At 43.2% G+C, this 127,839-nt stretch overlaps 4 protein-coding genes across 9 annotated transcripts; 1 reads left to right on the top strand and 3 right to left on the bottom strand.

Annotated features, from left to right (window-relative positions):
* Positions 1-11,080: 11,080 nt before the first annotated feature.
* On the bottom strand, positions 11,081-26,077 carry LOC311101791 (tubulin-specific chaperone cofactor E-like protein). The gene is made up of 10 exons (XM_084142979.1): positions 25,846-26,077; positions 22,125-22,243; positions 21,210-21,274; positions 18,211-18,444; positions 17,883-18,022; positions 17,497-17,678; positions 16,965-17,221; positions 16,681-16,807; positions 15,208-15,324; positions 11,081-14,942 (listed from the first exon to the last, which is right to left on the bottom strand). Exons 2-10 carry the CDS (start codon positions 22,127-22,129, stop codon positions 14,558-14,560), a joined length of 1,512 nt encoding a protein of 503 aa, XP_083999105.1. The 5' UTR covers positions 22,130-22,243; positions 25,846-26,077; the 3' UTR covers positions 11,081-14,557.
* A 70-nt stretch (positions 26,078-26,147) lies between these two features.
* On the bottom strand, positions 26,148-59,121 carry LOC311101790 (exocyst complex component 3-like protein 2). The gene is made up of 13 exons (XM_084142978.1): positions 58,966-59,121; positions 54,431-54,914; positions 54,090-54,316; positions 38,340-39,015; positions 37,908-38,022; positions 37,110-37,220; positions 36,570-36,670; positions 36,167-36,280; positions 35,551-35,686; positions 34,425-34,547; positions 34,042-34,197; positions 32,880-33,001; positions 26,148-27,754 (listed from the first exon to the last, which is right to left on the bottom strand). Exons 2-13 carry the CDS (start codon positions 54,892-54,894, stop codon positions 27,472-27,474), a joined length of 2,628 nt encoding a protein of 875 aa, XP_083999104.1. The 5' UTR covers positions 54,895-54,914; positions 58,966-59,121; the 3' UTR covers positions 26,148-27,471.
* Positions 59,122-68,054: 8,933 nt separating this feature from the next.
* Positions 68,055-80,640, bottom strand: LOC311102248 (protein phosphatase 1 regulatory subunit 14A-like). Its single transcript, XM_084143517.1, has 4 exons — positions 80,440-80,640; positions 70,373-70,453; positions 70,143-70,172; positions 68,055-69,309 (listed from the first exon to the last, which is right to left on the bottom strand). Exons 1-4 carry the CDS (start codon positions 80,635-80,637, stop codon positions 69,175-69,177), a joined length of 444 nt encoding a protein of 147 aa, XP_083999643.1. The 5' UTR covers positions 80,638-80,640; the 3' UTR covers positions 68,055-69,174.
* Positions 80,641-85,980: 5,340 nt separating this feature from the next.
* LOC311102247 (uncharacterized protein) lies at positions 85,981-113,512 on the top strand. 6 transcript variants are annotated; one of them, XM_084143513.1, is made up of 10 exons: positions 85,981-86,560; positions 99,583-99,648; positions 106,532-106,600; positions 106,810-106,971; positions 107,091-107,171; positions 107,387-107,557; positions 109,795-109,836; positions 110,791-111,362; positions 111,433-111,812; positions 113,430-113,512. In XM_084143513.1, the coding sequence occupies exons 1-8, from the start codon at positions 85,993-85,995 to the stop codon at positions 110,985-110,987; spliced, it is 1,356 nt and encodes a 451-aa protein (XP_083999639.1). In that variant the 5' UTR covers positions 85,981-85,992; the 3' UTR covers positions 110,988-111,362; positions 111,433-111,812; positions 113,430-113,512. The 6 variants fall into 6 exon arrangements, with proteins under 6 accessions (XP_083999639.1, XP_083999638.1, XP_083999637.1 ...); XM_084143516.1 differs by having other exon boundaries at positions 86,001-86,560; positions 111,433-111,800; XM_084143512.1 differs by having other exon boundaries at positions 110,791-111,800.
* Positions 113,513-127,839: the final 14,327 nt, after the last annotated feature.

Raw genomic sequence — 127,839 nt, 5'->3', positions numbered from 1 at the left:
GTCTGTTCCTGAGGAGAGACGGGCAGTGCAGCATCTGAATAAATAAAAGTATCTGGTGTTGTTGATCCGTGTTGGGTTCAGTGGGAGAGGCTCCTGTTTCTCTCTCTCTCTCTCTCTCTCTCTGTGCAGCTAGCGAGACTCAGTCGGAGCAGTACTTCTAGGTTAGCTTAGCTAGGCCATGCCCAACCTAGCCTTGCTTAGGCTCTCACCAAAACCCCACAGTGGGTATGTGGGTATAAGTGGCCATTTCGCCTGTACCCTGCACAAAGATGGTTGGACTGTAAAGGTACACAGCTGATAAACACGGGCCAGTATCTCGAGGCAATATACTGTGGTCTGCATCACTATTGTTTTGTTAATCTGTTTCTCCCCCTCCCCCACCCCTCTAAATAAAACAGCAGTACTATAACAGGCCTAGGTCCTAGAGTAGGCGGACATAATGTAGCTTGTTAGTGATTCCCTGTTTTCCCTGGGATGAATGTTTTAAAGTCAACCTCTCAGTGTGTTGTTTAAATAGGCAGAGAACAGGTGGTAACAAACATAGAACACTACCTCCACCACACTACCAAATAACAGTGACAGTGCCAATTGGCACTACAAGACAAACCTGGCTATGTCTATTTGAATGTACAAACAGAGAGAGTGCTTGTACTTGTAATCCCTGATTACTACTTCCACCTATTCCTAATTGCCCTCACTATAAACATACACAACATAATTTAGGCTTCTGCAGACGTCTCGTCCAATAAATGAGGGCCCTGACTGAGACAAGTTCAGGCTAGCCTTGCGGCGTCCCTTAAAAAAGAAAATGCAAACAACATCCATGGGGAATACAGCCTAAATGGACATGGAATTTGTAAGATGACGGTAGCACAGCAATATTACGTTATTCACTTCTGAAACCAAAATACACAAATCTGCTAGTTGCCCTGCATTTCAGCCTCCCCAAAGGCTCTATTAAACGGTGGTTTCCATGACTACACGGCAACAAGCACCATTTGACTGCCACGCAATCTCAGTGTCAAATTAGGAAAGCAGGTGTTGCACTGATCCCATTGACTTGCTGATTCCCTTGCCCTGCATAAATATAAGGTCCATCTAGCTATAGCATAGGGCTTAGTAGATGGGAATCTACTTAAGCATACAGAAATGGTAGATTAAACTTTTCAATCTATAGGCCTAATCCAAGTTTATTGCCGAAGAGGATATATTCCTGTTACCATCTTTACCTGCAAAATCCAGTGATTCCCAAGCAGGTGTAGGCAATATAATTGAATAGGGCCTAAACCCTGAAACCTCACACTGAGCCACTCTTTCCCACAGTCTGTCCATTCCTACTTCTCCCGCTTATCACAGTGTAACTGTGTTCTTCTGATCTCTCAGCCTAACAGGGATGATAGAATGTGTGATGACGCTGGAACGCTCTATGCTACACCCAGGGTGGCATTGCATGTTAGAATGTTGGATCAGCATGGACTCTCTGTGGAGTGCTGGGAGGGGAGGCAGGTGAGAAGTGTTGTGCTAACGTAAACTGTGGGTAGTGTGGGCTGAGTCAGGGCGTTACCTAGCACTGCCTACTGTAGGCCTTCAGAGGATTTCAAAATGCTCATGCTCTCATAGCTATGTAGATCGCCTAACACTTTCTAAACAGTCACAAGGCTTGCACCTCAACTGAAACAACTGAAAAAGTCCAGTCGCTGAGTCTGACAGAGAAGGATCAAGACAGGCCACCATAACAGGACAGCGTGGCACAGTAACTCAAACAAGCTAGCTAGCTAACTTTACTGCAATATAATGTTCCTCACCTACTAGCCTATATTATTATCTACCTTAGCTATGGCACTTCACCGATTTAGATACTGTCTAAAATGTTTTTTTTTACCTCCTAAAATTCACAATCCCTGTGTGTCTGTGCCATAACAACAAATCGTCATATATACACACTACCGTTGAAAAGTTTGGGGTCACTTAGAAATGTCCTTGTTTTAGAAAGAAAAGCAATTTTTCTGTCCATTTAAAATAACATCCCGGAGTCGCCACTTCACTGTTGACGTTGAGACTGGTGTTTTGCGGGTACTATTTAATGAAGCTGCCAGTTGAGGACCTGTGAGGCGCCTTTTTCTCAAACTAGATACTCTAATGTATTTGTCCTCTTGCTCAGTTGTGCACCGGGGCCTCCCACTCCTCTTTCTATTCTGGTTAGAGCCAGTTTGCGCTGTTCTGTGAAGGGAGTATTACACAGTGTTGTAAGAGATCTTCAATTTCTTGGCAATTCCTCACATGGAATAGCCTTAATTTCTCCGAACAAGAAGGCCAGTTTTATTGCTTCTTTAATCAGCACAACAGTTTTTAGCTGTGCTAACATAATTGCAAAAGGGTTTTCTAATGATCAATTAGCCTTTTAAAATGATAAACTTGGATTAGCAAACACAATGTGCCATTGGAACACAGGACTGATGGTTGCTGATAATGGGCCTCTGTACGCCTACGTAGATATTCCATTAAAAATAAGCAGTTTCCAGCTACAATAGCCATTTACAACATTAACAATGTCTACACTGTATTTCTGATCAATTTGATGTTATTTTAATGGACAAAAAATTTGCTTTTCTTTCAAAACAAGGACATTTCTAAGTGACCCCAGACTTTTGAACAGTAGTGTATATATACAGTTGAAGTCGGAAGTTTACATACACCTTTGCCAAATACATTTAAACTCAGTTTTTCACAATTCCTGACATTTAATCCTAGTAAAAATTCCCTGTCTTAGGTCAGTTAGGATCACCACTTTATTTTAAGAATGTGAAATGTCAGAATAATAGTAGAGAGAATGATTTATTTCAACTTTAATTTCTTTCATCACATTCCCAGTGGGTCAGAAGTTTACATACACTCAATTAGTATTTGGTAGCATTGCCTTTCAATTGTTTAACTTGGGTCAAATGTTTCGGGTAGCCTTCCACAAGCTTCCCACAATAAGTTGGGTGGATTTTGGCCCATTCCTCATGACAGAGCTGGTGTAACTGAGTCAGGTTTGTAGGCCTCCTTGCTCGCACACGCTTTTTCAGTTCTGCCCACAAATGTTCTATAGGATTGAGGTCAGGGCTTTGTGATGGCCACTCCAATACCTTGACTTTGTTGTCCTTAAGCCATTTTGCCACAACTTTGGAAGTATGCTTGGTGTCCATTTGGAAGACCCATTTGCGACCAAGCTTTAACTTCCTGACTGATGTAATAATATAATAATATGCCATTTAGCAGACGCTTTTATCCAAAGCGACTTACAGTCATGCGTGCATACATTTTTGTGTATGGGTGGTCCCGGGGATCGAACCCACTACCTTGGCGTTACAAGCGCCGTGCTCTACCAGCTGAGCTACAGAGGACCACGATGTCTTGAGATGTTGCTTCAATATATCCACATAATTTTCCTTCCTCATGATTCCATCTATTTTGTGAAGTGCACCAGTCCCTCCTGCAGCAAAGCACCCCCACAGCATGATGCTGCCACCCCCGTGCTTCACGGTTGGGATGGTGTTCTTCGGCTTGCAAGCTACCCCCTTTTTCCTCCAAACATAACGATGGTAATTATGGCCAAACAGTTCTATTTTTGTTTCATCAGACCAGAGGACATTTCTCCAAAAAGTACAATGTTTGTCCCCATGTGCAGTTGCAAACCATAGTCTGGCTTTTTTATGGCGGTTTTGGAGCAGTGACTTCTTCCTTGCTGAGCGGCCTTTCAGGTTATGTCGATATCGGACTCGTTTTACTGTGGATATAGACTTTTATACCTGTTTCCTCCAGCATATTCACAAGGTCCTTTGCTGTTGTTCTGGGATTGATTTGCACTTTTCACACCAAAGTACGTTAATCTCTAGGAGACAGAACGCATCTCCTTCCTGAGGGGTATGACGGCTGCGTGGTCCCATGGTGTTTATACATGCGTACTATTGTTTGTACAGATGAACGTGGTACCTTCAGGCGTTTGGAAATTGCTCCCAAGGATGAACCAGACTTGTGGAGGTCTACCATGTTTTTTCTGAGGTCTTGGCTGATTTCTTTTGATTTTCCCATGATGTCAAGCAAAGAGGCACTGAGTTTGAAGGTAGGCCTTGAAATACATCCACAGGTACACCTCCAATTGACTCAAAGTATGTCAATTAGCCTATCAGAAGCTTCTAAAGCCATGACATCATTTTCTGGAATTTTTCAAGCTGTTTAAAGGCACAGTCAACTTAGTGTATGTAAACATCTGACCCACTGGAATTGTGATACAGTGAATTATAAGTGAAATAATCTGTCTGTAAACAATTGTTGGTAAAATTACTTGTGTCATGCACAAAGTAGATGTCCTAACCGACTTGCCAAAACTATAGTTTGTTAACAAGACATTTGTGGAGTGGTTGAAAAACGAGTTTTAATGGCTCCAACCTAAGTGTATGTAAACTTCCAACTTCAACTGTATATATATATATATATATATATATATATATATATATATATATACACACACTACCAGTCAAAAGTTTGGACACACTGTCACGACTTCCGCCGAGGCTGCCTCCCCTCCTTGTTCGGGCAGGCTTCGGCGTTCGTCGTCACCGGCTTACTAGCCACTGCCGCTCCATATATCATAATTCCATGTGTCTTGTCTTGTCAATTACACACACCTGGTTCTTATCCCCTCATTAGTCTGTGTATAAGTCTTCCCTCTGCCCCCTTGTCCTTGTGGGTGATTGTTTATTCGTGAGAGTAGTGTAGCTCGGTGGAGCTACTCGTACCTTGTTATTGCCGGGGTAGATATTCCCCCTGTGCCTGTTATTGTTGGAGCTAACGTTACCTTGTATTGCCAGGGTAGATTTTCCCCTGTGCCTGTTGTATTTGTGTACGACGGAATAAACTCTGCATTTGGTGATTACCCTCCTGCTCCTGACTCCTTCTATCACACTCATCACACACACCTACTCATTCAAGGGTTTTTCTTTATTTTTACTATTTTTTACATTGTAGTATAATAATGAAGACATCAAAACTATGAAATAATACATATATGGAATCATGTAGTAAACAAAAAAAGTGTTAAACAAATCAAAGTATATTATATATTTGAGAATCTTCAAATAGCCACCCTTTGCCTTGATGACAGCTTTGCACACTCTTGGCATTCTCTCAACCAGCTTCACCTGGAATGCTTTTCCAACAGTCTTGAAGGAGTTCCCACATATGCTCAGCACTTGTTGGCTGATATTCCTTCACTCTGCGGTCCAACTCATCCCAAACCATCTCAATTGGGTTGAGGTCGGGGGATTGTGGAGGCCAGGTCATCTGATGCAGCACTCCATCACTCTCCTTCTTGGTAAAATAGCCCTTACACAGCCTGGAGGTGTGTTGGGTCATTGTCCTGTTGAAAAACAAATGATAGTCCCACTAAGCCCAAACCAGATGGGATGGTGTATCGCTGTAGAAAGTTGTGGTAGCCATGCTGGTTAAGTGTGCCTTGAATTCTAAATAAATCACAGACATTGTCACCAGCAAAGCACCCTACACCATAATACCTCCTCCTCCATGCTTTACAGTGGCAAATACACATGCAGAGATCATCCGTTCACCCACACAGCGTTTCACAAAAACACGACGGTTGGAACCAAAAATCTCCAATTTGGACTCCAGACCAAAGGACAAATTTCCACCGGTCTAATGTCCATTGCTCGTCTTTCTTGGCCCAAGCAGGTCTCTTCTTCTTATTGGTGTCCTTTTAATAGTGGTTTCTTTGCAGCAATTCGACCATGAAGGCCTGATTCACACAGTCCCCTATGAACAGTTGATGTTGAGATGTGTCTGTGACTTGAACTCTGTGAAGCATTTATTTGGGCTGCAATTTCTGAGTCTGGTAACTCCAATGAAATGATCCTCTGCAGCAGTTAACTCTGGGTCTTCCATTCCTGTCGTGGTCCTCATGAGGGCCAGTTTCATCGCGGTCCTCATGAGAGCTAGTTTCATCATAGCGCTTGATGGTTTTTGCGACTGTACTTGAAAAAACTTTCAAAGTTCTTGAAATGTTCCGTTATGACTGACCTTCATGTCTTAAAGTAATGATGGACTGTCGTTTCTCTTTGCTATTTGAGCTGTTCTTGCCATAATATGGACTTGGTCTTTTACCAAATAGGGCTATCTTCTGTATACCCCAGCTACATTGTCACAACACAACTGATTGGCTCAAATAATAATATTATTATTATTATTATTATTATTATTATTAAATGCATTAAGAAGGAAAGAAATTCCACAAATTAACTTTTAAGAAGGCACACCTGTTAATTGAAACGCATTCCAAGTGACTACCTCATGAAGCTGGTTGAGAGAATGCCAAGAGTGTGCAAAGCTGTAATCAAGGCAAAGGGTGGCTATTTGAAGAATCTCAAATATAAAATACATTTAGATTTGTTTAACACTTTTTTGGTTACTACATGATTCCATATGTGTTATTTCATAGTTTTGATGTCTTCACTATTATTCTACAATGTAAAAAATAGTGAAAATAAAGAAAAATCCTTGAATGAGTAGGTGTGTCCAAACTTTTGACTGGTAGTGTACATTTGTAATTTTACTCAACAAGTTTGTTCAAATTCAGCTCACTTCAAGCTGAGTTTGTTGATTCAACGTACAATTGTAAGGCAACCAGCTGCAATAGGGTTGTGAGTTTGCTAAACATTTGGGCATATAGCCTAGCTGAACCAACATACCTTCCAAAGGCAAACATGAATTTGTAATTCGACTCAACAAATGTCTATACATTCAGCTCACTGTGAGCAAAGTTTGTTGAGTGAATCCAGACTCTGTCGTAGCCGGCCGCGACCGGGAGACCCATGGGGCGGCGCACAATTGGCCCAGCGTCGTCCAGGGTAGGGGAGGGAATGGCCGGCAGGGATGTAGCTCAGTTGGTAGAGCATGGCGTTTGCAACGCCAGGGTTGTGGGTTCGATTCCCACGGGGTGCCAGTATGAAAAAAAAAAAAAATAATAATGTATGCACTCACTAACTGTAAGTCGCTCTGGATAAGATCTTCTGCTAAATGACTAAAATGTAAATGTAAAATGTAACAAACTTGCACACATTAGCTCAATTTCTTGTCCTTCTGAAATCCACTTGTAAAGATTATACTCTGATATCATCCGATCAGCTGAGAGATAGGCTTACTTAGGTATAGCACAATTAAAAACAACCCCTTTCTTCTGTTCGTAACTCAGATGAGAGCATCAGCTAAAAGTGACCTAAAAAAGGCAGTATGTGTGCATGATTGAAGCTCCAATCTCTGCTGTAAGTAATTTAATTCCTTATTCATTGGCCTAAAGTTTAGCTCAATTAGACATTATTACTATTTTAAACACCATCAATCCATGCTCTGTGCCACTGTGTGAAATGTTGTTCTGTACTGAATACTTATAAGAAAAGGGTCAACTCAAACGTTGTGTCTCCTTTAAAGCGGCAATCAGCAGTAGAAACAATAACAAAGCGTCTTCCCCGCCCGTGGGGTTGGAGAAATGTAAATGTAACTTTCAAATTCATAGACAGAGCTATGGATGCAAGGACTGACCATCAAAAATATCAAAATTATAGTTTTAACCATGTTTTGAGGCTATATACTGTTTGTTTACAAACAAGTCCTTGAGAAAGTATCAGTTATGATTACCTGCTGTGTATAGAGCGGTGTCTCTCAGTCCCCGCAGGCAGCGATAGAGTGGGGCCTGCTCATCCTAATGTACCTCACAGACCCATTCACAGTCACAGGGACTTCTCACTGATCAGACCTGTAGGGAGACAGAGACACATCATATGAGAGACACACATAACACAGCCATGAGGACATTACCTGGGCAAATATGACTAAGTTAATGGACTTGCAGTCTAGCTAATGTAGACTTTGTTGGATACCACTGCAATGAGGCTAGCAGATCGATATTGAGCCATTAGAACATTCATTTTATAACATTATTGATTTGATAATGTCCAATTATCATCTTAAATTTACACAGAATTAAATGAATTGCATTAAAACAACACTGCTCTATGACTGCTTTATGGGAGAAGCAAAACATCCCATAACAAAACAATCTACCGGTAGCCTAAAGTAGCCTAGGCTACACCTCATGCCTCCTCATCAACTGCATCACTTGACAGGCACAGAAATAGGTCCAAGTGATCATTCACTACAGGCCTCCAGTCAACAAGTTCTCAGTATTTTAGGTTCAGCTATAAAAAATGCATAATGACTGTAGACTATTCTTCAGTGCTTGTTGTCAAATCCACAAAAAAATGTCTTCCTTGAAAATATGGTTTCAGGAAAAAAGATTTAGCTGCCTATTTAAAGTCCTGTTTCAGAAATTCTGTACTTGTTGAGTAGTTTAATAATCCAGCACTTGCATCCCAATATGGTCCAAACACACCACACCAACAGACCTGCGTCCCCACAACCCTGGCACAGCCAGAGTTCAATGAATAGGCCTAGCACAGCCAACAGACAATTGCCAATTAATAAATAGCATTTTCTGAGAAATGTTATCACTGTCTCTTTAACAAAACAAAAGATGGATAAGCAAAATGAACAAACAGTAGGCCTACAAACAGCCAACATCACACACACAATGATTGACAGGTAAAATAACAGAAAGGTACCCTTGTAAAAGGGAAACAAAATGTAAATTGGTGGAGAGGCTCACCGGTGGCGTATCAAGCGGACAGGCAGGGTAGGGTGCTGCATAGGAGACTGTGGCCCCAGAGTGAGAGGATCCAGGGAGGGATTGTATGAGCACAGCGATCCAGAATGCCAGAGATCAAGTTACAGAGACGGTAAATATAGCAGTTGCCTATGACCTCCACAGGTCACTCAACACTCAGTGGCATTCCAATTTGCTCTTAAAGGACTAGCATTAAGGTTTTTCATAGGCCACGAATAGGCCATGCAGTGTAGGCCAGCAGCAACCACTGGGATGTGCTCTCTCTGTTATCTAAAGGTGTTTTCATTGTAACCCTACAAGGAATGGAAGTCAGTGAAATGTCCCCATAAGTTTCATCCAAAAGTGGAAAAATACTAATTGAAATATTGTTTATCAACAAGTAACCATGGCTAGTTTTATATTAAAAATATACATTATATTTATATTATAATAGGTGTATGACACCATTTGGATACAAACAGGCAGCTATAGTCATAACTTGTGTTAGGCCTATTTTAAGAATGGGGGTAGTTCACCTGCAATATTACATAGTCTGGTTTGAAATGCATATCATATAATGGATAGTTGAAAATGATGAAAACTGAAAGCCTGAGCTGATAGCTACTTTGAATGCAGGGAAGGGCGTGGGTGTACGGGGGCAAGGAAGCAGTAACGATACAGCTAGCCACTGTCAGCGCCAAATTCAATTTTTTATTTTTTTTTAATCCACCTTTATTTAACCAGATAAACCAGTTGAGAACAAGTTCTCATTTACAACTGCGACCTGGCCAAGATAAAGCAAAGCAGTGCGATAAAAACAACATCACAGAGTTACATATGGAATAAACAAAACGTACAGTCAAAAACACAATAAAAAAAATATATACAGTGTATGCAAATGTATTAAGTTATGGAGGTAAGGCAATAAATAGCCCATAGTGCAAAATAATTACAATTTAGTATTAACACTGGAGTGATAGATGTGCAGAAGATGATGTGCAAATAGAGATACTGGGGTGCAAATGAGCAAATTAATAACAATGTAAATAACAATATGGGGATGAGGTAGTTGGGTGGGCTAATTACAGATTGGCTGTGTACAGGTGCAGTGATCGGTAAACTGCTCTGACAACTGATGCTTAAAGTTAGGATGATAGCTAGCCTCTATGACACCGACCTAAAAAGTCAGCCAGAAGATGTTTAGGCCTCTATCGCAATTCATGAATTATCTCGATTCACGGGTGATGAATTTGCAGTGTATTAAGGACTAACGGTCAATACACTAGGAGCTAGCAGCTTCCCAAAATTATATACTGCAGCAGTTGGCTAGAAACACGTATCACTCCCAGTCCCAGGGCAGGCAAGTTGGCTAGCTAACGTGTTAGCAGAGCGTGCGCGCGAACGAGTCAGAGCGCGGGCGTGTATATTTTTTATAAGGGGGCAGAGGTGGTTTTAGCTAAGCATCTGAATGTGACTCAAGACCACCAGTTTTAGCTTAGCTGCATTCATATTAAGAGATGAAGCATACACACATGAAGCATACACATTTTAGATAAACTATCAGAGTGGCATCAAAGCAACTGTTCAAGATGTGCCTGCAGCCACTGGCCACTGCATTCTTCACTCACCCCAGTCCGAGATCATCCCGTCTGTTGTCAGTCCCGCTGGCAGAGCGTCCCCAAAGTGGCTTCTAGCTGGCCTATCGGCGTCGTTAGACCACAGTTTTGAATATCGGTATGCTGAACCGATAGCATTTGATCTAGCTAGCTACTTTTCGCAATCACTGCCTTTGCATTTCAATAGTTTTTAGCTGACTAAGTAATGGACGTTTCTCTTTAACTGTGACGTTAGTTCAGCAAATAGCTGTCGTGGATTCGTTTATTCCTGTCCACGAACGTAAAACCAGAGGACCGCCTCCCACACGATCACCTTGGTGACGGACGTAAACAGCACACAAAGAAAAAGACCCCCACACTTATTCAGGTCTGCACACTCACGTTCACATCTGATCTGACATTGCTCACACAACTGCTTGCAAACTATTTTCAATTTATCACAACTCCCGTTGCGTCCCGTGGGGTTGTAGGCTCTGACTCCCTTTGCTTGCCTTTCCTTTATTGCTGTTTCTCGCCAAGACCATCCACGGTTGGGAAAAATCATCAAGTTAAAACTCGACAATCCAGAAGAGGGCAGTGTTGTGTCATAATGAGTGCATTTTAACGTCACAACAAAGATTTTCTAGTATCCCTCTGGTCACATAACCACATAAATATAGATGTCATGGCGAAGGATAAGGATAGTGGTTATGACATTTCAAAATGTTAGATTTGGAATTCAGTAATACCACATAATACACACACAACACCATTAAACACAACACCATTAAATATTTAATACATGTTTAATGCAAGGTTCAATGAGATAAATGAAAAGGTGCATGTGTGTCCCTTGGTTACAAATCCTTTAGTTTGTTTCACAGCTACCAAAGCTGTTAAGAATAATTTAGTTATTTGCAGTCTAGTTACTCACACTGCAGCGACCGATTGTCTTTTTTTTTTGTAATTCATTAGGGTGACACAAATAATTCACATAATACAAATCATAAATCTACAATTCAGTGTCATTGAATGTTTTATCACCTGCCCTGCCTCTTATGAAAAGAAAGGTTTAGAAGCCAACATAATATTTAACATTATCATAGCAGCACCTCTAGAACTCCCATGCCCTCAAAAAATATGGCACATTTATTTGGATTTACATTGTTGTAATGTAGTTGAGCTGATACAGGGGCCATTTGTTGTAACTTCCACCAACGCAATGGAAGGTAAAACAACTGGAACTGGCAACAATAACACAGACAACTTCATAATAAGCCAGCCTTACATAAAAGAGGCTAATAGCAATGACTGCATAGACAGCTCCAATGTCTTCAACGTCTCACAATCAAAGTAATAGTAGAATAATTGAATGCTACACTGTAGAAAGAAGACTACTATTTATTATTACATTGTATGCATCTTTCTCTACACAGGTGAGTAATATGGAGTTCAGAGGAAATACATCAGTCTGCTTATCTGCAATTTAAATTGCATTCGATCATATAAACTCATACAGCCATCATTATATTTATGCCACACAGATATATACATTTTCTAAACATTTGCATATACTGTAGTAAGCACATTTAGACAGCATTGTTACATCCAGGAGGCAGCCAATCAGAAAACAGTCTCTATACTGGTTGAACCCATGGAACACACATATATCAGGTGTTTAGAATCATGCTAATTTCGATGTAGCTAGCTGCCCGGTTTACCTAGCCTGCAATGGCTGAAATGCTCAGATTATTTTGCCACATGTAAACCCATTCCCTTCAATAAAACAGTAAGTGGTACATTACTTTAGTATCCCTTTCTTCTTCCCACATTTTACACAATGATGAGAATACACTAGGTTAGGTTGAATAAGCAGAAGGATTCATACCTACAACAGAACAGCAGGAGATATATACAGTATATACTGTACCTGATTATTGTGGAGCTGCATAATGGCTTTATAAATCATTTGAGGTTCAGGATAGGCACTAACCCACAACAACTATACATATTTGTACTACTCCAGAACAAATAACACATTAATGAATTATAAAGCATTGGCTATTAAACCCAGACTAGAGTGAGGTGTTGACCTGGAATAGATGCCAAACAGATCCTTCACACTAAAATATACTGATCTTGAACATAACTAGTGCATCAATTCAGTGTGTGCTGACAACTAGGGAAAGCATATCACACAAAAATAAATAAATAGATATTATAAATAAACATTATAAATACAAATTAATTACACATTTCTGCACTTCAAACATGTGCTGACAACTAGGGAAAGCATATCACACAAAAATAAATAAATAGATATTATAAATACAAATTATAAATACAAATTAATTATACATTTATGCACTTCAAACATGTCAAACTCTAGCAGATATAGGTTGATAACTTGATTCAGAATCCTTAAATGTGCTATGTTTATGCTGATGAAACTGAAATAAAAGGAAACATTGCAGTAAGAACTGGTAGTTCAGGGAGCAATGGTTACAGGCTCAGATGACTGTCGCATAGCTGATTCAATTTTCCTTTAATTACTGTACTGTGCCACTCTCAATTTTCACACTTTGTTAGCAGTGGTGCCTACACTAAAACATTATTTCAGAAACCAAGGGAAGCCATTACATCTAGGCCTATGCTATTATCTGAATGTACATGGAGCCACGGCTACAGATTCAGATGAATGTTTTATTCCTTTATATTTGATTAAATCTTTACCCCTTTATACAGTGCCACTCTCAATATTAACATTAATGCATTAGTGTGCCTGCCAGTGCATACTGACTACATTAAAACATGGGTTCACTAACCAAGGGACGCTGTCTAGAGTAGACCAAGTAGCCATCTAAGCCACAGAGAAAGATAAGGCCTACCGAAAATAATGGACCCTTAATGCTTATTACTATGTTGTGAAGTAATGACAAAATAAATACAACAAGTGGTATGAAATATGTTGCTATGGTCTAATTTCCAATATTTTGAGAGATCTAGCTCTGCTAAGTGCATCTTCCAATACTTTACTGTCTTCCAAATCTGACAATGACATAATACAACAGATTATGTAAATTAAGATACAATAGGGAAATGAGCAGCCTGTAAATTGGGATTTAAAGTGGCGGTGCACCTCAGCTGTGAAGTACCAAGCAATGCCTTAGTTCTTCTGTCCCAGACAACAGCTATTGACCTAGCGACCTTTGCCCTCACGATGACAAAAATAACACCAAGCATGAGCCTCTTTACACACAAGGAAAATGCATCAACAATGCAATGAATAGTACACAGTTCATACAAATCTTTGGTGAACACACAAAGTCTCTGTCTGCAATATCCCTAAGATACTGTGGCTCTGGCACAGAAGCAAACGTGTCAGTAGGTGTTAAAACGTAATCTAGGCCTAACATGTACGGACAGTCCCAGACAGTGGAAGGATCCACCCAAATGCAAAAACCTGAACACAAACTACATAAAAACATACTTAGCAAAGGACATTCTCATGCAGCACTATATGGTACATCAGTTATTTCAGTCAGAGGCCTCAATATCCTAAAAACACTAGGGTACAACTGGCCAAAGAAAACCAATTTGAAAACTCCAAAAATACTAATCTTACTGAACTAAACTTAGAATAACTAAAACTATGGCTTGGTCTTATAAGGAAGTGGAATAACACAGAGCAATGAAGACTTCAGTTAGCTACAGTACAATCAACCTAGTACACTCAAAACAGTCTGTGGCACAGCAATATACACATCCTTTCATCAACATCCTCTGTATACCACAGGGTATGCAATGGGAGATTGATTGTCTTAAAGATACACTGGTTGTACTCTGCAATATCTCCTGTTCTCCTCCCCCGAATATAGACTTTTTAGGAGTCAAGGGCAGAGGTGTTACACCAATACGAAGAGGGGACTCAGCCACACATAATATGCACAGCTTTAGAGGGCAGCATACAAGACACGTTTGTTGTGATTAGTTGGTGTGTGTGCATGTGTGGTGCAGTGAGGTGAAACACAACAAAGCCAGTCAGAATCAGAGTCAGAGTCGCTGTTATTCCTGATAGTGTGTCCCACACTGAATGTAGAACATAGGATGGGCATAAGGAGGGGTGCAGGGAATTCTTCAGACAAGATTAGGATGGGGAAGGGTATGAGCATAGAAATGTAATTACTAGAACTGCATCCCCATTCAAGTCAATGTGCCATGATAGGTGGACGATCTAGTAATTTTATTTCTATGGTGGGGGAGTTAAGGTTTTGGAGTTAAGGTTTGATAGTGGTTTGACAGTGGTAGTAGTCCCTCGGCCAGCCTTAGGCACCACCAGGAGTTCGTCCCCGTCCTGGATACTGTAGGAGTGGAGGGCTCTGGTGTGGTACTTCATCTCCTCCGGCCCAAATACACTCTCCTTGTCGATGTAGTAAAGACGCATCTGATTGGCCGACAGCTGCACCACTGTCCTCAGCTGTTTCTTCAGCTCGGCCACAGTCTGGTCCAGGCGGATACTCACCTCCTCCACCTTGTCCTCGCAGTGCACCTCCACCTTGGCGTGGCAGCGGGGTCGAAGGTCGATCTCAGCCAAGGGTTCCAGCTTCCCGTATTTGGTCACCAGGCAGTGGTACCTAGGACGGCAGGTATAGATGGGTTTAGCAACACACAAACACACTAAATATACCACAGTCATCTAGGCTAAGCTATTTTACATTATGGTTAGGTGAGGTTATAGTAATTATTTTTAATGAATGTGAAGATTTTATTTTTAGTGTGCACATTTTAATAGGCACCTGATACTACAATTAAGCCAGTAAAGTATGTGCCAAATCCTTTTGAATGGATATATGCAGTCTAACTGGATGAGTGAAAGGAGAAGCATGGAGTGTTGTATACCTGTAAGGAAGCTCCTCCTCTGGGTAGTCTACATGGTAACGGATGAAGAACCTCTCGGAGTCCTCTCTCTCCCCGTCCGTCACCACACTGCCATTGAGTGATGATACAGAGGGCAGGCTGCGAGGATGAAGGGTGAGCTTTTCAGTATCTAGAGATATATGGCACTGTTGCAGTATTGTGTGTGTGTGTTAACACAATGTCACAGTGAGTACGTTTACATCGACAGTAATAATCAGTGGTGTAAAGTACTTAAGTAGAAATACCCGTTTTTTGGGGTATCTGTACTTTACTTTACTATTTATATTTTTGACAACTTTTACTTTTACTTCAATACATTCCTAAAGAAAATAATGTACTTTTTACTCCATACATTTTCCCTGACAACCAAAAGTACTCGTTACATTTTGAATGCTTAGCAGGACAGGAAAATTGTCTAATTCACACACTTATCAAGAGAACATCCCTGGTCACCCCTACTGCCTCTGATCTGGCGGACTCACTAAACACATGCTTCGTTTGTAAATTATGTCTGAGTGTTGGAGCATGCCCCTGGCTATCTGTAAATTAAAAAAAACAAGAAAATGATGCTGTCTGGTTTGCTTTATAGAAGGAATTAAAACGTATTTATATTTTTACTTCTACTTTTGATACTTAAGTATATTTTAACAATTACATTTACTTTTGATACTTAACTATATTTAAAACCAAATACTTTTAGACTTTTACTCAAGTAGTATTTTACTGGGTGACTTTCATTTTTACTTGAGTCATTTTCTATTAAGGCATCTTTACTTTTACTCAACTATGACAATTGGGTACTTTTTCCACCACTGGTAATAATTGGATATTAAACTGATTATGGCAGTAGGCAGATTATGCAATAGTCATGTAAACGCCTTACTCTGTTTATCATAATCGGCGTAAGGTCAAAATCGAAGTAAGCATACGCCGATTAAAACACCTGGTTTTCTGAATAATCTTTCAAATTATTAGGTCATATTAACACCTTAATCGGCGTTCCAGCGCTGTATTTGATCTGAGCATGTGCTAGCACCAGCCAAGCGAGCCTCCCTCTTTAGCGCCAGTGAAGTGAGTTCGGAACAACTGAATGCATCCGTCTTAGAAGTAGTTTTCACATACAAACTTTATATGTCCGAAATCAGAATAAAAAAAGAACATGGTCGCTGTGGTAGAACGTTTATTTTGATTGGCAATGTTTTGCATTTATCAGTGTGCATTAGGTAACCTGATTTCAGATGTGTCCATGTAAACAGGTTTATTAGGGAAATTGTTCTTCTTGCAAAGCATGTAAGCGTTTTTAATCAAACTATTATATTAATCTGACAATCCACAATAATCGCATTATTGTGTGCATGTAACTGTACTCAGTGAAAAATGAGCTCTCTCAACTAATTTGTGTGTTGAGGTCTGTGTGGTTGCCTCAGACACCCAGTAGCTCCCAGAGAAACTTACTGTGAGACCATGAGGCTCCGGCGCTCTGTGTTGGTATAGGTCTGCAGTAAAGGAATCCCCTGCAGCCTCACATCTTCCAGTTTAGGAAACTGGTTCAGCTTCTCTATGTCCTCCCATTGGTTAAGACCTGACACACACACACACACACACACACACACACACACACACACACACACACACACACACACACACACACACACACACACAAATATCAATCTGAACTGAAAGGAGTCCAAGGTCAGTTTCCAGTCAAGGACACAACCCCAATAGACTCTGGTTGATACCTGAGTTGGACAGATTGATGCTGCGTAGGTTGGGGAAGAGGTGCCGCAGCATGTCTTCCGAGTCCTGAATGGAGCTCAGGTTGCAGTTGGACATGACCAGAGTTTCCAGGCCGGGGAACATGGGGCCAATCTTGCGCACCTCGGCCCAGTCCTGCAGGTTGTTGTCGGTGATGTGCAGCAGGCGCAGTGTGGGGCAGGGCACAGTAGAGGCTGACACGGTGGTGTACTCATTAAGGCACAGGAACAGCTCCTCCAGCCTGGCGGGCAGGGCAGTGCAGGGAGCAACACAGGGCTCAGTATATAGACCATTCACTTTTCTTAATGCTTCTACTGTAATGTACTGTTAGCTGCCTGCAACCTGGACCTCATGACAGACCTCACTACTCTCTCCAGTCCACAATACCCGAGAAAGACACAAAATCCCTCTCACTGACTTAGGAAAACACATTTTTCTGTCCTGAGAAGTGAACAATCAGAGTTGCCTTTGATAAAAAGGTGTTTAAAAGCAGTGTAGCATTAAGGTTTATCTTACTCAGGCATCTCCCGTGTTAGTACGAGCACCGTGTTCCAGGACACTTGAGTGTTGTTGAGGACCAGGCGTCGGACTCGGGCAAAGGCCTTAGCACCGCTAGGCTCCAAGACAACCTCACTTAGCGGGTTGGAGCTCAGGTTGAGGAAGTCCAGGTTGGGGATGTTTGATACAATCTTACTGATCTGAAAGGAGTGGCTTCAAACTTAGTGTGACATCCTCAATATAATTATTCATACATACATGTAAATAGCTACAAGGATATGGGTGAGATTGCATACAGGTAGAGGAATTCTTGTACAAAGTTACTATAAAATGTACCCAATTCTTGTACTCAATGTACTCAATGTTTCCCATCTTGGCAGAGTACCCTAGTTGAACCTACCCACCTCATGCCAGTCCTGGAGCTTGTTGTGGGACAGGTCGAGCTCCATCACGTGGGCACAGAAGGCTGCGATCTCTCTCTGCTCTCCCGCATGGCTGATTCCACAGCCAGCCAGGACGAGCACACTGGGAAGGTTCAAACGATCTGGAGAGACAGAGCAGAATAACTTGAGTAAACCAGGCCTATCTCTACCACCGCTCAATCATCATAATCGTCATCATCATCTTAATTGAGCTGCTGAAGAGGAAGGAAACTACTCAGGGATGCCAATGGTGTTTTTAAAACAGAGTTTAATGGGTAAAACTGTGGATGGATCATATTGAAGTCCTCACCTTTCATGGGCGAGCCCTGTGGGAGAGTTGGCACTACCACCACACCCATGCCAGGCCCTCGGCGGTACGGGAAGTTCTCCGGGCTGTACTTCTCGCTGAGAACCTGCATGAAGGTGCGGCCCTCCTCCTCAGGTGGATCCATGGCCCCACTGTCCCACATCCCCTCTGGGTCGGCTGGGTCGCCGAAGTGGTAAAAGAGCCAAACACTCATTGAGGTTAGCCTGGCAAGGTCAGCTGGCTGAGACAATAGTGGGAGTCATTCACCTTCACGCCCACATCCAATCCCTCGGAGGGGCTCGGTCATCACTGACACTAGCCTGACCTGTTTCACCTTCTAAACAGTTATGGTCATAAAGTGCATTCGGAAAGTATTCAGAATCCTTGACTTTTTCCACATTTTGTTACGTTACAGCCTTATTCTAAAATTGATTAAATTGTTGTTGTTTTTAGTCAATCTACACACAATACCCCATAACGACAAAGCATAAACAGGTCTTTAGAAATTTTTGCTAATGTATTTAAAATACAAAACTGAAATCTCACATTTACAGTAAACAGTAGAATTGGCTTATATATAAGTATTCAGACCCTTTACTCAGTACTTTGTTGAAGCACCTTTGGCAGCGATTACAGCCTTGAGTCTTCTTGGGTAGGACGCTACAAGCTTGGCACACCTGTATTTGGGGAGTTTCTCCCATTCTTCTCTGCAGATCCTCTCAAGCTCTGTCAGGTTGGATGGGGAGCATCGCTGCACAGCTATTTTCAGGTCTCTCCAGAGATGTTCGATCGGGTTCAAGTCCGGGCTCTAGCTGGGCCACTCAAGGACATTCAGAGACTTGTCCCGAAGCCACTCCTGCGTTGTCTTGGCTTTGTGCTTAGGGTCGTTGTCCTGTTGGAAAGTGAACTTTCGCCCCAGTCTGAGGTCCTGAGCGCTCTGGAGCAGGTTTTCATCAAGGACCTCTATGTACTTTCCCTCGATCCTGACTAGTCTCCCAGTCCCTGCTGCTGAAAAATATTCCCACAGCATGATGCTGCTACCACCATGCTTCACCATAGGGATGGTGCCAGGTTTCCTCCAGAGGTGACGCTTGGCATTCAGGCCAAAGAGTTCAATCTTGGTTTCATCAGACCAGAGAATCTTGTTTCTCATGGTCTGAGAGTCTTTAGGTGCCTTTTGGCAAACTCCAAGCGGGCTGTCATGTGCCTTTTACTGAGGAGTGGCTTCGTCTGGCCACTCTACCATAAAGACCTGATTGGTGGAGTGCTGCAGAGATGGTTGTCCTTCTGGAAGGTTTTCCCATCTCCACAGAGGAACTCTGGAGCTCTGTCAGAGTGACCATCGGGTTCTTGGTCACCTCCCTGACCAAGGCCCTTCTCCCCCGATTGCTCGGTTTGGCCGGGCGGCCAGCTATAGGAAGAGTCTTGTTGGTTCCAAACTTCGTTCATTTAAGAATGATGGAGGCCACTGTGTTCTTGGGGACCTTCAATGTTGAAGAAATGTATTGGTACCCTTCCCCAGATCTGTGCCTCGACACAATCCTGTCTCGGAGCTCTACGGACAATTCCTTCGACCTCGTGGCTTGGTTTTTGCTCTGACATGCACTATCAACTGTGGGACCTAATATAGACCGGTGTGTGCCTTTCCAAATCATGTTCAATCAATTTAATTTACCACAGGTGGACTCCAATCAAGTTGTAGAAACATCTGAAGGATGATCAATGGAAACAGGATGCACCTTTACTTATGTAAATAAGGTATTTCTGTTTTTTATTTGTAATAACATTTAGCAAAAAATTCTAACAATCTGTTTTCGCTTTGTCATTATGGGTTATTGGGTGTAGATTGATGAGGGGAAAAAATAATTTAATCAATTTTAGAATAAGGCTGTAAAGTAACAAAATGTGGAAAAGGTCAATTTTCCCTGAATACTTTCCGAATGCACTGTACAATACATACCAGTCTTCACTGAAAAGTATGCTATTCACATACGACACATTCTATTTTCATCTACAGTATTTCAATCAGGCATGTTAACAGTTACTCTTTTACATGGTCATTCAGTTGATGCTGCTTGATATAAATGCCTTGGACACAAAACAGTCAGAGCATAATAATATGCATTTCCCTTTAAGAGGGAAGAGGAGGCTCAGTGATAATGCTATGGAAGGGAGTGACGGAGGGAGTCGTCTGTCCTAAAGTCCTTATCAGTAAAACGCAGTGAGACTTTCCCATTTAAACTTTAAAGCCCTCTGAACGCCTGAGGAAAGGGTAGGCCTATCCCGGTGATTCTCTTTTTTTATTATGTACTCGAGACCAAAAACTAATTAATTGAAAAAGTGGATAGACTTCTGCTCTTTGGCCATAATATTTAATGTTTAACCAACTGAGCAGGCAAAATTTGACATATTCCGGAAACACTGATGACATCATCTGGTGTGCATCATGTGATTTTAAACAACTATGAGCAGGCAAACGTTAGTAGTGTTTGACTACAAAAAATGGAAACCGTCATTTTCAAATATTTTGATATTGGGGTGGTGCTGGAGATGATTAATGAAGTTGTCAAGTGGTGATATTTCAACAACAAAAAAAGACAAAAATAACGATATTCAACTGGAAAAAACAAAACACATTTTTGAACGCCTCGCAGGTTGCCCTAGATACACCACCATCTGCTGCTAATGTAGAGGTTTTACTGAAATTAAAGTAATAGTATCATATTACAGTACTTCACCAGCACGTGTAGGTCACAGTAAACCAGGAAGGAATTGGCTTATATTTGTTATATTACAACAACCATAAAAGGAAATGATAGATTACAGTATCCATAATATACTTATACTTATCATTGTACAAAACTGACAAGTTACTATTAGGCTATTGACCAATATGAGCAAAATTATTTCATTAACATACATGAGTGTGAGGAAAAAAATAGGTAGTATAAAGTACATTGATACTACAGTAACAAGTGTGCTCTGTAGGCTAAGTGTCTTACCTCCAGCAACGTTCCTCTCCACCAGTCCACTATCACAGCTCATTGTGGGTTTCTGCAGAGAAGGCCTGTCAGAGGAACACCGTTTTTGGAATTGAGGGCCATTCATGTGCTGGTGGGATGGACTTGCAAGTAACACTAGTATAAAAGGAAGTACACATCTCTCTTCCTCCCATAGAGTTTGATAGAGAACTCTAGATGGATAAACCTGTTTTGGCATGGACATTGCCGTTGAGTGCTTACACCATTTTAAAGTAGTCAACTGGGTGGGACCTCATATGTGTTAAGGAAGGATCACATGATTCTATCCAGGTCATCAGGATTATACTCGTGAGCAAACATTCCATAACTCTAGGTGGCAGTAAATCGCCAAACCTTGGCTTTATACCTGTTCACACAACATACTCTAGGTGGCAATATGCACCCTTTCAGTTTGTTTGCCAAAATTGACTACTTCAAAATGGAGACACCTCAATGACGCCAAAGATATTCATAACTATTGACACATTAAATCACGTATTTGTATATTTCCATTAGGGAACACCTTCTTTGAACAAAACTCAATTTGCCCTTGCACTCCTTGTAAACAATGCCTTTTTTTTTTTTTACTTTGGCAAAGGGTCACTTCTACAAAACTTAGTGCACTCTATTCGCAACAGATTCTAGTTTTGGGAACAGAAAAATGTATTGAGATCGGGCTTTTCTTCTATGAGAAAATCAGCAGAATGTCGGCCCAGTTCCATCTCGCTCCATACTCTCCCATTGCCAGCCACTGGGCTTCCTCTCCACACCATATTTGATTTATACATCTGATGAAACATCTGTCTCCTTGTTCTATCTGTGATGGCGCTGCCTGTGCGCTCACAGATGTCATAATGGGCCATTTATAAAGATATCTCAATCATTCTCAATGCTTACTCCATAGTGGCTGGCTGGGCAGGGGCAGAGAGGCTGAGCCCTCCTCCTTCAGACTTCTCTCCAGTGAGGGGCAGCAAGGTGAACAGGAGGGACAGGCAGATGCCACGTGAGAGTAGACACTGGAATCAAAACAAACCATACGCAGTTATGCATGACATTCAAATGACATTTAAAAAATCTACATAAATATGTATTGTTGACTTGTTAAAGTATAACTTTGAGGGGCAGGTATAAAAAATATCAGCATGGAAAGGAATTCATATTGTAAATAGGCCTAGGCCTAGTCATGTTATTAGTTTGACTAGGCTATAGCCTAGGCCAGGGATCATCAACTAGATTCTGCAGCAGGCCAATTTGTTCTTGAGCGGATGGTCAGGGGACCAGAACATCATTACAAATAATATTTGACTAAAACTGAATCTTTTCAAACCTTGCTTACATTTGTATTCGATCACATATATCTCTCTATTATGCGTGGGAATACTTTGGAACAGATTTCCCAAATTAAAATCACTGATTTGCTGGTGTTTTTAATCTTTTATGTCCAACATTGAAAAAATTGTTGGAAACTTGAAAACTTGGGGGGCCAAATAAAATCAGCCGCGCTCCGCCAGTTGGGGACCCTGGCCTTGGCTTTGTCACTGACATTGTATCATGTTATGTGAATAACTTGGCTCTGATGAATATCAAGTGGCACATAAACTGTCCATAATATGGTGCTGTTAGCTTCAGAATAGAAGGAATACAAGGACCAAATTACATAGCTTTTAACAGAGGTTCAGATATGTTCATGAGGTAGGTTGTGAGAATAGTTAACCTGGTCTCAGATCTGTTTGTGCTATTGCCAATTACATTTCTGTAATTGTCAAGCCAAACATGATGTTTGTGCAATCCATGCCAAATACTTGTCACTCATTCTGTGAGAATAGCTATCTAGCTAAATTACAGCTCAGATATTGCTCAAATTAAGTATTTGATATACTAGCTAGTACTACAGTACAGCAAATGTACATAATGAGTGCTGCAGAGAGCTAGCTAATAATATGCCAATCATATCAGGGACAATTACGTGCAGATCGACTCTAGCACGAAAAAGAACACAAAACAAGAACCATTAACGGACAACGCTACGTTAGAAAATAAATATGTCATGCGTGAAACGTATTTTATAGCTAGGATAAACGTCGAGACTGATTACAACGAGATTTCATAAACGTTACACAAAAACATTCCGTACAATTTGACTGTAGCTTTCACCTGCTAGTTATCTGCAGTATCAGTGGTTTGCTAGTTTACAATTTATTAGGATTAACGTTACACTAGTACGATTTGCTAACTAGATTAGCTAACTAAAACGTTACATTGCATCTTCTCTTCTACGAATGGTCAGAGACTGGTCCAGACTCCACAGTCAGCATCATTGAATGACCCATGTAATGACAATGCATCAACATGACACAACTGCTATTGTCATAATACGATTGCATTAGCTAGATATAATCCAAAGTAATATATATATACATTTAATATTTTCGCATTTCCAAACTCACCTTTATTGACCTGCTCTGTGTAAATGTCTTGTTATTGATTCAACTGTCATTGCCCCCCTCTCATCCCGGAAATGACGTAGATTTATGAACCGTCTGGATATTTTCCCTAGATCTTGCATGCGCAGCATTGGACAGTATACTAAATGTCTTTGAATACATCATTCGTTATAATAACCCATTTACAGTCATAGGTAATGCTACTATAGCTGGCTAGACTTACACTGGTAATGATGCGAAAGGTTTGACAATCAGTTTGCTGACTAAATATGTTGCATGTCGGTATCTCTGCTAAAACGTTTTCAGGGATATACTTCCTTCCCCTCTTGCTGTTGCATAAAATACAAATTATGAATTAAGTTTGATGACTTTGACTGAAGGAGTGGTGGGCAAAACCTAGCACATCCACTTGTACATGACTAGTGTCACTGAAATTCCCATGAATGTACATCTTTCTTACCCTGTCCTGCAGCGCCCTCTCCTGGTAGAGAAACTTGTTGTTTTGGTTCAATCCAAAGAGGTGCTGTCACTGTACTGGCGACATCTCTACTGAACACCCCAGCCTGGTCTCATACTAGACGTAACATAGTATATGTAAATCCGAGACTCTAAATTAGTAAGTTACTTTTGATACAGTATGTTATTTTTGGTATGGTTACATAAGGCAGAATGTTACTTAAGGCAAAAATGAAAGGAGAATGGTTGGTCGGGGTGGATGTATAACGTGAACGTCTAGCAACTCAAAGGTTGCATGTTCAAATCTCATCATGGACAACTTTAGCATTTTAGCTAATTACCAACTTTTCAATTACTTAATACTTTTTAGCTACTTTGCAACTACTTAGCATGTTAGCTAACCTTTCCCCTAACCCTAACCACAGATAGAACAATGAGACAGATATTTCACCGGATGTATAAATGTCAAGGATCCGGTTGGCGTTTCCACTCACTACCAGATATGATGGTGAGAGGAAGCCCAGTGGCTGGCAGTGGGAGAAGATGGAGCGAGGTGGATTTTGGCTGACATTCTGCAAATTTTCTCATCAATGAAACATTTGATCTCAATACGGTTTTCTGTTTCCAAAACTAGAATCTGTTATGAACAGAGTGGACTAAGTTTTGTAGACTTTACCCTTTGCCAAGGTTTTAAAGAATTTAGTTGTTTAGAAGGAGTAGAAGGATGACTTGAGTTATTGCACACGCGCACTTCACAGAGTAGGCGTTCCCTAACGGAAATATGCAAATGCAGGCCAGAACGCGTCAATAGACTCTCGCTAGCTCGTGCTTGGCTCTGCCCACCTCCTTGCTTGTTCTGCCCATTATGATTAATTTGTTCCCATTGGAAACGACAGGCTTTGGTCTATCTTGGGTTAGTTATACAAATATTTGCCCTAACCTTAACCCTTTTAGCTAACCCTTCCCCTAACCCTAACCCTAACTATTCTGAACATATTGTAGGTTTTGCAAATTCGTAACATATTTTACTTTTGCAAATTCGTAACATATCATACGAATTGTAATTTGTAACATATCATACGAAATGATTGATGGAAATCCACAAATTAATACATCCATACGAAACTTAACATACCATACTAAATGGAGTGTCTCGGATATATGTAAAGAATAATACAAAATCATCTGAGACCAGGTTGAACACCCTGGTGGAGTAGAAGAGAGCCAGGGCCTGGAGGGCAACCAATGTGTACTAAACACACTGCAGGCTCAAATGGTTGTTGTTGTTTTTGTTGTTAAGGTAAATTACTGTTGTTACCTTATATGAAAGAGTAACAGAAAAGCTTCTTGGGAAAAAACGACTACAGGAAGTTTCCTCCCACTGAGTGGTGTAAATTTGGCTCAACTAAACATATTAGTTTGCCACCTAGTTGGACAACAGGAAAACTATGTTTACTGAAAAGTAAGCTTCTCTGTAAGCATTATTAGAAGTCCTATACACCTGAACTGACCAAACACTTTTTCCACATTGCCCAAATACACCACCTACGCCATGCACCCACCCTGCTGTTTTCCTTCGGAAACCAAGCTTGAGTCTCGTCTTTCTAACACCCCTGAGTAATGAGAGAGGGACTCTTTGCCAAGACGCATTGGGTGGATGAGTGGAAAACAAAACAGAAAGAAATAGCATCGTAAAACAGAAATAGATGTAGACCTACCCACAACAGTTGCGCTGTAGCTTTGTGACCCTGTAGTTAGGGGCCAGAAAACAGCCATGGCAGATGACTCCATCCAGACAGCACAGGGTAAGATCTGTTTGTGGACCTTGTTTTCCATTCAGGCTGGTTACCCAGGAGTTGTCAGCTCAGCTCTGTCAAAGAAAACTTGACATGATTGGTTTAACCCTCTCTCATCAATGAAATAAAGGAAAGTAAACAACAGGCCCTTCAAATCACTGAGATTGTTTGGGAGCGAGGTCCCATCAATATCCCATCCTTAACGGTCATTTAAAACAAAGCCGTCAATATTTGATCTCTGTTGTCGTTTATTCTCATTTAATTAGATGATTTATGTACATTTTCAAGGCAGATAGATTATTACATCCAGCTGTACAATTATGGAACATCAGAGGCAGGGTGAACAGATGAAACATTTTAAATCAGTGTGTGACCAAAGAACAGGTGGAGTAGTCTCAGTCCACAATGTCCGTTTGTTAATTGAAAAAAATAAAATAAGGCTGATTAAAAAAATTAAAAAAGGTGCAGTATCAATCTAATTATCTGAGGATTAGAATATTTAAATGATCAACAATCATGAATAACAGCAATTATTAACTGTTGAATACAGGTAGGTAAAAGTACACAGCTGAAAATAATCTTTATCTTAATCTTCGATGATGGCTGTCAGATTATTTTAGTCAGGGTCTCAGCATTTGACAAAACCTGGAGAAAACACAAGCTTGAAATGACTATACACTAATTTGACTGGGATTTAGAGTTTGACATTGATTACAAGACAATCAAACCACACTACAATAAATAAGTTCATTGGGTGGTACATAAATAGGGAGTTATGATTTCATCCACTCACTCAGAATTCTCTTGAGTTGCTCAACATACATTAGCCCATATACTGTATATCACAAAATGAAAATAAACTATGAATCATTATTTTAAATACAATGAAAATCAGCACAGAGATGATAGATAATAAAAATTGTGTAGTACCTTAGATCGAGCGTTTATCATGTGCAACTACAAAACAGACTCCAATCTTACCGATATCAATGTCAGCATGTTATGTGATTGTATATTACATTTGTATTTATTTATTCCAAACAGTGCTCTTGATCAGTGGTACTGATTTAAACCATAGTTCCTATGTAACCCTCATAGTCACCAACAGTATGTGCAGTATTACGAATCTTCCCCAATAGGTTGCTTTTGTCTCTTTCCACTGCCCTTTGTCAAAAGAAGTCAATGCCAACAACCCACAGGGACTCAAGTCCACAAAGTCCTCTTAAATGGGTATTTTTATATTTTCTACGTATGGTTGCACTCATGAAAGCTCTTTACCAGTCTTTCTCTAGATGAGCAAGGACTAGGCATATCGCTCACAATGGAAACAGTCATCACACTTTCTTTATCAAGGTGGCTGTGAAAGGTGAAAGGTCACAACATTGCTATTCTTTCCATGTGTTGTTCCACTTCCTCAATGTGTTGTGCTGTCCGCCCCTGGTATCGCCACCATGTGCAGAACTTGACAACGAGCTCCATTGTGACTTGCTGTTGAACTGCTGTCTGTCTGCTTGAGTCATCAGAATGTTTCCAGAGCGGTTAGTGCCATTAGAGCATGTCGTCGTACGCCTCGCTGACCGGGGCTCTCTTGGTACGGCGCGGTCTCAGGCTGGAGAAGCAGGAGGAGGCAGTGAGGGCGATGCGGCTCAGGCCCAAGTTCAGGCAGTGCACCTCGGATGTGACGGGCACCTCGGAGAAGAGTGCGTGGTCACGGGACAGCCGTGTCAGGGTGTCACTGTTCTCAATGTCCTTCACGATGTTCAGGATCTCCTGGCGCTCCGTCTGCCGAGTCATCCCGCGGATGTTCAAGATGGCCGACACATGTTTCTTCCTGCAAACAGAGGAGGAGAAAGAGGGCTCAGTCTAGTCCATGTTTTGTCATATAGGCCACATCTAGCCAATAAAGCATTGATTGAGTTGATTTGAAAAGAGTGTATCTTGCATCACTGCAATGGCAGAGTTAACCATCACAAGGACATGATATGGGTAGGAATAAAGAGAATCATGAAAATATAGAGAGGGCAGTCAGCCCTGAGGCAAGTCACTAAGGAACAGGGAAAGTTGGACAAAACAGTTACCTATGTAAGAATGCTGTTCATCGACTACAGCTCAGCCTTCAACACCATAGTGCCCTCCAAGCTCATCACTAAGCTTGGGGCCCTGGGTCTGATCCCCGCCCTGTGCAACTGGGTCCTGGACTTCCTAACGGGCCGAATCCCAGGTGTTGAAGGTAGGCAACAACACCTCCGCTACGCAGGGCCCCCCCCCCCCAAGGGTGCGTGCTCAGCCCCTCCTGTACTCCCTGTTCACCCATGACTGCGTGGCCACTCCCGTCTCCAACTCAACCATCATGTTTGCAGACGACACAAAAGTGGTGAGCCTGATTACCAACAACGACAAGACAGCCTACAGGGAGGAGGCAAGGGCCCTGGCAGAGTGGTACCAGGAAAATAACCTTTCCCTCAACGTCAACAAAACTAAGGAGCTGATCGTGCCAACTCTCCTGCTATCTCTCTCAGAATGACCTTCTTGATCCAAAGCAGTCAGGTTTCAAGACTGGTCATTCAACTGAGACTGCTCTTCTCTGTGTCACGGAGGCTCTCTGCACTGCTAAAGCTAACTCTCTCTCCTCTGCTCTTATCCTTCTAGACCTATCCGCTGCCTTTGATACTGTGAACCATCAAATCCTCCTCTCCACCCTCTCCGAGTTGGGCATCTCCGGCGCTGCTCACTCTTGGATTGCGTCCTACCTGACAGGTCGCTCCTACCAGGTGGCGCGGTGAGAATCTGTCTCCACACCACGTGCTCTCACCACTGGTGTCCCCCAGGGCTCAGTTCTAGGCCCTCCCCTATTCTCTCTATACACCAAGTCACTTGGCTCTGTCATATCCTCACATGGTCTCTCCTATCATTGCTACGCAGACGACACAATTCATTTTCTCCTTTCCCCCTTCTTATAACCAGGTGGCGAATCGCATCTCTGCATGTCTGGCAGACATATCAGTGTGGATGTCGGATCACCACCTCAAGCTGAACCTCGGCAAGACGGAGCTGCTCTTCCTCCCAGGGAAGGACTGCCCGCTCCATGATCTTGCCATCACGGTTGACAACTCCATTGTGTCCTCCTCCCAGAGTGCAAAGAACCTTGGCGTGACCCTGGACAACACCCTGTCGTTCTCCGCTAACATCAAAGCGGTGACCCGATCCTGCAGGTTCATGCTCTACAACATTTGCAGAGTACGACCCTACCTTACATAGAAAGCGGCACAGGTCCTAATCCAGGCACTTGTCATCTCCCGTCTGGATTACTGCAACTCGCAGTTGGCTGGGCTCCCTGCCTGTGCCATTAAACCCCTACAACTTATCCAGAACGCTGCAGCCCGTCTGGTGTTCAACCTTCCCAAGTTCTCTCATGTCACCCCGCTCCTCCGCACACTCCACTGGCTTCCAGTTGAAGCTCGCATCTACTACAAGACCATGGTGCTTGCCTACGGAGCTTTGAGGGGAACGGCACCTCCTTACCTTCAAGCTCTGATCTGACCCTACACCCAAACGAGGGCACTACGTTCATCCACCTCTGGCCTGCTAGCTCCCCTACCTCTACAGAAGCACAGTTCCCGCTCAGCCCAGTCAAAGCTATTCGCTGCTCTGGCACCCCAATGGTGGAACAAGCTACCCCACGATGCCAGGACAGCGGAGTCACTGACCACCTTCCGGAGACACTTGAAACCCTACCTCTTTAAGGAATACCTGGAATAGTATAAAAGGAATCCTTCGAAATTCTACAGATGCACCATTGAGAGCATCCTGTCGGGCTGTATCACCGCCTGGTACGGCAACTGCACCTTCCGCAACCACAGGGCTCTCCAGAGGGTGGTGCGGTCAGCCCAACGCATCACCGGGCGCACACTGCCTGCCCTTAAGGACATTTACAGCAGGATGTCAAGAAGATCATCAAGGATCTCAGCCACCCGAGCCATTGCCTGTTCACCCTGCTATCATCCAAAAGGTGAGGTCAGTACAGGTGCATTAACACTGGGACCGAGAGACTGAAAAACAGATTCTATCTCAAGGCCATCAGACTGTTAAATAGCCATCACTAGCCGGCCTCCACCCAGTAACCTGCCCTGAACTTTAGTCACTGTTACTAGCCGGCTACCATCCGGTACTCAACCCTGCACCTTAGAGACTGCTGCCCTATGTCCATAGTCATTGAACACTGGTCACCTTAATAATATTTACATACTGTTTTACCCACTTCATATGCACAGTGCATTGGGAAAGTATTCAGACCCCTTGACTTTTTCCACATTTTGTTACGTTACAGCCTTATTCTAAAATTGATTAAATAAATACAAATTATCATCAATCTACACACAATACCCCAGTAAAAAAATAGAAATACCTTCTTTACATAAGTATTCAGACCCTTTGCTATGAGACTCGAAATTGAGCTCAGGTGCATCCTGTTTCCATTGATCATCCTTGAGATGTTTCTACAACTTAATTGGGGTCCACCTGTGGTAAATTCAATTGATTGGAGATGATTTGGAAAGGCACACACCTGTCTATATAAGGTCCCACAGTTGACAGTGCATAAACCAAGCCATGAGGTCGAAGGAATTGTCCGTAAAGCTCCGAGACAGGATTGTGTCGAGGCACAGATCTGGGGAAGGGTATCAAAACAAATCTGCAGTATTGAAGGTCCCCAAGAACACAGTGGCCTCCATCATTCTTAAATGGAAGATGTTTGGAACCACCAAGACTCTTCCTAGAGCTGGCCGCCCGGCCAAACTGAGCAATCGGGGGAGAAGGGCCTTGGTCAGGGAGGTGACCAAGAACCCGATGGTCACGATGACAGAGCTCCAGAGTTCCTCTGTGGAGATGGGAGAACCTTCTAGAAGGACAACCATCTCTGCAGCACTCCACCAATCAGGCCTTTATGGTAGAGTGGCCAGACAGAAGACACTCCTCAGTAAAAGGCACATGACAGCCTGCTTGGAGTTTGCCAAATAAATCTCAGGCCATGAGAAACAAGATTCTCTGGTCTGATGAAACCAAGATTGAACTCTTTGGCCTGAATGCCAAGCGTCACGTCTGGAGGAAACCTGGCACCATCCCTACGGTGAAGCATGGTGGTAGCAGCATCATGCTGTGGGAATGTTTTTCAGTGGCAGGGACTGGGAGACTAATCAGGATCGAGGGAAAGATGAACGGAGCAAAGTATAAAAAGATCCTTGATGAAAACCTGCTCCAGAGCGCTCAGGACCTCAGACTGGGGCGAGGTTCACTTTCCAACAGGACAACGACCCTAAGCACACAGCCAAGACAACGCAGGAGTGGCTTCGGGACAAGTCTCTGAATGTCCTTGAGTGGCCCAGCCAGAGCCCGGACTTGAACCCGATCGAACATCTCTGGAGTGACCTGAAAATAGCTGTGCAGCGCTCCCCATCCAACCTGACAGAGCTTGAGAGGATCTGCAGAGAAGAATGGTAGAAACTCCCCAAATACAGGTGTGCTAAGCTTGTAGCGTCATACCCAAGAAGACTCGAGGCTGTAATTGCTGCCAAAGGTGCTTCAACAAAGTACTGAGTAAAGGGTCTGAATACTTATGTACATGTGATATTTAAAATTTCTAAAAGCCTGTTTTTGCTTTGTCATTATGGGGTATTGTGTGCAGATTGATGAGGGGGGGGAAACTATTTAATCCATTTTAGAATAAGGCTGTAACGTAACAAAATGTGGAAAAAGTCAAGGGGTCTGAATACTTTCCGAATGCACTGTATATACTGTATTCTAGTCAAGGCTCATCCTATATAACTACTGCTGTACACACCTTTTCTATTCATATACTGTCCATAATGTCTATAAACACTATCATATACATATATATTTATATTCCAGACTCTGACATTGCTCGTTCTAATATTTCTCAATTCCTTTCTTTTAATTTTTTCGGATTTGCGTGTGTTGTTTTGTATTGTTAGGTATTACTGCACTGTTAAAGCTAGGAACATAAGCATTTCGCTACACCCCCATGCAAAATATGTGTATGCGACCAATAACATTTGATTAGATTTTGATGATGGAGCCCAAACTCACTTACCACCATGACCATCGATTATCACCCAAAATAATCCATAGATAAAGTGGTGGGTAGCTTGGCTTCCAGGAAACCTGACTTTGTTTTGAATTTAAACCTTATTTTCCTGTTAGCCACTACAGAGGCTTAACTAACAGTTACATGCAACCAGTTGATTGCAATTGGTCGTTGGAGGGAATTATGTTGTAAAACCAATTAGGGTACTATTCTACATAGTGTATAGGATAGTATGAGGCTCTGAAGGGTCAATGCCTGGCACAGCGTACTTTACAGAGGGATTTGACATACTTGATGCAATATGTTAAGGATTGTACGGTACAGTTCCTGTTTTCAAAAGGAACTGGGAGAACCCAGAGGTCAACGGTTAGCATTCTCCAGATCCAAGTCAAGATTCCAAACAATACATGTGGGTCTGTTATGAGTTAAGGATGGAGACTAATCTTAATTTAGAAAAGATTCCATTGAGGACTGCCTCCTCCCGTCTGTGTGCTCCTACGGGACTCTTTAGTAGCCGGCTGCCCATGCCAGGTTATGCTACACAGCTACCATGTCACGCCTGGGCAGGAAGTCCGTGTTTTTGCTTCGTCTTTACCCAGGACCCCCCCTTTCATGTGTGCCAGCGACGGCCAAACAGCTCCCCATTAAAATAAGGAAACGACTCAGCTCTTGTTTGCTTTTAACAAGTTCCCCATTTGACATCCACAATCAAGACAGCATTTTTGACATTTTTGTTTTAGGGGTGTTTCAGTCAACCTAAGCTTTTGAAAATGTTGGTGCTCATGTGGCTCAACGGAAGTCCTGAAAATATGACTATCATTCCGCATAGATCATCGCTGCCTCCCATGCTCCTTACCGAATGTCTGGGAACTCCCTCACCAGGACCCCCACCTCCATTTGGATGGAGGGGATGTCTTCCAGGAGGATGATCTCAGAGAGGTGTGGGATAGCACTGTCCAGCCAGGAGGAGGCAGATTCCTGAGAGAGAGAGAGAGAGAGAGAGAGAGAGAGAGAGAGAGAGAGAGAGAGAGAGAGAGAGAGAGAGAGAGAGAGAGAGAGAGAGAGAGAGAGAGAGAGAGAGAGAGAGAGAGAGAGAGAGAGAGAGAGAGAGAGAGAGAGAGAGAGAGAGAGAGAGAGAGAGAGAGAGAGAGAGAGAGAGGTGATCAGAACATATCCTCTACACAGCACAAATGAGGATACAACAGTCTAAACAGGGCTATTCATGTTGAACTAGTTCTGCAGCTCATGACAGGTCAACTGGCTATTGTCCGACGCAATGCCTTTGAATCTACGACCTTGGCAACGGATTAAACCCAGAACTAGATTAAGTGATTTCAAGCCTTAATGGTTACAACTAGATTGGTGATGTTCACGCATTCGTTTGACTGGAGGGAACCATCAGATAACATAGACCCAAAACACCAAGGTTAGAAGTACAGCGACAGTATTGAGCATGCAAACTCAATTACCTGAGCATCAAAGTGACCCTGTTATTCTGAGAGGACTAAACCGTGTGGTCAACCAGAGGTTCATCCTGGTCCTCCACTCGACCCCAAAGGCCGGTCAGGGCTTCTAAGGCCCAGGGCAGGATACCAGTCCACTCGTCTGTAAACAACGCTATCCTGTTGTCCAGAGAGGTGACAAACGGATGTTTTATCTAGAGCAAGGGGCGGACGCCACAGGGGGAAGGATAGGGAGTGGGCTGGGGTGAGGGGTGAGGTGACTGCCCCCTTGTGCATACGGCCTGCCTGGTCATCCATCTCTATCTCGGCTACAGTACCCATTCTTCACTTGTCTCCTTTGTTTGAACTCATCCGGAGTTGTTTCAGTAGCTCTCACAGACAGGCCACATACCAGTCAAACATGATTAATGAGCACAGACTCATGACTGCAAACACACACACACACACACATACACACACACACACTCTCACACACACTGTTCATTGCGTCATGTCACAGGTAGCACTGTTGCTCTGACTACGGTTCTCTAATATAGTTGTTCTAGAATGGCTCACCAGATCTTTGAAGAGCACTTTGATCTGCTTGCCCTCGTCGCGCAGTCGTCCCACCATCCTCTTCCTCATTCTGAGTGACGTGCAGATGATCCTCCCTCTCATGATGGAACGCAGGTATTCCATCAGAACCAGTCTATGCACCTCTCCCACCAGGACCTGGGAAAACAAGGGAAGGATAGAATCAATCAATCAATCAATCAATCAATCATCCATTCAGTCAATGGATTAAAAAAAAGTTTTCTCCTGAACATTCACTGCTTGTTTTGTTGCTTAGAATTAAAAACAGTAACAGAACTTTGAATTATTTGTGGATATTGTGCCAGAGGACCTTAGCACCTCCCCATGTTTACATGGCTCATACTTCCTGTGTCTCTGCCATGTACCTGATAGGGTGGGCTGTCCATCCTGCGGAACTTCTTGAAGTGTTCCTTAATATGGGACTCGATTTGCTCATAGGTCTCTGTGTTGTTCAGCCACTTCCTCTTCACCAGCTTGTCAAAGAAGGGCTAAATATGGCCAGGAAAGGGAAAATGTGAGTGAGCGACAGAGACAGGAAAATGGTGAGAGAATGAAGAAGTCAAGGAGGGGAGGGAGGGAGGCAGAGAGATGTGGGTATGGTGCCGTCCACGTTACCTGAGTCAGATCCTCGTTTTAACGCTAACTAAACTACCCGACTGGGGTTGTGTCTTCCTATCAGGATGTGTGGGCCGTTTGGACCAATAATTCCACATATTGTGACTTCATAAACCAATGATAACTGGAGAAAAAGCCCCAGCTCGGTCAAGAGGATGCGACATGCGGCTCTGTGTCCCTGGAGGACTGGCACTGCCCGTCTCTATGGTGGCTACTGAAGAAGAGCGAAACTGCATAGCCTGCCAGTAACTATGTGGCACGCTGCCAATCTAATCTTATTTAACCATGTTTGTCACATTGGAGCGGCTATTTTAGTGCCTCAGTTCCTCAGCACATCCCTGAGAACTTTGAGGGCAAGCCATGAGGGAAACACTGATAAGATGTGCTTTATATTCTGGGACACATGGCAGACAGAGGGACGCTTGAGGGCGTGTGTGTGTGTGTGTGTGTGTGTGTGTGTGTAAACATTTTACTATACTAGTGAGTACCAGAAGTCATCATAATAATAGTAAACCCACTAAAATTCTGAGATGTGAGGACATTTTGCCGGTCCTCACTTGTAAAAAGGCTATATTAGGGTTAGGGGTTAGGTTTAGGGTATGGGTTAGGGGTTAAGGTTAGGGTTAGGGTAAGAGTTAGGGTACGGGTTAGATTTAGGGTTAGGGGTTAGGGAAAATACAAGTATAGTAAGACATAGCTGTGTGTGTGTGTGTGTGTGTGTGTGAGGGTGAGAGTGAGGGTGAGGTTGTTTACATGTTGTGTTGGAAAGCTGTGACCATGGGTGTGTTTATGAATCCTGTGTGTGAGTGTGTGTGTATGTGGTGTGTGTGTGTGTGTGTTTGCATGCGTGCATGTGTGTGTGTTAAGAACACTCACCCTTATGCGCTCATACAGTCTGTCGCTCAGCACCTTCACTCCCTGGTTGACTATTCTGTCCAGGGAAGTGTTTGCTTGCCTGGCTGAGTCCTCACTGATGGCAGGATCGCACTGCACACAGCGCTGGACAAAACCCCTGGACACACACAGTCACAGCAGACTAATGAATACATTGTACACTTACATGATTTATGCATGTTTTAAGGAATACTATGACGCAAAACACATCATCAAGGCAGTTTTTGCTTTGTACTTGAAAACTTGACTGCTGACATGTACCATTTTAGGGGATTGTGTTTGAGTATAGTATTTAAAGGAAAACTATATTATTTGTTTCATTAGTCCGTTGTTGATATAGTCCCAAAATGTTTTGTATGTCAGCAATCAAGTCTTCAAGATTTATAACTTTCAAAATACAGAAATACAGCCAGTGTGATGCATTTTGCATCATTTGATGCCGCATTATGCATCATATGATGCAAAATGCATCATACCGGGTGTAAAACAAATACCAAAATATATTTTGGGGGTGGAATTTTCATTTAAGGCATTATTGGGGAAATAGACCATCTGTAACACAATGCAGGCTAGCCTACTAATGCTACAACAGTCCCACCTGAAAGGGGAACAGCAGTTGACCAGGGCAATGGTCTTGGAGACATATCCATCCTCATTATCCCCAACCATGTTGACCAGGCCCTCATGGAACATCTCCACTTTCCTTTGGAAGCTGAAAGTTAAGCAATATTAACAGTATTAGAATATCTCATAGAGATGTTCCTTTTGATATTCCAGTTGAACTGGTTTGATTCCAGTTGATGTATTGTAGCATTATTGCAAAATAAAATGTTGCTGGCAGTGAGAAAACTATAGGTTTGGCCCTGTGTAACTCTGTTTCATTCTATGAATGATGACAGAGACTTTGTTCTAGGCCTTAGTATGTAATATGTAATATTACTGTGTGTTCTAGGACTCCTACAGTATGTAACATGTCATTCTACAGTGTGTGGTCCTCTCACCTGTGCAGGAAGTCGGCCAGACCATTCAGACTGCACTGAGCCACACGGGAACCCAGGTTTCTGCTGATGGCAGCTGACTGCTCAAGATCTACCTTCAGCCTCTGCACACACACACACACACACACACACACACACACACACACACACACACACACACACCAGATGTTATGTTGGCAAATGTGTATAATGTGTGAAGCTTTCTTTTTTTTCTTCTACGGCATCTGTGAAACATCAACATGATGATGATGATGTATATAAAGTGCTAGTACCAATCATGGCCACTAGAGGCCAGTGAAGTGACTCTAAAGCAGTGAGCTGTGATGGAATTCTACGGGAAGTGTCTGGATTGACTTTGGCTGCTGCTTGAGGAATGTTTTCTATGCTCCAGCAGATGGATGAGCTTATCCTCAAAATACAAAGTGACCACATTTAGTGTGCAATACAAAACAATCATGACCGGCCTCATCAAAATCAGTTATTTACATAAGCTCCTGATATCTATCCCTGTGTGTGTTCGTGCGTGTGTGTGTGCGTGCATACCTGGATGACGGTGCGAGCCAGTGTGATCTGATACTCCTCGATGTGCAGCGTCTCCATCCAACGCTTCTCCTCCTCGTCCAGCACCTGAGACAGCTCTGTGGTCACCTTCTCCTGAAACGCAACCAGACCGCGGTCAGACACAACTCAACCATGCACTGAACCACTATGAGCTCTGCAGCCACAAAGCATCAAAAATATTCCCAATTGATGCCATCAAGACATCAAGATGGAAAAAGGTGTAGAATCACAGATAATACTGTAGATCTGACTTAATTTGTAATGATCTATATCCCCAGTAACAGCTATCCCCTTGTAAACAGCACCCTATATTTTAAGGGAAGGTTTCCTCCCATTGGTGAGTGACCCCGTAGGAGCATGATTGATTGCCAGCCCACAGGCCACGCTGCCAATAACCCCTGTTCTCTTTTTCCTCTGCAGGATTTACTTGTGGACTATTATGTCTACATACATGGACCCTGGATCTCCAACACTGAACAGAGTAACCCACATTACAGTGCTGTAGCCTACCAGGACCTGACTCGCAAGTGAGTTGCGCAATGACCTAAGCTAAATGGCCTGTTGTCTGGCTTCCATTGTGTGGTTGCCGTTGCAGACAGGAAAACCCAAGGGCTGACCCTGAGACGCCGCGCACTGATTGGCTGCACTGGTCGGAGTGATAGCCCTCCCTTTAGGTGGACAGGAAGGACCATAGGTGCACCCTTTCCTTAGGCCGGTAGGGAGATGCGGGGCGCACCAAATGAGAGGGCGGGGGGTGAGGGGTGGATGGTCGGCCCTTACCCTGACAGAGTTGAGGCAGTCCAGCTCCAGTTTGTCCACGGTCTCCGAGGGCAACAGCGGCCCCAGCTGGGACCTGTTGAAGGGCATCGTCATGCTGACTGTTCCAAGGACGTCCCTGGAGCGATTACAGTAGGAGGACAGAGTCAGTGGCATCCTCATACAGTAACACTTAACTAATAAACTGTTGTTTATGTACAGTATTTATGTACAGTATTATGTACAATAACATCACACCACCTTGTAACATGTGTCACCATGAAAGCATAAAGTGAAAATGAAATGAAACATTTCTGACAAGTTTTTGGTTTGTTACAACCTGCAATTCTGCTACTTCCAGAACCTGATATGTGTAAAATCACAAGTTGCAATACACAATTATTGAATGAACTATTCAATAGTCTACACTCAGTGGCCTTTAGGATGGACACCCACTTGTTATAGATGTTGTAGAGCCAGTCCAGCAGAGAGTAGATATCTGTGATCAGCAGCTGGTCGTCAGTGATGCTCTGCAGTCTGCGGGCCACCGCCTGGTGGTAGCTCTGTAGGTACACCTGGAAGGGTTCGTACTCCTCTGGGTACACTGGCACCACGTTCCTCTTGGCCGCCCCCAGGTCCTCCACCACCCGGGTCCGCACCCTGTCCAGGTAGTCCGCCAGCTCCCCGCCCTGGGCCTCGTTCCTCTGGGGCAGGCTCCCGTTTGCTGCCTCCGCCACCGCCTCCTTCCACCGCTGCTTCAGCTGCCTGGGTCTGGGTCCTCCGGGGAGCGCCCCCTCACCCTGCGCCCAGTCCCGGTCCGCCTGCTCCTCCTGCTGCAGCACCTGCACCACCAGCCCCAGGTTGGGCCCCGCCGTGGGGGAGCGCAGCGACTCACGCACCACCGCCCACAGCTCGTTCTGCAGGGCTTCGTACAGCAGCTCCACGTCTTTGGCTTTGCGCCTGCCGCCGTCTTTGCTCCCGGGGCTGGTGAGGTCCTCTGGGATAGCACCACCTGCTGGCGATGAGGGCAGGGCCGCTGCGGTCGCCTCGTTACACTCCTGCTCCAGCTCCAGGATGTGTGTGTCAGCTAGGAACAGGTCTCTCTTAGTCACCAGCTGCAGAATTTCTAAAACTAAAGGAGAGAGGAGGAAAATAAACTCCACATAACACATGATAAACCATGCATAGGCATTACAGCTGTATTAAGTCAAAAGGTAGAATGGAGGCACTATCCTAATGGAAAGATCTGTGCTCTCACCTGTCTATCTGTTATGCTACACAACACACGACCTGGTCAAATGGATCAAGTCCTATGTAAATCCGAGACCTACTCAAATAAACATTACTATTCTTTGCTTTGAACGTGTCAAAGAGCTATGTTTGTTTTCGCGTCAAACTAAAGGCTAAGCCACAGTGTCACTTCCGACACAGGTTCCCACATCAGGTCCTATCCATATCAGAGGCTCCAGGCCTGAAAGACAGATGTTGTTTGTCCCCTTTGGCTTGTTGTTTTTGGGCAGATTGGACACGGTTAGACCGATCTCTCTGGAGGTCGGTTACTTTCATCTCTACTTCAGTTGCACACTTCAAAAGATCCCATCAGGGACATGTAGGTGCCAAACATAAATCATCCTAGATTCCCACAGAATGGCTAATCGTGTGTCCACTCACTGCCCTCTCCTTAGACACTTCTCTATTAGTTTGAGGCCTCTTATTCGGCTAGCATAGCTATGGAATCGTATATAATAAAGGTACACAGTGCTTTGTATTAAAGTGGAGAAATTGTATTTCCTGTGAAACTCCATCTTGGCTTCAGAGAGTTCCCTTAAGTGCATATAGACTTTTAGAGCCCAGCCTCACCCATTGAGGTGATCTCATCATCTCTTACTCCTTTGTGGTCTGAGATTTTTTTTTTAAATTAGTACTAAAACCAGTGATGAAGTCGACCATTTCCCATTGAAGTCACCAGACACTCCTCTCTGACATCACCCCTCACCCTCTGGGAGGAGCAACACAGCCCGTCGAAATCAATGAAGTCTGATTGTCAACCAGAGGATAAGACCAAACCCGTACTTTATTTCTAATAGCCATTTTTGATTCAGTTCACAGAGAAGTCTGTTTGTCAACTAGAGGATAAGATCAAGTAGAGGCGTCATACCCATAGGGGGCACAAGGGCACGTGCGCCCTCAGATTTGTCCTGTTTTTTTTTTTTTTCAAACGATGAATGAATTACTAAATTTCATTTTGAAGCCCACGCTTTATCATAATTATTTATACAAAGATCTGTCAGCAGTATTTTGCGGAGGGGCACACTGACTGAATCAGGCAAAGAGTACCCCCCTCCATTCTCCCTAGTAAGTGGTTCCTTCAAAGGTGCACCACAGAGCAATGATTGGTTCCTTCTTGATGAATAAATAAAATGCAAAATGTTTTGTGTTTTTCTGTAATACTAGCCACCTAGCAATTTTATGAAGTTTACATTTACATTTGAGTAATTTAGCAGACACTCTTATCCAGAGCAACTTACAGTCAGTGCATTCATCTTAAGATAGCTAGGTGAGACAACCACATATAACAGTGGTAGTAAGTACATTTTTCCTCAATAAAGAAGTTATTGGGTGGGGTTGTGGAATAAGACTGACTGAGATGTCTTATTTAAAGATAGGTAGGGTCTTATCTGAAGAGGTAGGGTTTCAGACGTTTTCGTAAGATGGGCAGGGACTCTGCTGTCCTAGCATCAGAGGGAAGCTGGTTCCACCATTGGGGTGCCGGGACATAGAAAAGCTTTGACTGGGATGGCCAAGAGACCAGAGGCAGCTGAACGGAGTGCTCGGGTTGGGGTGTAGGGCTTCAGCATAGCCTGAAGGTTAGGCAAGCACCGTGGTCTTGTAGTGGAGTGTGCGGAAGAGCGGGGTGACATGGTAGAACGTGGGAAGGTTGAACACCAGGTGGGCTGTTGCGTTCTGGATAGGTTGCAGGGGTTTGATAGCACATGCGGGGAGAGAGTTGCAGTAATTCAGACGGGAGATGACAAGTGCCTGGACGAGGACCTACGGCACTTCCTGTGTGGGGAAAGGTCATATTCTATGGATGTTGTAAAGCCTGAACCTGCAGGGGCAAGTCACTGCTTTGATGTTTGCAGAGAATGACAGGGTATTGTCCAGGGTCACGGCAAGATTATTTGCACTCTGGAAGGGAGACACCGTGGAGTTGTCCACCATGATGGAGAGGTCTTGGAGCAGGCAGGCCTTCCCCGGTAGGAAGAGCAGCTCCGTCTTGTCGAGGTTGAACTTGAGGTTGTGGACCGACACCCAAACTGAGATGTCTGCCAGGCACGCAGAGAGTGTCAGTCGCATAGCAGTGATAGGAGAGACCACGTGAGGATATGACAGAGCCGAGAGACTTAGTGTAGAGAGTAAAGAGTACACTCTTAGAAAAAAGGGTTATTTGCGGAGGGATAGGGTTCTACCAAGAACCGTTCTGATCTGAAGAACGCTTTTTGGAAGACAAGGGTTCTTTGTAATCAAAGGGTTCTACCTAGAACCTTTAACATCCTAAGAACCATTTTTGGAAGAAAGGATTCTTTGATTATTCTTTGGAAGGCAAGAAGTATTGTACATAGAACCATACCTGTATATCATATTTTCCCAGCATGCTCTATTGCAGGGTGATTTTAAGAATTGTTTGTTTTAAAATCTGTGTTTTTGCATATACATTGATTGGTTGAATAATTTTATGCTACACAAAGATAAATAACATACATTTTTCTAAACTAATCCAATCTGTTAGTAGTTGGGCTTATTGCACCCATTACTGAGACGGTTGTTCCAGTTAGATGATTAAGATAGTCTCAGTATTCAATCTTCCAACCCTGGCAGTCATTCTGAATGCAGGTTGCGGGTGATTAAAAGTTACAATTGTTGGATATTCTAACTCTGGCTGGATTCCAATAGGAATTACACATTACTTTGCAATCCATCTTAATGTGACTTGCATGCATGATGTGGCCTGTAAACCAGGAGTGTCCTAACACCACTGTGCTAGGGTATAACTAGGCTATCAAAGAAAGGCCTTATGATATATATATATATATATATATATATATATATATATATATATATATAGTGAGCTCCATAATTCATTGGACAGTGACCATTTTTTTGTTATTTTGGTTCTGTACTCTAGCACTTTGAGTTTGAAAGGATACAATGACAATGAGGGTGAAGTGCAGACTGTCAGCTTTAATTTGAGGGTATTTTCATACATATCGGATGAACCGTTTACGAATTATAGAAGCTTTTGTACATGGTCCCCCCCATTTTCGGGCATCAAAAATCATTGGACAGTTTAACATAATGTAGAATAAAGTAATCATTGTTAATATTTGGTCGCATATCCTTTGCATGCAATGACTGCTTGAAGTCTGCGATGCATCGCCATCACCAGACGCTGGGTATCTTCCCTGGTGATGCTCTGCCAGGCCTGTACTGCAGCCATCTTCAGTTCCTGCTTGTTTCGGGGACTTATTGCCTTAAGTCTCCTCTTCAGCATGTAAAATGCATGTTCAATTGGATTCAGATCTGGTGATTGACTCGGCCAGTCAAGGTTTTTCCACTTTTTGGCCATCAAAAACCCCTTTGTTGCTCTAGCAGTATGTTTAGGGTCATTGTCTTGTTGCATGATGAAGTGCCGTCCAATGAGTTTGGAGGCATTTGGTTTTATCTGAGCAGATAAAATATTTCTGTAGACTTCAGAATTCATTGTTCAACTTCTGTCTGCAGTCACATCATCGATGAAGACAAGTGAGCCTGTTCCACTGGCAGCCATACAGGCCCAAGCCATAACACCCCCTCCACCATGTTTCACGGAGGAGGTGGTATGCTTTGGATCATGGGCATTTCTTTTTTTTCTCCACACTTTCCTCTTTCCATCACTCTGGTACATGTTAATCTTTGTCTCATCTGTCCACAATACTTTTTTCCAGAACTCTTGGGGCTCTTTTAGGTGCTTTTTAGCTAACTGTAATCTCGCCTTTCTGTTCTTCAGCCTTATCAGTGGTTTGCATCTTGTAGTGTACCCTCTGTAGTGCTGCTGGTGTAGTCTTCTACGTATGGTAGACTTTGACACATCTACACCTGCATCCAGGAGAGTGTTTTTGATCTGTTGGGCTGTTGTCAGGGGGGTTTTCTTCTCCATAGAGAGTACTCCGGTCATCCACTACAGTGGTCTTCCTCTGTCTACTGGGTCTTTTGACATAATTGAGTTCACCGGTTGTTTTTTTCTTGTTAATGATGAACCAAACTGTTGACTTGGGCATGGCCAGGGTTTTTGCAATGTTCCTGATTGATTGATTTTCATTTCTGAGCCTTATGACGGCCAGCTTCATTTCCATCGTCACTGCTGTCTTCCTCATGTTGTCACACCCCAACAACAACCTCCAAAGGCAATAGCAAAGTCTAGAATCAATACTATTCATCAACAGCTCTCCTGCATTCACTAACGACACAAATTAATACACCTGCCTAACGACACACATCTGTGAAGCCAATTTAACAAATACTTGTAGTACCTTAAAATGGGGGGACCATGTACAAAAGGTGCTGTAATCTCTAAACTGTTCATCCGATATTTATGAAAATACCCTCAAATTAAAGCTGACAGTCTGCACTTCACCCTCATTGTCATTGTATCCTTTCAAACTCAAAGTGCTAGAGTACAGAACCAAAATAACAAAAAAATGGTCACTGTCCAATGAATTATGGCGCTCACTGTATATATATATATATATATACACATATATATATATATATATATATATATATATATATATATATATATATATATATATATATATATATATACACAGTGGGGAGAACAAGTATTTGATACACTGCTGATTTTGCAGCTTTTCCTACTTGCAAAGCATGTACAGGTCTGTAATTTTTTATCATAGGTACACTTCAAAAATCCAGAAAATCACATTGTATGATTTTTAAATAATTAATTTGCATTTTATTGCATGACATAAGTATTTGATCACCTACCAACCAGTAAGAATTCCGTCTCTCACAGACCTGTTAGTTTTTCTTTAAGAAGCCCTCCTGTTCTCCACTCATTACCTGTATTAACTGCACCTGTTTGAACTTGTTACCTGTATAAAAGACAGCTGTCCACACACTCAATCAAACAGACTCCAACCTCTCCACAATGGCCAAGACTAGAGAGCTGTGTAAGGACATCAGGGATAAAATTGTAGACCTGCATGCAGGCTGGGATGGGCTACAGGACAATAGGCAAGCAGCTTGGTGAGAAGGCAACAACTGTTGGCGCAATTATTCGAAAATGGAAGAAGTTCAAGATGACGGTCAATCACCCTCGGTCTGGGGCTCCAAGCAAGATCTCACCACGTGGGGCATCAATGATCATGAGGAAGGTGAGGGATCAGCCCAGAACTACACGGCAGGACCTGGTCAATGACCTGAAGAGAGCTGGGACCACAGTCTCAAAGAAAACCATTAGTAACACACTACGCCGTCATGGATTAAAATCCTGCAGCGCACGCAAGGTCCCCCTGCTCAAGCCAGCGCATGTCCAGGCCCGTCTGAAGTTTGCCAATGACCATCTGGATGATCCAGAGGAGGAATGGGAGAAGGTCATGTGGTCTGATGAGACAAAAATAGAGCTTTTTGGTCTAAACTCCACTCGCCGTGTTTGGAGGAAGAAGAAGGATGAGTACAACCCCAAGAACACCATCCCAACCGTGAAGCAAGGAGGTGGATCGTGGCTTTTCTGCAAAGGGGACAGGACGACTGCACCGTATTGAGGGGAGGATGGATGGGGCATTGTATCGCGAGATCTTGGCCAACAACCTTCTTCCCTCAGTAAGAGCATTGAAGATGGGTCGTGGCTGGGTCTTCCAGCATGACAACGACCCGAAACACACAGCCAGGGCAACTAAGGAGTGGCTCTGTAAGAAGCATCTCAAGGTCCTGGAGTGGCCTTGCCAGTCTCCAGACCTGAACCCAATAGAAAATCTTTGGAGGGAGCTGAAAGTCCGTATTGCCCAGCGACAACCCCGAAACCTGAAGGATCTGGAGAAGTTCTGTATGGAGGAGTGGGCCAAAATCCCTGCTGCAGTGTGTGCAAACCTGGTCAAGACCTAGAGGAAACATATGATCTCTGTAATTGCAGACAAAGGTTTCTGTACCAAATATTAAGTTCTGCTTTTCTGATGTTTCAAATACTTATGTCATGCAATAAAATGCAAATTAATTCCTTAAAAATCATACAATGTGAGCACTGGGAGCAACGTACAGGGACAGGAAATCCACATAAAAGACAGGTCTCTCACAGTTGAAGTGTACCTATGATAAAAATTACAGACCTCTACATGCTTTGTAAGTAGGAAAACTTGCAAAATCGGCAGTGTATCAAATACTTGTTCTCCCGACTGTACATATATAAATATATATAGTCAGGGATGAGTTGATGAGGGAAGTGAGGAAGGGTACAGACAGCAAGAGGTATGCTTAGATATAAAAATGCTTGGTTTAAATGTAATCTGGCACCTTATGATAATATCATGATATTTGTGTATTAATAATGATGACATGATATGTGCCTGTATTGATGATGTGTGTTATGATCCCATGTACTGTGTTGTAACTTGGATGTAATATCCTAGGCATGTTCATGCAGTATATTGAGATGTGTGATTTACAGCAGTCAGAATGAAACCCTCATTAAAATGACAATTGAACAGGTGAAGATGTATGCTTAGATAACTAATGCAGAAAAATATACTATTTTTACATACTGATTATGGCTGTAGAGTGCAGGAAAAAGCTGTTTCAGGTGTTTGAAAAATGCTAAATTCCCCCCACTCCATCCTCATGTACTCCCTGCAACCTCTAAAATAATGGGTGGATGACGTCCCTGAGTCCTTTTCACTTGACCTCACTCACGGAATGCAATTGTGAAATGGAACAGCCCCTTTTTTTAGGGATATTGTGCAAAACACTGTGGATCATTTACATAGTTCATTCCAATAAACAGTCTTAAGTGCTAAACAAAACCATCCTGTTACAGGAATACACCCCTGTATACTGCGATGGCATTTCAGACCAAAGTTTAGTCAGCTTTTACAGTGGGGAAAAAAAGTATTTAGTCAGCCACCAATTGTGCAAGTTCTCCCACTTAAAAAGATGAGAGAGGCCTGTAATTTTCATCATAGGTAAAAAAATCCAGAAAATCACATTGTAGGATTTTTTATGAATTTATTTGCAAATTATGGTGGAAAATAAGTATTTGGTCAATAACAAAAGTTTCTTAATACTTTGTTATATACCCTTTGTTGGCAATGACACAGGTCAAACGTTTTCTGTAAGTCTTCACAAGGTTTTCACACACTGTTGCTGGTATTTTGGCCCATTCCTCCATGCAGATCTCCTCTAGAGCAGTGATGTTTTGGGGCTGTCGCTGGGCAACACGGACTTTCAACTCCGTCCAAAGATTTTCTATGGGGTTGAGATCTGGAGACTGGCTAGGCCACTCCAGGACCTTGAAATGCTTCTTACGAAGCCACTCCTTTGTTGCCCGGGCGGTGTGTTTGGGATCATTGTCATGCTGAAAGACCCAGCCACGTTTCATCTTCAATGCCCTTGCTGATGGAAGGAGGTTTTCACTCAAAATCTCACGATACATGGCCCCATTCATTCTTTCCTTTACACGGATCAGTCGTCCTGGTCCCTTTGCAGAAAAACAGCCCCAAAGCATGATGTTTCCACCCTCATGCTTCACAGTAGGTATGGTGTTCTTTGGATGCAACTCAGCATTCTTTGTCCTCCAAACACGACGAGTTGAGTTTTTACCAAAAAGTTCTATTTTGGTTTCATCTGACCATATGACATTCTCCCAATCCTCTTCTGGATCATCCAAATGCACTCTAGCAAACTTCAGACGGGCCTGGACATGTACTGGCTTAAGCAGGGGGACACGTCTTGCACTGCAGGATTTGAGTCCCTGGCGGCGTAGTGTGTTACTGATGGTAGGCTTTGTTACTTTGGTCCCAGCTCTCTGCAGGTCATTCACTAGGTCCCCCCGTGTGGTTCTGGGATTTTTGCTCACCATTCTTGTGATCATTTTGACCCCACGGGGTGAGATCTTGCGTGGAGCCCCAGATCAAAGGAGATTATCAGTAGTCTTGTATGTCTTCCATTTCCTAATAATTGCTCCCACAGTTGATTTCTTCAAACCAAGCTGCTTACCTATTGCAGATTCAGTCTTCCCAGCCTGGTGCAGGTCTACAATTTTGTTTCTGGTGTCCTTTGACAGCTCTTTGGTCTTGGCCATAGTGGAGTTTGGAGTGTGACTGTTTGAGGTTGTGGACAGGTGTCTTTTGTACTGATAACAAGTTCAAACAGGTGCCATTAATACAGGTAACAAGTGGAGGACAGAGGAGCCTCTTAAAGAAGAAGTTACAGGTCTGTGAGAGCCAGAAATCTTGCTTGTTTGTAGGTGACCAAATACTTATTTTCCACCATAATTTGCAAATAAATTCATAAAAAATCCTACAATGTGATTTTCTGGATTTTTTTTCCTCAATTTGTCTGTCATAGTTGACGTGTACCTATGATGAAAATTACAGGCCTCTCTCATCTTTTTAAGTGGGAGAACTTGCACAATTGGTGGCTGACTAAATACTTTTTCCCCCACTGTATCTGATGGCAAAGTACCCATGTTGATTAACTTATTGGTGGTTATGGGAGTTGGCTGGCAAAGTGCCATTCTCCGCATGGCAGGACCCGGCGGGTAACAAAAGCATAGCAGAAGTTCAAGAGGACATTAGGGCAAATGGGGAACGGTCTCACATTCTAAGTTGCTTATTAACTGACCAATCCAAAGATCAGCCATCAACAGTGTTCCCAGTACCTGAAACTGGAAGGTGGATTGAGGAAGCTTTCCAATCATACCTACAAAGCAATAAAGCTAGCACTATGCATATTTCAATACAGACATTTTTAAAGCTTCTAAGCTCTATACGGCAAGGAACACGTCAAGGTATACTGCCCATCCAAGCAAAAAGGCAGTAACTGCTAATTTGGTCAAAAATGAGTTAATGTCATTTTTGCTACATTAAATACATGCTTAATCATGTGGACAAGTATCCTGCCTCTATTGTATTGTGTTTTGGAGAAAATTGGGGTCATGTTAGCAGTAACTGCATAAAGTTACTGTGAAAACAAGGTAAATAAAAGCAATTTTTCTCAGTTCCACGCTATGAGCAGTTACTGCCTTTTTGCTTGGTAGGGCAGTATGTATTACCAGGTTTTACCGCACCAATCAACCAAACCGTTTTATGACTTACAGTGAACTAGTTGTGGGTTCAAGCTATCAGAGTATGGTACAATTACACCTTTATAAAGCCAACCACTCCACTCAAAGCAACTAACTACAGTTTGACAAAAAAACTATTGAATGCTTGCTTGTGTAACATGCATGGAATGCTATTGTATTACAATAGTTTACTCAAAAGAAAACTCAAATAATTGTTTACACATTCTGTGTGATGGGGTAGGTCTGGTTTTTACAGTCATTACACAATGTGATTAGAGGGGTCAGTGTAGTGAATCACTGTGTCCTAGAGTGTTTGGAGATGCTTGTCTCTGCATACCGGCCAGCCCAAGTGAGGTGACTGGGGTATGAGCATAGCACTGGGAGGAGAAGGAAGCTGTCGGATGAGAACCAGGAGGAGTCAGCCATGTCTGTTTACTGTCGGCTAGTGAATGGGCTGCTGTGTGTCTCAGCATCAGGTGTCAAACTCAATAAGGCTCCCGATCTGCTTGCATAGGTCATTTGTGGCTCTGGACAGCCGGATAGCAATTCACATGCTGTTGTCCTGCACAGTCCAACAGCATGGCAGGAAATGATGTCATTTCCTCCTCCTCCAGTCAAGTGGCGTGGTGACTGAACACAACGACCCCAGGAAAAGGGGCAGGGAGGTGTGGGGCTGGGGCGGTGACATGACACCACTTTGGGGACTCTCTCTTATAGGCCTACGAAGCACATCGCACCACTGCTATGGTGCGTCACAGATCAGCTGTGTAAATAACCGTCCCTCTCTCTCTGTTCGGGGCACCGCACGGCTTCCAGGAGCCTTTGCAGTGCTGAGTTGCCCGTTTTTTCTCCCATAAAGGAACTAGAGGATGCGGGGGCGCTCCGCTTCTGGCCTGCCGCCTTACTCATCCTTCCCTGTCCCGCTTGAGGAAGAGAAGTAGCGCCCAGCGATGCCATGGCACCGCCCATACCCCTCCCCCCAAACAACACTCCATCATGGCCAAAGTTGCCTGCCAACACAGCGGAAGGACATCTAAATATAAAACACAATGCAGCCAGGCACATCTCCCTTAAAGAGAGTGGGAGGTGGAAAATGACTATTCTTCTTCCCTTGTGATCGGAGGACACCACGTCTTCCACATGATGGGTGTCTCCCCCCAGACAGAGCCCTCAGCCTGGGCGTTACCTGTCACATGATGTGGCTGGTGGTAACGCGTCACAGAGAGGGTGTAACCCTGTCACCCACTGGGACGATTAGTTCGCCGTGGCTCGGCCTGCTACCAATCACCACGTTAAGGTGAGAGGTCAGTGTATCCCCTTGAAACAATACCAGAACTGTATAGTTTGAGGGCTCTGCACAGATTTGACGGCCTATCCAGGAGTCCTTAAAAGCACAGATTGGCCTGGAATGGGCAGTTCCACAGACGCTTAGCTAAACTATACAGAACAGGGGAACACTGGTCTTTTGTTCCAAGGCACTTACCCCCTAAGCTTGTCATAAGGAACATACCCAGCTAATGTATAGCAGTGGCACCACCCTTCCTCAGTGCAAACCACAAAAGTTATAATGTTTCGAGGGCTGCCTATGGGATCTATGAAGGCTGCGGCTATGGCACATATTATGTAACTTTACCTTGAGGAATTTAGGGGGAAATGTTGGGCTTTTTTATTCCCAAAAGGAGTAAAATAAATTCTTCACTCAAACAAAAGCACTGACTAAGCAAGATATGTAGTGTACTCTCTTTTCAAATTATGCAGGGTAAGAACGCACCTGCAGAACTACCATCGAGACGCTCTCCAGTCATGCTCAGAGCCTAGCAGCACAGAGGGTTATATTGTCCGGGGGTGCCAAGCATGAAGTAAAATATGAGCCTCCTTCCTGGACTGCAAAACCACAGTTCTCTCTCCAGTGAATTCAAAGCAGCATCATATGTATTTCTAAGATCTAAGACCCCATCTACACCCACCACCTCATCAGTCCTCTGCAAGCTTTCTATGGGTACTGTATGTGGACACCTGAGCTCTAGAACCTCAACATCTCCCATTCTCTGGTACCCATTCAGCCTTTATCTAGACAGAAGCAGCGTAGCCTGGTCCCAGATCTGTTTGTGCTGTAGTAAAGCCAACTGCTATGGTCGTTGTCAATGCCAAGCAGATCTGGGACCAGGCTAGAGGCAGCCTGCCTGCCTTCACATCTCAGCGTGTGCGAGGCAGATAAATATTTTCCTCCAAAAGCAAAAAATCTAATAAGCAGAGGAGCATCCAACAACCTCCCCACAGCTCCACCAAACTCCCCCATATTCCTGCAGACACAGCTGGGTCAAATCTGTTCCCCCCTTCCCTTCCTACCCTCTCATTCCATCCCTTTCTCCACAATCCCAAGCTCAGCCACAACAAAGCGAGCCTGGTCCTGTCCTGGTCTGTCCTGAGAAAGCTTTTGGTCACGGGCCAGCCCTCCAGGCCTCGTTTGTCCCTCTGGATGGAGAGTGACATGGCGTCCATGTGAAGTGAGCGGCGGCCCAGAGACAGAAAGGCCTCCTCCCCAGCCACTCCCTCCCGTCAGCACATGTCCCGGCAGGGCTGGGACTGATCACATTAACTCATCCTGGGAGTCAGTAGTGCACTGCACTCAGATTCCCCTTTCTCCTCAATGCTCTGGACATTCGACTGACACTAACAAAACAAACACTAATCGGATCATAGGAAAAGTGCACTCCCTGGGTTGTCACTCTGGCAGAAAAGGCAGCTCTGCCCAGCTTAATTTTATTTGTATTTATTTTTTACTGTTTTTCTATTTGCTGCCATAGTGAGGTATGAAAACACTTGTTACTTTTGGCACACGGAAACTTGAAACTGACTGTGTTACAGCTGGCGTGTTTCCAGGTCATATATTGAATATGAGAGGAAGCAGCATGCATTTCATCATGGCTAATATAGCCATTTGTTGCTAGGATCCCGAGGTGGACACAGTTTTCACAGCAACTACTGCAGGACATGAGCCAACGCTAGTTATGGTTTTATGGTCCAGGGGCCTTGGGGTTGTCATTTGGCAAGGCCTGGAAACCATTCACTAGGCTGTGGCCTGCACCTCCTATATGGCCCTGTAATCAAGGCGCTTTCGGATGCCGTCTGGACTGCTATGAACTCAACCCAATGTGGACCCACCCAGCCAATCAGAGGGGTATGACACATAGAGATTATGACTACAATGTTAGCTGGGTCACCAGATAGGGCTGATGATGGTGGGGAAGCTGGGTTGGAACAGGAGGCTGTGGGTTGAGGGCTTGGTCAGAATATGTTGTAATCCGACCCTAGCTTTCTGAATACCTGAGGCCAGGTTAGTTGCCACACTCATCTGATTGGAAGAACACTCAAGGGAAAATTTCATGTGGAGGTACAGGGAGCAGTGTTGAGGTTGCTATAGCTTTGTGCCCTTTCACACTATACAGATTTAACTGCTTTACTTTCAAGGTACGGATGGGTTGCAAGATGTGCTGTGGTTTCACATATGAGTCTGTGTTTCCTTAGTTTCAATATCTATATTCTGTCTTGAATTATTTAGTATCAACATGCTGCATCTTTGGTTGGGGATGATCATGAAAATGTAGCTTTTAATATGTCTGAAACAGTTGGCAAATAGTCGGAATAGTCACTCTCCATTACTGAGGCATTTCCTGACACTTGAGCACAGCCCCACAGTCTACTGCACATACTGTTTTCTTTCTGTAATGAATGCCACAATACAGATGTCCGCAAACATACACTGTCCGTTCTGTTTCCTTAGCTCATGGCTCTTTTTTTAGGACCAGTCCAGAAACAAACAGCCTCAAGGAATGAAGGCTTTTTCCATGTTGAAAGAGGGCCCACTCTTTACAGGGGGATGGCCTGGTAAGAATGTTAGTGCTACTGCTATTAAACCATCTTGTCTTAATAAGAAAATGATGGTGTTATATTTACCAGCCTCAACATAACCTTGAAAAGACCTTTTAAAACAGGAGAAGTTTCAGTTTTGTGGCATGAGGAAATGAATCTAGCAAGCTATGACTGAAAGAAACCAGAGTTCCCTACTGGTCATGTCTTTGTGATTTGAGGGGGGAGGGGGGAGGGGGGAGGGGGGAGGGGGGAGAGGGGAGGGGGGGGGGGCTAACAACCACCGTCACTGTTCTGCTGCATAACAGTTTGTTCTGACAGCTGAGAGAACAATGCCAGAAAAAGCCGTGTTTTCCCCTAACAAACACGGTCAAATAAACAAATAAAACGCCTCTTCGCTGAGGGTCAGCTGGTGGAGTTCACCCAAGAAATAACACACATGGTTGAAACACACAGAGTGGAGCACGCATCCCATTCCTCCTCCGTGGATACCTCTTTCATCACTCTCCATACAGCACTCGTGCATGGATCCCCGGGGCGAGGTGTAATGGTGTAAAGCTTTGATATGACAGCCTGTATGGCTGAATTTCTAAGGCGATAAGGCCATTCTGTCCTGCTTCACCAGTCTCAGATATGTCAAGGGGCCCAGGGGTGCAGGTTAAATGGCATGAACATGGAGAAGCAGCATCTATATAAAGACTCAGAATGCGTGAGATGTCCTCTGGGTCTTAACAATTGAGGCATGAAGTCAACAGCCTGTAATCTCAGTGATTTTGAGTGTGATACGATGGTATTTGGACTGCTTGCTTAGTGAAAGGCCAGGACAAAGAGTGAACATGTCTGATCCTGAGCTCTCAGCAGTTTATATGTGCTGTTTGTGAAGCTGGTTTAATGGACTTGTGCATTCTTTATCAAATAAAAAAAAAGGGCTGTTGCTAACACCATAAACCTTATCTTTACTCCTCACACAGAGAGACAGGCACATCCTGTTGGTATTAAACATGAAAGCTGATCTCTAGCTATGCTGACATGGATGAATACCATTACTGAGTACCCACACGCTATCCCGACCATTAAGCTCTGGATTATTAAGTTCAGACTCAAGGAATCAGGTTCTGTGCTTTACAAAGCTTTAACAGGGCTATCATTAGAAAATGATTAGTGAATAATAAGCATTCAATAAAAAAGTCATTTTCCTGCAGTGGTTATTCTAAGCAGAATGGAGTACATTTTCCAGCAACCCCATGGTGTGGTTAATGTGTTAATTGTACTCTTTCATACCGGAGAGGACATTTAATGAACAAAGGTGGGGAACGGAACAGCACATATTTAATGGATGGCCAGTGTAATAGTGAATAAAGCCCCATAGCCCCACCCTTAAACAACAAACATTTCTGTGGGAAACTCTTTGGTTGGTCCTCCTACATGGGGATGACCGCATCTCTCAGCAGTGGCCTAGTTGGACCTGATCTCCTATATTCCAGCAACATCTTTCTCCCATTGTTTCCAAAGTGTCCAAAAATAGCCCAGACATTGAGACATTGATAACATCATCTCTGTAGTGAAAATAATAACATACTGCAGAGATTATAGCGGGAATGACTGTTTACTGGAAGGGGGGCTGACACTGTTTTATAATAGACCTGTGACACAAGGAATGTCCAGCTGAACTGAAGTAAACCTTGGCCATAACTGTCAACTAACTTCCAGCATAGAGTGCTTCTCTGTCTGTTGTGGTTGACAGGAGTGGTTTTACTCATTGGTTAACATGTGATTTAGTGATATATTCCACGGCAAAATGTCAGTTGAAATGTTTGGGTTATTATCAGCCATGACCTCCATTCATTTTACCAGTATCTTAACTCCTCAAATGTAATGGGGAGATAGCATAACCTTACTGGTTCAGTTACCAATCAACAGTCATTGAAAGTCATCATGAGACCCCCGTGCATACTGGCTGACCCTTTATAACCCAGCGCTCCACTGAGGGCTGTCCTTACCTGAGAGGGGCTCCCTTGGCTTCACCTCCTCCACCACCTCCTCCTCCACCACCTCCTCTTCATGAGACGAGTGGTCGGCCATGGACTCCCTCTTCAGCTTGCCCAGGCCCACCATCTTCATGAAGGAGAGCCGGCGGCTGGAAGAGTCGCCCCCCTCGCTCTCAGAGCACAGTTCCCCGTTGGGCAGGCTTTCCTTGCGAAGGCTCTCCCTGCACTTCCCTGCAAATCTGTGCGGAGAAGAGGGGGAGTTAAGGGTTAAGGGGTTAGGTTAGAGATGTGGGCTGAGCTCAACATCCTCTACTAAACCACTCCTCAACAGCTTTTCTCTACACCTCTCGTACCTGAGTAAGCTTCCCTCTGAGCTCCGTCGGCCCTTCTTCTTCTTCTTCTCTGAGGTGGGGGTGCTTGCTACGGACCCCTGAGGGGAAGGGGTGGCAGTGCCCTTACTGCGGCCTGACATACGGAGCCCCTTGCCCAGCTTGCCCAGAGTCTTCAGCGGGGAGACGCCTCGGATGCGGTCCAGGGTGCCCTTGAATGAACTCTTCCCTGAGCCGCCACGTCTCTCCTCGTTCGCCTCATTCTCATCCTCCTCGTCCTCTAAGGGGTTACGGTCTCGTGGCGCGCCCCCGTCCAGGAGTGAGTTCGCCTGAACCCATTCCTCATTGTCACTGGGCTCCTCAAAGGGGTTGGCTTTCAGGTTCAGGCTCATCTTGCCAAGGATCAGCTCGCCACACCTGTTCTCCAACTCCCCGTTCACCCTGCTGCCTCCCTTCAGCCGCGCTGGAAGGTTCTTGAGGATGGGCATGCTTCCACTTGGGGGTTAAACTAAGGAACAGAGCGAGAGAGAGGGAGAAATGTGGAATGATTACAGAGGACCTTTTCCAAGAGATGCTTCCATAAAATTGGACCTGAATGAAACGGATAGTACAGTATGTCACACATATGATAAGATTTCTTCTGACACAGCTAACGAGGACAGTTACTAAAGTAACTCAGATATACAGTTTAAGATAACAGTCATCTGTTCACCCAATGTTACCGCCCCACCCTTGTGTTGGGTAATGGGAGAGTTCAGATATCGAATGGTTAACAGCAATCATTCTCTATAAAGAGTCTGTTTGAGAAAACATTAACAGGTAACCTTCCGCCTTATCACCCAAACAGGAATCACCATGGAAACCCTAACCCTGCTTCCGTTTGGGTGGGAAGGCGGTTGTGAATAGATGTGCAATGTTATCATGGTCATGTGGCTCAGGTCCAGGTCCAGGAACTGGGCCTATTTTATTAGGTTTCAGATCCTTGTTCTACTTCTTTATGCACTACAGTCTTTGATGCCCTTTGACCCTTTTCAAGAAAACATGTTTGTCCCTCTCCATGGACTTCCTGCCACACCGAGCGCCCTGGGATATTTACGGTTGGTGACAAGGGGAAGGGACAACACTGAATCACTTCCTCCATGTGTGTATGTATGTGCTCAACAAGCTTTGGGAAAATGATGGAGACCGCTATTTCCGTGCCCTTACTTTGGGGAAATTGAAAGTGGCATCTGAGAACATTTGAGTGGGAAGTCCTGAATTTATCAATTCAAAACTCAGAGATCTCTGCTCACCAGTTTACAATGTTCTCCTTCCTACTCCTACTGATACTAATGAATGAAAATTCCTTGATGAATTCTGGGTAAACTATAAACTAACTCAAACATCATGAATGATAAACTTGGATATAACATATTCTAAAACACATTCCATTTTAGATTTTTTTAAATGACTCGATTTATGATGTTTCACAATACGTTGTAAAGATTTGTGCATAGCCTTAAACAAATTATTATGGTCAGTGCGTTTTAAATTCCTAAAGAGGACCTAGTGTTTTATGGCTTCCCTAAGTGTTTTAAAATGAAAATGCGTCTGGATGCTTTTTCCATGTGGGTAGCTGAGCATTCAAGGTTTCCCTGCGCAATCAGAGACCCAACCTACAGGGGAACCACACTGAGAATATTGTAATATTGTATAAGACCTTTATACACTGCTGAACGTATTTAGACCAGGTGGCCAGCTTGGGAAAAGACCCACCTGTCTAAGGAGGGGATGTAACCATGGGGCAAAGAAACTTCTACAAATGAGACATACAACTGATGACTGGTTTGTGGAAAGGGATATTATATAACAGTGAACCCTTTAATTTTTGTTTACACAACATGGACTTAACCTATACAATGGCTATATGAGTCCAGTAGATGTGACCGAATAGGCCTGTACATGAATGGTTATAAATGTGTTATTACACACCCTTACTGATGAAGTTATATTTTACCCATTTGGTTCCATGTCATGACTTGCAGAAAACGCATATGAGAAAACAGGAAGCAAGCGCAACTAGCGGCATGACAACAAGGAAATAAAAAAGATAATGAATAGTTCTGCAAAGCAAATGATAGGCCTATCCTTGACCTTTTGTAGAAAACATAGAGCCTCATGAACAATGGCTTTGTAAATTCACAGATATTCACAGAAGCATGATGTGGATAAACAGAGTTATGTAAGCATGTGGCATTGCGGACAGTTGGTGACACCAGTGACACGGATGTCTGATAAGCTTATGAGCGCGGCTGTAACAAGTGGTCCCGTGGACATCCCTCCCTGTTGTGTATCCCTGCTCTCCCACACCTCCTCATTTACTCAGCGACTAAACCATACTGCAATTCCTGCTCTAATTATAACCTAATCAGAGCAGCCATTATGAAAGCAGAGTTTAGATCACTGGGGGAGATACGAGGACCACTTTCCCAGACTAACTCCACTTCCTGTCTTGTCCTCCCCTCCACCTCTGCAACAGGCCAACAGCACAACTCACCAGCCAGGCCAGCCATCTCTGTTTTGTTTGCACACACACTATCGAGAGTCTCATCTCTCTTGACACAGATAAACTTCAAAAGCTTGTACATCATGTCCTTCTGGATTGGCTGGATATGTATGACACCAATGTGTTGTTTATTTAGCCATATCAACAAACAACACTCTTTAATCACATGTTTTGAATAGGCCTACACTCAGGCTTGACCTCCAGCTATTTTACGTATTAGAGACTAAGAAAAAGGCTTAGAATAAGTTTGAACTATTGAACTGAACACAATAGTGTGTAATTAAAGACTTCACTTGGTCCAAAGTCCCCTCCCTGCAGACATCTTGTCTCTTCTATGAAGGTCAGAAGGGAGAGAGCGGGCATCAGGCTACTGCAGAGAGACCTGCCGTCAAGATGTGGCAGATATGAGGGGCTCCGCTCCGGCTCCATCCTGGCCTGAAGACAGTGGTTAAAGGAGAGACCCAATATTGTTGGAAGGGCCCCCCCCCCCAAAAAAAGGTATTGTGTTCCTTTCCTTGAGGACAGAAACTGTCCTGAGAGTGACAGTGTTATGGAAATTGGCGACATGGGTATGTGAATGCAATAAAACATGTTAGCAGCATAGGGAATACCTGTAAGTACGATTACTTTGGAAAGGCTGTTTTTTTTTCTCAATTATTTATCAGTCTACGAGGAAAAATGAATCAACAGGTGATTTCGCCCTTCAATGTCCTTGATTGGCCAGATTTCATCTCAATCAAGGCTTCCAATCTCAGCGTTGGCTTTGAACAATGAGCTTTAGTACCTTATCAATCATCAGGATCATATTAAAGGATGAAGCAAAGCAGTTCACTATCATATCAGCATTGCTCAGTAGCTGCAACAGTTAACACAATGGCTATGTGTGCCCTTTAAGACGTCCGCAAAGATTGTGTATTTTCCATGACACGTCCCTTATTTCAACATATTTAGGGCAATAAATTGTTAACTGTTCTCTGGTAGACCCATGTCTAAAGCCAAAGGGCTGGCTGTGAGCAGATCTAAAGGAGGGGGAGGGGACCCAAAAAAAAAAAGAAGTGAACGTTTGGGATTTTCTTCTGTGGAAGAAAATATGCCACAGTCAGCTCATTTACAGTTCAATTCTCCTGAGAGTGCAGCGGAATAAATCATGAATCTCTTGAAAATGCTTGAGTTTATAAAGAGAGTCAAGCTCAAGGTTCTGCATTAGAGACTAATCTGATCAGTTAATACATAATATTTTTTCTTACTAAGGTTTTGCCTGAGACAACTCAGGCCAAACCTTTGACATCTCAGGCCAAACCTTTGTAGAAGAAAGATTATGTATTAACTAATCAGAAAAGTCTATAATGCTGAACCTTGAGCTTGACTCTCTTTATAAACTCAAGCATTTTCAAGAGATGTATGATTTATTCCGCTGCACTCTTAGGAGAATTTAACTAACTCTAAATGAGCTGACTGTGACATATTTTCTTCCGCAGAAAAAATCCCCAAAGTTCACTTCTTTTTTGGGGGGGTCCCCTCCCCCTCCTTTAGATCTGCTCACAGCCAGCCCTTTGGCTTTAGACATGGGTCTACCAGAGAACAGTTAACAATTTACTGAATGAGACACATCCCAAACTAGCTACAGATTGTAACACCAGATAATGTGATTTAACATTTTTTTGTTAAATTGTCTAGTATTACAATCTGTAGCTAATCCCAGACCAGAGTTTGTCATAGCCTACTGCCACAAAAATATAACACTAAAGCTGAAAATCAGAGATGATCTCTGCAAATACCTTTCAATTAAAGACCCCCCAAAATATAGCACTTTATAATTCATCATACACAACATAACAACACTGAAAACGAATTCATACAATAACAACCTGTAAATGTATCACATTTCCCTAGACACTACTGTTTGTAGGTTAATGCCATTTGTCAATGTCATCAGTGTAAGTCCATTAGTAACAACATCATCATGAATATCCAATAATAGTCAGAGAAACACACATTATATTAATCTACTTACTTGATTCATGATTGCTCGCTTATTAAAAACATGCACCAAAAATACAAATAAAAGTGAAATCCTAGAACTAGTCATAAACCAAGATAAGGTTGTCTCGTCAGGTGAGAGACTGCTGCGCTCAGTGCGCTGCGGAAAGTTCCATAAAGCTTCCACCCTTTATTTTCTGTGGGCTGGCTTCTGGACTTCTCGCCTATCACTGTCACTCGCAGCAGCCGCGCTTGCATTGCGCAAATGCCTTGACAGCAGTGCGACTGAGGTCTAGAGTTGCTGTTAGAATCAAGTTCATAATTTTTCTCTTACAAACTTGTAATGCCACGCTGTCTTTTCTGCGCGTTTCCAGTAAAATAGTATACTTCCGCGTAATGGAAGAAAAAACATAGACGGGATTTCCCTTGAATTTCCAATCAGGTGCTACAGTAGGCTACCTCACCTGTCACATTATGACCCAGGATCAGCCAATGTCATGAGCTTTTGGCAGTCATCCCAACTGATGATTTATTAGGAATGTAGACAGTTTATTCACAAAAGAGATGCATGATGAAATGTTATAATGTGTTATGAATTGCATTATTGTGTTATGCAAGCCTACCTTTGTCTGTTCTGTGAGAGTGACACCCTCTGCAGTCTACATAAATAGGATGCTTTCATAATGAACATAATTGGGAATATTCCATGATGGATATTGTAGGGTAGGTAGTGCCATAGAGTTATAATTTAATCCTAATAGGCTCCCTACACATATTTTGCCAAAATAAAATGTTCATTAAGATTAAACGCAAAAGTTCCCCTTGTGCCTTGTGAACGAATGGAGCACACCCCTCAACAGGTCAATGGCTTGTCTCTGCCCTTCTCTCTGGCCTCACTGGCCTGTAAGTTGTACAGAACAAACGGCCTCAACACGTGCTGAAAGGAAGTCACCCAAATACATATCAGTTCACTCTCAAAAAGACAATAGGAGTTGTGCACGAGGGATACATTTCATTTGTGGCAGCCAATAAAGACACCATTGTTTGGAGCTGTGTTGGACGAAACACCACAAACAACACAAACTCCCGTTTTCCTCTCAATTCTGGCACTCGGTATAAACATTGAGAAATCAGTTTGAGCCTGGGAGGCTGAGAGTACGGTAAACAATTGGGGAATAGCTTAGCCGCTGATGTATTGATGTATAAACAAAGGATGGTCCCGAGAGTGCCCTTTCGGCCTGGCTGACCTGGAAACCATCTTAACATTCTACAAGGTTAAGTCATGGGGGCAAGTCAGAGAGTCTAATGCTAAGTAATATTGACTCTCCATAGTTGGTGGACACTTTAAAATAGCAATAGTTTCTCATAAGTGTTTTTTGCACAACACTCACCAAACAAGCATCAAGCTTTTAGTGATTTTGACTTTGAAAATGGATGATACTGATTAACCTGGGCTGCCACCGAACACATACTCTGAACCGGAATAACGAGTGGTCACCACCAGTCACCTTGGCTAAGGCAGTTGGCCTGCAGTTCTTTAAGGCCAGTTGTGTACTCAGTTACGCTACCTCACATAAGTCATGGTGGAATGCCATTATGCATGATAACTTATTTGTCAGGACCAATGAGTTGCATGAAGGTTACACTACCGCAGGTGTGTCAAAGTCATTCCATGGAGGTCCTAGTGTCTGCAGTTTTTTCGTTTTCCTTTCAATTAAGCCATAGACAACCAGGTGAGGGGAGTTCCTTACTAATTAGTGACCTTAATTAATCAATCAAGTACAAGGGAGGAGCGAAAACCCGCTGCCACTCAGCCTTCCATGGAATGAGTTTGACACCTGTGCACTAAAGCATGGATTTACCCTCGCTGAGATATTTTGAGAAAGTCACTAAATGCATTGCACACCATATACAGCAGGTAGCCTAGCTGTTAAGAGTGTTGGGCTAGTAACCGAAAGATCGCTGGTTCGAATCCCAGAGTCGACTACGTGAAAAGTCTGTTGATGTGCCCTTGAGCAAGGCACTGAATGCTAATTGCTTATGTAAGTCGCTCTGGATAAGAGCATCTGTTAAATGTAAAACAGTTTTGTATAGTCTCTCTGGCCAGACTCAGGGTGCTCTGCATGCTCCAGTGGCTGTAAGCAGAGACGATGTACTGCATGGATGAGAGTTGGAATGAAAGATATAATCTTTGCCACCTTTCAGCATTCCATTGAGTGAGTCCTCCCATGTACTGTCCCAAACAGCCCAACTAATCAATTACAGAGCAGCGATTGGATCTATCTGAGTGGAAACACTGTGAGCATACCACTAATCAGGTCTGTTCCTGTTGATTGGCATGGGGGTGGTGAGAGGGACAGGAAACATGGCCCCTGGCAGCACATCTAAGGCCTGCCGTGAATACAGAGTGGCTATTTCACTGTGTGCCTTGGCTTCTATATAGAGGAGCCTGCAATTGGAGTGTATTTCAGGCTTTAGGGAACAGGAAATAGCAACGCATAAGATTGCCTTCTTCATTGTTAAGTGCAACATTCTGTCTCTGTCGCTCCATCCTTTTCCCCAAGCTGTCACTACAGTTCACTTTGGCAGCATTTCAATGGTTTTGTAATGACCCCCAGCAGACCTGTTGGTTCATGTTGGATCCTAAAGGGCCAGATGTAGTATTATTTTAGTTTTAGATAGTGAGTTATCTTTAGGTCATCTTCATGACTGTGGAAGACAGGCAACAGAATGAGGGTAGTTCTAGTTGCTCAATACTTTTTGTTGTAGAAGCTCTACCACTGAGGTTCAGGAATTCCTCTTACGAACGAGATTGTATGTTATTAGAAAAGGGTTCTATCTTCTGTGTTAACTTTCACATTCTCAAACTCATACATATTATGCAGTGGCATCTGCATTCACGTTTGACAAATGGGCAGGTAACATTTTGCTTCAGATAAGCTAAAAGATACTAAAAACAAATCCTCATAAACCACCCTGTCCACACAACCCCAGGCTGTGGGTGTTTCTCCAAAACCACAGACCTCTGGTATGGAACCACTGCCAAACCACTCAAGGCTGGAAGGCACAGGCATCAGTTCAACGTCTAGATTTGATTTGCATTTGGTTGAGTTGTCAACTAACGTCAATTCAATGTGAATTCAACAAAGAAAGTCACCATGTCACCCTCTCTGGCCAAACTGGACATATTTGTTGGTTGTCGCCATGGTTATGTAACCTTCCCCAAGGCAGCACCTGTGTGTGTGGGGTCAATGGGTGGGGGGGGGGGGGGGGGGGGGGGGGGCGCTCCAATCATAGCCTGCCTGCATCCTGTACTGATCGCCCCACACGGGCCACGGGAAGCCCCCTCGGAGCACCTCTACCACCCCTCACTGAGTGAAGGGCCCCTATTGAATGCCCTCGGTTCATCATTCTCAGTGCATCAATCTGTCCCCTGTCCCACTCAAACACAGGCAGCCAACAGTACAGGAGGAATTAAGGTTATCCTTTATTTGCGCTGACTGCAGTAGGTAGCATCCTGGTGCCTTCACGATTCACCCATCTGGGGAGTGGATAGACGTCCAACTCGTTCCCTGACCTGAAGAGGTTCAAAGCCTTCTAATTCAATGCAAATTCAGGTGGACGGCAGAGAAAGGTAGCGAGCCTATCATTCAGCAGGCAAGTCAATTGTAGTGTAGAGGATAAAAAGGGGATCTCACATAATCATTTTCGTCATCAAAGGATGTGCTGTAATGGCTTGGTGACTAACATAATTATGTACAGTATACTCCCACACATCCCATGTTTCTCTATCTGCCTCAGCTTTTCCTTCCTTAGTTAAACTCTTTTGCAATCATGAAATTGGTTCCGCTGACCTTGGCAACATGACCATGATGTCCTCAGTTTGGCAGGCAGTTCTGTCCTTTATGTTGACAATTAAGTTGCGATTTTTTTGTCAAGTTTGTATTGCTTGCTGTTGTTTACTGGTCATAGTACACTGTAGAAACAGAAAGTCTCAAAACACCATGATTGTGTAATGAAACCATGAAAAGTAGTAGACCTAAGCTGAGATCTGGTGTTGGGAGGGTGTTTTAAAAAAGAATGGAAGTACTCTGAAACACCCAAAGTGGTTGTTCAATCTGAATATTGGTGATTTTATTGTTGTGAAAACACTTTTGGGGGTTTCAGTGCATGTAAAAGGCAGCATCAAAACACATTGGAATTTTATTTGGATTTTGCACACTCAACTACACAGCCACACTAATTTAAATTCTTCTGGGGCAAATGAAGTGATCTAATTATGCAATAGACATGATTTGAAACATCATAATAGTGTTTAGAAGCTTCAGAGAAAGGAAACGACACCAAAAGAGAAGGTATCTAATTCTGCACTAAACACGAAACACCAGTACAGTGTTTCCAACCATTTACAGTAGTGCTCCCAGTCCCTGGAAAGGTGTTGCACAATACTTGATTAAGTGGTGTTACAACACACCTGTTTCAAAACATCACAGGATGATGTGTTTCAATACTCCAGCAAAGTTAAGGTTTCGTCTCCTTCAAGTGGGTGGCAGCTCAGTTGCCACTAGTTTTTGGTGTTACAAAGCACTTCATTTTAACGGTGTAGTTATCCACTTAACACACTTTATAGCCTGAAAACATGGTATTATCTCTCTTAAGGTGCTGTGACTGCTGTAACTGCTGTATTACTGTACTGACTAATGCATTATGTTATATCACACCATGTAGCATCATTTAGGCTAGATAGAAACTCTTACATTATACATTTTGAAGTACTGGTCAGATTGTTCAACGTTGAAATCCCTAGTGGGAACAGGTCTTGTTCCCTTGAACTGTCCTAACTTTAATTGTCTAGGTGTACCTGTGCCCACAGTTGTATTAAGGAGTGAATAATGGGGACCCTGGTTGCATGGTGCCTCACTATAAGACATCTCACAAGAAGGCTTATACTGGCCACTGTACATAGCACTGTAGGCCTATATTAAGCTACTGTTCATATGATTCATCTTTAGACTTTGTCATTGTTGCTCTAATGTTTATAGAAAAAGTTATTTTGATTTTCCTGTGACTGTGCGTGCGTGCGCCACAAACACACAGGGATAAACAATACAGACGACAACAGAGATTCCCTGACGGACACTCAGATAACCATCAATGAATCATCAGATTGCTACTCCCTCAACACTGGACATGTGGTCAGCGGTCATTGTAATTCAGATTTACTACACCGCATCAAACAAGGCTTTCATACCATTGAAACATTGATTAAAACGGCACAGAATTTACAGCTTCACACACTAAATGATGTTAAAAAATTGTACTCCACTTTTCATCCATAGAAATCATGATAAAAACATCCAACAGATTAACAGCTGTGGGTAGTCCACTATGTGGGATGTTTCTAGAAGGACTAAAAGTTAAGCTAATTCTCCCATTCTTCTCTGCAGAACTTCTCAAGCTCTGTCAGGTTGGATGGAGAGCATCGCTGCACAGCTATTTTCAGGTCTCTCCAGAGATGTTCGATCGGGTTCAAGTCCGGGCTCTGGCTGGGCCACTCAAGGACATTCAGAGACTTGTCCCGAAGCCACTCCTGCGTTGTCTTGGCTGTGTGCTTAGGGTTGTTGTCGTATTGGAAGGTGAACTTTAGCCCCAGTCTGAGGTCCTGAGCGCTCTGGAGCAGGTTTTCATCAAGGATCTCGTTGTACTTTGCTCTATTCATCTTTTCAGAGTGACCATCGGGTTCTTGGTCACCTCCCTGACCAAGGCCCTTCTCCCCCAATTGCTCAGTTTGGCCGGGTGGCCAGCTCTAGGAAGAGTCTTGGTGGTTCCAAACTTCTTCCATTTAAGAGGGATGGTGGCCACTGTGTTCTTGGGGACCTTTAATGCTACAGAAATTTTTTGGTACCGTTCCCCAGATCTGTGCCTCGACACAATACTGTCTTGGAGCTCTACAAACAATTCCTTCAACCTCATGGCTTGGTTTTTGCTCTGAAATGCACTGTCAACTGTGGGACCTTATATAGACTGGTGTGTGCCTTTCCAAATCATGTCCAATCAATTTAATTTACCACAGGTGGACTCCAATCAAGTTGTAGAAACATCTCAAGGATGATCAATGAAAACAGGATGCACCTGAGCTCAATTTCGAGTCTCATAGCAAAGTGTCTGAATACTTATGTAAAGGTATTTATGTTTTTTATTTATGTTTTAATTAGAAAACATTTCTAAAAACCTGTTTTCACTTTTTCATTATGGGGTATTGTGTGTAGATTGATGAGGATTTTAAAAAATATAATGCATTTTAGAATAAGGCTGTAACATAACAAAATGTGGAAAAAGGGAAGGGGGCTGAATATTTTCAGAATGCACTGTATATTCATGTAGTTATCTATGCATGGCTTTTCCTGATGCACAAGGCTTTGGAGCCCTGTATGTATTATAAGTGCTGCAATACATGCTAACAAAATACTGATCTTGGCAGAAGTTGTATTTAAATGATGTTATTCTATAGTCCCTAGTAGAGACACAACGACAGACACATAAATAGTACAAATAAGACTATACATGAAACAACAGTGATATACTGTATGACTCTGAAGAAAGCAAACAGAATGTTATCCACTGAATACTGCCGCTCACTTGTCTCTCATTGGTCTCCGCTCTGACCAATACGGAACCCTAGCCCTGCTCTCTATGAGTGGGTGAGGATACATGCCTCTGAAGGGAGCTCTGACTAGAGCCCAACCAAACCAGGGGCACCCGGACAACATCAAACTGAGATGAAAAGTCTAATATGGCTTCAGCCAGGCCGAGTCCAGCTCTTACCTTGTTACGCTGTTAAGAAGAGGATCCCTGTGGTTCTCACAGCAGTGGCATCCCTGGGCCACACGGGCAATGTAACTGGTCGAAGTGTGTGTGTGAGTGGCTGTGTCCTTGTAGGTCTGAGAGCTCAGAGGTAATGCCTGCTTCTCTGTTCCAGAGGCTCGTCTGGACTCCAGGGCTGGCGTTGGCCATTTCCTGGCTGTAGCGCAAGATGCTTTTTCCTGAGGAAGCAGGCCATCCTATTTTTGCCCGCCTCCTCCTCCATAGCGAGCTACAGGCCCCTCAGGGAGAGAGGCTGATTATACTAATTGCCTTTGGAGACTTGTGGCTAGACTTTCATTTAGTTTATTAATTTGTTTGTTTGTTTTAGACCCATATGTGTTGAATCACCCCTCTCATAGAGATTATCTATTTTAAGTCACATACCTTAGGCTACTCCCTATGCCCTATCCACCGGCCATCAGGATGGATGTGAGCCCACATGGAGCTGAAACGGATCTAGGATTTGTTTTGGAGTATTCTCCCGTTACCTAGTTGTTTTGCACTTTGTATATGAACGTATTCTGCAATGAACAAACCTACACACGGATGTGGTCATAGAGTTCATGTGTACGCTCTTTGTTTGAGGCCCATGTTTGTTTATGTGCTTTGAGCATCTGTGAGACTTTAGGATGTATTGATGCTGTGGAACAATGCACTTGGAATTCTAACCCTTTACTGTATACTGTTTGTCCAGCCTACATAATACCCTCAGTATTTAGGAGCATGAACCGTCAACCAAATGACTCAATGATCCTTGGTTCATAATACAATGATTTACGGGTCGTTCCACCAATTGGGTGCGTTTTGGGTAGTGTAACATTTGATTTCACCTAATTTTAACATTCTGTCATAAAGAGCACATGTTCAACTTCATAAAAAATGTGTTTTCCCATCTCAAGAGGTTAAATTAAGTAACAGGGTTGATGATTTCATCTTAAAACAGACGTAAATCCCTTTGTGATGGGGGGAATGAATAGCCTGTCTAACTATGGGTAACAGGGTTGATATGTTATGTTCGACCCGCTCATTTTCCCACCACAAAAAAACCAGAACATAGCCAAAAAGAGTCAAATCAGCTCACCTGCTTTTACTCTATGGTTTTACTATTAGATGTTCAATGTTTATTTAGATTTTTTTTTAAAGGAATAGTTCAGTTCACGTAACAGGGTTGACTTTAAAATGAGGGAGAGACATAAATTATTCACTAATCACATTATATAAATAATAATTTTCAGAAATGACTTTGTCAAAGCAACAAAATAACTAAGGTTTTACAATGATGGTGAAAACTTGGAGAAATTTGGGGATTAAGTGGGTTAAAATCTTTATTCGTATTTAAAATCAGATTTATTGAATTATCTATGTAGTCTTAATTAAAGGGGCACATTTATTAATATAATAGGCTTTTAAAATGAAATATTGCTGCACAATTTCTACTTAAAATATCAAAGGGACAGCACACACACACACAACTGTGAAGGTGACGAGGAGCCTGGTTGGTCTGTCACTGGTGGTCAGACGAGCTTCAGCAACAAACAGGCATACTGTATACATACACAGTGTTTTTGAGCAATGCAAAATTCCACAGCAAATTGTTAAATTGAGGCTAATGATGGTAGCATGATGCTGAGCTAAAAGGAGGTGTAGCATGATGTTACTACAGTACACATAATGCTCTGTAAGCATATCTGGTTTTATCTTACTAAAGACGTTCCTGAAGCTGACTCATTGGTGTTAATACAATGAGAAAGGAAATGTTGACTTGTGTTCTCCTGCCATCTACAGGTTATTCCAATGAACCAGGACAGTCTGTCAGATTAGATAGTATTGGATTGGACTGAGCAAGAGTTCATTCTGTAGGATTGCTATGATAAAGTTATGGGTGCTTGAAAAATCTGACCCGTCTCTGATATTACATGCATCGTTGGGCTGCCACTTCAGTTAGCATCATATAGGCTACTATCTATCTACCTTCAGTCACACCCTAGTAATCTATTTACAATGATGTAAATGGATTGACCCCTATGGGATTTAATAAACACCCTGTTTCCAAAGGTGTGTAGAGTAGACTGTCATGCCAAAATGTAATGTTGTTGTAAATTACTGCGCTGTACATTTAGCCAGGAGAGGGCGGCGTTTATCCATACAACTCATATCTCAACAAAAAAACACGGACCATCACTATGTTACAGCAATATGTCAATACAGCCTCTAATCTATAAAACACTGTACTGGTAATGATTCAAAGTTGCTCTTGGAAACGTTGAATTCAAAATGTATTTAAACCAATATACAATCAATACAACCAACCAACAGAGAACTACACATTTACAAACGTGTTGAAAATCATGTAAGAAAAACGACATTAGGAAACATTGTGTACCTGAGGTGGCACATAGGAGCACAGTAAAGCAGTTGGGTTCCTATCCTTTAGCTGACTGAAGATCCTCAGCACTCCATCTATAGATATAAACACTTTGGTAAGAAATAAATTACCTGGTATTCCTGACAGCATAAATGTTATCTTAAAATAGCCTTAATAACTAGCCTGAACAGGCTTTGTGAGTGGCAGTTGACAACCTACCAAGCAATACTGCTTGGTCTTCATAAAAAATATCCTTTGTAGCGTTATGTATACGGTCATTAAAATCATCGGGAATATCACAACACAATACTACTCCCCTTTTTAATATATATTCAGTTGACCCCATTAACTATTGTCTCTTATGTTACTGGATGCACAGTTTGAAAATATGGCAGGCCTGCTTGTAGCTAGGTACCGTTGACTAACCCATTTGGGTATATGAAAGCTCTGTAGGAGTCTTTATTACCTTCAGACTGACATTGGTATCTACAGTATGTTGCTGGACTCTTTGGTTCTGGTTTGTGAGCTAAACAGAATCAGAGGTGCATCTCACAACATAAGACACAGACCAACAGTCGATACCTTAATGGGTTTTCCAATAAAAGCATTATACAATGTACTTGAAAAAAAAAAGAGAGAACAGTTGAACAATTAGAGGAAACAGAACACAAGTAGCGGTAGCGACCCAACAGAGAGCAGCATGTTTCACACATTTCTGACACTTTATGAGTTAACAAAAATAAAACATAATTCATTTGACATTGTAGAGGTACAAATGTTGCAGGGACGGCCTGTGCATTGTGGTTGTGTGTGTGTGCGTGCGGACAGAAGATAAGATGTTTGCAATAAGTTGTCAGATTTGGCTAGCTGTTTAATGTGTATTTGACAGTGTGTAGAGCACAGTGTAAAGACCCGCACGACTCCATGTTTTTCAGATGAGGTCCATGTCATCGGGCTGGGGAATGGGGAGTCGGGTGCTGGGTTCTGGGGTTGAAGGGTAACATAACAGGGCCTTCAGATCACCTCTCGGTCTGCAGAGTTTTGCCGGTTGGGGAAGATGTGTAGCTGGGGTTGTTCGATGCCATCGTTGTGGAGGTCCTCCTGTTTCTGCAGCCCATGGAGTTTCAACACCAGTTCCTTGATGAAAACCTGTGTGTGCAGGGAAGAAGGGCAGTCGGTCATCATACGAAACATGCTCAGAATGGATACAGTGATACACAGTGTTGGTAATGTTGAGTAATTCACAGTGAAACAACAAGGAAACATGTTTCAGAGATATCACTTCATTCATTTTGTGTGTATGATATCAATGTGGGGGTGGGGGTGGGGGGGGGGGGGGGGGGGGTCAACATGGTCTGTCAACACATAATGGACAGGTTGAGTAATGCTGACCACAAAGGATACAGGGACAGTGTGAAAGAAGGACCTGGTATGTGAGGGACAAGACTAGCATTGTCAGCTACTATATGTGGAGTCATCAGTGGTTACTTCTGTTGCTGAAAGAAAGAGCGAGGAGGTGATAAAGAGAGGGAGGAAGGCAGTGTTGTAGTACTTGAGTTTAAGACTTGGATTTGACTCGGACTCAAGTCACAATTTTCATGACTTGTGCCTCAACTCAAGACTTGACCAGTGGTGATTGGTCATTTTATAATGACATCATCATAACCCTGTTCTCTGATTGGTCCCTTCATAATAACTAGGGTTACAAAATTCCAGGAACTTTCAATAAATTCCCTGGTTTCCCCGAAATCCCAGGTTGGAGGATTCCCCAAATCAGGAGGGAATAAGAAAAAATCTGGAATCCAGGACAGTTTTGCAACCTTAATAATGATATTGTCATAACCCTGTTCTCTGATTGGGTCCCTTCACTGTGACATCATTCTGTAAAGTCAGTCTCTGGCATAAAATACTACCCAAAACCCAATACATAATCTTAAACACATTGTTAGATATTACTCTTTTATATAGATTACCTCACTTACCTCTGTGTTATTGCAGGTGTGAAACATTTCCTGGAAAAAATCCCCAGACCAAATAAGATTTTAGTTCAACTGGCCAGGCTGCTGCTGAAACAATATATTTAAATAGCAACCAAATCTACAGCTATTAATGTTACCCTCACAATCTAGACAGCACAACTTGTTCACACAGCTTTTAATTGATCAAATGATAACGTCTTCAGATGATTTTGCTAGTGAGTAGGACAGTATACCTGCAGCCTGCGAGTTCTCTCCTCATCACTCTTCAGGTCTAACAGCTCGTCAATGTTCACCTCCTCCGGCATCTCCTCCTCCTGGGGACACAAGGTGACAGAGCGTCAGTCAGTCAAACTGTTCACCAATCTGTAGGCATCCTCCACTACACTCTGGCCAGGGCATTATCCTAACATTCAACTATCATTTACCCCATTATATGAAAAGGGACAAATCAGATCTTGCCATGAGTTCTGAGTTGCATGACACAGAGGAAGAGCTGTGCGTGTTTTTAGAGTGCAACACACCATGAGATATTCACAGACCCTGAAGCATTGCAGTGTGTGTGTAAGTGTGAGTGTCCATGGTGGCTGTTGAGTCATCATATGCATGATGATTGACGCGTGGGCTTGCAGTTCAGGCCTAGGGATGATTTGAGAAGAAAAAAAACGTTTAGATGGCTGCGCCGCTGTTGGAATCGGTCATACAAAGTGCCTCCATAATCTCAGGATTTAGTTTCAGTAGGAACACTGCATGTGGGGATGTGTGTGTGAGAGTGAGTGCGTGAGAGAGAACGAACCACAACCCTGGCTACTAGTCTAGGTATGCTGTAAGGACGGAAGCCACCACCATCAAGGCCAGACATTCTCCATCACAGACCGCATCCATTATGCTTTCTCACGGCCTCCTAAATTCGGTCATACTCAAACAGTGCCTTCAGCTCCCCCCAAAGTCTCAGAGGAAAGCAGAGATTATTTGTATAACAGTCTATGCACTTACTTCATTTGGGACATTTTCACAGATCATTAACTACACTGAACAAAAATATAAAAACACAACATGCAACACTTTCAAAGATTTTACTGAGTTACAGTTCATTCTCCTGAGTGGCGCAGTGGTCTAAGGCACTGCATCGCAGTGCTAACTGTGCCACTAGAGATCCTGGTTCGAATCCAGGCTCTGTCGCAGCCGGCCACGACCGGGAGACTCATGGGCGGCGCACAATTGGCCCAGCGTCGTCCAGGGTAGGGGAGGGAATGGCCGGCAGGGATGTACCTCAGTTGATAGAGCATGGCGTTTGCAACGCCAGGGTTGTGGGTTCGATTCCCACGGGGGGCCAGTATATATAAAAATATATATATGTATTCACTAACTATAAGTCGCTCTGGATAAGAGCGTCTGCTAAATGACGTAAATGTAAATATAAAGAAATCAGTCAATTGAAATAAATTCATTAAGCCCTAATCTATGGATTTCACGACTGGGAATACAGATATGCATATGTTGGTCACAGATACAGTACCTTTAACAAAAAGGTAGGGGTGTGGATCAGAAAACCAGTCACTATCTGGTGTGACCACCATTTGTCTCATGCAGCGCAACATCTCCTACACATAGAGTTGATCAGGTTGTTGATTGTGGCCTGAGGAATGTTGTCCCACTTCTCTTCAATGGCTGTGCGAAGTTGCTTGATATTGGCATGAACTGAAACACGCAGTCATACACATCAATCCAGAGCATCCCAAACATGCTCAATGGGTGACGTCTAGTGAGTATGCAGGCCATGGAAGAACTGGAAAATTTTCAGTTTCCAGGAATTGTGTACAGATCCTTACGACATGGGGCCATGCATTAACATGTTGAAACATGAGGTGATGGAAGCAGATGAATGACACAACAATGGGCCTCAGGATCTCGTCACGGAATCTCTGTGCATTCAAATTGCCATCGATAAAATGCAATGCCTGCCCATACCATAACCCCACCACCACGGGGCACTCTATTTACAACGTTGACGTCAGCAAACCGCTCACCCACATGACGCCATACACGTCATCTGCCCGGTACAGTTGAAACCGTGATTCATCTGTAAAGAGCACACTTCTCCAGCGTGCCAGTGGCCATTGAAGTCGGTTTACGACGCCAAACTGCAGTCAGGTCAAGACCCTGGTAAGGACGATGAGCACGCAGATGAACTTCTGAGACGGTTTCTGAAACTTTGTGCAGAAATTATTTGGTTGTGCAAACCCACAGTTTCATCAGCTGTCCGGGTGGCTGGTCTCAGACGATCCCGCAGGTGAAGCCAGATGTGGAGGTCCTGGGCTGGCGTGGTTACACATGGTCTGCGGTTGTGAGCCCAGTTGAACATACTGCCAAATTCTCTAAAACGACGTTGGAGGGGGCTTATGGTAGAGAAGTGAACATTCAATGCTCTGGAGGACATTCCTGCAGTCAGCATGCCAATTGCACGCTCCCTCAAGACATGAGACATCTGTGGCATTGTGTTGTGTTACAAAACTGCACATTTTAGAGTGGCCTTTTGTCGCCAGCACATGGTGCACCTGTGTAATGATCATGCTGTTTAATCAGCATCTTGATATGCCACACCTGTCAGGTGGATGAATTATCTTGGCAAAGGAGAAATGCTCACTAACAGGGATGTAAACACATTTGTAGAGAAATACGCTTTTTGTGCGTATGGAACATTTCTGGGATCTTTTATTTCAGTTCATGAAACACTTTGCATTTATATTTTTGTTCAGTATAAAATGTCGTCACACCCCCATTCCCAAACTACTTCGTTCATCCTGAACAGGAAAGTATTCCACAATGGCTTCTGGCCAAACACTTACCAAGAGTCTCATGAGATTCCACCTTATTTATTTGTCCCTTGAGGCAAGTCTGCTCATTGGCACAAACAGCACATTCAAAGGGAATTATTCATGATGTGATGCTATCAACATAGTGAGCCAAAAATGAACCCTGGTCATTTTCTTATTGCCCTTTTTGGTAAGGCAGAGATTCTTTGAATAACAAAATATGGAAATGTATGAAGACTACTGCAAATAACACTGTAGACTAGATGGGAGGCTGTCGTCAGAACCTAACCCAAACATCAACCACAGTACACAACAAAGACAGCATGGGCGTGAGTGAGTGCATGTGTGTGTGACATGTTGACTAGTGACACTCATGCAACAGGCCATACAGAGTTCAGCAGTAAGGTTAACCAGCCCCGTTGGGTCTGTCTTTGGGTGCCGGTAGTGTAAAGGTCCGTCTAGGCAGATCCAAGCAGTCTCTTCCTACCCAGACCTTTCTTTCAACTCCAAATGCCAATGAAATACAGTCTCATACTGCCCACACACAGGCATATAAAAACACAGCCACGCGAGCAAGCACAAACACTCTCATACACGTACCACACAGACACAACAATGTGTGTAATACACGGTATTGTAATATATATTTGTAATGAAACTACACATTATTGTGTATATCAGGTTAATGAGGCTCAGTGAGGCTCAGTGAGCATTCCTTGCAGTGTTGAGTAAACACAGCCTCCATCGTGGGACAAACATGATGACACAGGCCTGTCAGGGTGAGTTAGTCACTTTAGGCTGATGCAATGCTTTTATCGGGATTCAACTGCTTTCATTGTCCAAGTCTGGATTGCACATTATGCTTAGATCACATTAGAATGTTCAGTGAGGGGATGTGTGATGTCGGGTGGGCTAATGTGTCCTATACTTCTTTATGGTCTTGAGTCCTATCTTACTTGTGCAGGAGGCTAATAGTAAAGGTGAGCAGAAAGGTGCACAGATAGAACCCTACTATGAAAAAAATGCCCTTTTGATTGGTGGCGTAAAAATAAAAATACCTTATTACATTTTTTGTCTCTTTTCTTTCTTGTAACTTTAAATGCAACGAATTACCCATCAAAGTAGATCATTTCTCATAAACGTATGAATCTTGAAAAAAAGTCCCCTCCCTGCCCTTCTGCCACTCGTCCTGCATGTACGAGTTTTAAATGAATACCGCCAGTAGTAGGTTACAAGCAAAGACTAGTTAGCTTGTTTTGACAGCATAGCCTAGCTAACTAGCTAGCTGATTCATGTAGCCTACATTAGCGATGATCAGATGATATAGCCCACCCCAGTATTTCTAGCAGTCCTTGATTTCTAGCAACAATACTTTTAACGAATCCCCTTTCATCTGTGGTTCTAGTTTAGCCTGCACTGTGTGTTGACTGTGTGTTTTAGCAGAAAATGAAGGTGAGTGATTGTTGTTTTAGAGAATGTAGCACCAGCAACAATACCAGATCTAGGTGGCAGTTTGTAATGAGTACGGCTGGGCCCTCACTCCTCTGTAGCAGAGAGCGAGAGGGCAACCCAGAGACCGAGACCGAGAGAGAGAGAGAGAGAGAGAGAGAGAGAGAGAGAGAGAGAGAGAGAGAGAGAGAGAGAGAGAGAGAGAGAGAGAGAGAGAGAGAGAGAGAGAGAGAGAGAGAAGAGAAAGGGAACGAGTCCTTCCACCTAGTTTAGCATCAGTAGATGGCTCCAAGGCAGCAATTTAGTCCACATCACTTCCAGGCCAGTGGGTTGAGGGTAATGTGGTTTTTGTTTGCTTGGATACTCTGGGTGGTTGTCCACTGGTCCCTGTGTCACTGTGTCCAGCTGTGCACCTGTGTCATGTTTTCCATAGCCAACACCCTGATACAGTAAGTGGCCTGTCTCACACTGGTGACAAAATAAATTTGGGTCAAAATACCATGCCAGGTTAAACTGAAGACTAACGGAAAGTAAAATCATTTACAAGGGAAGCGAACACTCTTTAAATGTACATGAATGTCCATTATTGCCATAACCCATTGAGGTGGAAGGTAATCATTAATAAAATATCAATCAATATACACATGAAACATTCAGCCTCAATACATTTCACTGATAATGAGCCACTACACAAAATATTATAATTTCTTATCATTAAAGTCATTTTTGTGGGTCGGTTTGTGTAGACCCATGTTATAACCCTCAGCTGTTGTATTTACTTTAGAGCCTGCAGTATTGACAGATGCTTATCTAGCTTTACTCAAGTATTTTTCCCATATCACCATTCCTTCCCCCTTCCATTTCATATCCTGCAACAGGCAAACTGCTAAATGCAGAACAACTACAGTATCTATCTACCCCTAATATACTACATGAACATGTCATTTCCAGATTCATGATCTGTCTCTCTTGGTCTGTCCCACTCCTCTCCCACTCTCTGTAATATTCACATCCTCTTTACCGCCTGTACGACATGCTATTAGACATTTCCTTTCTCTCCTACTCCATCTCACACCTTGTCTCTCTAGCCCAGAATATGTCAACCTCTATCTCTCTCTCTTTTTCCATCAGGGCAGAGGGGGCCATTCACTGCTGTCACATCCTAACAAGTCATTACTACTCTAAACATCATCATCACTAGTTTTCACCAGATGCATTCCCACAGTTACTTACTGCTACAGCACATACACATAATATTAATCTAGTACAGGGGTGTCAAACTTATTCCATGGAGGGCCGAGTGTCAGCTGGTTTTTGGTTTTTCATTTCAATGAAGACCTAGACAGCCAGGTGAGGGGAGTTCCTTACTAATCAGTGACCTTAATTCATCAATCAAGTATAAAGGGAGGAGTGAAAACCCGCAGACACTCAGCCCATGGAATGAGTTTGACACCTGATCTAGTATTAATTACAATATTATTAGCACATCTGGTCAGAACACTACCAAAATGTCTCATTGTCAAGAATGTAATAAGGGTTTAGTGCTGTCAGTGAAATTGTGGTTATTGACTTTATATCAAAGTATAAACCATAATGATACAGACATATGATCGGCACAGCGACATTTCCAATAGAGGTTCTCTCTACAGTCGTGGTCAAAAGTTTTGAGAATGACACAAATAGAAATGTTCAAAGTCTGCTGCCTCAGTTTTTATGATGGCAATTTGCATATACTCCAGAATGTTATGAAGAGTGATCAGATTAATTGCAATTAATTGCAAAGTCCCGCTTTGCCATGAAAATGAACTTAATCCCCAAAAAACATTTCCACTGCATTTTAGCCCTGCCACAAAAGGACCAGCTGACATCATGTCAGTGATTCTCTCGTTAACACAGGTGAGAGTGTTGACGAGGACAAGGCTGGAGATCACTCTGTCATGCTGAATGAGTTAGAATAACAGACTGGAAGCTTTAAAAAGGAGGGTGGTGCTTGAAATCATTGTTCTTCCTCTGTTAACCATGGTTACCTGCAAGGAAACACGTGCCGTCATCATTGCTTTGCACAAATAGGGCTTCACAGGCAAGGATATTGCTGCTAGTAAGATTGCACCTAAATCAACCATTTATCGGATCATCAAGAACTTCAAGGAGAGAGGTTCAATTGTTGTGAAGAAGGCATCAGGGCGCCCAAGAAAGTCCAGCAAGCGTCAGGACCGTCTCCTAAAGTTGATTCAGCTGCGGGATCGGGGCACCACCAGTGCAGAGCTTGCTCAGGAATGGCAGCAGGCAGGTGTGAGTGCATCTGCACGCACAGTGAGGCAAAGACTTTTGGAGGATTGCCTGGTGTCAAGAAGGGCAGCGAGGAAGCCACTTCTCTCCAGGAAAAACATCAGGGACAGACTGATATTCTGCAAAAGGTACAGGGATTGGACTGCTGAGGACTGGGGTAAAGTCATTTTCTCTGATGAATCCCCTTTCCGATTGTTTGGGGCATCCGGAAAAAAGCTTGTCCGGAGAAGACAAGGTGAGCGCTACCATCAGTCCTGTGTTATGCCAACAGTAAAGCATCCTGAGACCATTCATATGTGGGGTTGCTTCTCAGCCAAGGGAGTGGGCTCACTCACAATTTTGCCTAAGAACACAGCCATGAATAAAGAATGGTACCAACACATCCTCCGAGAACAACTTCTCCCAACCATCCAAGAACAGTTTGGTGATGAACAATGCCTTTTCCAGCATGATGGAGCACCTTGCCATAAGGCAAAAGTGATAACTAAGTGGCTTAGGGAACAAAACATTGAAATGTTGGGTCCATGGCCAGGAAACTCCCCAGACCTTAATCCCATTGAGAAGTTGAATCCTCAAAACCCCACAAATTCTGACAAACTCCAAGCATTGATTATGCAAGAATGGGTTGCCATCAGTCAGGATGTGGCCCAGAAGTTAATTGACAGCATGCCAGGGCGGATTGCAGAGGTCTTGAAAAGAAGGGTCAACACTGCAAATATTGACTCTTTGCATAAACTTAATGTAATTGTCACTAAAAGCCTTTGACACTTATGGAATGCTTGAAATTATACTTCAGTATACCATAGCAGTATACCATCTGACAAAAATATCTAAAAACACTGAAGCAGCAAACTTTGTGAAGACCAATCCTTGTGTCATTCTCAAAACTTTTGACCACGACTGTACACCAGGAAATGGGCCTGTTCATCAGGAGATTGATGGCTGTTTCTCTCATCTACATAAGCGTGCACATTAAAATGCATTTCCATTAGGTATTCATTCATCACTAAATTGTGGGGCAGGTGTTCTGGTTCAAGATAAACGCAATTATGTCATGTTATTTGTGCGATTTATATATTTTATGAGTATTATGAGATTAATTTCCACGTCTTCGACAAATTGCATTAGGTTGGGGAAACAGCTGTTATAGATCAGTTGCAATACATATTTCACACCCATTAGATATTGATTGTTGCTACAAAAATAAACAATTGCACTCTAAAAACCTTAGTTCTCCAAAGTTTTTCTCTCCCAGTTTGCAGTGGTAAATTGCATAACAACTGGCTGTCACATCTGTGTCGCTTAGTGGGCAGTGACGACGCAATAGAATGGTTATAATGGCTGGGTGTAGTGGTGGGACATGGGATTAAAAGTGAAAAGACCCCGAGCCTGGCAGACAATCACGCAGATAGCAGAACACTGCGGGGTCTTAAGCTGGGCCTCCGATTGAGCGTTGATAGAGCGCTAATAGAAGACTAATGACCTTTGATAAATGGGCCAAGCGATGCACTACAGTCAATATTTCGAGCTTCAACAACAGGCTCGTGATGGGGGGAGTATTCTCTTTGTGCTCTTTGGTGACATATGGGACCTTCACTTCCCCCAAACCCCCATCCTCCCATTCATAAGAATCATCCCAGGAGACAAAGATGTCATCAATCAATAACTGGGATAGTTAGCGTCCATTCAGGCCTGGTCAGGGGGTTTTCACGTTGCAGGGGCAGCCAGGGTGGGCTTTGGTCTAGCAGGAAATGAGTATTGGGGAGATCTGATTACAGTCATTACACATGCCTGTTCCACTATCAGCACAGCAATTAACTCATTAACATAGATATAAAGCTGTGGCCATGTGTGTGTGTTTATGAGAAAGCAAGACAGGGAATGTGTTTACTGTATCCATCCACAAGAAACAGAATGGTACAGTAGGTCAAATTGTCATGAACACTAAATAGGATCTAATGCAATATTTCTATATTCTCTATTCTTTAAGTGGATGCAGAGAGACCCTATAAAAAAAATATGACAGCTCACTGATGCTGTTTTTGCTGTCATTGTCTCCCCTGTGGTTGTATAATGGTCACTACAGAGGTATCCCCCTGTGACAGCACTGCTTTTACTCCTCTGTCATTGGGTAGCATCTGTCAGGTGGTGGTCTTTGCAGTAAACACATTGAGTTTTTACTACCATGTTTTATTACTATGTTATAAATTGGATGTCGAAAGCAGATGCTGAAGAACAGATTGCTAATTGCTCTGCAGAAAAAGAGACCCACCCAGAAGGCTGTAGACTCAAATAGGTCTCAACGTATCATACAAACAGAATTCAACACTGGGCATCCAATTTCTATAGTGCTATAGTTAAATACATTCTGAGCAGGAGATGGTTGTGTCTGATGGAGAGATTATTGGTATGGAATAATCCGAAAAACTGTACCATAGCACCAACCCCATCCCTACATCAACCATCCTCCCCAACCCTGCCTTCTCACACAGCCTCCACCATGCAGTGCCTTGACCCAATGCCTACCAACATCCACTGGTGCCCCTGCCCTCGCTGGTGATGCCACACACTACACCAGGTCCTCCTGTTTTGTCAGCCAGAAGCCCATAAACCCTCAAGGCTGTCCATGTAAAGCAACAAGCGCCAAGCGACCTGGCCAGCCAGCCACAGACCAGTTATGTTTCTGGGAGCACTTTCAATTGGACCTCTGATCTTTTCCATGTCACCCCTGGCAGTGAGACAGTATTTCCCCACTCACAGGGAGTATACTGACCGTCCATCCCCTTACATACAACAGGAAGGGAACAACATGAAGGGAATATACCATATCTACTTTTGTATTTTCCCTTGGACGCCAAGTCTGTGTCTTTCCACGCTTTGCTAATATGAGGAAGCATGCCAGGCAGGTGTAAAACACCTCGGCTGGTGTTCTTCTTAGAGCAGAATAAACCTGTTCAACTTGCTAATGGCTTTGTAGTTTATTATAATCCTCTCTTCTTCTGGCTACAGAGAAATGTTTGCTTTTATTATTATTATTAGCTAAAGGACAAGTGTCCAGTCAATAGTGTCTGATAAGAAAAAATATTCACAATACTATCAATCTGGATTTGATGAGACCATGAATGTACCAATATTACAGGCAGTGTTTTGACCAGGCAGTGTTTTGACCAGGCAGTGTTTTGACTAGACAGTCATTTGACCCTACGACTAGAAGGCATCTATCTACACATCCTTGATTAATCGAATGTTAAACAGACAGAGCGCAAGGAGAGACAAGGCAGGCAACCCCCCCCACCCATGTAAAATTGATTAACGTCGTAGCCACATCCCAGATGGTAAGCGACACTAGGCAGTACGATCTCTGAAAAACAGACTTAGTCACATTTTGGGAATAGTTGTATTTACATATCTTGAGGAGACTGAATATTCGAAATTGCTGCGTAACCGCTCACATAAAATGACTATTATGTTCCCAAATGCGCCAAACCGATATATTCATTATAGCGATCAACTCCCACTGAAGAGTGATGTACCACGCTACAGTGGATTGCGTACACCGGAGCTGCTGCCAAAGTCGCTTAATGTCATTCAGTGAACACTTATGCTACAATGAATAATTGTTATTACGTAAAACACTTTTTGTATTCTTACAATAAATCAAATAAACGTTTCGCATTGGTATGTGACTGTATACGTATTGCGTAGCCTATCATTAGAGATCCGTTTCATTTCAAATTGATGGGACTCACCCTGCCCAAATAGAGCTCGTCCAGACTACAGTCAATCCACTTCTCCACATCCAAGCGCCTTTGGAGCTCCTTTCTGTTGTACTTTACCGTGACCCGTGCTTGCCTCTTCTGCAAGCTAAGCCCCGGGTCCCTACCTGGACCCCTACTCGGGGAATGGACTTTGTTGTTACATCTTCTCCCGACCCGGTTCGCTGCCATATCCACTTCCGATGACAGACACGTGCAGACGGTGGACCTAGTGAGTGAAAGAAGTGCGCTATCATTGGCAATAGTAGTGCACTGGTGGAGAACTCGGCTATGGGTCCTAGTGCCACACCCTATACAGGCCAGGGAAACAGTTGTGCGCCGAGCAATGTGATACATATTTAATTGAGTTTAGCTCTGTAAAATTCTGTCCATGAGGAAGTTCTACACTTTCTGAATTGTGTGACAAGAATTAGCCATAAATGTTAGTGATTCAGTATTCTGGGGAAAGTACAATGACTCACCATCATGGTCACCACTATTTATAAATTATTTAGCCTACACATAGGGAATGATAAAGTCCTCTAGCGGCCAAAAGGTCAAGGCCGTATTAGCATGGGAAGAGCCATCATTCTAATGTTGTCGACTGGGTCGGACTTTCAACTTCATTTGCTGATCTCTTCTGGTGATCAGCCAATCAAAGAATGAAGAAAATTGACTACTTCTAAATGGAGATTGCCTCTATGGCGCCACCCATTCTGTCACAGACGCTATAATGGCATAGATACAAAGATGAGTCCTATATCTATCTCTATGAACCTACATGATGGCTTGCGTTTTTGTTTGTTTTTTCTTCACCTTTATTTAACCAGGTAAGCCAGTTGAGAACAAGTTCTCATTTACAACTGCGACCTGGCCAAGATAAAGCAAAGCAGTGCGATAAAAACAACAACACAGAGTAACATATAACAAAACATAAAGTCAAAAATACCACAGAAAATATATATACAGTGTGTGCAAATGTAGCAAAGTTATGGAGGTAATAAATAGGCCATAGTGCAAAATAATTACAATTAGTATTAACACTGGAATGATATATGTGCAAGAGATGATGTGCAAATAGAGATACTGGGGTGCAAATGAGCAAAATAAATAACAATATGGGGATGAGGTAGTTGAGTGGGCTAATTTCAGATGGGCTGTGTACAGGTGCAGTGATCAGTAAGGTGCTCTGACAACTGATGCTTAAAGTTAGTGAGGGAGATAAGAGTCTCCAGGTTCAGAGATTTTTGCAGTTCGTTCCAGTCATTGGCAGCAGAGAACTGGAAGGAATGTTGGCCAAAGGAGGTGTTGGCTTTGGGGATGACCAGTAGAGATATACCTGCTGGAGCGCATACTAGGGGTGGGTGTTGCTATGCTGACCAATGAGCTAAAATAAGGCAGAGATATGCCTAGCAGTGATTTATAGATGGCCTGGAGCCAGTGGGTTTGGCGACGAATATGTAGTGAGGACCAGCCAACAAGAGCGTACAGGTCACAGTGGTGGGTAGTATATGGGGCTTTGGTGACAAAACGGATGGCACTATGATAGACTACATCCAATTTGCTGAGTAGAGTGTTGGAGGCTATTTTGTAAATGACATCGCCGAAGTCAAGGATCGGTAGGATAGTCCATTTTACGAGGGCATGTTTGGCAGCATGAGTGAAGGAGGCTTTGTTGCAAAATAGGAAGCCGATTCTAGATTTAACTTTGGATTGGAGATGCTTAATGTGAGTCTGGAAGGAGAGTTTACAGTCTAACCAGACACCTAGGTATTTGTAGTTGTCCACATACTCTAGGTCAGACCCGTCGAGAGTAGTGATTCTAGTCGGGTGGGCGGGTGCCAGCAGCGTTCGATTGAAGAGCATGGATTTAGTTTTACTAGTGTTTAAAAGCAGTTGGAGGCTACGGAAGGAGTGTTGTATGGCATTGAAGCTCGTTTGGAGGTTTGTTAACACAGTGTCCAATGAAGGGCCAGATGTATACAAAATGGTGTCGTCTGCGTAGAGGTGGATCTGAGAGTCACCAGGACCAAGAGCGACATCATTGATAAACACGGAGAAAAGAGTCGGCCCAAGAATTGAACCCTGTGGCACCCCCATAGAGACTGCCATAGGTCCAGACAACAGGCCCTCCGATTTGACACATTGAACTCTATCTGAGAAGTAGTTGGTGAACCAGGCGAGGCAGTCATTTGAGAAACCAAGGCTATTTAGTCTGCCAATAACAATGCAGTGGTTGACAGAGTCGAAAGCCTTGGCCAGGTCGATGAAGACGGCTGCACAGTACTGTCTATTATCGATCGTGGTTATAATATCGTTTAGGACCTTGAGCGTGGCTGAGGTGCACCCATGACCAGCTCAGAAACCGGATTGCATAGCGGAGAAGGTACGGTGGGATTCGAAATGGTCGGTGATCTGTTTGTTAACTTGGCTTTCAAAAACTTTCGAAAGGCAGGGCAGGATGGATATAGGTCTGTAACAGTTTGGATCTAGAGTGTCACCCCCTTTGAAGAGGGGGATGACCGCGGCAGCTTTCCAATCTCTGGGGATCTCAGACGTTATGAAAGAGAGGTTGAACAGGCTAGTAATAGGGGTTGCGACAATTTTGGCGGCTATTTTTAGAAAGAAAGGGTCCAGATTGTCTAGCCCAGATGATTTGTAGGGGTCCAGATTTTGCAGCTCTTTCAGAACATCAGCTGTATGAATTTTTGTGTGTGGGGGGAGGGGGGGGGGGGGGGGGGGGGGGGGGCATAGGCAAGTTGCAGCAGAGGGTGCAGAGCTGGTGGCCGGGGTAGTGGTAGACTTTTTCTTGCATGCAAATTGATCTTGACAAACAAATAGGTTTTTAAAAAAAATCTGTGCCTCCCTCTTGTTGAATTTCGTTGTGGCCCTCGAGCCAAAGAGTTTGCTCACCCCTGGCCTAGTGCATGGGGTATTCAAATCTTACCCTATGAGGTCTGGAGCCTGCTGGTTTTCTGCGCTACCTGATAATTAATTGCATCCACCTGGTGTCCCAGGTCTAAATCAGTCCCTGATTAGAGGAGAATAATGAAAAAAAGCAGTGGAACTGGAATTATGGTCCAGATTTGAATTTGAGGGGCCTAGTGCTTCACCCTGGATTTACTTTCTATTTTCATTGGTTATTTATATCCAGCAAGCCTAAATCATTAACACAGCAGAGGAGAATATTTGGTCATGTTAAGGTTATTCATAAACATACACAACTGTCATACTGTAATGACAATGATTTAGTTTAATGTAACACACGCCTAGTGGTTAATAGAGAGGTGGGCCAGCAACTAGAGCAGGGGTTTCCAACCCTGTTCCTGGAGAGCTACCCTCCTGTAGGTTTTCGCTCCAACCCCAGGTGTTACTAACCTGATTTATCTTATCAACCAGCTAATTATTTGAATCAGGTGCGCTAGATTAGGGTTGGAGCAAAAACCTACAGGACAGAGGCTCTCCAGGAACAGGGTTGGAGAGCCCTGAACTAGAGGGTTGCAGATTCAAATCCAATGTCCGACGGGAAGAAATATGGTCGAGAGTGGGCCAGCAACGGGAGGGTTACTGGCATCAGTGTCCTAAATGCCATCTCCTGCCGTTGTGCCCTTGAGCAAGGCACCTAAAACTGTGCAGGCGCACCACTGTGGCTGTCCTCTGCTCCAACCTTTGAGTGTGTCTGTCTTTCATTTCCGTAGACTGTAAGGAAAATAGATCAATAAAGTCGTCGTCGTTGTTGTCTTCTTCTTCTTCTTCTTCCTCCTCCATCCCCCTGGGCTCAAAAGCCCTGCCTTCATTCTAAACTGCTGCCTGTAGTAGATATGATAATTATTATTATTACTGATGCACTAAGCCATTTGGTTATAGGTTATACCCAGGGTTGCAGCATGAAATAAGCCCTGTTTGCAGCCTACTGACTTCTTGACTCATGTCGGTTAGTTTGTCCTCGCTGTAAGCACTGGACTTTGACTCATAACTGCACACCCCCATTCACACACTCCTAAACAGCATATTTTTTAACATAACTGTAATATGACACTGTACCTACTAGAGGATGCTTGCAGCTGGCATTGTCCGCTCACCTTTCCAATCACCAAACACTGGAAAGCATGAACAATGTTATTTCACATACTTATGATGCCTGAAGCAAGCACACACCCTTTTATAGTTGACTTGTGACATGTTTTTATCCCAAATAATGTATTTATCGTACTTATTCTTGCTCTTGCCTGCGCTCTAGTGGGGTGACTTACCATGCACCACTGGCTATCAAGCTTATTGCAGAAGGGTAATGGTGCCATCTTGTGGTATCTAAATAAAATTGATTCACTAATGGGAGAATGTCATGTAGACTACCTGTATTCAGGTACAGTATCTGTGTTAGTCTACTACAACAACAAAATAACTCAATGAGTGATTAAATTGAACGAATCCGTAGGCCTAACAATGGCTAAGTAAATATCTGATACGTCTGAATGTCACGCAAAAGAACACAGATGAGGAACCTTTTGAAAAAGTTAAACCTGAAGTCACGCCCATCAGGACGCTTTGGGCGCCTCAGCAGGATGGAACCGGTTGGGACATTCAGATAGAAATATGAACAAATAATCTTCTCTAGGTCATAAGGAATCCAGCCTGGTCTCTAGACGTAACATAGTAAATGTCAATCGCGGATACTCAAATTAGTATGACTACTTTGCAACTACTTAGCATGTTAGCTAACCCTTCCCCTAACCTTAACACTTTAACCCAAATCAACATTAGCCAGTTAGCTAACGTTAGCCACAACTAATTAGAATTTGTAACAAATCATACGTTTTGCTAATTCGTAACATATTGTACTTTTTGCAAATTCATAACATATAATATGAATTGTAATACGTAACATATCATACGAAATGATTGGTGATATCCACAAATTAATACATACCATACTAAACGTAACAAATGTGTATAGGATTTACGTACGGAATGCTCTGAAACCAGGTTGAGGAATCACGTTGACTATTCACATTCGAAAACGTTTGGCAACTGAACGTGGCCTTGTTCATTATTCCGTGGGCGGGGAAAAGAGCACCTGTCCTTAGCTACGGGTGCGTTCGTAAATTCGCTCTGGCTATCTACTCCGATTTCAGAGCACTCTCGTCTGAGTGTGCCAGAGCGCAGAATAACTGATTCATTTACGAACGCTCAACACCAGTTGAATATGGCCGGTGTCAGTAAACGTCGGCAAAAAATAGTAATTAAATTGTTGCCAGCAGCACAGTTACAGTCACCAACGATCTGGATAACATGAAAACAGTCTAACCAGCTCTGCTAGGGCGAGTGAAATGGTCAGAGTGTGTTCTCTCATTTGTGTCTGGAAGTAGCTAGCCAACGTTAGCGTGGGTGCTTGACTGCCGTTGTGTGGTCAGAACGCTCGGATCAACCCTACTCCTCGGCCAGAGCGTGTGCGCTCTGAACGCTCCGAGAGCCAAACGCTCTGAATTTAAGAACGCCCATAGCACACTCTAGATTGAATTTACGAACACACCCTATGGTGTATTCATGACAAAGGGAAGTCGCTTCAACAGGGAAGTAGTTTCACTTACAGCTTCTAATAGCCTAAGACGAATTGCTACTTCGATCAAGGAAAGCTTATTTGGAAGACGATTATTTACCTGGACGAAGGCTTCCACGGAAAAAACGATGAAAACGGTGTGGAGCGGTGGTGTATTGTTCCTACTGCTCGCGGTACTGGTCAGCGGTCAGTTGGAGGAAGAGAAACAAGGATGCCCTTGGGATGTGGACACCGACCCCGAACAAGGTCTTGACCCAAAATCCCTTGAAGCTGGAGCCAGACATTTGGCTCACCTGCCGGAGATATCAGACAGCAAGGGGTGTCAGGATGCTTGCTGCGGCAACCAGGACTGTCAGCTCGCTTTGGTTGGAACCCCAGCGGATGGAACTCCGGAGTGTTTTCTCGTCAGCTGCATGAAAGATGGAAAGGACGTCTGCGTTTTACAGTCTGATACACAGTTCAAGGTCTACCGCAAAAAGACGCAGCCCAAGACTACAAAAGTCGAAGTTGACGCTCTTAGTGAAGCTGTTGTCCCCAGGGAAGTCAACTCAACAGGTAGGCATATTGGCCTTTAATATAATGACAATTCAGGTGCGTCACTGGCACTTATAGGGACTGCTGTAGCCAAGGAGTCTAGGCTATATCAGCCCTTTGCCAATAGCCTTTTTTTGGGGGGGGGTGAAATTAGGGTCATGAGGCAGAGGACCATTCCCCAGCTCTGTCCTGGTTTTGCAATCCTTTTTGACCTAAGGAGTCATAGTGTAAGTTAAGCACTTTAGAAATTCAATATGACCTGGACTTTAGCCTCTCAGTCAGTTTAAAGTGAGAAAATGACACCACAGTATTGTCTCTTTATTTGCTTCTTCCAAGACACATTAACCCAGTGGCGACCAGTGCGCATTGTTCTGGATTTCATTCTCATTATTTATAGATCGATCAATGGTGCTGTGTTTGCATCTCACATACGCCATCCACTGCTTTGCATACAGTCATACATGTTGGTCATACATTCGTAGCCAGGTCAGGTGCGTTTTACAAAGTGGAAAAATTAGGAAATAGTGGTTTATCTGTGCCTGGGGTATTGACTCCTATTGGAGTTCACAGGAAGTTTTTTTTTTTGAGTGTAGAAACTCCACCCCATTTCTCTGGCACGCACACTTACTTCCTTATAGGTGAGCTTTCATGGGGGCAGATGGTGCTTTCAAGACAACTGGGAACATGGAAAACAACGAGGTCAAATTATGACGTCCGTGTTCTCCAGGTTGGAAAATCGGAGCTCTAGAAAGAGGCCCGAGTTCCTGAGTTGGATGACCGTTAAAGATTATTCACCGTCGGAGCTCGTTTTTTTCCGAGGACCCAGTTGTCTTGAATGCACTGAAGTCGGAAGTTGGAGATTTCCATGTTCCCACTTCCCAGTTGTTTTGAACGCGGCAAGAGACTGGGCCAACCAGGTTTACATGTGCACTATACGATTGATTTGTGTAATAGGATGGAAAGTTCTTCTGAGGTGTAATAAAGTCGTGCTGAATGCAAATAATGTCCCAGAATATACATGTCTATAATAATGTGTGATAGGACATGCAAACATGCCTATAATACACATTTTCTCTCATTTGAAATGCTATGAACCACATTGTGGGTGCTGACAAGCGTGTTTTGACTGTCCTATGTGTCCACCCTGCTCCATAGGTGTGGAGAGACTCGGGTCTCAGCTCTTTTGTCATGTTTTGTTTGTCCATTCCAGCTCTCACGGTTTCACTCAGTATGTAAATCATAGGGAAATAAAGGCTTGAGAGAGCTACAGTAGGCTTACTAACTCTCCTCCTAGAAAGGTGATTTTCTTTGGCAACTAAGCCCTCACATTTATTTATACTTCTATTATTTTGTATTGGTGTTAATCATATTTTCATCTTGACCGATGAAGTTCCCGATTTACTACTCTTTGACTATAAAAATGGCCCCCTTTTAAGCATGTAATTTAGGCGACAATGGAAAGGTTTCCTTGTGAATTGAGTTTATCATCATGACCCGCTTCAGTGTTAAACTCTCGTCGGCTCTTTCCTCCTACAGATAAGTGCCGCATGCCCATGGTAGTGGGTTCCTCCCAAACAACTCTGTTTTTTAAATATTTTTTTTATTGGTCCCATGTTTCATGAGCTGAAATAAAAGATCCCAGAAAGTTTCCATACACACAAAAAGCTTATTTCTCTCATTTTGTACACAAATTTGTTTACGTCCCTGTTAGTGAGCATTTCTGCTTTGCCAAGATAATCCATCCACCTGACAGATGTGGCATATCAAGAAGCTGATTAAACAGCATGATCATTAAACAGGTGCACCTTGTGCTGTGAACAATAAAAAGCCACTCTAAAATGTGCAGTTTTGTCACACAACACAATGCCACAGATGTCTCAAGTTTTGAGGGAGAATGCAATTGGCATGCTGACTGCAGGAATGTCCACCAGTCCTGTTGCCAGAGAATTGAATGTTCATTTCTCTACCATAAGCCGCCTCCAACGTCGTTTTAGAGATTTTGGATGTGGAGGACTGCTAACCATGCCAGCCCTCCACATCTGGCTTCTTCACCTGCGGGATCATTTAGACCAGCCACCCGGACAGCTGATAAAACTGTGGGTTTGCACAACAGAATCATTTCTGCACAAACTGTCAGAAAACGTCTCAGGGAAGCTTATCTGTGTGCTCGTGGTCCTCACCAGGGTCTTGACCTTCGATGGCCACTGGCACGCTGGAGAAGTGTGCTCTTCATGGATTAATCCCTGTTTCAACTGTACCGGGCAGATGGCAGACAGACAAGTGTGTATGGCATCTTGTGGGCGAGCAGTTTGCTGATGTCAACGTTGTGAACAGAGTGCCCTGTGGTGGTGGGGTTATGGTATGGGCAGGCATAAGCTACGGACAATGAACACAATTGCATTTTAACTATGGCAATTTGAATGCACAGAGATACAGTGACGAGATCCTGAGGCCCATTGTCGTGCCATTCATCCGCCGCCATCACCTCATGTTTCAGCATGATAATGCACGGCCCCATGTCGCAAGGATCTGTACATAGTTATAATATAATAATATGCCATTTAGCAGACGCTTTTATCCAAAGCGACTTACAGTCATGCGTGCATACATTTTTTGTGTATGGGTGGTCCCGGGGATCGAACCCACTACCTTGGCGTTACAAGCGCCGTGCTCTACCAGCTGAGCTACAGAGGACCAAAAAAATAATAATTCCCAGTTCTTCCATTGCCTGCATACTCACCAGACATGTCACCCATTGAGCATGTTTGGGATGATCTGGATCAACGTGTAAGACCGTGTGTTCCAGTTCCCGCCAATATCCAGCAACTTCGCACAGCCATTGAAAAGGAGTGGGACAACATTCCACAGGCCACAATCAACAGCCTGATCAACTTTATGCGAAGTGTCGCGCTGCATGAGGCAAATGGTGGTCACACCAGATACTGACTAGTTTTCTGATCCACGCCCGTACCTTTTTTTTAAAGGTATCTGTGACCAACAGATGCATATCTGTCTTCCCAGTGATGTGAAATCCATAGATAAGGGCCTAATGGATTTATTTGACTAATTTCCTTATTTGAACTGTAACTCAGTAAAGTCTTTGATTGTTGCATGTTTGGTTATTTAAATATTTTTGTTAAGTATAAGTTGTTTATTCTAACTCTCAACAGTAAATTGAGTCCCTGACTGAGTTCCCCCCCCAAAAATAAGTATTTTTAAAATTGATCCACAGGTGACGTCTCCTGAGTGGCGCAGTGGTCTAAGGCGCCGCATTGCAGTGCTAACTGTGCCACTAGAGATCCTGGTTCGAATCCAGGCTCTGTCGCAGCCGGCCGCGACCGGGAGACTCATGGACGGCGCACAATTGGCCCAGCGTCGTCCAGGGTAGGGGAGGGAATGGCCGGCAGGGATGTAGCTCAGTTGATGGAGCATGGCGTTTGCAACGCCAGGGTTGTGGGTTCGATTCCCACGGGGGGCCAGTATAAAAAAAATATATATATATATGTATTCACTAACTGTAAGTCACTCTGGATAAGAGCTAAATGACTAAAATGTAAATGTGTGCCGCCAGTTGCCCATCCCTGCTGTAGGGTAATTCCATGTTAACAGAATTACGCTGAGACTCTAAAATGTTTGCCAAACAAAAAACATTGATTTCAAAGTGTAACAAACTGTACAACTCTATGCACAATGACTACATTTACTGGAAAAACTGTGCAAATGCAAAGTTTGGTAACATAATTACGATAAAATCTCCCTCAGTTTTATTCTGTTACAAACTTTGTCTCTGCACAGTTCTTCCTGTAAATGTGCTTTAAAAAACATTCTGTGGAAATTAAGTGGTCCTTGTGCATAGCGTTGTATGGTTTGTAAAACGTTGAAATCGATGGTATTTGTTTGGTATACATTTTAAAGTGGAAGAATCTGAGTCTCAGTGTAATTCCGTTACCTTGGAATTGCCCTGTAGGCCTCTGTGTTCATCTGTAAACAATCCCCTATTGTTAGAAAGAGGGGAAGTTCTAACGTGCATCACTGGTAGTTTACTGCATATACTGTTGTCCTTTAAAAAAAATTGTCAAAATAGCATCTCCTCCTTAAGGTCACAAGCCTTGTCAGTGGTCATACACAGAGCATTAAGCCTCTTGAAATGGTAACCTACTGTTAAACAAAGTGGCCCACTCCAAACCACAGAAACCTCCACCACAATGCACCCCATGGAGGGACAGGGAGACAGGCCAAAATTCATCTGTGGCTTGTGTTCAGACACACCCTCACTCCACTAGGATCCTGACAACATCCTTAAGTGCTTCACATCAGTCCAACATGTTACTAGTCCAACTCCTGTCTCTGTTTCCTTCTTTATGAGTAGGCTACTGAAAATATAATTTAGGGCTGTCCGAATTTTTTAATTTTTTATTATTAATAGGCCTAATAATAAATATTATTATTTGTCGTCTGTTCTTTCGACCAAAGTGTATTTTTCCATATATAGACACATCCTATGTATTTTATTCAAATCAACTATATGCACTGAGCTTTTCTGATGCTTTAAGTGAACTGTTTGATTAAATAATTAAGACACAAATGACTAGAGGGAATCCGACTGCAATTTATTTGATTGTGCCGTCTGGCTCAGAGAAAAAAAAGACAGCGAGTGACTGTGTGACTAGCACCCATTGTCTCTCTCCTCCCTATTGCAGCGACCACCACAGAACATCAGTGTATAGCGCTGTCCATGTTGCTGAAGCTGCAACATAATTACAGCCATTTCTGTCTGAAAAATTGTGACCAAAATCCCTGGGAAAAACATTCCCTCAACCCTTGCTCTCTTTACATGACACATGTAGGCTTCACATTTACGTGACCAATAGGGCCTGACCTATATCATAATCGCATCAATAAATTGGTTAGAATAAACTCTGAACACCGTAACACGTGACAGCAAAATGGATGCAGAGGACGTGACAAAGAAACTTGAAATGGGGGAATGTTTACCGGTTGTGCAGAAGGTAAAGGGGAAGTCAGATGTGTGAATACATTTGACTAGTTGTGGCAAATACTGGAGATCAATGTGTGCCAAACAGGTGCTGCTAGATTACAAAATAATTTTTCTGACCGGTTGGAACAATGTAAACAACACTAAAATAAATTATAAGCGTGCCAGAGAGTCTGTTGTAAAGCCTTCATTACAGCAAAGACTAAAAACAGTCTCATTCATTCGTGAATGCAATTTCCGAAATGGAATGGTTTAGGCCTATTTATTGTTTACACTAATTATTAAATGGCTGCTTTGTTATTTTAACTAATGCTTGATTGCATTTCACATCATGAATGACTCGTATGCTGTGTGATGACATGAACGAATAAATGATTGATTGATACAGTATATAAGTATTGAAATATAGGCCTGAGTAAGTTACGCTATTAAGACTAAAACAGGATGCTCTTAGGCCTACAGCTCGATGGTGGTTATACAAGGCTGCTATACTAAACCTACTAATGACATGATCATAATATTAATAATAATAACAAGGAGATCAAGGAAAAATAAGGATTATTATGATAGGCTATCAACCAAACACTCAAACAGGGAACATAAACTGGATCTGTCTTACATTATATACTGTGCATTTGGAAAGTGTTCAGACTCCTTCACTGTTTCCACAATTTGTTACAGCCTTATTCTAAAATTGATTTAATTGTTTTTTCCCCCTCATCAATCTACACACAATACCCCATAATGACAAAGCAAAAACAGGTAGGAAGTTGAACCTTCACCCCAGTCTGAGGTCCTGAGCACTCAGGAGCAGGTTTTCATCAAGGATCTTGCTGTACTTTGCGCCGTTCATCTTTCTCTAGATCCTGACTAGTCTCCCAGTCCCTGCCTCTGAAGAATATCCCCACAGCATGATGCTGCCACCACCATGCTTCACCGTAGGGATGGTGTCAGGTTTCCTCCAGACTTGACGCTTGGCATTCAGGCCAAAGAGTTCAATCTTGGTTTCATCAGACCAGAGAATCTTGTTTCTCATGGTGTGAGAGTCCTTTAGGTGCCTTTTGGCAAACTCCAAGCGGGCTGTCATGTGCCTTTTACTGAGGAGTGGCTTTCGTCTGGCCACTCTACAATAAAGGCCTGATTGGTGGAGTGCTGCAGAGATGGTTGTGCTTCTGGAAGGTTCTCCCATTTCCACAGAAGAACTCTGGAGCTCTGTCATCGTGACCATCGGGTTCTTGGTCAACTCCCTGACCAAAGCCCTTCTCCCCCGATTGCTCAGTTTGGCCGGGCAGCCAGCTCTAGGAAGAGTCTTGGTGGTTCCAAACTTCCATTTAAGAGTGATGGAGGCCACTGTGTTCTTGGGGACCTTTAATGCTACAGACATTTTTTGGTACCCTTCCCCAGATCTGTGCCTCGACACAATCCTGTCTCGGAGCTCTACGGACAATTCCTTCGACCCCATGGCTTGGGTTTTGCTCTGAAATGCACTGTCAACTGTGGGACCTTATATAGACAGGTGTGCGCCTTTCCAAATCATGTCCAATCAATTGAATTTACCACAGGTGGACTCCAATCAAGTTGTACAAACATCTCAAGGATGATAAATGGAAACAGGATGCACCTGAGCTCAATTTCGAGTCTCATAGCAAAGGGTCTGAATACTTATGTAAATAAGGTATTTGTTTGATATTTCTAAACGTGTTTTCGCTGTAACGTAAGTGCAGTCGCAAAAACCATCAAGCGCTATGATGAAACTGGCTCTCATGAGGACCGCCACAGGAAAGGAAGACCCAGAGTTACAGAGGATAAGTTCATTAGTTACCAGCCTCAGAAAATGCAGCCCAAATAAATGCTTCACAGAGTTCAAGTAACAGACTCATCTCAACATCAACTGTTCAGAGGAGACTGCGTGAATCAGGCCTTCATGGTCGAATTGCTGCAACGAAACCACTACTAAAGGACACCAATAATAAGAACAGACTTGCTTGGGCCAAGAAACCCAAGCAATGGACATTAGACCATTGGAAATATGTCCTTTGGTCTGATGAGTCCAAATTTGAGATTTTTGGTTCCAACCACTGTGTCTTTGTGAGACGCAGAGTAGGTGAACGGATAATCTCTGCATGTGTGGTTCCCACCGTGAAGCATGGAGGAGGAGGTGTGATGTTGTGGGGGTGCTTTGCTGGTGACACTGTCAGTGATTTATTTCGAATTCAAGGCACATTTAACCAGCATGACTACCACAGCATTCTGCAGCGATACGCCATCCCATCTGGTATGCGCTTGTTGGACTATCATTTGTTTTTCAACAGGACAATGACCCAAAACACACCTCCAGGCTGTGTAAGGGCTATTTGACCAAGAAGGAGTGTGATGGAGTGCTACATCAGATGACCTCAACCCAATTGAGATGGTTTGGGATAAGTTGGACCGCAGAGTGAAGGAAAAGCAGCCAACAAGTGCTCAGCATATGCAGGAACTCCTTCAAGACTGTTGGAAAAGCATTCCTCATGATGCTGGTTGAGAGAATGCCAAGAGTGTGCAAAGCTGTCATCAAGGCAAAGGGTGGCTACTTTGAAGAATCTAAAATATAAAATATATTTTGATTTGTTTAACACTTTCTTGGTTACTACATGATTCCGTATGTGTTATTTCATAGTTTTGATGTCTTCACTATTATTCTACAATGTAGAAAATAGTAAAAATAAAGAAAAACCCTTGAATGAGTAGGTGTGTCCAAACTTTTGACTGGTACTGTAAATGTATGTATGTACAGTACCAGTCAAAAGATTGGACACTTACTCATTCAAGGATTTGTCTTTATTTTTACCGTTTTCTACATTGTAGAATAATAGTGAGCAGAGTTAACAGTGGGTCTTCCTTTCCTGTGGCGGTCCTCATAAGAGCCGGTTTCATCATAGCGCTTGATGGTTTTTGCGACTGCTTTGGAGACATTTTCAAAGTTCTTGAAATTTTCCGGATTGACTGACCTTCATGTCTTAAATTAATGATGGACTGAAATGCATTCCAGGTGACTACCTCATGAAGCTGGTTGAGAGAATGCCAAGTGTGCAAAGCTGTCATCAAGGCAAAGAGTGGCAATTTTGAAGAATCTAAAATCTATTTAGATTTTTTAAACACTTTTTTTGGTTACTACATGATTCCATATGTGTTATTTCATAGTTTTGATGTCTTCACTATTATTCTACAATGTAGAAAATAGTAAAAATATAGAAAAACCCTGGAATGAGTAGCTGTGTCCGAACCTTTGACTGGTACTGTATGTATCTCACACACACACACACACACACACACACACACACACACACACACACTTTTGTGTGTGGGTGTGTATGTGGCCACCCCTTCAAATGAGTGGATTTGGCTATTTCAGCCACACCTATTGCTGACAGGTGTATAGAATTGAGCACACGGCCATGCAATCTCCATAGACACACATTGGCAGTAGAATGGCCTTACTGAAGAGCTCAGTGACTTTCAACGTGGCACCGTCATAGGATGCCACCTTCACAACAAGTTAGTTTGTAAAATTTCTGCCTTGCTAGAGCTGCCCCGGTCAACTGTAAGTGCTGTTATTGTGAAGTGGAAACGTCTAGGAGTAGCAACGGTTAGCCGCGAAGTGGTAGTCCACACAAGCTCACAGAACGGGACCACTGAGTGCTGAAGCACGTGGCGTGTAAAAATTGTCTGTCCTCGGTTGCAACACTCACTACCGAGTTCAGAACTGCCTCTGGAAGCAACGTCAGCACAATAACTGTTCGTCGGGAGCTTCATGGAATGGGTTTCCATGGCCTAGCAGCCGCACACAAGCCTAAGATCACCATGCGCAATGCCAAGCGTCGGCTGGAGTGGTGTAAAGCTCGCCGCCATTGGACTCTGGAGCAGTGGAAACGCGTTCTCTGGAGTGTTGAATCACACTTCACCATCTGGCAGTCCGACGGACGAATCTGGGTTTTTGGCGAATGCCAGGAGAACGCTACCTGCCCCAATGCATAGTGCCAACTATAAAGTTAGGTGGAGGAGGAATAATGGTCTGGAGCTGTTTTTCATGGTTCGGGCAAGGCCCCTTAGTTCCAGTGAAGGGTGGTCTTAACGCTACAGCATACAATGTCATTCCAGACTATTCTACTACTAAGCTAGTTAGTTTTACATCATCCTTTTGAGATGTAGAGTGCTTGTATCATGGGTGTGTGTCGTGTGCATAGCTAGTGTTATGATTGTTTCAGCTTACCCTATACCAAACCGGTTAAGCGACCTCTGTACGATGGGATGAACTGCATTTTTCACAAGGATTGGCCTTGGCCTGAGCCGTCCACTACAGAGTCTCGCATCATTCCATAATAATAAACTGTTCATTGTCAGGCTCTTGCAGTTGGAGCTAATGTGCATACAGTGAGGGAAAAAAGTATTTGATCCCCTGCTGATTTTGTACGTTTGCCCACTGACAAAGACATGATCAGTCTATAATTTTAATGGTAGGTTTATTTGAACAGTGAGAGACAGAATAACAACAACAAAATCCAGAAATACGCATGTCAAAAATGTTATAAATTGATTTGCATTTTAATGAGGGAAATAAGTATTTGACCCCCTCTCAATCAGAAAGATTTCTGGCTCCCAGGTGTCTTTTATACAGGTAACAAGCAGAGATTAGGAGCACACTCTTAAAGGGAGTGCTCCTAATCTCAGTTTGTTACCTGTATAAAAGACACTTGTCCACAGAAGCAATCAATCAATCAGATTCCAAACTCTCCACCATGGCCAAGACGAAAGAGCTCTCCAAGGATGTCAGGGACAAGATTGTAGACCTACACATGGCTGGAATGGGCTACAAGACCATCGCCAAGCAGCTTGGTGAGAAGGTGACAACAGTTGGTGCGATTGTTCGCAAATGGAAGAAACACAAAAGAACTGTCAATCTCCCTCGGCCTGGGGCTCCATGCAAGATCTCACCTCGTGGAGTTGCAATGATCATGAGAACGGTGAGGAATCAGCCCATAACTACACGGGAGGATCTTGTCAATGATCTCAAGGCAGCTGGGACCATAGTCACCAAGAAAACAATTGGTAACACACTACGCCGTGAAGGACTGAAATCCTGCAGCGCCCGCAAGGTCCGCCTGCTCAAGAAAGCACATATACAGGCCTGTCTGAAGTTTGCCAATGAACATCTGAATGATTCAGAGGAGAACTGGGTGAAAGTGTTGTGGTCAGATGAGACCAAAATCGAGCTCTTTGCCATCAACTCAATTCGCCGTGTTTGGAGGAGGAGGAATGCTGGCTATGACCCCAAGAACACCATCCCCACCTTCAAACATGGAGGTGGAAACATTATGCTTTGGGGGGGGGGGTTTCTGCTAAGGGGACAGGACAACTTCACCGCATCAAAGGGACGATGGACGGGGCCATGTACCGTCAAATCTTGGGTGAGAACCTCCTTCCCTCAGCCAGGGCATTGAAAATGGGTCGTGGATGGGTATTCCAGCATGACAATGACCCAAAACACACGGCCAAGGCAACAAAGGAGTGGCTCAAGAAGAAGCAAATTAAGGTCCTGGAGTGGCCTAGCCAGTCGCCAGACCTTAATCCCATAGAAAATATGTGGAGGGAGCTAAAGGTTCGAGTTGCCAAACATCAGCCTCGAAACCTTAATGACTTGGAGAAGATATGCAAAGAGGAGTGGGACAAAATCCCTCCAGAGATGTGTGCAAACCTGGTGGCCAACTACAAGAAACGTCTGACCTCTGTGATTGCCAACAAGGGTTTTGCCACCAAGTACTAAGTCATGTTTTGCAGAGGGGTCAAATACTTATTTCCCTCATTAAAATGCAAATCAATTTCTAAAATTTTTGACATGCATTTTTCTGGATTTTTGTTGTTGTTATTCTGTCTCTCACTGTTCAAACAAACCTACCATTAAAATTATAGACTGATCATGTCTTTGTCAGTGGGCAAACGTACAAAATCAGCAGGGGATCAAATACTTTTTTCCCTCACTGTATATCTGGTCATATCTGTACTGTGCCTATAGTAGCTTAGGCTTACTTCCACGAACAACCAGTGAAACTCTTCTCTGCTTCCTTTGGTTCATGTGAACCTTCTGGCATTGTGTTTTCCAAATTCTTATTGGCCTCTAGTAGACGGGAGTGAGAAAGGAGATGGGTGACTAGTGAAAATGTCTTGCCAAAGGATCTGGCATATTCCAGTATGCAAAACAAAACAATGATCTGAAAACAAGATTCAAAGATGTCTGCAGAAAGAATGGGGTGTCTCTTTTGGTTATTAAACTACAGTAAGTAAATTGGATTTACACCCGGTAACAGAATTACGGTAACGGAATTTCATCATGGGTCCCTGATCTGTACTACACAGAAATGCATAATTATGGATATGAATGTAATTCTTTTCATGGTGATGTATCCTAAATAGGTACACAAAGGTAGAAATATGCAATATCCTTCTTTTGCATATTTGGGTATTATTCTAAACACTGGCTATTATTTTAATGAGCTCCGCCCCCAAACAAGACAATTTGGTTGGACCGGACCAAATCTGAACCAATTGTAGAGGTCTATGTTTCATAAGTTTGGACATCAAAGTACAGTACCGTGTGCATGGCCAAAGAGCTATATTTACATGCCATCCAACAAATGTAAATGCCTGGAGTTTGTTAAACGGCATTGGCACTTGGATTGAAACCGGTGATCTTGTCAGATGACATGAAAATAGAGCTCTTTGGCCATGCACACGGTAATGTACTTTGATGTCCAAACTTATGAAACATAGACCTCTACAATTGGTTCAGATGTGGTGGCTTTAGTGTCAATAAGGATGCATGAGAAGAAAATAACCCCAACCTACTGTAAAATATAGTGGTGGATCTTTGATGTTATGGGTCTATTTTTCTTCCACTGGTCCTGGGGCCCTTGTTAAGGTCAATGGCATCATGAACTTGACCTTGTACCAGGACATTTTAGCCAAAAATATGGTTGCCTCAGCCAGGAGACTGAAACTTGGCTGCAAGTGGATCTTTCAGCAAGACAATATCCCCAAGCACACCACAAGGAAATGGTTAATTGACCACAAAATCAACATTTTGCAATGGCTATCTCAGTCTCCGGACTTTGAAACCCATTGAAAACGTGTGGTTTGAATTGAAGAAGGCAGTCCATAAGTGCATATCAAGGATTTGGAAGGATTTTGTATGGAGGAATGGTCTAAGATCCCTCCCAATGTGTTCTCCAACTCCGTAAAACATTTTAGAAAAAGGCTCGGCTCGGTGCCGTTATCCTCGCATGATGAGGTATTGAAAACGTTTGCAAGTAACTTTTGACACCTACCTTTTTGAGAAGAAATATTACTTGTTAATCTCTTTCTCTGAGCAATTGTATTAGTATAAAATACAATTATTTCCCAATTTCTTTCGAGCATACAATATAGCTCAGTATTTGAATTATTTAATTTATTCAATCATTTATGCTCATCTTTATCAAGGGTGTCTCTAATTTCAGACCCCACTGTATATGCCTTAATAAATATAGACTCTTAGCTTTAATTTGACACCAGATTTGACATGCTCCTATGAACTTCACGTTGGTTCTCATGGGTCCTTTTACATGGAAATGCCCAACAAGGAAGTCAAATTCTTCCATGTAAAGAGTCAGTAAATCTGAATTATTGCTGGCTGCTTGTTTAGACAGGAAATGGCAGTAATTCAGGATTAGTTATTTTTAAGCATACAAATTGCACTCTAGTCCACTATTGCTCAGTTTCTATTTTGTCTTTTTGGAATGGGTTGTAATCCATTTCATGAACAGCTCTTTGTGTTGCTAATATTAACAGGAAGAAGCTCCAGCTGTTGAAAGTGGACCTTGCTTTTTCCATGTATCATTTACAAAGAGAAGCTACCTTTTTTTTATCACTTCATCACTATAAATGCATACACTGTTTTACAGTAAGGCTAAACCGTGAGTCAATGTGCTTTTGTTCACTTAATGGCATTCATGGACCATCACTCTCTCGACAGGTACTGTGCTGTTGTCCAAGGACTCCCCCATGCAGAGAAGAATGGCTATGACTGCCGACGATCAAGGTAATGTATACGTAGTGCTATTTACCACCACCTATTTTAAACACTTTCTTTAGGAGTTAAGAGGGAAAACTGGCAATATCATACTGCATCTCTTGGATTGTGTGTCTCTGATTTTTTAAAGGCAAAATGTCATGATCCTCAACATTAAAAACAACAACTTGACTGGTGTGTGTCAGCTACTTACGTGTGAGACCTGAGGCGGTTCTAGATAAATCAGTGAACAGTTCCACATTCCTCAGACTTTCCATAATGTGTACAGCGCCGCTTATCTGTGTTCGTCCAACACACTTCAATTCATAGGTCATGTTAGGGAAGCGCATATATAGTGCCTTCAGAAAGTATACATACCCCTTGACTTATTCCACATTTTATTGTGATACTGCCTGAATTCAAAATGGATTAGAATAATATATATCTCACCCATCCACACACAATAACCCATAATGACAATGTGAAAACATGTTTTTAGACTTTTCTTTGTTGTTAATGTGGCTAGCCAAAAAAGGACTCATTTTGAAAGTTGCCTCATCTTATGAGGCTTTGAGTGTTCTTACCCTATGATTTTTTTTAAAAGCAACTGGGAAACGTCCATGGCAGGCATTGTTGTCACCTTAGCTTGCTACATAACTTCAAAGTGATAGGAAGCACCACCACCAATCAGCCTACACCACTGCACACACACCTGTCATTAATATGACACCTAGCGTAGCCTTGTCAGCAAATGATTGCTGTCTGAACATACATACGTCCAAATTAGTCACTTGTAACTTTCTGTTTGGACAGTCAGTAGTCCAAAACTGATTTGAAAAACTAAACTGATTTGAGCATTTAAGGCCTGTAGTGTGAACAAGGCTTAAGCGCTTTCCACACCTGGAGTGCACAACATTTTTCCATTCATCTTTTCAAAATTATTCAAGCTCTGTCAAATTGGTTGTTGAACATTGCTAGACAACCATTTTCAGGTTTTACCATAGTTTTTCAAGGAGATTTAAGTAAAAACTGTAACTGGCCAATATTCACTGTCTTCTTGGTAAGCAACTCCAGTGTAGATTTGGTTTTGTGTTTTAGGTTATTGTCCTGCTGAAAGGTGAATGAATTCATCTCCCAGTGTCTGGTGGAAAGCAGACTGAACCAGGTTTACCTCTAGGATTTTAGCTCAATTATGTTTTCTTTTTTTATCCTGAAAAACATCCCAGGCCTTAACGATTACAAGCATACCAATAACATGGTGCAGCCAACACTATGCTTGAAAATATACAGTGGTACTCAGCTACAGTGCCTTGCAAAAGTATTCATCCCCCTTGGCGTTTCTCCTATTTTGTTGCATTATTTATTTGGATTTTATGTAATGGACATTGGTGAAGTGAAATGAAAAAAATAATAATTTCAAAACATTCAAAAAAATAAATAACGGAAAAGTGGTGTGTGCATAGGTATTCACCCCCTTTACTATGAAGCCCCTAAATAAGATCTGGTGCAACCAATTACCTTCAGAAGTCACATAATTAGTTAAATAAAGTCCACCTTTGTGCAATCTAAGTGTCACATGATCTGTCACATGATCTCAGAGTATATAGACACCTGTTCTGAAAGGCCCCAGAGTCTGCAACAGCACTAAGCAAGGGGCACCACCAAGCAAGCGGCACCATGAAGACCAAGGAGCTCGACAAACAGGTCAGGGACAAAGTTGTGGAGAAGTACAGATCAGGGTTGGGTTATAAATAAATGTCCAAAACTTTGAACATCCCACGGAGCACCATTTTTAAATCCATTATTAAAAAATGGAAAGAATATGGCACCACAACAAACCTGCCAAGAGAGGGCCATCCACCAAAACTCACAGACCAGGCAAGGAGGGCATTAATCAGAGGCAACAAAGAAACCAAAGATAACCCCGAAGGAGCTGCAAAGCTCCACAGCGGAGATTGGAGTATCTGTCCATAGGACCACTTTAAGCCGTACACTCCCCAGAGCTGGGCTTTATGGAAGAGTGGCCAGAAAAAAGCCATTGCTTAAAGAAAAAAATAAGCAAACACGTTTGGTGTTCGCCAAAAGGCATGTGGGAAACAAGTATTTGATACACTGCCGATTTTGCAGGTTTTCCTACTTACAAAGCATGTAGAGGTCTGTAACGAAAATCACATTGTATGATTTTTAAGTAATTAATTTGCATTTTATTGCATGACATAAGTATTTGATCACCTACCAACCAGTAAGAATTCCGGTCATCTCAAGGTCCTGGAGTGGCCTAGCCAGTCTCCAGACCTGAACCCAATAGAAAATCTTTGGAGGGAGCTGAAAGTCCGTATTGCCCAGCGACAGCCCCGAAACCTGAAGGATCTGGAGGTCTGTATGGAGGAGTGGGCCAAAATCGATGCTGCAGTGTGTGCAAACCTGGTCAAGACCTACAGGAAACGTATGATCTCTGTAATTGCAGACAAAGGTTTCTGTACCAAATATTAAGTTCTGCTTTTCTGATGTATCAAATACTTATGTCATGCAATAAAATGCAAATGAATTACTTAAAAATCATACAATGTGATTTTCTGGATTTTTGTTTTAGATTCCGTCTCTCACAGTTGAAGTGTACCTATGATAAAAATTACAGACCTCTACATGCTTTGTAAGTAGGAAAACCTGCAAAATCGGCAGTGTATCAAATACTTGTTCTCCCCACTGTAGGTCCTGGAATGCAGGAAGCTTGGCCCCAGTGATGTACTGGGCCATACGCACTACCCTCTGTGGTGCCTTATGGTCAGGCGGTGATGCAACTGGTCAGGATGCTCTCGATGGTGCAGCTGTATAACTTTTTGAGGATCTGGGGACCCATGCCAAATCTTTTCAGTCTCCTGAGGGGGATAGGTGTTGTCGTGACCTCTTCATGACCGTCTTGGTATGTTTGGACCATGATAGTTTGTTGGTGATGTGGACACCAAGAAACTTGAAACTCTCTACCTGCTCCACTACAGCCCCGTCGGCATTTTTCCTGTAGTCCACGATCAGCTTCTTTGTCTTGATCACGTTGAGGGAGAGGTTGTTATCCTGGCGCAACACTGCCAGGTCTCTGACCTCCTCCCTATAGGCTGTCTCATCGTTGTCAGTGATCAAGCCTACCGCTGTTGTGTCGTCAGCAAACTTAATGATGGTGTTGGAATCGTGTTTGGCCTCGCAGTCGTGTGTGAACAGGGAGTACAGGAGGGGACTAAGCACGCACCTCTAAGGGGCCCCAGTGTTGAGGATCAGCGTGGCAGATGTGTAGTTGCCTACCCTTACCACCTGGGGGTGGCCCATCAGGAAGTCCAGGATCCAGTTGCATAGGGAGGTATTTAGTCCCAGGGTCCTTAGCTTAGTGATGAGCTTTGTGGGCACTACGGTGTCGAATGCTGAGCTGTAGTCAATGAACAGCATTCTCACATAGGTGTTCCTTTCAAAGCACTTCATGGCTACCGACGTGAGTGCTACGGGGCGGTAATCATTTAGGCAGGTTACCTTCGCTTCCTCGGGCACAGGGATAGTCTGATTGAAACAAGTAGGTATTACAGACTCGATCAGGGAGAGGTTGAAAATGTAAATGAAGACATTTGCCAGTTGGTCCACTCATGCTTTGAGTACACGTCCTGGTAATCCGTCTGGCCCCGCGGCTCTTGCTCACATCGGCTACCGAGAGCGGGAACACACAGTCATCCGGAACAGCTGGTGCTCTCATGCATACTTCAGTGTTGCTTGCCTCGAAGCGAGCATAAAAGGCATTTAGCTCGTCTGGTAGACTCGCGTCACTGGACAGCTCGCGGCTGGGTTTCCCTTTGTAGTCCGTAATAGTTTGCAAGCCCTGCCACATCCAACAAGCATCAGAGCCGGTGTAGTAGGATTCAATCTTAGTCCTGTATTGACGCTTTGCCTGTTTGATGGTTCATCTGAGTGTGTAGCGGGATTTCTTATAAGCGTCCGGATTAGTGTCCCGCTCCTTGAAAGCGGTAGCTCTAGCCTTTAGCTCGGTTCGGATGTTGCCTGTAATCCATGGCTTCTGGTTGGGATATGTACGTACGGTCACTGTGGGGACGACGTAGTCGATTGATGAAGCCGGTGACTGAGGTGGTATACTCCTCAATGCCATTGGATGAATCCCGGAACATATTCCAGTCTGTGCTAGCAAAACAGTCCTGTAGCGTAGCATCTGCATCATCTGACCACTTCCATATTGAGCGAGTCACTGGTACTTCCTGCTTTAGTTTTTGCTTGTAAGCAGGAATCAGGAGGATAGAATTATGGTCAGATTTGCCAAATGGAGGGTGAGGGAGAGCTTTGTATGCATCTCTGTGTGGAGTTTTTTTCTGGTTGCACATGTGACATGCTGGTAGAAATGAGGTAAAACTGATTTAAGTTTGCCTGCATTAAAGTCTCCGGCCACTAGGAGCGCTGCTTCTGGGTGAGCATTTTCTTGTTTGCTTATGGCCTTATACAGATCGTTGAGTGCGGTCTTAGTGGCTTCTGTTTACGCATTAGAAGGGAGTGACAGAAACAACTCAATTACTGCTTCTAAGGATAGTCTTTCCACTCATTATTTAAGCTTGCTCTTGTGACTGACTGGGTTCGAACCAGGTCTCCTGCATGTCACACGACTGTGTTAGCCCACTTAGCTAAAGCCTATAGGGAAAAGTTCAGGAAGTTAATGTAAAGGAAGTTCAGGAAGTTAATGATTCAGCTCATACCGAGAGTCAAACTCAGGACCTCTGCCTCGCAAACACGTGACTGCCCTCCTGAAGTGTTCTAACCCACCGTGCTATTAAAGGCCTTCTTCAAATGTGCAAGGGGAGACACAGATCCCCATCTGCTACATTCACCCCCTAAACTTACTCCACAGTGACCCCAGTGGTTGAACCAGCGCAGCTGTAGATCTGAGTCCAGTGGCACCACTGTAAAGGACGTCACGCTGCCTGCTTAGCGAGTACTGCTTCCCCCTGATTCAGCTCATGGAGACTCAGGACTTCTGCCTCAAACACACGTGTCCGCCCACCTGAAGCATTCCAACCCATCGTGCTATTAAAAAAGGCCTTTAATTATGCAAAGGGCGACACTTCAGGCGAGTGGGTTTCACAGATCTTCAACTGCTACACTAATACAAGTCTTCAAGATCAAGCAAGGTTACTCATCTAAAGAGAGTGGTTTTGTGAACTATGCTTATGTGATGAGAACCTTGCATGAGACCTGAAGACGTGTTAGTTAGGGTGGCAGGTAGCCTAGCGGTTAAGAGTGTTGAATCCATGAGCCGTCTAGGTGAAAAATCTGTCTGAGCCCTTGAGCAAGGCACTTTAATCCTAATTGCTCCTGTAAATCGCTCTGGATAAGAGCGTCTGCTAAATGACAAAAATCTAAATCTAAAATGTTTAGTTTGACGTGTTAGTTTCAAGGCTCTGGCAAGGATAGTAATTTTTAAGGTTAGCGTGTGACTGACTGGGTTAAGACTGTTAGCCTGTTGCGCTAAAGCCTAGGCATTGGTCCTGTGATTTGACTGGGTCTCTTCAAGGAAGAGGTCAAAGGGGGGGTGAAGTGTAACACAGGTGGTTCGGCGACCATGCTCGTGTGATGAGTAACTTGAGACCTGAAAAGTTGCATTGTCTGGCACACAGGAGACCTGGGTTAGAACCCCATCAGTCAAACTCACACGTCTTCAGGTCTCAGGCATGGTTGCTCATCACATGCATTAAATTGGGTGCACAGATCCTTCTGCTTCTGTTTGCCACAGTAAGTGTTGTTGTAGGCCTGATTCCGAACCCAGTCAGTTCTATTGGTGCCGTGATCTCTGAGTATGAGGTCAAAGGGGGGTGAAATGTAACTGAGGTGGTTCGATGAACCACTCTCTTTTGATGAGTAACTTTGCTGGAGACTTGAAGACTTGTTAGCTTCATGATCTCATCCCTATGGGCTTTAGCTAAGTTGGATAACACAGTCTTGTGACATGCAGGAGACCTGGTTCGAACCCAGTCAGTCCCAAGAGCAAGATTAATAGGAAAATAGTGGAAAAGCTATCCTTAGAAGGGCTACGACAGGGCTATTCAACTGTATTCTTATGGGGGCCTAATTGTTTTTGTGACACTAACTTCTATCGCGGCCTGTGATCCTCATAGAGGGCACAACAATATTCCAGAGAGCCTTTCGGGAACAGGGTCATAATAGTTTCTAGCTGAAATGGTTTGAACTCTATATCCAAATTCAGAGGAAGAAAAGAAGTTCTACATGCCACATTGACTTCAGAAACCGCCAGAAGCTTTTGTTAACCACAGTGAGCGTTTAATTCTATCTGAATCTGAATGCATCTGAGAAGTTGAATATATGTAAACTTGATACACAGACAATGAATGCAATATCTACCATATTGAAACGGAATATATAAATATAGAATTTTAGTATTCTATTAAATTGAAATGTAATTACAAAAATTACAGTATAATGTTTCGGTGTTCATATGACCGACTTTCTGTTGGACCAAATTAAAATAGCGAGTTGAAACCGCTTGTCAGAGAGGAAGTGATCTCATCTTTGTTGTGTGAGTGACAGTGGGAGGGGCTGTGTCTGTGTGTGTGTGTGTGTGTGTGTGTGTGTGTGTGAACAGAGAGGAAGAGGCGAAGCGAGAGGTTTCAATCTCGCCAAAATCTGTCCAAAATAAGACCAATTTGTTTCTATGGACACATTGAATCATTGGTTAATAACAGGGAAGATTATTTTCCAATGCCAAAAGTAGTGATGTGGGCCTGTTCAAGTACACTGGCTGGGAAGCATGCGATTTTTACGGCACAAAGGTCAACATACTGTACCCATGGTGACAGTGAAGTGTGGGATCACTGTAATTCAAACATTTTTGACTGACGTTAAAATGGGTCCCTAGCTGCCAGTCCTGAGGATCCTGCCAGTTCTAAGGATCTCCTTCCCAAGATGACATCAGATGACTTTATCGGCAAGTTGTCTATTTCTCTCACTCCTCTTTCTGTTTCTTTTTATTCCTGTTGACTTCCCTTCCCTGTAAATTCAATTGATAACACTCAACTTCCTGTCATGTGTTTAGTGAATAATATGCTCTCTCTCTCCTTCCTAATTCTCTCTTAATCTCTGTCACTTCCTGTTTTAGTGGTGCTGACCTCTGACCCTTTTCTCCTGTCCAATTAGAGCTGTGTCAGGCCAATCCAGACACAGGGCCGTGCCGCGCCTCTCATCGCCACTACTACTACGACAGCTCCACCGGCACCTGCCAGCCCTTCACCTACGGAGGCTGCCTTGGCAACAAGAACAACTATGATACCGCCGAGAGGTGCCTCGCCACCTGCACAGGTGCTCTTCAACCTCCTCCCATTATTACCTGACACTTCTCACCTCCCACCAACCCCAACAGGCCTCCCCACCCAGCAACCCCTCTCTCTCTTACATTGACTTATTTTGTATCTTTCCAGTGACCGTCATCCCTGGCTCTAAGGGAAGGAAAGGGTCTGATGCAGACAAACCTACAGATGACAAGAGGATTGAATATAAAGGTAACTGGATAGAGGACATATTTCTGCAGTATGGCTTTTGGCTAGCTCCTTTAGGTTGAGGTTCAGTGTAAACCATTCCCCCTGCACAGTGTAGTTAGCTGTTCTGGGATCAGTCTCAAACATGTCCTTCCTGATGTGATAGCCTTTTTCACAAGTTGTGGTCTGCAGGTTTGATATCAGTTCTGATTGTCCCCTGGTCCTCTTTTCCTCCACAGATGCTTGCATGGTGCCCTCGGACTCAGGCCCTTGCCGCGCTGCCTTCAGTATGTACTACTTTGTCCCCAGAACTAGCTCCTGCCAGTTATTCGTGTACGGTGGCTGCAAAGGAAACCACAACCGCTACAGCACACTGGACGAATGCATGGCCCGTTGCACTGGAGAGGACGGTAAGGATGGACTGCATTTCAGTGACAAATAGGATGAGATTATAAATTGTGTGGTTATGGGAGTGATTAAGTTAGCTTCAGGCGTCTCACAGAGTTTGAAAGCCCCCTTGGAATTTTTCACATTTTGTTACGTGACAAAGTGGGATTGAAATGGATTTAGTTATGATTTTTTTGTCATTGATCTACACAAAATACTTCATAATGTCAAAGTGTAAAGAAAGCCTAAATTAGTTAAGGAGTCAAATTTGGCTTAACAAATCACATAAGTTACATGGACTCACTCTGTGTGAAATAATAGGGGTTGACATGATTTTTTACTCCTTCCTCTGTCCCCCATACACAAAGACCAGGGAGCTTTTCGATAGCTTCATAAAGAAGTGCAGTCATTGGTAGATGGGTAACAATAACAAATGTAATATCTCTTTAAGCATTGTAAAGTTAATAATTATGCTGTGGATTATGTATTAAACCAGGACAACTTCACTCTTTGGTCTTGGCCATGGTGGAGAGTTTGCGAATAATCGCACCAACTGTTGTCACCTTCTCAACTTTTTTCCCTCACTGTAGCAGGCGTAAAAGAAACAGACCGGACAAGTAGCAATGGATTATGGTCATTGTAGTTAATTATCACTTTTTCTGTGCTAAGCTATGTAGAACATTGGCCTGTTGGAAACTACAACTCCATACTACATCGCACAGTTCGGGCATGATCATATTTATCTTTAGAGAAACTGCAGCGCAATAGAGCTCGCCAGCTTGTAGTCCTAAAACCCGGAAATGAGTTACCTCTGGTTTGTTCAGCCATTCCTATAGGGAAATAATAGGGTTTTGGGATAAACTGCCAAAATAAGGTCTGAGGTTAACACCGGCTTAGGAGATCTTTATACATTTTGTTCTATGAGATAATATCAATAGGTTAATGTGACCTTTATGAATTATGAAAAATTCACAGCGATATTAGCTGATGAAGATTATCTCATAGAACAAAACATATAAAATCTCCTAAGCCTGTGTTTACCACAGACCTTATTTTTGGCGTTTATCCAAAGACTCCATTTATTTCCACATAGGCTTTGTCCAACGAACCATTGCGGAGTTGAGGCGTCCGCATGCTTCCCAGCCGAAACAGTTCAGAAGAGTTTGTGCATATATTATGACAACATTTTCCAACATTTTGGACTTCGGTGAGGGTGTTCGGGCACATAATCTTTTTTTCTAGAGGCAAACCGAAGTTTGGAGACGAAGTCTACGCCCCTTCGTTAGTGATTTGGTCAACAGTAGGGTTTCATTCAACGACTCGTTTTCATGCAAATCTTTTCATTCAGAAATACTGCACCACACATCTTGGTTAGATGTAAAATTGCGCGACTAAGATCTCCTCTGCAAAAAAAGTAAAAATGAATGACAGATTTTGAGTAATCTTAGATTAATTCTGACTATTTTGAGGAAGTGTATACTGGCTCAAAATGGACAAACAGTACTATTGGCGCTTTTCAAGCGAAGGTATTTTTAAGGAAGTATGCAAGCACACCCGTTTGGCTAGGTGCCAGCCGAACTGAAGCATGCTGATTCCTTTAGTGCCTACAAAAAGACGCCATTACTATTTCTCTCTGTGTGCATTGAGCTCACATAATTTTTTTAAACTAAATGGAATTAAAATAATATCAACATCGGTCAATTAGTTGTTTTAAAAATGAAAAATAACCGACATTTCAGTTAATCGCTCAGCACTAAACCACGATAATGACCTAAATGACCGACTGAAAAGAAGAATAAGAATATTCCAAAACATGCATTAAAGGAATAAACTTTTTTGCCTAAATACAAAGCCTTATGTTTGGGGCAAATCCAACAGAACACGTCACTGAGTAACTGCCGCCTTATTTTGAAGCATGGTGGTGGCTGCATCATGGTATGGGTATGCTTGACATCGGCAAAGACTGGGGAGCTTTTCAGAATAAAATAAATGGGATTGAGCTAAGCAAATGCAAAATCCTAGAGTTCAGTATGCTTTACACCAGACACTGGGAGAGGAATTCACCTTTCCTACTTGGAGACAATGAAATGTGAGCGTTCAATGCCTGCACTCCCATTCCAACACAAAATCTAATACTGATGTTCTTCAGACTTTCAATAGTCACGTTAACAAGATGAGATTTGGAAGGATGTTCACGTGAGGCAAGGATGATGTAGATATAGTGACATTTTTCTATTTTCTGATTCCATCATTTTCACAGGCGAGCATGGGCAACGCAATGGCCGTAACCGCATGACACCAGGTAAGCTAACCTTCCTTAAGTTCTAGACTGGCTGAGAGGTTTAAAGGGTTGTGTTCCAGCGGGTGTGATATGGCAGCTCTTAACAGTTGTGCACCGGGGCCTCCCATTCCTCTTTCTATTCTGGTTAGAGACAGTTTGCGCTGTTCTGTGAAGGCAGTAGTACACAGCGTTGTACGAGATCTTCCGTTTCTTGGCAATTTCTCGCATGGAATAGACTGACGAGAACAAGAATAGACTGACGAGTTTCAGATGAAAGTTATTTGTTTATGGCAATTTTGAGCCTGTAATCGAACCCACAATTGCTGATGCTCCAGATACTCAACTAGTCTCAAGAAGGCCAGTTTTTTTGATTCTTTAATCAGCACAACAGTTTTCAGCTGTGCTAACATAATTGCAAAAGGGTTTTCTAATGATCAATTAGCCTTTTAAAATGATAAACTTGGATTAGCAAACACAATGTGTCATTGGAACACAGGACTGATGGTTGCTGATAATGGACCTCTGTACGCCTATGTAGATATTCCATTAAAAACCCAGCCGTTTCCAGCTACAATAGCCATTTACAACATTAGCAATGTCTACTCTGTATTTCTGATCAATTTGATGTTATTTTAATGGACAAAAAACATTGCTTTTTTTTTCGAAAACAAGGACATTTCTAAGTGACCCCAAACTTTTAAACGGTAGTGTAATTCAATTTGTCCAAATACTTATAGCACCTTCAAATAGGAGGACTAGATACATAAAGTGATTTCATTTCTAAACGGTAAAACTGATATTTATGAAAATACCCCAGAATAAAAGTTCTGTACTATTGCCTCATATAAAACATTTGATCTCAAATCCAAAATGCTGGAGTATAGAGCCAAATTAAAAGTTTTAGCTACGCTGTCCAAATAAATACGTAGGGGAGTGTACTTTAATAAAGTAAATGCATCCCTCCCTCCCCTCCAGCGTTCTTCCTGGTGGCTACGCTGGCTGTTATTTCAGCCCTCATCCTGGTGGGTCTGATCCTCATAACCATCCGGCGCTCCAGACTGCAGTGTGGCCACCGCCTCCTCAGCAACAAGGAGGACCTGCTGCCCTACAAGCAGCTGTCGGAGGAGCAGCTGCCCGAGGAAGAGCTCCCCAAAGTAGGCACCGTACCATAAGGAGGGAGCCCCCCCTGCTCCTGTGTAGCTCCATGGAGCCACAGTCGCCTTACTCCACTGTCACTTCCCATTCCAAATATCACTGACCCAGAATGCCTGCATCTGCTGGTTGTCAAGGGATGTATTCATATACGATGGGAAGTTGTTCATTTGTTAATTGTGGCTTTTTGTCCAAATAGCCACTGTACTAATTACGTAGATAAATTGATAGGTAAATTACTAATACATGCACACCTGAGAGGTGTTTAGGCCAGGGTTTGGGGTTTTAGTGAGTGCTTGACTTTTTCAGATCATAGTGAATTTCTGCTGCTGTCATTACTTTTGTTTATTTAAAAGGCTGAAATTTTGACGGGCAGTCTCCCAGACACAGATTAAGCCTAATCCTGGAGTAAAACACAAACTCAGTGGAGATTCTCCATTTAAATGCTTTTTAGTCCAGGATTAGGCACGTCAATATGTGTCTGGAAAACCTCCCCTGAATGTGGTTTTAAAACCCTTTTGTAAACTTCGCTTTAGTTAATGAACAAACTGCTATACTATGTGCACACTGTTTAACTGAGATGTTATTTTGTACACCTATATTCAGTGGCAATTTTGCCTTTTAAATCAAAATATAATCAAGGCAATTTAACGAATTAATACAATATTTAATGTAACATATTTTACTTACAATTTAAGAGGCGAGCACATAATTTCAATCTTAAACGTGACATGGATGACATTACCATTATTTTCATGACTTAGACTAATACCAAACACTTATCTCCTCTCATTTAGAATGTAAATGTTCAGTCGCTTATTGTGGGCTTTCCTGTTCTGCTACCTGTAACTCAGCAGAGAGATACAGCTCTGGAAAACATTAAGAGACCACTGCAAATTTTTCTTAAATCAGCATCTCTACATGTATGACAGCCATTCCATTCCAGTGTCTGTTGAATTCCAACACAGGCACACCTCATTCTACTGAATTGGGTACTGATTAGGTGATCACATGAACCAAATCTTATTTAATGAGGAAAAGTATAAAAACCACTGCTGTGGTCATCACTATCCTCTTGCAAAAGGACCAGCTGGATGGCAAAAATTAATAAAAAAAATAACTATTGACCATGCCAAAAGAGTTGAAAAGGAAAGTTTTGAGTGAGGAAAAGAAGGGTTCATTACTGGCTTTACTGGCAGAGGGATACAGTGAGCATCAGGTTGCTTCCATCCTTAAAATTTAAAAGACGGCGGTTCATAAGAACAAGGTCAAGCAGCAGACATTGGGGACAACAAAGCTACAGACCGGCAGAGGGTCAAAACGACTCTCTACTGACTGGGATGACCGCCAACTCATTCGAACGTCACTCAACAACCGTAGGATGACATCAAGTGACCTACAAAAAGAATGGCAAACGGCAGCTGGGGTGAAGTGCACGGCGAGTTCGAAACATGCTCCTAGGGGCAGGGCTGAAGTCGTGCAAAGCTAGAAAAAAGCCCTTCATCAATGAGAAGCAAAGAAGAGCCAGGCTGAGGTTTGCAAAAGACCATAAGGATTGGACCGTAGAGGACTGGAGGAAGGTCATCTTCTCTGATGAGTCCAATTTTCAGCTTTGCCCAACACCTGGTCATCTAATGGTTAGACGGAGACCTGGAGAGGCCTACAAGCCACAGTGTCTCACACCCACTGTGAAATTTGGTGGAAGATCGGTGATGATCTGGGGATGCTTCAGCAATGCTGGAATCGGGCAGATTTGTCTTTTGAAGGACGCATGAATCAAGCCACGTACAAGGTTGTCCTGGAAGAAAACGTGCTTCCTTTTGCTCTGACATTGTTCCCTAACTCTGAGGATTGGTTTTTCCAGCAGGAAAATGCTCCATGCCACACAGCCAGGTCAATCAAGGTGTGGATGGAGGACCACCAGATCAAGACCCTGTTATGGCCAGCCCAATCTCCAGACCTGAACCCCATTGAAAACTTCTGGAATGTTATCAAGAGGAAGATGGATGGTCACAAGCCATCAAACAAAGCCGAGCTGCTTGAATTTGTGCGCCAGGACTGGCATAAAGTCACCCAACAACTTTATGTGAAAGACTGGTGGAGAGCATGCCAAGACCCATGAAAGCTGTGATTGAAAATCAGGGTTATTCCACCAAATATTGATTTCTGAACTCTTCCTTAGTTAAAACATTAGTATTGTGTTGTTTAAAAATGAACATGAACTTATTTTCTTTGCATTATTCGAGGTCTGACAACACTGCATCTTTTTTGTTATTTTGACCAGTTGTCATTTTCAGCAAATAAATGCTCTAAATGACAATATTTTTATTTGGAATTTGGGAGAAATGTTGTCAGTAGTTTATAGAATAAAACAAAAATGTTAATTTCACCCAAACACATACCTATAAATAGTAAAACCAGAGAAACGTATATTTTTGCAGTGGTCTCTTAATTTTTTCCAGAGCTGTAGATGATGTCAACACTGCCTCCACTGTATTAACTACTGAATGCGTTTAATAAATAAAATGTAGTGGTACTTTTTTGATTTGCTGAATATCTCTGTATATATCAAATTCCATACAATGCAGTGCAAAGTGCTTCACATACACAAAGAGAGAATAAAACATAATACATGTATTTATTTAACCTTTATTTAACTAGGCAAGTCAGTTAAGAACAAATTCTTATTTACAATGACGGCCTACACCGGACGACGCTGGGCCAATTGTGCGCTGCCCTATGGGACTCCCAATCACAACCGGTTGTGATAAAGCCTGGAATCGAACCAGGGGGTCTGTAGTGACGCCTTAAGCACTGAGATGGCGTGCCTTAGACCGCTGCGCCACTCGGGAGCCCATAAATGAGGAGTAAATAGATACATTTAAGATGGTTTAACAACAGTGGACAATTAAAAGCGCCCTAGGTAAAAGGTATGAGCTTTTTCTTAAAAATGTCAACAGTTTGTCAACTCACTCCCATCTGCATGTGTATTGCTAGAGATTGGAGAGGACAAGGCTAGAGATTGGAGTGTTTTTTTTCTTCGTTTTACCTCTAGAGGGCAGAAGTGACCATAATACATACTCAGGATCTTCCTGGTGAAGAAACTAGACTGATATTTGTGGGCACTCCTTAAACTGATCCTATTAGTACATTTTATGCACAGGACTCAAATGTTTTCTTCAACACTAGTTATGGAATTTCAGTGAGTGAGAAGTTTTTTCTACATCAAAACATCCTTTTCAAAATTATCATAGCAATGTAGGTTCTCAAATGCCATTTGTATTTCACTATCAATTGATCACTTTGCACATTTCATTGCCATGCAAAAAGGCTTGCGATGGGGTGAGTTGTTTTGTAATAAAACGCAGGAATTAGCTAAACATTTTCATTCCGATTCTAAAATGACCTAGCTAATTGAGCAAACTTTAATTCCGTATGAATTAGATTCCAGGCCTGGGGAATGGTTAGTGATGAAGTAGGGAGTCTACTACAGAGGCTGTTGAGTGGGTGTGGTTCTGTGTTGTGTTCCTTGCTCTTTCTCAATTCATATTTTTTGTGGTTCCTTGCACCCTCTCTCCTCGCCTCCTTCTCAAAATCCATTGGAGAAGAAGGTCCAAGGGGAGGGATTTAGGAACTTCTCCTCGAATACTGTTGAAAAGGAGGCGCGGAGATAGGATGCGAGGAACCACGGAAAGACAAATTGAGATAGCACCCCAGTGTGAAGTTCACCTTCCTCTCCTGTTCCTTTCTGCTGAAGCGGCTCAATACTAAGCAGCTGGCCTCCTTGACGTTATGTCCTTGGGTACTAAAATGAGGCGCTAAAGGTAAAATGATAAGCTAATTTGCCAACCATGTAAGTCCATCCTCTCCTCCCACAAATGCACACACACTCATTATTAGTCAATGAGATTCAAACTCATTTCCATAAACAGTCAAACAGAATCATTCCAGTTGTGCCCTGGCTCTGACACAACATGTTGAGATAACTGATGATCAAAGAGGATGGTGGGAGTGGGAGGAGATGGGGATACGTAGATAGAGAAACCACAGAGAAAGTACAGGGGAGTGATAGTGATAAGGATGTTGGGTAGACCAGAGAGACTTCAAGAGCAGAACTCCAACAGCACAGCATGGGGGATAATGTTTATAGAGCGCCTATAACCCTCACTCACTGTCTGAAAGCAGATACACTGGACACTGTCCACCCCTATAACTCTCACTGACTGTCCAAGGTAAATTCATAGCACACTGTCAGCCCTGCTTCTACAGTCTAATCCTTCTCTTCTCTACACAGCGTGCTCCCAGGCCCATAACTCTCCTCCTGCAGTACCAGTGGTGTGCACTATGAGGGGCTTTGTTTGGCCCGGTGTGTACACTGGCCTTGGTAACTTCTCTCTGTGTTGTTGTCATTGCCTGTGGTCATCTGTTTTCCATCCAGTGTTGGTGTAATTGTACTTATTTAGCATGACACCACCTCTCCTCCTCACACCCCAACCCCCAACCCCTAACCCCCCACCCCCTTTACACCTCCACCACTCACCAGCTGCCTGACAGATTTGAGGGATGCTCTGCATTCCTGGGGCATGAGTGGGAGTATGGTCCCCCCTTTACCCCTTCTCCAACACACATTCAGACTTGTGTGTGTGTTGGGGTTTGTGTGTCAGGAAGTTATAGATGGTGTTTGGATGCGTGAAGGAGGGTGTTTGTCTGTTTTGGTATTATGGCAAGTAAAAGTGTGTTTGTGTATGTGTGTGTAAGCTCTTCATGCTGAAAGACACCTCAGTCTGTCCTCACACTCCTCCTGGTAGAGCCCCTTTTCGGGGAGGGGGGAGTGGCATACCCTCTCCCCCCTACAGCAGGGTAGGACCTGTAACCGTGGGCCAGTTCATCTCCCTAAGGAGCTGTCCCTCACCTCGGGTACTCCCCCTCCCCTCCAGCCCTCTCCCACCCATCACCTCGTCTTTAGCAGGCTGATGACAGAGCCCTAAAACTCCACTAAGCCAACCACAGGAACTGACCCCAAATCAGCCATGCTAGAGATGAGGAACAGAGGAGAGAAAGAGAGAGAGAGGGAAGGAAGGAAGTTATCAAAGGAACAAATTAGAGTGAGTAAGAGTTAGAAGTTCTGGTGTGATATAAAAAAAGAGTGTGAGACAAAAAGGGAGGAAAGGGAATGAGAGGAAAAGCGAGAGGTGAAAGCTAGGAAAGAATCCTTCTCCACTAAGTATGATGTCATGACTTAGGCTCTCTAGAGCGTGGAGGTCCTAAAGGGGGGTTGATATCTTGGCAGAAAGGGGACTGAAATCCGAGTGACCCCAACTAATATTGAAAGCAGTTGCGAATCCTCTGGAGGGCTGAAGTTTTTGCGATCCAGACTCCGCTCCCAGTTCCCACGACACCAACCGACCTCCCCTTCTCTTTTTTTCTCCACTTCCCCTTTTATTTTCTCTTTCTTTCTCTCATTCTTTCGTTGGTCCCCGTGCCTATAAATGGGAAGTCTGGTGGCATTTTGGACCGTCGGCCATGACCAGTCGCACTTAAAAAGGCAGAATGGGGGGTGGGGGGATGGGTTCACTGGGTTGGAGTGGAAGATGCTTATAAAATGTGGTCTTGAGAATTATAAAATGGCTATGAAATGGAAAAATGTTTTGGCAGATGATTTAGGAGATGGTAAGGTGGCTAGACTACACCATGTCCTTTGACTCCTCTTTTCCTCCAAACACTTCCTGGTATGTGGCTCTATTTCACTGAGGATTTTTATTTGTGAAAGTGTGAGAGAAAAACCGAGTGCAGTATGATGATAGAGGGAATGTGTGGAGGAGGGAAAGTGTTGTCAAAGAAAATATGTTGGGCAAAGTGGGTTTATACATGTTTATAAGTCGTTTATCAGTCGTTCATCCCTCTGAGGCCATGAGAACCTCTCCAGCATAAAGCAAGATTGACAAGATACAAGATATGTTATGTAATGTTAACAATATATGCAATTTAGCAGAAGCTTTTATCCAAAGCGACATACATTTTACGTATGTGTTGTAATGGCGCCGGAGGGGATGGCTGCCGTTTTACGGGCTCCTAACCAACTGTGCTATTTTGTTAGTTTTTTGCGTTGTTTGTAACTTATTTTGTAACTTATTGTGTACATAATGTCGCTGCTACTGTCTCTTATGACCGAAAATAACTTCTGGACATCAGAACAGCGATTACTCACCTCGAACTGGACAAAGATTTTTTCTTTAACGAGTCCGACGCGAAGGATATACTGCTTTCTCGGGAACGGGCCAAAATCCCCGTAATTTGTGTGAAGTAAAGACGGAGAAAGTAGGGCTGCCTTCGGAGAATTCGTAGGCGAGTGAGTAAACCTCCACTACCATCCGTTCTATTGGCCAACGTGCAATCATTGGAAAACAAAATGGATGATCTACGATCAAGAATATCCTACCAATGGGACATGAAAAATTGTAATATCTTATGTTTCTCCGAGTCATGGCTGAACGACGACACGGATAATATAGAGCTGGCGGGATTTTCCATCCATCGGCAGGACAGAGAAGCTACGTCTGGTAAAACGAGTGTCTATTTGTCAATAACAGCTGGTATTGCTTGCCTGAGGTAGAGTACCTTATGATAAGATGTAGACCACACTATCTCCCAAGAGAGTTCTCATCTATATTATTCGTAGCCGTCTATTTACAACCACAAACCGATGCTGGCACTAAGACTGCACTCAACTAGCAGTATAAGGCCATAAGCAAACAAGGAAATGCTCATCCAGAAGCAGCGCTCCTAGTGGCCGGGGACTTTAATGCAGGCAAACTTAAATCCGTTTTACCTAATTTCTACCAGCATGTCACATGTGCAACGGTACCGGTACACCCTTTATATAGCCTCGTTATTGTTATTTTATTGTGTCACTTTTTATTATTTTTTACTTTAGTTTATTTGGTAAATATTTTCTTAACTCTTTCTTGAACTGCATTGTTGGTTAAGGGCTTGTAAGTAAGCATTTTACGGTAAGGTCTACACCTGTTGTTTTCGGCGCGTGTGACAAATAAAGTTTGATTTAACATATGGACACCGGGAATCGAACCCACAATCCTTGTGTTGCAAGTGCCATGCTCTACCAACTGAGTCAATGATGGTAAAGTGTTGTGTATTGGTATTCAGTCTATGTAACAGTATCCAAGTTAAACATGTGGCTACGCCTGTATGAAGAGGTACGTACTGTGTATGCTCTCCCAACCTCTTCATTTGGCATGCCCATTCTATGATGGAGTGCCATAACAAATATTGGTCTTTCTTTTAATGTACACTGTATGCTAAATGCCTCCAGACTCTGTGTTACATCAGGGATAAGTTTATAACCTATTGTTACCTTGAGATGAAGACCAAATGGTCCTTGATGGCTGTACATCTCTAAACCTCCCTTGCCAGGACAACAAACCAATCAGGGCCTTGTATCTACTGCGAGTTAAAGCCAGGTGAAATCTGTGTGTGGTAAACTTTACAGGCAATTAACTGTATTTATGACATTAGAGGAATGGGAGAGAGGCGTTCTCAAGCGAGCAGCTATTCACCGCCGGGGTAGGCCTCTTCAGTTTGATGTCAAACCTGAGGGAAGTTAACTTGTTTCAGGTCATTTCAGTTGTGGTGAAACTAAACAACTTGGACTTTTGGCAGAAAGACCCTATTGTGTTATTGCGAGATACAATCATCAGTGTTTTGGTGGAGATTCAAATATGTAATTAACCGTTAGGCAAACAATGTTGTGCGTAGAGACCGAGAAAAAAGTTGAAGACATGCACATTTTTACTACAGTCAGTATTTCATTCTTATGGTTATACCGGTAATGTGGAAACTGTGGTAATACTTTGCGTGTAATGACATGAGGTGAAATTAGGCCTATGAAACGCTGGCACCCTCTACCCATAATGCTCCTCCTCCTCCTCTTTTGACGTCTTCTCCCAGACACATGTCAGTCACACCACTCAGACACAAACAGGGAAATACTCTGGAGTGAGACATGAGTGCCGTAGACACTTTGTAATTTGCCGGTGATGATTACAGAGCACGTCGAGCTATTGAGCTATTTCATTTGAGCCAATGAACACCGAGATACCTGGGTGTTTACCTGGGGGGCGTGAGAAGCAAATGTACTCTCTCATTATCATCAGAAACATTTCAATGGTGATCCTGCCTCAGGGAACAGATGCGTAATAGATAATGGAGCAGACATAATGGATGATTCATTGCAGGCAAGACGACAAAGTTGATACTGTGGCACAGTCATGAGGTCAAATGCGGCTACATTGCGCAACTCGAAGATGATTTTTAGTCAGCCTTATATGAAAAATCTATGTTTACTGTTTGAAGGTAGTGCCGCAGGTCTCTGTATGAATATGACCATGTTAGGTAACTGAAGTCATCTAAGGGCTGGCTTTTATTTCCCTTCACCTGGAGGGATGGAGCTTCGTCTGACACTTTTATTTGGCTGAATAATTTTGTGGTTTGAGCTGTAAGGGCTCACTGAAACCAGACGAGTCTCCCCAGGCCAGAGGCTCGGAGTGGGTCATTCAGCACAGCTTTAGAGGTAGAGAGAGGAACCACCACAGGGAAAAAGATTAGGCTTTTAAAGGTGTGCAAACAAAGGTATTATGAACAGGGAGACAATTAGGCAGTGTATTGTAACAAACTCTTCTCTCTCTCTCTCGGCCTGTCTGTCTTTCTACTCGCTCGCTCGCTCTCTCTCTCTCGCTTTCTCTCTGACACTCATGAAGTACACACATTCCAGACTAACCAACACATCCTAGTAGGCTACAGAGATAATTACATAAATAGCTTCCCAGACACATCACCATATACAGTATTGTAAACAGTCACTCAGACACTCACACATCCTAACCAACTCATAACCAACTCAGTCTCACACACACACACACACACACACACAGAGAGAGACATAGTTGCGGGAAGTCGGGGTGCTGCAACCCCTGAAAAATCGGAATAAAATGAAACAAAATTATAACAAAAAAATATATTTTAAAAAGTACATTAATTTTTTCACAAAAGTAGTACACTGGGCCTTTAATGGTCCTGTTTTAGCGGACCGATATAGCCGTCTGCAGCGCTGGTAAAACGTTTTTCCCACCCCCCCAGAAAGAAACACACACACAGGATATGCCAGTGCCAGGAAAGAGGGTTACAAACAGTTAGGGAATGTCTGCCACTTAGTGGGGCTTAAATCAAGGGCCCCCTTCCATTAGTGGAGCCGGCTGTATTCAATTAGTGTGTATTCACCACATCATGAAAATAAATGTCCCTTTTCCTGACCTCCTCTTGGTCTTTCAGCCCTTTCTCTATCATGATGTAGGTAGTCACACATGTTGTCGTCTGTGTTAGAGTATGGCGCATGCAATGCCACGATCGTGGATTTGATTCCCGCTGTGGGCCACGCAAACGAATAATGTTTGCACGCATAACTGTTAGTCGCTTTGGATATAAGTGTCTGCTACATGGTATATTATATAATTATACATGACTTCTCCTTTAGGGGCTCTCCTATTGTCTGATGGGTTATTGCGGTCTCAGCGATTAGCAACCACGACTGCAGACCGTTTTGATCTCCCAGACTCCAACATCTGTCAGGAGTCTCTCTATCGATCTCCCTTTCTCTCTGTTTCTTCATCACAACATTCCCATAACTGGTGAGATGGAGCCAGGATCTCTGCATAGTGAGGGCAGTAATCAGAGCACTGGGTTCTTATTCATCCTCGTATGACATCAGAGGGTGATGTCATCTACCGAATTAGACAAACAGTTATAATTTTCTACCACAGCCCTCTCTTTTCCCCAAAGAGACCCTATAAAGTACACATCTTAATGTTCGTTCTAAACATATGGTATGTGTGCCATTGGCAGGAAGGTGTGATTGTGTGTGAGTCTGAAGTTGCATGTACTGTATCACTAATGATTCAGTATTTCTGACGTACTTTTCCGTTGAGTTCCTGTACATTTGGAACTGAGAGACAAAGGAAAGTGATTATGTGCAAAATAGTTTGGAGACAGTTAAGCCATCTTGATAAGCTAATCTGTCTGTCGCTATCTTTCCATCTCTCCGTCTTTCGCTTAGTCTCTCAATCTTTCTCCCCCTCTCTCAAATATGTTCACTCCTTCTCAATCGCTCTCCCCCAATTCCTTCCCTTCCTCTCTCCCCTCTTTCCTCTCTCCCCTGCTCTCTCCAGTCACGCTAGAGGATGTGACAGTGTGTGTGGGGTGGAGGCTGTTCATCTCTTCCCCCTAACCTCTCCCGGATTCCTCCATTCCTTCTGCAGCAGTCCACTGTCACAACCAAAAATAGCAGTCTTGGCTTGTGTAGAGCAGAGTTTTGGTTTGGGGGGGAGATATACAGTGCATTCAGAAAGTATTCAGACACCTTGACTTTTTCCACATTTTGTTACGTTACAGCCTTATTCCAACATTGATTAAATTGTTTTTTTCCCTCATCAATTTACACACAATACCCCATAATGACAAAGCAAAAACTGGTAAAAGAAATTCAAAAAAATAAACGGAAATATCACATTTACATAAGGATTCAGATCCTTTACTCAGTACTTTGTTGAAGCACCTTTGGCAGAAATTACAGTCTCGAGTCTTCTTGGGTAGACTTCTTCCTGCAGATCCTCTCAAGCGCTGTCCGGTTGGATGGGGAGACTCGCTGCACAGCTATTTTCAGGTCTCTCCAGAGATGTTCGATCAGGTTCAAGTCCGGGGTCTGGCTGGGCCACTCAAGGACATTCAGAGACTTGTCCCGAAGCCACTCCTGCGTTGTCTTGGATGTGTGCTTAGGGTCGTTGTCCTGTTGGAAGGTGAACCTTCGCCCCCCGCTCTGGAGCAGGTTTTCATCAAGGATCTCACTGTACTTTGCTCCGTTCATCTTTCCCTCGATCCTGACTAGTCTCCCAGTCCCTCCTTCTGAAAAACATCCCCACAGCATGATGCTGCCACCACCATGCTTCACCGTAGGGATGGCGCCAGGTTTCCTCCAGACTTGACGCTTGGCTTTCAGGCCAAAGAGTTTAATCTTGGTTACATCAGACCAGAGAATCTTGTTTCTCGTGGTGTGAGAGTCCTTTAGGTGCCTTTTGGCAAACTCCAAGCGTGCTGTCATGTGCCTTTTACTGAGGGGTGTCCTCCGTCTGGCCACTCTACCATAAAGGTCTGTTTGGTGGAGTGCTGTAGAGATGGTTGTCCTTCTGGAAGATTCTACCATCTCCACAGAGGAACTCTGGAGCTCTGTCAGAGTGACCATCGGGTTCTTGGTCACCTACCTGACCAATGCCCTCCTCCCCCAATTGCTCAGTTTGGCCGGGCAGCCAGCTCTAGGAAGAGTCTTGGTGGTTTCAAACTTCTTCCATTTAAGAATGATGGAGGCCACTGTGTTTTTGGGGACCTTCAATGCTGCAGAAATGTTTTGGTACCCTTCCCCACATCTGTGCCTCAACACAATCCTGTCTCAATCCCGTCCTTCGACTTCATGGCTTGGTTTTTGCTCTGATATGCACTGTCAACTGTGGGACCTTATATAGACAGGTGTGTGCCTTTCCAAATCATGTCCAATCAATTGAATTTACCACAGGTGGACTCCAATCAAGTTGTAGAAACATCTCAAGGATGATAAATGGAAACTGGATGCACCTGAGCTCAATTTCTAGTCTCATAGCAAAGGGTCTGAATCCTTATTTAAATAAGGTATTTCTGTTTTTTATTTTTAATACATTTGCAAAAAAATCGAAGAACCTGTTTTTGCTTTGTTATTATAATGTATTGAGTGTAGATTGATGAGATTTTCTATTTATTTAATACATTTTAGAATATGGCTGTAACGTAACAAAATATGGGAAATGTCAAGGGGTCTGAATACTTTCCGAATGCACTGGGTTTATGTAGCTGTGAGTGTTCATGTCAGAGAGGCTTTCCTTAGAGGCTCTTCCTGATCCACACTGTATGGGTGGTCAGTAATCAAATGGCTCTGCACAGCTGCCCCCACCGAGAAGACCTCAGGGACTAGATTGCAGACAATTAGTACTCCACCAGGTCCACTTATTCAAGTTTTCCCTTCGTAGACTAATGACCACAACTGTTTGGGGAGTTATCTTTACACTGTGTCAGTGTAGTGTGTCTAGGCCCCGTTGCTAATGTGTAGATTTATCCTCATTAAGGTTTGGATCCCATGTGGGATGATCCCCCATGGCGCACTTCAACATTTTCAGACACTATTTAAGAGTGTGAGGGTCTTTTGGTAGAGGAGAGAGGAGGGGGGGGTTAAGGACAGGGGTGCAAACATTGTAACTGCCACCAGCTGTGGCAATAGAACACAATTCTTATACCCCTGTTGTCATAGCAACAGGTGAAAGGGAGGGCAAAGGGGGGATTTTGCTGACCTTCGGGGTCCTTGGCAACACACTGCTGGACGGCGAGCATCATCTTCTAGTCTCAAGATGCACGGGGCAGGAAGTTGGGGAACTGTTTTCTAGGCCAAAGGCTACGACCATTTCCTGTTGTTGGTCTAGTCACGGCATGCTCAGGCCTGGGGTCGATGGGCCCTGTGTCGGTTACCGTGCTCACTGTCAAAATATAGTGTCATCGCTACAGTATGAGCCGCGCAAAAGCTGAAACTGTCTGGGGAAAGCCCATGTGTGCATTACACTCTTAGAAATAAAGGTGCAAGTTGGAACCGAATAAGATTATTGAGAGTGATGCCATAGGGAACCATTTTAGGGTCTCTGAAGAACCATAAAAGTGATGGTTCTTTGAAGAACCATACAAAAATCCGAAACGAGAAATGCTTCGGCTCTCCAGGACCAGGATTTAATAGCCCTGCTGAAGGGTTTTAAGCCTTATTTGCATATATCCCAGGGTGCATTTCGAGTGAATTTTAGAGTTAACAGTACCACCTATGACTGTTTTGCTTGTGACAGAGACATGGTTGTTGCATTCATTCATTTTCAGTTCTGTGGCTTTCACGAAGTGAGATCCTAAGTGAATAAGGGTGTCATTAAAATTGTATTATTTAAGACAATACAATACATATTTCATAAGGCCTTCTTTTGAGGGCCTGGTTTTAGCCTAGCACAGTGGCCTCAAACTCAGTTTACAGGCTACATCAGGCTTGCAAGTCACATTATGCTGGCTCGCAAAGTGATGTGTAATTCCGATTCAGCCAAAGTGGGGATATCCAACATTTTGAATTTCTATTCACCCACAACCTGCATTCGGAATGACTGCCAGGGTTGGGAAGACTAAGATATGAGACTGCCTTAAACATCTAAACTGGAACAACCATTTCAGGAACGGGTGCAATAAGTTCAAGTAACAGATTGGAATAGTTTAGAAAAATGTATAAGATGAATTAGTCCATCAATGTACACGCAAAAACATATATATTGAAACAAACAATTCTAAAAATCTACCTGCAATAGCGCATGCTGGGAAATATGATAATGATGGGCTAGCTTTTGGTTCCAGTGTTGGTTTTGGTTCCAGTGTTGGTTCTTTACACCACTGCATTTTAAATCCTCATGATGATGTGGCCGTTGACACTTTACTTCTTGATAGTCCAATATCTTGAAAACTTGACTGCTGACATGCAAAACATTTTGGGACTCTCAACAGTGAACTAATGAAAAAAACAACCAAAATATAGTTTTTGACTGGAGTTTTCCTTATCAGGTAAGAGTTCTCCAAGGAACCTTAAGAGCTGAGGAAGAACCATTTTAAGAACCTTTATTTCTTTCAGTGTAGGGAAAGGGGAGGGGTTACTTTAAAAAACCCAAATGGTAAAGTTTTTTCCAAGACCCAGAGTTCTCTCTGAATAAAATAATTACTGCTTGTTCTTATCTGCTCTGGAGATTCTAATGTAAAACATGACACTAATTATTTTACGTGCTTGGAAACTAGTTGTTGAAGGAACATGTTCGCCTAGATAGCATTTATTACATCAGAAGATAATGAAAAAACCTATCAGCTTTTCAACTTCCATCTTGAGGAAAAAGTTGTTCATAGGGAAAGGAATTTGGACATCAGTGATGTTAAGTAACAAGAACAGCCACAGCTGAATAGTTGCGTCACTTGTTCTTGAAATGACAAACAGCAGAGGACCAAATTCCACGGACACTGTTCCCCCATACTTCTCAAAATATCTGCCTAACTACAGCCTTTGTCGGAGGCCTGTAATTTCCTCATCTGAAACAGGCCTAGAGCTAGTGACTGGCAGCAGAGTGTTCCCTAGCACGTGCTCTGACTCATCCAGGTGACCTACGCAATCCTGCTCCCTCTTCAGGGATGTTCAGCTGCCATTTTAAAATCCAAAAACCCTTCCAGCAGCTCACTCACTCACCTTATTACTCCACCTCGGCTGTTTCTACAAGTCTGGTGTGACAACTGGTTTCCCACGGCAGGTGTCTGACAGGGTGATTAGTCAAAAGGGCCAATCCCTGGCTTCCCAGGGTGAGAGATGACCTGTGCTGGGAAGCGGGTGTGTCTGTGTAAATCACTGGGTACAGTAGTCACCTAAGGGCTGCCACTCAGTCACTCATCATAGTGGGGATGGAGCTCTGGGCAGTTAAACAGCTACGGGTCAATGCCAATGACCATGCAAGGGTAATTAAGAGTAATATGAGCCTGCGCTCCTCGTCCGTTTGCGGTTTCCTCTCCTCCGGACCTGGACAGCGTTAGCTGCTTGCGGTAACAAGGCTCACAGGGCCAGGCAGGGGCCACAAACCACCGCAGCGCATATGTAGATCATCGGGATGCGTGTGGCTTTGGCTGGGACCCGGCCTAATCTACGTGCTTGCTTCAGTCAAGCACTTTTAGCTGTGGTGGAGATGGAGCGTGTGTTTTTTTCCCCTGCACTCTGCAGCTGGTGGTTTAGGTTTAGAAAGGCTGGCTGCAGAGAGGCTGGCTATAGTCCTGTGATATTTCAACCTAGTGGAATGAATGATATTCTAACTCCGGGGGCCAGAGATTCCTTTCTTTAATCACCATTCCTGCTGTTCGTTTAGATCTCGCTCTGTACTTTGAGGTGCATATTAAAAAGCTATATCTAAGACCATATGGACCTGTAGTAGTAGTGTTGCATGGTGAAATATGTAGCCTTTCCTCTCCTTCAATGCCTGTCCTGTACAATTCTCCTACCCTCTTTCCTCCTTGTTAAACTATTCAGCAGCTTCAGAGCGAGCAGGCCAGTCGTTGAAACAATGAAAAACCATCTTACGACTTCTGTTTGGCTTCCCTCCCCTGGCCTAGAATGGGATGCAGGATTCTCTGGATAGTTTGATTATTGGGTTTAAAAACCTCTACATGGCTAAAGCGCCAGTCACCCATCAGACATCTGCGGACCCCCTCTGGCCCAGCTTTCTGCTAGCTTCCTGTTTCTGTCCAAGATGCACTGGAGTGGAGCATCATGGGATGGCATTATGTTCAGCTGTATCTGAACTCCAGAATGTTCTGTGGAATCACTTAGAGTTTTTAGCTGTCTGCTGCAAATTCCGTCTGGTTGTCAGTCAGACTGGGTTGGATGCGTCAATGTGACCTGCTGGGTCTTCAAAAGTAATGATATGGGAAACGGTTTCAAATGACTGAAGTGTGTGATTATTATCAATGAAAAAGTATATGTTTATTGATATTGCAATAGTAAATCAAAGACGATATTTGATGACATAACAGATCAAGGAGCATAGAATATGGTCATCATGTGGAACTACAGTAGTTTGAGGTGTGCTTATTTTATTGACAAAGCACTGTAATCATTTGACATTCCGTGACCCCTAGCATGGGTATCCACTCCACTGTGTTGCTGGCTCCTCATTTGAACGGATTGTTAGCAGAGAAAATGGGACTCCAAGAATTTCTCACTGTGGCACAGAAGACTCACATGAAAGGCGCAAACATGACATTTCTGTTTATCTTCCCAAAATAAACCTTGTGCCCATGCAGACTGGTAAACTCCTGGTCAGTCTGCTCCTTTTGAAAGCAGGGATGGTGTTTGTTTGTGTTGGAGTCAGATGTGCCTTTGGAATGTCTCACGCTCCCCCCCCCCTCTACCCTTTTTCTCCACACTCTCATTATGCGCATAATGGATCTCTGGCCATTGCACGTGTTTGTGTTCAGTTGTGCATGACTGAATGTGCATGTTGGGTTTGAGTGTCTAAGCACATACAGTACGACAGAGTGTGCGCTTTTCTTTGACAACAGCCTATTAAAGTGCAAATATGGACCTCTAAAAATATGGGTATTTTGTATCACAATGTTACACTGGAGATCCTTAAAGCATTCAAATGAGTGTGTAGTTCTGTGCATGTGCATACACAAGAACAGTGGCTTGGCTCTGGATACGAAACCAACTTATGTCTCAGAATGCATGGTTTCTGTACCCTTGAGTAAGATCCTTAACCAGCACTAATAGAGCAGACCTCAGGTGTGGGAATGAATATTTGTAATTAAAACAAAAATCTGGGTTGTGCTGCAAAACTGTATGCTATTGATTGGAGAAAATCATGACAATTTAGGGATATGAGGCAATTTAAGCTATGGGGGAATTTCAGATGTGTTAAAATTGTCATGTAGAGTGAAAAGCGCATAATTTATGAAAAACCATTTATTTTCAACTGAAACATTGTTACATAGCTGTTAATTGGCCACTCCTCTATTCTATAGGAGTAAAGACACATACAGTAAAATTACAAAGTAAGTCAATACAAAAAAGTGACTGCTGTTACGACTGTGTAATAAGTACAGTTAGGATATCAGAGCAACTTAATGTTAAATTCTCCTATAACGACCGTAGTCAAATGAATTCAAAGGAATGAACTATAC

The sequence above is a fragment of the Coregonus lavaretus genome (assembly GCF_964263955.1).
Source record: "Coregonus lavaretus genome assembly, chromosome: 26".
In the NCBI taxonomy this organism is placed as follows: domain Eukaryota; kingdom Metazoa; phylum Chordata; class Actinopteri; order Salmoniformes; family Salmonidae; genus Coregonus; species Coregonus lavaretus.
This window is presented reverse-complemented; position numbering and strand designations above follow the sequence as displayed.

Coding starts and splice junctions, on each gene's coding strand:
- LOC311102247 (XM_084143513.1), top strand. CDS start 85,993: ATGACAAAGGGAAGTCGCTTCAACAGGGAAGTAGTTTCACTTACAGCT. Junction 106,601..106,809: donor GACATCAGATGACTTTATCG/GCAAGTTGTCTA, acceptor CTGTCCAATTAG/AGCTGTGTCAGGCCAATCCA. Junction 107,558..109,794: donor CCGTTGCACTGGAGAGGACG/GTAAGGATGGAC, acceptor TCATTTTCACAG/GCGAGCATGGGCAACGCAAT.
- LOC311102248 (XM_084143517.1), bottom strand. CDS start 80,637: ATGGCAGCGAACCGGGTCGGGAGAAGATGTAACAACAAAGTCCATTCC. Junction 70,454..80,439: donor ACGAGCTCTATTTGGGCAGG/GTGAGTCCCATC, acceptor TTGTGTCCCCAG/GAGGAGGAGATGCCGGAGGA. Junction 69,310..70,142: donor ACACCTGCAATAACACAGAG/GTAAGTGAGGTA, acceptor CTGCACACACAG/GTTTTCATCAAGGAACTGGT.
- LOC311101791 (XM_084142979.1), bottom strand. Junction 18,445..21,209: donor GGAGAGGAACGTTGCTGGAG/GTAAGACACTTA, acceptor TGTCTCAGCCAG/CTGACCTTGCCAGGCTAACC. Junction 17,222..17,496: donor CTAACACGGGAGATGCCTGA/GTAAGATAAACC, acceptor CCTGCCCGCCAG/GCTGGAGGAGCTGTTCCTGT.
- LOC311101790 (XM_084142978.1), bottom strand. CDS start 54,894: ATGCCCATCCTCAAGAACCTTCCAGCGCGGCTGAAGGGAGGCAGCAGG. Junction 39,016..54,089: donor GCCAAGGGAGCCCCTCTCAG/GTAAGGACAGCC, acceptor TCTCTCCTTTAG/TTTTAGAAATTCTGCAGCTG. Junction 37,221..37,907: donor ACTGCCTCAACTCTGTCAGG/GTAAGGGCCGAC, acceptor GTTGCGTTTCAG/GAGAAGGTGACCACAGAGCT.